General features: G+C 38.8%; 1 protein-coding gene and 3 long non-coding RNA genes across 4 annotated transcripts; 3 read left to right on the forward strand and 1 right to left on the reverse strand.

Moving 5' to 3' along the window:
- The first annotated feature begins 1,786 nt into the window (after nucleotides 1-1,786).
- Nucleotides 1,787-102,587, forward strand: LOC131221319 (protein EXPORTIN 1A-like). Its single transcript, XM_058216536.1, has 32 exons — nucleotides 1,787-2,123; nucleotides 15,776-15,892; nucleotides 27,762-27,854; nucleotides 27,959-28,030; nucleotides 28,292-28,399; nucleotides 28,520-28,602; nucleotides 29,663-29,801; nucleotides 29,958-30,026; nucleotides 30,126-30,203; nucleotides 30,400-30,462; nucleotides 30,590-30,634; nucleotides 30,944-31,051; nucleotides 31,192-31,290; nucleotides 34,312-34,515; nucleotides 35,710-35,769; nucleotides 40,862-40,972; nucleotides 44,836-44,933; nucleotides 45,020-45,128; nucleotides 49,610-49,675; nucleotides 66,121-66,219; nucleotides 66,324-66,404; nucleotides 66,570-66,659; nucleotides 85,234-85,319; nucleotides 85,465-85,545; nucleotides 85,658-85,840; nucleotides 95,688-95,754; nucleotides 95,911-96,021; nucleotides 96,185-96,292; nucleotides 96,367-96,504; nucleotides 101,221-101,358; nucleotides 101,438-101,542; nucleotides 101,959-102,587. The coding sequence occupies exons 1-32, from the start codon at nucleotides 2,025-2,027 to the stop codon at nucleotides 102,079-102,081; spliced, it is 3,231 nt and encodes a 1,076-aa protein (XP_058072519.1). The 5' UTR covers nucleotides 1,787-2,024; the 3' UTR covers nucleotides 102,082-102,587.
- On the reverse strand, nucleotides 99,889-100,364 carry LOC131221320 (uncharacterized). The gene is made up of 2 exons (XR_009159189.1): nucleotides 100,232-100,364; nucleotides 99,889-100,170 (listed from the first exon to the last, which is right to left on the reverse strand). It is a non-coding gene; the product is annotated as an uncharacterized LOC131221320 (long non-coding RNA).
- Nucleotides 102,588-131,200: 28,613 nt separating the features above from the next.
- Nucleotides 131,201-131,680, forward strand: LOC131220479 (uncharacterized). Its single transcript, XR_009158613.1, has 2 exons — nucleotides 131,201-131,499; nucleotides 131,599-131,680. It is a non-coding gene; the product is annotated as an uncharacterized LOC131220479 (long non-coding RNA).
- A 1,300-nt stretch (nucleotides 131,681-132,980) lies between these two features.
- LOC131220480 (uncharacterized) lies at nucleotides 132,981-134,172 on the forward strand. The gene is made up of 2 exons (XR_009158614.1): nucleotides 132,981-133,214; nucleotides 133,622-134,172. It is a non-coding gene; the product is annotated as an uncharacterized LOC131220480 (long non-coding RNA).
- Nucleotides 134,173-144,179: the final 10,007 nt, after the last annotated feature.

The following is a 144,179-nucleotide window of genomic DNA, read 5'->3' on the forward strand; positions in this document are numbered from 1 at the left end:
CCTGGATAGCTGTACATTAGATTGACAGCGTGGTTGAGTCACCACCACCGTTCAAATGGTGCACAACTAGCAAAGGAGTCTCCGTTGAGAAATATGATCCGAGAGTATACATGTACCTGGGTCCATAGATCCGTAATCCAAACCGTTCATTTGATTGACCATCCACTGGATAGAGCATGGCCCTAAAATCTCAGTGAAAATTTTATTACCGTCCCATCAGTGGCCAGAAAATAGGTGGTTAAGAAAAGACATAGAACAATGGTACACTCAACTTAAATGGCAAGATTGGATCTATGAGATATTCCAATTGGGGAGTTTGATCCATGGCCCATGAATCAACGGTCATGATCATTGAACCAATGACTCTATTTGAACGAACTGAAACTCTAGGATACTATTTGTATCCTTGGGTCGAGTGTCATTTTGTTTCTCCTTTATTGCCGCTCTCTGATGCTTGAAAAAAACGCTTCCTTAAAATGACGAAAACACCCCTGGAGGTTTGCTCGAATACGTCCCGAGACTCTCGCCTTTGAATCTGGGCCATTGAAAATTCTTTCAATGATCCTGACCGTTTATATTTTATATGACGCTCCTCACTTTTGATGGCGGAAATAAAACAAATATATTCCAAAAATCGGATTATTTCAACCGTTCAGTAATTTGGCCATTTTGCTCCAAATAATGAACGGTAATCGTAACGTTTGTTTAATCAAAGGGTTGAAATATTCAATCTGAAAATCTATAGAGGAGTATCCCATCCAAGGGGAGTTTTCTCAAATGAACGGTTTAGATTATTGAAATAAACCCAATTCCAACTGATAGAGATCCAACTAATCTTAATAGAATAAGTCGGGATGCATTCAAGCAAAACCTCACGTCAATGAACATTGAACGCTGCTCGCTTCGAAGCAGACGGAAAAAGACTCCAGTATGCTTTTGCCACGATAGGCTAAACCTTGTCAACTTATCCACAGAACATACGCCAAATATCCACTCAAATCCATACTGTCAAAGTGTTACATCATTGAATGAATATAATTGCCATTATGAACGGTTAAGATCATCCGATCGGTGTCAATTTTGGAAAGTGAACCGTAGATAATTGTGCCCGCGACTGAGAAGCCTGTGTCGATGGAAAACATGTCATTAGTGTGGACCAGTTACCACCACCTTAGGAATGGTGTAAACGCACATGATGGTCTGCAATCCTTCTACATACAGTGTTAATTTTGCAATTTAGTCCAAAACCCCGACCTATTTCCTTTTCCGTTGCCCTCTTATTTCTGCCAATCTCTGCTCCGTTCGAGTACTCCCGAGATTTCAACCCTCCAACGTTTTGTGGTTCGGTAGCCCACACGCACGCTCTCCGCACGCGCTTCTCTCCACACGGAATATAACACGTGTTGATCTCATCCAAACCCTGCAAAAGATGGGACCACCGTGCAAGTGACGAGTCGCAAGATCATCACGGTCCACGCTGACACGAAAATAAATGACGGTTTAGAAAAAATTTCAACAGAGACATGTGCCTCCTGAAAAGTTGGTGACTGTATCATCTTCTGATGTATAGCTAATGTGGGGCCCAGTGTTTGAACGGATGAGATGTGCAATATATGAGCTTGGTTGGCATGCGTGCCGCGTGTGAAGTATGCAAGGAGATCATGCGTGTGGGACTCGCAAACCTAATACTTCGCTAGCGGAGAGCGAGAGAGGGTGAGGTAGAAAGAGCAGGAAAGGCAAACGCAACAACAGCAATATATAAGAGAGAGAGAGAGGGAAAAAAAGGGGGGGAAAAGTCCCAAAACCGCTTCAAAGTCTATCTGTTCTTCTCTCTCTCTCTCTCTCTCTCTCTCTCTCTCTCTCCAGAAGACAAGGAAAACTAGGGTTTTTCTCGCTCACTTCCATCTGTAATCCTATCCGTACATTTACTAGGGTTTTGATTCGAGCTTGATTGGAAGCTTACACCCTGAATTCCCGCGCTCTCTCTCTCTCTCTCTCTGTGTGTGTGTCGATCTCTTGATTCGATGGCGGCAGAGAAGCTGAGGGATTTGAGCCAGCCGATCGACGTCCCCCTCCTCGACGCCACGGTCGCTGCCTTCTACGGCACTGGATCTAAGGAGGAGGTCAGCCCTCGATTTCTCTCTCTCTTGTTTATTACTCGTGATTATTTTTCCGGGGAGTTCATGTTCTTGTTTCCTTACAGTCAAGCTCTAGTGACAGAGAGAGTGATTATCGATTTTTTTTTTTCAGTGCTTTCGCAGCTTCTGTTTGGGTTTTTGCACCGCAGTTTTGTTTTGCTTTTGTTTTTTTTTTTTTTTGGTGAATTTATTCGAAGGAGATATTTGAATGTATGCTGATTCCGGGCATATTTATTGTCGATTTTTTAGTTTGGATTTTAAGTTGGGTTATTGTAGTCTTGAAATGGAGGAAAACACATGCATTTCTCGCTAAAGCAAACGAACATATTAATTATTGTAAGTGGTACGACAGTATCCTTCTAAGTTCTCCAATCTGTATTTTAGAATTGTATACTGAAAAGCCGTTTTTATATCTTGAATGTCTTTCTATTACATTCTTGGTGGTTTGATTGTTTGAATATTTTAGTGGTTATCCTAACACATATCATCACGTGTATAATTTTAAGCGTTTGAGGAGAAGAAATACATTTTTGTGAGGAGCTTTTATTTCTTGGTTTACTGCTACTCACCACTGTACGCATGTATGTACATTGTGAATCTAGACCATCCAAGTGGTAGCCATACTATTGATTGCCCTTGGCAAAAAAAATGCTATAAAACATTGAACAAGCAATGAGAGAAAATCATCATCATCTAAAGGGTTGTTTGAATGCCTGAAACTTCTGTAAGATGTAAGTGACTTACTTATAGGTGGTGTTTGGGGGGGGGAAACTTACCTGTAAGTCACTTTCAACCTGTAAGTTGCAGGCAAATCTTACAGGAAAGTTACATGGATGTGAGCTGTGTTTTCAATTAACTGTAATTTGGTTACAAGCCAACAATCTGATTTTTGGAAAGAGGAGTAATGCAAACCTGGATGGGGAAGCAAATGGATCAATAAGAAAAGAAAGAGATTGCGGGAAAAAACCCAACAATCCTCTAGCCAAATGCTAGAGATTACAAATGCAAGAATGTGAGAAAGCTCAACAATCCTCTAGTCTTGAACTAGAGACCACTCCTCCTCCCTTCAACATCCACTGTAGAGAAAATAAGAGAATTTCATAAAGAGAATATTAATCAAGTTGTCTTATTCCATAGGCCATAGGCCCTATTTATAATCAGACCTTACAATCTGTAATAATGGCTATATAATCTAAAAATCTGCGAAAATAAGAACGCACCTAAATAACAAAGCATTCTAATTAAGAAAATGTCTAAAATAGGAAGATACTTAGATAAGAAAATATCTAAAATTATTCCCTGCCTAAAATAAAGATATGAAGGAAAGATGAAATTTCCTAATTTAGAGATTTGAAAGAAAAAGGAAGATAATGATGGGCTAAAAAAGGAAGGTGGTCCTTTTCTTGTACACACGTGCAGAGCATGCACATATAGGATGTGAAACAATTGCATCAATTCCCCCCAACTTGAAAAAAACTCAGCTTCGTCGAGTTGATGGCAATGTACTCCTCATAGAGTTCTGGGTTGATGCGCTTGAAATCATATGCTGAAATCCATGTGCTGTCAGACCTTGGTCAGCCCTTCCATTTGATAAGAAACTTCTGATACCCCCCTTGGCATGTGGAAAGTATCTGATCATCCAACACGTCCTCAATGATTTCTTCGAGCTGGCGTGGTACCTCAGGTATTTGGACAGCCCACTCTTCCGTGCTCTTGTTTGCGTGATGTCCTAGATAATCTGTAATGTCTTCCACATTAAAAATGGGGCTGATTTTCATTTCAGGTGGCAACTCGATTAGGTATCCATTATCACCTAGCTTCTTAAAAATGTGGTAAGGACCTGCCTTTTTGGAGTGGAGCTTTGTATAAGAGTCTGTTGGAAACCACTCAAGCTTAAGTTGAACATTTGCATGTCCCTTGTAATTTTCATTACTAAGTGTGATTTTCGCCTAACTTCGTCATGTATCTCCTTAACTTGCTATGCAAAAGCTTCAACGCCCTGGCTCGATTGAATCGCACTAGGAAGTGAGACTAAATCGATGGGTTGTTGGGGTTGCATTCCGTTTCCAATTTCGAAAGGAGAGTCCTGTAGTGCAGTTTACAGACCTCTTATAAGCGAACTCAGCTTGTGGTAACACGATGTCCCATGAGCTGATATCGTAATCCCAAGGCTATGGTTTACGATTTTAGTTTATTCATTCGTTTGCGAATGATAAGCACTTGAGAATTTCAACTTAGTTCCCATCTTAGACCATAAGGTGTGTCAGAAGTAGCTCATAAACTTGACATTACGATTAGATACAATAATTTTGGGAACACCATGTAGATGAACCGCCTCTTTAAAGAAAACATTGGCGAAGTGCATGGCATCAGATGTCTTTTTAAAAGGGATGAAATGAGTTGTCTTCGAAAACCTGTCAACCACAACGTAAATAGAGTCATAGCCACATTGAGTCTTAGGTAATCTCAAGACGAAATCCATGCTGATGTCTTCCTATGGAGCATCTAGCAAAGGTAATGGCGTATGAAGACAAGTATTCTACTTGCTGTCTTTACCCAGCTAGCACGCTTGTCATTGACAAATAACTATCCCAATGTAATGTAGGGGCATTCTCACACTGGGCTCAAGTGGGGTCACATGTGGGATGCAGGAGCACACTCGGGGTGGGTGACCCTTGTGATTTGGGGTATATGGGGGAGGTCTCGTGTTCGATACTCCTCACCAGGGGTGATTAATGTGCATTTCACACCGGGCTCGAGTGGGGTAGCCCATGGGATGCGGGGACACACTCGGGGCGGGTGGCCCATGTGATTTGGGGCCCATAAAGGGGGTTTGGCCGAGGTCCTAAACCCATGAGATGTGGGGCCTGGGTTATAAGATAAAGGGATTAATTCGCTATATTCTAATAGTTCGAGCTTTTAGAGTAAATGATTAATTGTCCTGCATCAAATTGGTATCAGAGCAGGAGGTCTCGTGTTCGAGACTCCTCATCGGGGGTGATTAATGCAGGGGCATTTTCACATGGGGCTCGAGTGGGGTCACATGTGGGATCAGGGGTACACTCGGGGTGGGTGACCTGTGTGATTCGGGGCCCACGGGGGAGGTCTCATGTTCGAGACTCCTCACCAAAGGTGATTAATGCACATTTCACACCAGGCTCGAGTGGGTTAGCTCGTGAGATGCGGGGACATACTCGGGGTGAGCGGCCCACTTGATTTGGGGCCCACAAAGGGGGTTCGACTGAGGTCCTAGCCCATGAGATGTGGGGCCTGAACTATGAGATAAAGGGATTAATTTGTCATGCTCTAACAGTTTGAGCTTTTAGAGCAAGTGGTTAATTGTCCTGCATCAAATTGGTATCAGAGCGAGATGTCTCGTGTTCGAGACTTCTCACTGGGGGTGATTAATGCAGGGGCATTTTCACACTGGGCTCGAGTGGGGTCGCCTATGGGATGCAAAGGCACACTCGGAGTGGGTGACCCATGTGATTTGGGGCCCACGGGGGAGGTCTCGTGTTCGAGACTTCTCAACGGGGGTGATTAATGCGCATTTCACACCAGGCTCGAGTGGGGTAGCCCATGGGATGCGGGGACACACTCGGGGTTGGCGGCCCATGTGATTTGGGGCCCACAAAGGGGGTTCGGCCGAGGTCCTAAACCCATGAGATGTGGGGCTTGGGTTATGAGATAAAGAGATTAATTCGCCATGCTCTAACAGTTCGAGCTTTTTGAGCAAGTGGTTAATTGTCCTACATTACAATGTCTTTCTTCAGACTTGGCTAATGGAAACGGTCCTCGACTAGGGCTGTCATTTTATCGATACCAAAGTGACCACCTAGGCCACCTTAATGAAACTCTCGTATAACAAGCTCTCGTAAGGGACTCTTAGGAAGACACAACTAGGGCTGCACACGAACCGATTTAGCTCGGTTAGCTCACTCGACTTGACTTGAAAAAGCTTATTCGACTCGGTTTGAAACTGAGTTCGAGCTAACTCGAGTTGATTTTTTGAGCTCGAAAAAAATTTCGAACCGAGTTGGAGCTCGGCCGAGCTCGATTCGACTCGGATTGAACCCCATCTCGAATCGAACTTAAATCGAATTAGTTCAGTGACTTGTTTACTTTGATATTGATGTTGCTTCCCAAGTGTTTGACGAAATGACTCAACGAAGTGTTGACTGGTGGCAGGGAAGGTATGTATAAGAAACAAATACGTTTTTTCTTAATTTTGATGTTGCTGCAAGGTGCCTACAAGGTGTTTGATGAAATACCTGTAAAACTGCTGCTGCTATTTTACATGCAGTGAGATTTTAAAGGTGCAGTCCATGTGTTTGTGGACATGCTGCACAAGCGAACTCGGCTCGAACTGGCCCGAGCTGCTAACTAAACCGACTCGAGCTGGCCAATTAGGCTCGAGGACCGAGCCAAGTTCGAGTTGGGGTCAGCTAGTGGCCGAGTCGAGTCGAGCTGTGCCAAGCTTGACTCGGATCAACTCGTGTACAACTCTAGACACAACATCATATTAAAGAATAAGTACCCATCGTGCAAGCTATACCCTGATTACTCGGTGCCTACACCGGAAATGAATGCTGAAATTACCTTTCCAAAATCATCATCTGTAGCATAGCCCCGTTTAAGTTCTTCAAACCCAACAACGGAAATTGATAAGGTAGACAATAGGTGTGATTTTCTGCTGAGGGCATCCACTACCTTATTTTAAATATCGAAGCGATGTTTTAGGTTGAATGTGTACTCTTGAAGATAAGCACTCCACTTAGCATGCTTAGCGCCCAGCTTCTTCTGAGAATTCAAGTAATGTAATGCCTCGTGATCAGAATAAAGCACAAACTCTCGATAATGAGGTAATGATGCCAATGCTTCAGAGCTTGTACAATAGCATAAAACTCTACATCATATGTAGAATACTTCTTTCGTGTCTCATTGAGTTTCTCAATGAAAAAGGCCATCGGATGTCCTTCCTAGCTAAGGACACCTATGCCTACGTGCATCACAGGCAACTTCGAACACTTTTTTGAAATTAGGAAGTCTAAGAACTAGGGCTTCTGTCATTTTCTGCTTGATTTCTTGAAATGCCTTTGTTGCTGCTTTAGTCCACTCCAATGTTTTAAATAGCAGTAGCGTGTTGCGTAGCGTTCAACCCTCCGTAGCGTGTAGCGTAAGCTACACAATACTTCTATTTTTTAATATATATATATATATATATATATATATGATAAATATTAAATAGTAAGAAAAAAGCAAAATATATAAAACAATACTTCTATTTTTAAATTTCACACTCATACGCACACCATAGTGGGCCCACCATAGAAAACAATGCAAATCCACCCCTTCACGCACTTCAGTGGGCCCCACCATAGAAAATAATGCATATCCACCCCTTCACACACCTCAGTGGGCCCCACGTGGGCCACACCATAGAAAATAATGCACATCTCACCCCTTCATGCACCTCAGTGGGGCCCACGTGGGCCACACCATAGAAAATAATGCACATCCTACCCCTTCACGCACCTCAGTGGGGCCCACGTGGGCCATATCACAAAAAAAAAGTATAAAGAACAAAAAACTGACAGTAACCGACATTTTAAAAGGGAAAAAGTGAGAAGAAGGAAGAGGAGAAGAAGAAAAAAAGAAAAAGAAAAAAAGGAACGAGCGTACCTATTTTTGTCTCAAGATGAGATTGAATCAGTGAAAACTGCAAATGTTGAAGCTTCACAGCGATCAGTTTGTGTCTGGAAGCAGTTTTTCCAACTCAAGATTGAAGAGTGGGGAGAGGAGCAATGTCAGCAGCTTCGGTTTGCGCTTGGCAGCAGATTTTCGACCTTAACATTGAAGGGTGGGGAGAAGTGTAGCGTCGGCAGCATCGGTTTGGGCCTGTAAGAGGATTTTCGATCTCTAGATGGAAGGGTGGGGAGAGGAGATGCGTTGGTTGCGTCGGTTTCGGTGTGGAAGCCCTTTCGAATAGGGTTTTTTTAAAAAAAACTTTAGTTGTGGCTTGTGTTGTGAGTTCACCACTGTTTCATGCAGTGAAAAAACAAAAAAAAACACCAGACAGGTAGCGCACGCTACCTGCGCTACACGCTATGCTATAGGGGATAAATGTTATTTGCTAGGCTACGTAGCGATTTCACTACGCTACGCTACGCAGCGTACGCTACTGCTACGTTACGGGTGCTACTAAAAACACTGGTCCACTCAAATGGACTAGACTTCATACATTTAGTAATTGAGGCCATGATGGAACCAAAGTTCTGAATGAACCTTTGATAAAATGTTGTAAGCCCATGAAAACTGCGAACCTCATGAATGTATATGGGAGTAGACCATACAACAATGACCCTTATCTTTTTTGAATCAACCTTCACGCTTTTTGCTGAAACGACAAACCCCAGAAAGACCACGCTAGAACTCATAAAGGTACACTTCTTCAAATTGATGTAGAGTTTCTCTTGGCGTAGTACTTTCATCACTTGGCGAAGATGGTCTAGATGATCTTCTCATGAATGGCTAGAGATGAGGATATCATCGAAGTATGCGACGACAAACTTGCCAATGAATGGTCGTAGAATTTGCGTCATCACCCACATGAATGTGTTAGGCCCTTCGTTAAGTTGAAGGGTATAACTAGCCATTCATACAATCCATCCTTTGTCTTGAAAGCTGTTTTCCATTCATCTCCAAGACGAATTCTTATTTAGTGGTACCCGCTTCTCAAATCAATCTTCGAAAAGATTGTAGCATCTGCTAATATGTCCAACATGTCATCTAGGCGCGAAATGGGAAAGCGTTACTTTACTATTATATTGTTGATGGCACAACTGTCAACAGACTCAACACACATTTGCCAGCTGCCATCCTTTTTTGGTGTCAGCAATGTCGGCATGGCACATGGGCTGAGGCTATCACGAATGTAGCCCTTTGTTAACAATTATTCCACTTGTCGACGAAGCTCTCCAGTTCATTTGATATGCTAGAAGATTTGGTAATGGCACTCCAGGTATCAAATCAATTGCATGTTGAATGTCACGCATGCGTGGAAGCTCACTTGGTAGTTCATTAGGGACCAAATCCTGAAATTGGGATAGAATGTCTAGAATCTTAGGTGTTGAACAACAACATTATAAATTGGATCGGTCTTGCATCCTACCAGAGCATACATGATTCCCCGTTCACGACTCTCCACGAATCGGGCCATACTCAACACTGTGGAAGCCGACTTTGCCTCTTCAAATTCCTCATCCTTCATAGGGTTAAAGAGTAATAAGCTTTCCCTTATATATAAAGCTGTATGTGTTCTTGCGACCCTTATGAGTTACATCCCTGTCGTATATCCACGGGCGCCCCAGTAATATATGTGTGACCTTCATTGGAATGATGTCACATCAAAGCATTCTTCATAACGACCCAAAGAGAAGTTGACTAAGCACCTCTTAGTCACAGGGATGAACGTGTCATTCACCCACGCAATCTTGTATGGCTTAGGATGCGTTTGAGGTTTCAGTTTCAACTTGTCTATTATGCTTTGTGAGACCATGTTCATGCTGCGGCCTTCGTCAATAATGACCTTGATAGCCTTTCCACTACACGATACTCATATATGGAAGATATTGGTTCGTGACCAATATTCTTGGGCCTCTTCTTTTGGTGTTGTCAAAATCCTTCCGACCACTAATGATAACTTGTTTTCGTTTAGGTCATCGATGCCTTCCTCATTATCTTCTGGATCATTCATGTGTTCATCTTTCACTAGGTTTGTAATGAAGTCTTCTGTTTTGCAAAATAAGAGATTGCAAGAGGCACATTCAGTCGCGTAATGTCCACGACCACCATACTTAAAACAATTGTTTGGTCAACCTCCCTTGCGTTACTGCAACAGACTTTCCCTTTGTATCATCGTTTCAGGGAAGATGATTGGAAATGGATTGGGCAGAGTTCTGGCCAATTTTGTAATCCTGAGGTAAGTTAGTGCAGGGCACGAATGGTTGTGGGCGCGAAGTGGAGCCACTAGTAGTGGGACGGGTGGATGCATTACCTTCGCCTTGAGGGTTACCGCACCATATCACCAACTTCCGTTCTTGCACTTTTCGGGCCATTTGATACACCTCGTCTATGCCGTTGAGCCAGACAGTTACCAGCTCTCTTTGAATTTCGAATAGTAGCCCATTGCAATAATGCACCACTTGTTGTCTTCTAGTTTCTGTTAAGTGGCACTGAACGACTAAGTCATAATAACGCAATGTGCACTCCTCCACGGTTAGATTGTGCTGTCAAAGTGTGATGAGCTCTTGAAAAGAGGTCGTTTCGTAATTGCCTTCATTTCCTCCCAATTGCTTACGAGAGGAAGGCCACACCGTTGTAGATTTTCTTCGATGGCATACCACCAGTCTTGAGTTGCGCCTTTAGGTTTCAAGATAGCAAAATGCAACTTGACAACTTCTTCCATTTCGTACCAACGAAAATATCGCTCCATTGACTTCAGTCAGTCGTTGAACACTTGGGATCCAAATTACCATTATAATTTGGAATATCAATCTTAACATGCTTGGTAGGATCCGAAGTGCAAATATTCCTTCCTCCTTGGGGATAAATTGGATGATCCTGTTGGAGTTTGTTCATCCCTCTGGCTCTCGGTTGCGCATAGCGGTGTTGTTGGGTCCCGTAGCTAAGCTCATATTCTTCTTCTTGGAAATCACCATTTCGACTAGGATGCTTTGAGTTAACATTTCCGAACTCCAATTCTCCATCAAGGTCATTCATAGGTGCTTGGCGGTCTAGGTTGATTCCTTTATTTGCGTTTTCGTTAACAATAATGTGCTTCCAAAGCATTCATTCTGGCTGTGGAATTGGCCTCTAGATCATCCATCCGTTTTGTGATCAAATTGACCACTTGTTGCAAGGTTGTGATAGTTTCATCTTGAGGTTGCATAGCCATCTCAGGATTGTAAATTGCCCCTTTTCTAGTGCGGTGCATAAGACAACAGTCTTTCGCAAAGCATGTGAGATTTTATTTATTTATTTTTTAATTTATTATTTATTTATTTATTTTTTTGGGGTAAGGAAAGAGAGGAAGGGCAAGGAATTGATAGGTTGTAATGGGATTATGATGTTGTAGGGTTGGATGAGTGTTTTTTTTTTGTACGGTTAGGGTTTGGTGATTTTGAGATTGGAAAAAAAAGGAAAGAAAAGAATATGAAAGATGGTGGGTGGATGAAGGGGAAAGATGAAAGGTTAGATTGAGATGAGAAAATTACCTTCTTCTAGTTTTCCCAAAAGCAGGACTTGCTTTGATACCAATTTAATGCAAAACGGAATGGGGAAGCAAATGGATCAATAAGAAAAGAAAGGGATTGTGGAAAAAGACCCAACAATCCTCTAGCCGAATGTTAGAGATCACAAATGCAAGACTGTGAGCAAGCTCAACAATCCTCTAATCTTGAACTAGAGACTACTCCCTGTCCCTTCAACAACCACTGTAGAGAAAATAAGAGAATTTCATAAAAAGAATATTAATCAGCTTGTTTTATTCCATAAGCCATAGGCGTTATTTATAATCAAACCGTACAATCTGTAATAAAGGCTATAAAATCTAAAAATATGTGAAAATAAGAAACTCCTCTCTCTCTCTCTCTCTATATATATATATATATCCCCTTTTACAATCGTCTCTCTTCCTCTCTGCAATTGGTTCTCCCCCCCTGCAGTCGGCTGGGGTGGCAGGTTTTTTTTTTTTTTTTTTTTGATGTATTCTTGCATTTGATTCTGGCCTTGATTCGTGGGCACATGTAGAACATGTTTTGTATATCCACGCCGTCCATCAGATTTGCTAGTTCATTTTAGGGCATGGGCCAAAAAAATGAAAGCAAATCCAAATTTCAGGTGGGCCACACCAATGTTGATTTAATGCGCATCATTAAAAATTTCCTAGGGCCCATCATAATGTTTATTTGCCATCCAACGCATTGATAAGGTCACATAGACCAGGATGAAGGGAAAACACAAATATTAACTTGATCCAAAACTTTTGTGGGTCGCAAAAGCTTTTATTGGTGGGTGTTTAGTCACCACTGTTTCCTGCCGTCTGGCCCACCAGAGATTTGGATGTTCTTCATTTTTGTGCTAATGCCCTAAATGAGCTGGCAAAACTGATGAATGGTGTGCATATATAAAACATACATCAAGGTGGGTCCCACAGTCAAGGCCATTGCTCTTTCTATTTTTATTAATTTTTATTTCTTTTCCATTTATCATACTATCGAAAATATGGGCCCCATTGTGGATGAGCTGTAGGCCATAAGCAATCAAATGTCTGGTCCTTTTGATGGTTGGTGCAGACTGATGGTTGGACCTCTTATAATTAGTGTCTGCTGTCAATTCTACGTACATATATGATATAAATGAATGGTGAAAAGAAGTTGAACATTGGTCCAAATTCTTCATACATATATGATGGATCACCTGATGGCACTAGTATGTTCGTAGCGTGCCCTTCCCGATGAATGGTCCAGATTTCACATATGTAATGCATTGGCACATATACTGCAAATGGCCTCTTCAATCTTCCTTGCCTTATAGTAGATGGCGTGAGCTCACCACTAACATGCATTTTCCCACAACTATGTTTCTGTGTTCTTCTTTATTTATTTAGTTAATGTGTAACTAATTCCCTGTTAATGTTGTTTGATCACTTGTTCACTTAGTTGCTTTCTGCACATTATCTTCAATGTTTTGTACCCAACAGTAGTTGGACCATGTCAGGATGTTTTTGAATTTGTGGGCTTGATTTTATGGTTCACTTGATGATTGGTTTAGCCTAAGAATTGGCTCAAATATTCATCTATATGAGCTTAAGAAAATGACGTACTTTTTGCAATGTTTTCCTATATCTCAATTAGATTTTAGAATGATTCCATACTCCAAGCCCTGCTTGGTGTGAATATACAACCTTTTACTTGTAACTAACAGGTTACCAAACACAAAAACCAACTTACCTGTAAGCAGTGTTTGAATTATGTTCGATATTATCGAAATATCTCCAATATTATCTTTATCTCCAACTCAGCGATATCAATAACACTGGTAGCAATACCAATAACGTTGGTAGTATAAAAAATTTCAGGTATTAGCAATGTATCGCTAAGTATCGCCAATATTTTCAACTATGTAAATTCTAGGTGTCACTTGTATTCTCAATGCATCAATATCGCCAATGTATCACCAATATTTTTGACTATGTAAATTCTAGGTATTGCTTGTATCATAAGTGTATCGATGATATTTCAATAATATCGCCAATGTGTTGATATCATCAAAATTTTGTTTATTAGAAAAAAATTATTTCAAAATTTTTTTTTCATGGGCGCATGGTTGTATGTAGTGTTCAATTTGTTGTTGATAATATTAATAATATCTCCATATTATCGATATCACAACATGTGTGATATCGAGACCACAATCTTTCGTTTCCTTTTCGATTGTTGATGATTTCTTGGTGAAATATCATGTGTTGTTGATATTTTGCAATATTGATGGATGTTTGGATGGATGGTTAAATAGGCCAGATGGGATGGTTGGACTGATTTCTTACAACAACACATGCTTTTAAGGCCCTATTAAATGGAAATTTGTTGTGTATGCATTCTTTTTACAATATATATATATTTCTAAATAAGCAAATGTACATTTTAACATCTCCTGAAGTTTTGCTGAAAATTCTACCCTTTTTCCCATGTTTCTCTGTATTTCCTGTTATTAGCGATATTATCGGTGAAATCGATATTGTTTCTGTATCCCTAGCAAACGAAACTTGTAGCGATACCGATACTTCGAACACTGCCTGTAAGTGACTTACCTATAAGTCATAACTTATAGAACTTACAGGCATCCAAATGCGTCCTAAGCCTTGTCCCAACTAATTGGGGTTGGCTACATGAATCCTATTTTGCCATTCCTCTCTATCAAAGGGCTAGACCTTCAGTTAGGCCATAGGTCATCAAGCAACGGTAGAAAAATCTTATTCAAATTAGGAGGAAACTGAAGCTCCAAAGTAGAAACTTGGGTGATTAGAGCTCTCAAAGGCTTTTGCCCACCAGAATAAACAAAGTGTTTAATTTGGAAGCATTACACCTGATCTCATTGAGAATATAGTGTAGCGACCATGGTGCCACTCCCTTTCGTAGCAATCGAATGTGGTGGGGGTTGTGACATTCAATAATCGTTGGTCTACACTCATACGATGCGAGAAGGTGAAGAGCTTCTCTCATAGCTACAACATTGAGCATGAGGCAATGGGGCCTGGAAAGACAAAAAATGATTCCCCTGAAGCATCCCTTTAGATGCCTCCCATCCCTGCTGGATTGTGAGCAACTTTCTTGCAGCCTTCATTGTTTAGTTTAAACACACCAGGGGGAGGGACTTCCCATGAGGCAGGAGAAGAGGAGGGGATCAAAATTCTTTGCAATTTCTGGAAGAATGCCTGGTTATCCACGGAGGAGCATCCACTAAATCTGAAGTCCAGCATTGCCCATTCGATAACTGATTCTTTTGTCTTAGAGAGAGAGAGAGAGAGAGAGAGAGAGAGAGAGAGAGAGAGAGAGAGAGAGAGAGAGAGATTCCATACCCATGATGCCACCATGAAGTGGAGAGGAATAAATGGGGCCCATTTTCTTCATCGGCCTTGCATATCGAGCATTTTTTTGGGGAGAGTAATGCTATGCCGAACCAATGTCTATGCTCTGGAATTTTACCTCTGATTGCTATCCATAGAAAAGTTAAGGCTGTGAGGTATCTTCAACTTACATAAAGAGCCTGCATAATCAACTGTCTTCTATTCTACCTTTAGTGAATGAAAGAGTGAGTTTGCTGAAAATTTACATGGTGGATCTCTTTTCCATTTTCTTTCATTTGCGAGACTATTACTAAGGGCCCAAGGTGGATTCCTTCCTGGATGTTGATCAAGGCTTGAAACTCTTCTATTCATTTTTCTTTAAAGTTTCTCCTACGAATGATGTTCGGAGACAACTTTCCCCGATAATTTTTGAATGCTCTTTGACTGCAACGTGCCTTTCGCGAACAAGTCCATACAATCTAGGGAGGTGGATGTAAGAGAACGATTCTCTATCGATTCACCTTCCCAGAAACAAACTGATTCATCACCGTTAACCAAAAAATTGAATCCTCCAATCAATGTTTGACCTGATGGTAAATAGATCATACCAACCGGAGGATCCTAGTTATCCTATTCAAGGGAAATTTTCCCTTTCGAGTTTGGACTGCTGATCTTCTATGATGTTTAGTCTCCGCCTAAAGGCAGCATGTCAGACAGCTACAATTGCCTGACTGTTGTTGGTTTCATACCATGCGACCATCCATGTTAAGGATCACCAGATTGACCATCTAAATAAATGATGGTCAGTCACAGTGACCTATGATTGGTTCATTACGGCGTGCTGGAGATAACTCATTAAACTTCTATCGTCATTTGGCGCTGGCCATAGGTTCATCCACTGGGTTGATGATATCTCATTGGAATGAAGAATATACCATCCTCTTTCTTTTATTAATCTGTATGACCATATCAATAGCTAACTGTTCTTGTTATCATTTTATGGTGGCAGAGGACAGCTGCAGATCAGATATTGCGGGAGCTGCAGAATAACCAAGATACATGGCTGCAAGTAGTTCACATTCTGCAGAACTCACAGAACCTGAACACCAAGTTCTTTGCACTGCAAGTAAGTTGTCATGTTCCGTAACTTCCGTTACATCAAGATTGAAGTGCACTTGAAACATCGATATATATCTCACATGTGGTTAAACAGAACTTCTGATATAGATAGTTTGGTTTTAATTGTCTACTAAAATACCTTCTATTTTGAACAGCTTTGATATTTTCTCTATTACCACCATGTTTGTTTCTCAATTTCGATAAAATTTGTCATTTCTCAAGAAAGAAAATATTTTGTTCTAACAGTCTTCCATCATCCCTATTTATTGAACTGCTCTGGGAAAGATTAGTGTCTCAACAAGCCTAGACAGAAACAGTGGATGAGATCATTAGAGACCATACTTCATGTCATAAATATTTGGTGCAAACAACCCGAAGGAGCATCTAATGTTTTGATGTTCCAATCAGTGTTTGAAGCATCGATGTCACACACTTTGGATGCAATAATATCATGTAAAACATTGGGAAATATCGCATGCTTTTTGTATCAGTCTGAGGGAAATATTTGGGGAAACTTTAGGAAAATGGTGGAATTTTTCAGTGATACTTTGGAAGATGTCAAAACACACTCGATTAAACATTTGGAACTCAAAACTTGTCAAGAAAACCAAGCACAACTGTTTTCCATTGTTTAGGGGAAAAAGCAAGTCTGTTTAGACAGAACTATGCCCCAAAATTCCTCTCCAACCATGATTTCTCCTCAATATCTGTGCATTGGTGTGAAGCAATTACAAGTCTCCCTACTATTTTCTAGGATTTATTGATCCTTTCAGGCACAATAATGTGCCAGATTTCTTTTATATACATTATTACATTTTATGAATGCATCAAAGTTTGGCAACTCTGGTTGCAACAGTCCATTGGAGAGCACCGGTGTGGTAGACACCTGGATAACTTCTGCTTGAGGGAGCAGACAAGGCTATTGACTATGGAGTGCAGTCATGCGGGGAGGCTATTTCTTATAGTTTGGCTCCAGTTGACACAGTTGCCAGGTTATGGGGGTAATGATTGCACTTTGATCCAAGTGGTGGATGAGAATTGTAGCACCCTAAGTGTGATATATTGCCAGGCACAGGCATGATCATGTGTTGGGCATTTTGGAGTGTGTTGTGGCCATGCCATGTAGACATATTGGTATGCACATGTGTAAGACAGATTGCTCTACATGGGATGCCATGTGGCAAATCCCTTTAAATTTCTGCTGCACTTACTAATGGAATCAGACTGCTACCTCATGTGGATAGTTGATGTGAATCATACTGCTACTTCTCAGCCCTTCTATATCTCCTCTTTTTACTTTATTAAGAGAGTTAGTCATATGTGACTCCGTCAATACACCCGAGTCCGCCCGCCGGACTTGTTTGGCTGGTGACACGTTCTCTTTCTAATCTCTCTCCTAAATCTCTCCTATTATATTGTCTCAAGCTCTCCTTTAATCTCCATTTCTTTCATCTCTTTCCTAGGTAGCTTTGTGGCGCCCAACATGATGTCTTTCTGACATCCACTCTGCCAATCAATTTCACAAGCTCAGGCAAGGACTCAGGACATGAGCCAAAAAAATGAGGCATATTCAAAACACAAATTGGACACCACAAGAAACAGTGGGGACAAACACCCATTGTTGAAATCTTCCTAGGGCCCACTGTGATGTTTGCATACGATCGAACCAGTTGGTAAGGTCATTCCCAGCAAGAAGATGGATACACAGAATTATCAGCTCCATACAATGTTTTTTGTGGGCCCCAAGAAGGTTTCAATGGAGATGTTGAATCTCACTGTTTCTCGTGGTATAGCCCACCTGACTTCTAGATTCGCCTGATTTTTGAGATCATGTCCTAACATGAGCTGGCACAATGGATGGAGTGTTAGCCCCGTGATGCCTAAATTGGGACATAGGGGTGACTTGGCTCGACACATCCGGGTTGACTAGACCTGAGGTCAAATGAGTAGTTCTGACTCTCCTAGTCTTTAAACCATGTCCCTTTCCCCTTGAAAGGCAGAAATTCGTGGAGTTTGCTCCACTTTTCGTTGTTATGAGGAATTTGGAGCATGGTATTGAATATTTGATGGTGTTCCATCCTTTTGTGGAGTTGAGAGGATAAAACTCACTCTTGTGCATTGGGGCATCATTGCTAAAGATTTGAAGGAGTGCCCATGGTAGACCTTACTAGAAATTGGGGTGTGGTTGGGAAGAAGAGCTCTTCTATGACAAATGCCTCTTGGGGCTGCCCTCTTGTTGGTTGGTGGAGTTGTTAGACATGATAAAGGGGAGATCAAATTAGTTTTCTTTGTTCCAACAAGGGTGTGGCAAATCCCCTCTAATCGAGTGAGATTATTTGAGATTAGGCATTAAGCTTCTTGTTATCGATTCAAAAACCCTCTCATGATCAACATACTGCCATGAGACTATTGCTTGGGACTCTTGGGTCATGCTTCCCACCTTGGAAATGGAGCTGTAAGCCAAGTGGACTTAAGGACTTCTTTTCTCTCTCGTTGTATCCTTCACCATGTTCCTTGTGAGGCCAACTTGATAGCTGATTCTCTTGCTAAGGTGGGGGTTAATAGATCGGATCTTATGCTGGAGATGCTTATCTACTATCTCAATGGATACTTTATGAGGTGAATCTTTGTTTCTACTTCAGTTTTTTTTTTTTTTGCCTTAAAGAAAAGGTTGCAGAAGGTGGCCTTTTGATGGGTCTTCATCTTGTCAACTGTTAAAATAAAGAACAAGAATGCTCTTCTTATGGATGGTGGACATGGTTCCCTTTGAGAGCCTCGCATCATGATTCTGAAACAGTTGTATCGTTACCGTTTATGTCTCCACTACTACATGATATGGGGTGAATTGGCTGACTGGAAATATGGTCCGTATTGGTTGATATGAGCTATTTCACCATAATACAGGGCCAGTACAAACCCAATATGGGCTGACATGGTCAAAAGGTTCTCTTTTCTTGTTCTCAAAAGGATCTTATGTTGGAGATGCTTATCGACTTTTGGGGTTTATAGTTTTCTTATAAATAGGCAACCTCATGTAGGTTTTATTTCATTGAAGTTTATGAATAAAATTGTGTTTTTTTTCTCTATTCCTTGGAGTTGAAGAAGCTAATTGGGTGCGAAACCCTCCCTTCCTCGAAGGGCTAACTACCGTGGCGCGAAGCCACAACCATCCCAAATCGTCCCCACCTCATAAACCCCACATCCATCATCTTCCACAACCTTCTTGTCTTCAGATTTATCTTTTCTTTGCACACAAATTCTCCTTTACAACAGATTTTTAGATTTTGGCCCACCGGGGGGTCAAAATTTCAGCGGAGCACCATGCACACATCGGACTGTGGATCGACGTGAAACTTGGCATAAGGGTAGACCTCCCCTGACCGACCAACCCCTAGCTAGCCATTTCCAGTTTCGTGGGCCCCACATAGGTGCGGACAGGAACCCACGCATGTGCATCTCGGCTGGGCTGCTGTCCACACGTGTGGATTGTCTCAGATTATTCGCTCCCCTATTTCACTCCTCTCGCCTTAAACCCCTAACCCTAACCCTAGATAATCCCAAATTCCAAGTTTTTCTAACTTTTGCAAACCCTAGACTTTCCCCGAATTGAAACATGGTGAATCTTTTGAATTGGGGAACAATCCTTTGCAAGAGTGGATGAATCTTACACTCCTTTGGGCATTGTTTGGTTTATAATTTTATTTGATCTAGCCCTAAACATGTGTAGGCTTGGACCACCGTAGATTTCCCTTGTTGAATGTTTGATCGTATGTGGGACGTGGAATTTTGTGATTGTTTAAAATTGGTATGATTTAAAGCTTGAAATCTTACATGTCATATTTAATTTCATGTCCTGCATCAAATTTGGTATTAGAGCTTAGGGTTTTCATAGGGGAATGCATTGCATGTTTAGGGTTTAGTTTATTTATGTTTATTTTACATCAAGTCTCATCATATAGGGCTGTTTAGGACCCATCATTCACAACATGGATTGCTGAATTTTTTGTTGCCAGAAAATCCCCAATTTTCATGGCTGAATTTTTTGTTAACGAACTATTGGGCAGTTATGTTACCGGAATTTTAGTAGCGTTGTGTAGTTTCCCTCATATAAAGTCTTATAGGATCATTTAGTCCCATTTAGACGCATATAGTGTATTAGAGGGTTTTTGAGTTGAGTGAGTATTTGTATGCCTACACGCACTGGTCATGGTTTTGACTTGCACCCTACACTAAACATGGAGCAATTGCAAGAGTCAATGAACAATATAACTCGGCAGTTTGAGTCTTTGGGTAGGCGCTTGGAACAACGTATTGATCAACGCTTTGAACAACTTAATGTGCGCGTTACCCAACCAGAGACCTCCGCTCGGGCAAAACCTACCATTGGGGAAGATGCCCAATCTCAGGCAGGTGGTTATGAGGATAGAAAAAGGAATGAGGTGGCCAAGGAATTGGTCATGGGCGTGCACCTGTGCACCTACCCCGCGAGGAGCATCATGATCATTATGATCCAGATGTGCGACTCCTCCAGGGAGTTAGAGTAGAGACCCCTATGTTTGATAAACACTTGGACCCTAAAGCTTTTCTAAATTGGTTGGTGGATTTGGACCAATATTTTGAGTGGTACGACATGTCGGATGCTCGTCGAGTCCGATTTGCCAAGATGAAGCTTATGGGCTAAGCAAAGTGGTTTTGGGCTACCGTGGAGCGAAAGAAAGAAAGATCGAGAGAGCCCCTAACAGTCCATTGGAGAGAAATGAAAGAAACTCTTAAGGAAAAGTACCTCCCTTTCTCCTATCACTTGAGATTGGTTGAAGAATGATAGTCTCTTTGACAAGGTTCCATGCGTGTGGCTGAATACGTTGAAAAGTTCGAAGAGTATTTGACCCGGTGTGAAGTTGATGAGGATCCCATACTCACTCTTACTCGATTTAAGATGGGCCTCTGTTCTGACATTAGGAGAGTTGCTCGTTAAGGACATAGATACTCTTGAAAAGATGTATCAAGTAGTGTTGGAGGTCGAGCAATACCTCAAAACACTTGTGGAAAGACAGTTTGAGCCTCGCGATTCTGGTGCTAAGGCCAACCCTTCTAGGGCTAAGCCTAGCAATATCAATACAAGCCTTCCAGTAATGTTCAATCTGGGCCCAATGATGATAAAGGTAAATGAGTTGTCGGGTCTAGCTCACGTAAAAGTAATGCGACTAGGTGTTTTAAATATTAGGGGTTTGGTCACTTTGCCCACTAGTGTGACACGAGAGAGTACACTAAGATGTTCTTTATTGATGCGCAAGTAGAAGTAGTGCACCCAGACAGTGACGGTGAGGAGGAAAAATATGCGCTAGTAGAAACCCCTAGTGATGAGGAAGAGGGAGCGCAAGAGTCTGCGACCCTTGCAATTGTGCGTCGCGCCTTTGCACAAGCAAAGAATACCGACAATTGGCGCCTCAACACAACCCTCTATACTCATGCAAAATGTGGTGATAAGAGCTGCAAGACGATCATGGATAGTGGTAGTTGTACCAACTTGGCATCAACTGGCACTGTGAGTCGTTTGGGCTTGAATCTTGAAGCCCATCCTCAACCTTATAGAGTGTCTTGGGTTGATGAAACTTCCAGTGCAGTCTCGCGCCGTTGTCTTGTTCCTATTTAGTTTGGATCATATGAAGCTACATTTTGGTGTGATGTTGTTCCTAGGAAGCCTATTGATCTTGTCCTTATGTCCCTGTCCCATAGGTCATCAGAGTTTGCAGAGTCCTTTGCACATCACATTCATTCATTGCATTAAGAAATCAGGCGAAAGATCAATACTAGTAATGAACATTACAAAATTTCTGCAGACTAACACAAATAATTCAAGGAATTCAATGTAGGGGACTTTATGATGGTCCGCATCAAGCCAGAGCGGTACCCTCAGGGAGCCGTTTGTAAATTACACGCGTGTAGTGTTGGACCATTCAAAATTATAAAACGAAACAATCTCAATGCGTATGTGGTAGATCTTTCACCTTCTATGAGAATTAGTTTCACATTCAACGTGGAGGATCTAGTTGCATTTTAGGAGACCACTGATATATTGTCTAGCCTTGCACCGAACCATCCTGATTCCCTAGACCTTTCCCTTGATTCATGGTCTCTTCCTGACCCATCTTCCCAGCCTCTACCTCCCATACCTACCTTTCCCACACCTAGAGAGGAGATAGAAGATATTCTAGACCATCAGATAGTATCGATGTCGGACGACGGATTTCATAAGTTCCTGGTTAAGTGCAAGTCATGCTCAACTGCAGACAGTGCGTGGCTCACTGAGGAGGAGCTTCAGAGACTTGATCCTGACATTTTGGAGCGGTTCAGGAGTTTTGTTTCCAGTGGCGAAATCTTTGCAGTCGGGGAGAGTTGATGGGGACATCATGCGCACGCGCACGCCCCCCACCCTAAGCACGTACTCAAGGAGGAGGAAGACCCCACTATCGATCTGGATCGACGACGACATCTATGGAAGACCTCTTAGTTTGGGGGCCGTGCTATGGAGCATTGGAGTGGACCCGATCACCATAGGGATTCCACCATTGGATCTCATGATCGTGGTCCACTACCCTAGATGATCTAGGATTTGAGTTTTGGTTATTATCGTTATTAGAAACATCATGAACGGTTTTGATTGCGTTGATTAGTTGTTATTTTTGTTACTTTGTCTCTAAGTAATAGCATGCGCACATGGCGCGACTTTTGGGGTTTAGGGTTTTCTTATAAATAGGCAACCCCATATAGGTTTTATTTCATTGAAGTTTATGAATACAATTCTGCGTTTTTTCTTCTCTATTCCTTGGAGTTGAAGAAGCTGATTGGGTGCGAAACCTTCTCTTCCTCGACGGGCTAATTATCGTGGCATGAAGCCACAACCATCTCAAATCGTCCCCACCTCATATACCCCACATCCATCATCTTCCACAACCTTCCCATCTTCAGATTTATCTTTTCTTTGCACCCAAATTCTCCTTTATAGTAGATTTTCAGATTCTGACCCACCAGGGGGCAAAACTTCAGCGGAACACCACGCACACACCGGACCGCGGATCGATGTGAAACTTGGCGTGAGGGTGGACCTCCCCTGGCCGACAAACCCCTAGCTGGCCATTTCCACTTTCGTGGGCCCCACACACCTGCGGACAGGAACCCACACACATGCGTTTGGGCTGGGTTGCTCTCCACACGTGTGGACAGTCTCAGGTTATTCTCTCTCCCCTATCTTACTCCTCTCTCACCTTAAATCCCTAACCCTAACCCTAGATATTCCCAAATTCCAAGTTTTTCCAACTTTTGCAAACCCTAGACTTTCCCCTAATTGAAACATGGTGAATCGCTTGAATTGGGGAACTATCCTTTGCAAGATTGGATGAATCTTACACTCCTTTGGGCATTGTTTGGTTTATAATTTTATTTGATCTAGCCCTGAACGTGTGTAGGCTTGGACCCCCGTAGATTCCCCTTGTTGAATGTTTGATTGTATGTGGGACAATGAATTTTGTGATTGTTTAAAATTGGTATGATCTAAAGCTTGAAATCTTGCATGTCATATTTAATTTCATGTCTTGCATCATGGATGCCGAAGGAAGGTTAACCATGACGGCAAGCGGCTACAAGAGAAGAAGACACACTGCCAAGAGCATCCTGCTTTGAACTTGAGTGCGACAATTCTCAAGTTTGAAGAGATCGGCACAAGCACAAAATGGGGGTGGAGGTGTGGCGGTGGTAGAATAAGGCTTTGAGTATTGTCTAGACCTTTGTCCATAGATTTTGACGTTTCAAGGAATTGCAAGTATCCCCAAGTCGGCACGATGAAACCCCAAAAAGAAATAGGGTCTAGGTAAGAATGCATATAGGTTCCACCGTGAGTGGGGGAGCTTACAGAATCCTCTACCATTATATATGTCATTAATAAAAATTTAGTGACCTACTTGGTTGACCATTGAGTCCTGGGTTGGCTTGACCTAGTGACCACCAAGTCTGGGTCCATGTCTTGGTTTACGAACTACGGTATGGATCAAGATGGGCTTTTTGGAATCTAGACTTCAAGCGGGGAACAGAAACAGCTCTTGTTGATTTTGATTTTTGCTATGGTCTAACCTATGAGCTATGAGCACCCAGATCCATAGCTCAACTGGCAGACTGAGTGGAGATACCTCGTTTCAACACTTGAGGTCTTGGTATCGATCCCTAGCGGGGGTGGCTAACATGGACTGTGTGTACTGACAAGGGTGTGTACTAACAAGCTAACCCCCGAAAAAAAAAAAAAACCTATGAGCTATGTCAGTTTCACATGCACAAACACAAACACACAAACATCTACTATATGACCTATGTCAGTTTCACAAACTGCATGCAACATTGATTTTGTGGGTTTATTTCAGTTACTTAAGCAGGTATATTCATGTCATTTTGTCATTCTACAGTTTCAGTTGGTTTAATTTTGGGTTTAAATTTTGTAGAATAATGATCGGGTCTGTTGTTCATTTTAGTATGATTCCTTATTTGTTTAGGAGTTGCCGGTTGCAAATAAAGGTGTTGATAATGCACTTGCAGCTTTTGATTATACAATTATAGAATTAGGAGCTCTCTCTCTGTGGGAGTTGGGGGTTGCAAATAAAGGTATTAATAATGCAGTTGCAGCTTTTGATTATTCAGTAATAGAATTAAGTGCTCTCTCTCTCTCTCTCTCTCTCTCTCTCTCTACACACACACACGCACACCCACTTATGTGAACCCTATGATAAATTTGTCATGCATTAAAAATATAAAATGTTTGAGCAAGTTTCTGAGGAATATCAAACTGTCCTATCAAAACATGAACCCTGGGAGTTGATAAAATTCTGATGCATTATTAGGGAAATTTGCACAGCTTTATGTAATGTTCTAAGTTGCACAGTTTGTAACGTGGCCTTCAACTATTGTAAGGGACAACTTTTGTAAAAATTTTAATTTAATTTTAATATACTCAATCTTATTTTTTGGCTTTTTTTTTGTTTGTATCCAGTGTTGTCAAATCCCATAAGCCATCCTTAGGATCTAGGGTGGTTTTGTGCATATGTGATTGCATAATCGCTTATGGCATGGCACAACCCCCCCCCCCCGATTTTTTCTTTGAAATTCAAAAAATACCAAAAAATAAAAGGAAAATAGAAAAAAATTATAAGAAGTTATGAAAAATGTGTAAAATTACTACAATTATTTGGAAAAATTTCCACCTATTTCATTAATATTTTCATATTTTGTTATATTTATTACATTACATCTATTAGACTATTAGACTATAACAAGTTAATTAATGAAATAATACGTATTCAAATGATACAGATACTCAAAATTGAGAAAAAAAACAACATAGAAATTTTATGGCTTGATGTAGAAATACAAAACTAGTGAACCTACAAACTACATGATCAAAATTTAAAAATTTAAAAAAGGCTATACACATTGATCCTAAATCTATTGTGGCTCATCTCCACCATTATTGGCATCAGCATCGTCATCAGAGTTATCTCCTTCCTCTTCTTCTGATTTTTTGTCATTTGTTCCCACTAGTTGCTCGTCCACATCTAGTGGCTGATAATCATTTTCTTGTTTCTCTTTTATCTCGTCTTTTTATTAGCCTTGACTGCTACTAGGCCTTCCTTTTCTTCTCAACCTTTGACTTGAACTTTCTCTAGGTGTTGATCCAAATGCAACATCTTTTAACTAGACCCATGTTAGGTCCTTGCCTACAAAGACCGGGTTGTTTGTCTTTACAAGCCATTTATTGCTCACCTTAAGTTTATCTAGGAAGTTGGGATCATAAAAATTAGCTCCCCTCCTCTCCCCCCCCTTCCCCTCTTTTTTTTTTTGGTGTGAATCTGTGTAAGATTTGAATTGAAACTGAATTAGTGATTATGTTAGATACTTCATATATTCATTCTATATTCAACATTGGAAAAGTAAATTCCAAAAATTACTGCATCAAACGGTGCACTTGTAACCACTTGCAGAATATGTGAGGCTGGAAATTTTCATGGCCAACTTCTTCAATGCTGGATCCTATTTTGGTCCACTTCGCACATTCCTCTCCAGTCAACTGTTTAAATAACAATTAGACTAAGTTAGACTTTGTAGTTTGTAGAGAAGTTATTCTAAGTTAGAGTAACTTTCTAAGATGTTTATATTTGGCAGTTTTATAGTTCTATGTCTGATGACCATTTTAGTTGAGAAAATCCCTGTGCTCCGTAAGTAAAAGTCTAGAAGCTCGGGTATCCTATTCTGTTAATCCTTACCTGGAATTGTTCTCTCCAAAATGTCAAGAAATCCTATCATATGCGTTGCTTCTGCCTCACTCTGATTGGCGTAAGCGAAAAATACATCAAGATTAAGGATGAAGGCAACCAAATACAAATGAGATGACATTGGTTGCCCCATCCTATATGTATTATATCTAATACATGCTTATAATCACATTCTTTATAAGTTAAGTGTACCATAAATTCTGAGCTAGTCCCCTCCATTGTATCATAAATGAATTCCATTGTTGGCTTCTCATCGTTGTCCACCAATCTAATACATGCTTATAATCACATTCTTAGGTTTTGAAGATTTTAATGCCCTCAATATTCATTTCCAAAATGATTGCGAAAAGATAGTTTGTTGGACTAACTTTCTTTCGGCCTTCTCGAACCAAGGCCCGTTATTCCAATTGGCCGATACTACAAAACTTTTAAGCTCAAATTTTATTATTATTATTATTATTTTTGCATCTAACTTTTATAGTGTTAAAAGGTCATTGCAAATGAAATGATGGTGGGTGGAAACAAATCACAACCAATGTGGTTTCTCATGTTATGAAATGGAAGGTCATGTTTGTACATGAGTACAATTATTCTTCTAGCCCTAGCAACCACTTTAATATGTAACCTACCTATATCTTCTAATATTAAATCTATACAATATGTCGTGCATGGAGTCTAAAATAAACGGTGCCGCTTCTCCATAAGAAGGCGACTGACGGCTACATGGTAGACTATATTGTCCATTATAACATGGCTAACATATTCTTCTTCCATTTCCTCAACTACACTATATAATAATTTAAACAAATATTCATCCATTTGAGAATGGGCCAATGCATTTATGGACTTAAAAAATATAGTCCCAACCTGACAATTCACGAAAAGTTAATCAATGTCCGACAGGAGCTATTGGTCCATCCATTAACCATTACAGTACATCCAAAGATTTTTCACGCCTTTAAAAAAAATAAAATAAAATTCGGTGATAAAGTTTCTAGCAAACGCAACTTTTGTTTTTAGGCCAGTCCCCCCAATTTCATGATATGAAGAGGGCTTTGAAGCTTCAACAATTGCTTTGAAGCATTTCAATTTTAAGGTGTTGAAATTACAACAGACTTGGTATAACCATTTAACAATACATTGGATTGTAGTTTTCCTATCTTTATTTTTATAACGGCTTTCTAGTGTTGTTTGAGCGGGTCTTTACTCTTTTGTTTAACCACGTCCTTAAGATGTGGTCTACATCATCCTATCTAATGGCTCATGCCCATGAGGTCTTTTAGGTGCCAGTAGTCATTTACCCCAAATCCGTTTCTATGGTTTGTTTCATTAACATTTTTGTGTGGATACATGGGTAATTATGCCTCTGTGAAAATTAAGTGCTGTATTAACATTATGTTTTTTTTTTTTTTCCTTTTTTCTTTTAGTCCTCCGCTATTTCTTGACTTGTTCTTGTTGTTTTTTTCTTCAACTGTTCCATAAGAAATTTCTACTCGACTGAGTTCTTGCTTGCCTTTCAAGTGGTTCTGAGTTTTGTTGAGGGTGCCTGGCTTCTATATGCAGGTCCTTGAAGGGGTCATCAAGTATCGGTGGAATGCATTACCAGTTGAACAACGGGATGGAATTAAAAATTATATTTCTGATGTTATTGTACAGGTAAGTAATTTGAGCTTGATCGCTTAAATTTGTCATCTTCTGTTAATATATACCAGGGACGATGTTATAATTTTATCCTTTGCCTATTCTTCTCTCTCCTAAAGCTTTCAAGTAATGAAGTCTCTTTTCGGAGGGAAAGACTTTACGTCAATAAACTCAATATTATATTGGTTCAGGTAATGCCTTAAACTGCTGGTTGTGTTGCCTGCAGTCTCCTTTTTGATTTCTGTTTTTCTATCTGGACATTTTTTACTGATTCCATCTTTGAGGAATTTGGAACTCAAGATACTTAATGACTATGCAATCATGGTCTCTTTTCATGTTGTCAGGGTGGCTTCACTTATCTTACATATAATTGATAATAAAATATCATTATGAAGTTTAAAACTAGTGAGCTCACTCTGCTTGGATTGACTAGCTACCCTCTGAAAATACAGGTTTTGAAGCATGAGTGGCCAACCAGATGGCGGACCTTCATTCCTGATCTTGTTTCAGCCGCAAAGAGTAGTGAAACAATATGTGAAAATTGCATGGCTATATTAAAGGTTCCTTTTATTGAGTGCCTTAATTTTTTTTTTTTTCTCTGAATCTTCATTTCGGATTTACTTTGTATCCTTTCGATTAAAATTTTTATATCGTAGTAACACCGACCTAGTGATACCCAGCTTCTTAGTGAAGAGGTTTTTGATTTTTCAAGAGGGGAGATGACACAACAGAAGATCAAAGAGCTTAAACAATCATTAAACAGGTAAATGTGGTTGGGGTAATTTAGACCTCTGCCATTATTTACTTTGATCTATATTATTTGCTGATGCTAATTATTTAGTTGTTTGTGATGAAGCATGTCAGTTAGTTTCGACTTCTGATTTTGAAAATGCATCCTATGGTTTGGTATCTAGAAGCCGAATGGCTGAAACATAGTTATTTCGCCATATTATCCCTTGGTTGCTGGTTGATAGGTTCTTATATAAAATCATAAATGGATTTTAGTTGTTGATGTTGGAGCCATTATTTAAGAACTGTACATTGGTCTAGTTTTTGTGTCCTGCAAGTCACAACATGTTGCTGAAAGATTCAGCTTCCAGATTTTTTTTTTAATTAATAATTTTAATTCCGAATTTTGATTTATTTCCAGAAAGAAAGAAGATTAGCTTCTAATATTGCAGAAAATGATACATGGGGTTCCTGTTTCACTCATTACTTATGAATTGATGTGGTTTCTGTTGTTTGGACAAGATGGGAATAGTGAAATGTATACATATTTGGAAAGATGAAATGGTGCCTTTTTTCTGCAATAAACCTTCCTTTTGCAAGAAACAAAAGTCGCTGTTAACTAAGATAAAATTGTTAGCAGTGTTTTTCTCTGTCTTCATTTTAGTCATGCAGCCATCCCTAGTTTTATGTGTAAGAGACCTCTCACACCAGGATTGATTTTCAGGATGCATGAAAGTTGTGCTGGTACTGGTTATTCTCGTAGTACAGCATTTGAGTGTAATCCCAAGGTTGAATTTGCATGCGTGTTTAGACTTAATCTTTCTATGTACTGGGGTGGATGCCTAGACGACAATGCTTGAGTTCTTTCACCGGTTTTCAAATCTCTTGCAGTTTCAAATTGTTTCTCCTGTCATCTTTCACTTTTCCAACTGTCTTTTTAAATTTTTTTTTTAAATTTTTTTTATTGAATTAATTAAACGAATTATTCCCTTATCCCACTATCTTTGTATAGGCTCAAGATGCAAACCACCAACTGTAGTTTGTGTTCGTTAGTTAAAGTGCCCATGTTACTAACCTGTTTGGTTTGTCTACAGTGAATTTCAGCTTATTCACGAGTTGTGCTTATATGTACTATCTGCATCACAAAGGACTGAACTTATACGAGCAACACTGGCAACATTGCATGCTTTTCTATCATGGATTCCTCTGGGCTATATATTTGAATCCCCACTGGTTTGTGCTTTAACAACTATGGAGCTAAAGAATTATTGGTGCTAAGTTACATGTGGTTTCTATAATTTTTTTCGTAAATTTTTTTTTCTCTCTTTACTTGACTTTCTTATCAACCATTACTCTTATGCATTTGTTAATGTTTTGTGGATGAGATAGCTGGAAACACTCCTAAAGTTCTTTCCCATTGCATCATATAGGAATCTTACTCTCCAGTGTTTAACAGAGGTAAGGATCCATTTCACAGTTCAATAAAAATGCATATTTTAGCTTTTTGCTTTGTAAGTAGTGATTATTCTATGTTTCCTAATGTCATGCTGTTCACAGGTTGCGTCCCTTCAATTTGGAGATTACTATGACATGCAATATGTCAAAATGTACACTATTTTCATGGTGCAACTACAGGTATTGTTCTGTTATCATTGCATATTTGCATATGCATTAGTTCTATATCCAAACTTGCTATTTGTTTCCTTGAGTGTGCTATTTCTGGCCTAGTCACTTAATCACTGACTTGATCTTTCACTTATTTTATTTTGTTTTTTTGTTTCACTTTGTTTTGCATCTGTATCCATTGCTGGGATCGTCTGATGTTCCATAGAGTATTCTTCCACCTGGAACGAATATTCCTGATGCTTATGCAAATGGTTCCAGTGAAGAGCAGGTACTTTTTCATTGCATGGAATTGCTGCTTGCATGTAAACTCATGATGCCTTTGTCTGCATCTTCATATTGAGATTCTGACGTGCCATTGAGCATGCCTGATATACTTCTTTTGGTTGTTCATTCAGGCATTTATTCAGAATCTGGCCCTCTTTTTCACTTCATTTTTCAAGGCAAGTACGTCCTTGGCTCTATAGTGAATAGCTTATATGAATGCCAAGGTTTAGAAAGGTGAAGTGTTCATGATGTATATGAAGCAATACTGATTGCACGTCCTTATAGTAGCAATATCTTCTATAACTTCTGACAGAGAGTGTCTTGTTCTGTTGATACGTGTGTGTGTGCGTGCATGCGTGCATCATTTTCTGTTCAAAACCATACTGGAACTACTTTTGTCTGTCATTTTCTGTTCACAGGTTTAGCACACAAATAAATCTGATAGAACTTGCATTGGATCTCTGATAGTGTCTTTGGTTATGCAGTGTCATATTCAAATACTTGAATCCACTCCGGAGAACAGAGCGACACTTCTCATGGGTCTTGAATATCTAATTGGTATTTCATATGTTGATGACACTGAAGTTTTCAAGGTATTGATATTGCTTCATACTTGCATTTTTTTTTTCCTTCATTTGATAGGTATGCTTTGCTTTCTCTTTTGAAAAAAAAGAGTTTTTATGATGATAATGAGTGGCACTCAAAATGTTGGTTACATTGAATGGATGGACAGGTCTGCTTAGACTATTGGAATGCACTGGTCCTAGAGCTGTTTGAAGCACACCATAATCTGGACAATCCGGCAGCTGCCGCAAGCATGATGGGACTTCAGGTATTTCAGACATGATATTTCTTACTGCTATTACCAATTGCCTAGAGGCGTGTAATCTGAATATCTAGGGCAAGATTGTTTACATGTTTTATCTTTCAAAGTTTGGATTCCAAGTATCAGTTTGTTTGTCATACTCTCTTGACTCGAATAAAAGTTCGCAGTTACTAAATGGCATGATGAATTTTGAACACTTCAGGAGGTGTTTGGATTGGTGGAATTCAAATGAGTAAAAGCTCAAATGTCCACAGAGTCCCGTGGAAGAGGAAAACTTTGGATTCCAAGTATATTTCTGCTGTTTGGTTTGGATTGCAATTTTCCATGGAAAATGGATTTCATTTCCACATTGGCTGCTTAGTTACAACTTGAAGCTTGGAGAATCTGTTAAAAAAAAAGAAGAAACAACAATGGCCCACGGATGAGGGTAAATATTGGAGGCTGTGATCTTATCACACTCTGTTGGAGTCTTCAAACCTTACAATTGCGTCTACATCCAAATTTGCACCTAATGAACCAAAATTCTATTTTATTGACTATGGGCAGGGAGCTGAAACCATAGGATTTCTGTCCCTAGTGTAAAAAAAAAAACTTCCTATTCAAATGAGTAAAGCTCAAATGTCCATGGAGTCCTGTGGAAGGGGAAAATGTTGGATTCCAAGCATATTTCTGCTGTTTGGTTTGGACTTTGGAGTGCAATTTTCCATGGAAAATGTTTCATTTCCACATTGGCTGCTTAGTTACAACTTAAAGCATGGAAAACCTGTTAAAAAAAAATAAAATTAAGAAACAAGTCAAATGACAATGGCCCACAGATGAGGGTAAATATTGGAGGCTGTGATCTTGTCATACTCTGTTGTGGAGTCTTCAACCCTTATGCTGGACCATACATTCACATCTACAACCAAATTGTCACCTAATGAGCCAGAATTCTATTTTATTGAATATGCGCAGAGAGCTGAGACCATAGGATTTCTGTCCCTATTGTAAAAAACCAAACTTCCTATCAACCACCAAAGCTACCTAGTTGGGTTTCTGTTTTATCTGAATGTTTGTTATGCTGGGATAACTGAGATTCTGAAAGAAAGACTTATGTGAGAAGAGTACCACCCAAATAAAGATTCAGTTATTGAAACCAAAAGGGGGAAATAAGAGGATTTGAAAGTCCATCCACACTCCACTGAAACCTTCAGACACAGCTCCATGCAACCCCTAATTTACTGCTCCATAATAAAGATCCACAGACAGGATTCAGAAAAGATTCAATGATTGAACCCAAAAAGTCCATCCACTCCTCCAATGACAATCCATTCTCACACATCAAATAAAGATTTACAGATTCAATTGACAAACTGAAAACATCGGATCATGTAAAATCCAGATTTTCCTAACCCAATTCTCCAGTCTGGGCCTCTGAGACTATTTTGAGAAACTTAAAAGAAAATAATCCAGATTTGAGATGAAAACCCTTTTATAAATTCACCCAAAAAGGAGTGAATGCAATCTCAGTGGTGTGGGATGAATCCCTACAACTCTACTAGTTTAAAACTAGTGATCTAAATTCCCCTCTAAATTGTTGATTGCAAATTTGCAATCAACTTGATTGTAATCAACCTATGTAATAAACTATTAGATATCAGTTGATTGCAATCAACATGTGCGATAGTCTATTACACTGCACTTCTGTGCTTTTGTTGCTTATCCCAAGCCCCTAGATAAAGGAGGGTTGCGTCAAGTTGGCAGCCGACATCAAATTTATGCCATAACTTCCCATCATGAGTCTGAACAATATGACATCGATGACCAATGGTCTAACTGAAGTTATGGCCCTTGGTGGAGTGGAATAGTAGAACATTATTCATATTGGCCAACCACATTTAATTGGGATAAGGCTTAGATGATGATGATGATCTAAATTCCCCTCCTTTTCTCTTCTAACAAGAAGCAAAACACACAAGCTGACTAATAAGCTAGTCTTATATAGGCCTAAAACAAAAGGAAGTGCTTATATCAAGTGAAATGACAAAAATAATCTCAACTATGGTTGTTTTACAAATGACCATAAGTAGGGGTATATTGGTCACAATACCAAAGTAAATAACAGTAATGATCATCACTCGTCTTGTTATAGTAGGGCCCACACATGTCATCATGTGGGGGCTACCCTGGGCCTCCCTTTCTTGTGCACATGAGAGCATGAGGTCCTGCTGGCATATTATCAATCCACAAAGATCTATAGATTCAATCCAAAAAATCTCATTGATATTATTGGCCCCAGTGTATAATTTTTATGCAACCAAAATCTCCTAGATGGTAGAATCCTAAGCCTTTCAATAGGTGGTGAATGAAGGAATCGTTTCCTGGCAAAATACAACAGTGGTTTCCGTTCAACCGACAAAAGGTCAATTCTTCTATATCCACTAATGCATCCTGCAATGCTATGTGAACACTTGCTTCAAAGAAAGGGGTAAGCGGGTTGGTTGTGGCTGTAGGGAGCTGTCTCTCCACGCTCTTTGTATTCCTCTTCTTTTTTCCCTTTCTATTTGAGGTATCTGTCTTTTAATAAATAGATTACTGTTCATTAAAAAAAATAAATCCTGCTAAGAATAGTTCTTTCCTGCTTTCAAATATGCGTTATACTGCTTTTCTTGCATACTGTGTCTGTACCAAAGGTCAGAAACTTGTGTTCCTTCACTGCATCTTTTTTACATGAGCCTGCCCAATGCTTGTGCCTGTGAGATATATTGTGGCCTTCATCACTGATATGTGCCTGTAGCATCTTTTCTTTACACATTCATACAGTGGATGTGATGATATATTATTTCCCCAAAGTTATCATGGTTAAGCCTTGTTTCCCTTTTCTGTTCTTTCTAATTTTTTTAATTTTTTTTTGAGGGGAATCTTATTGTTTGTTCCTGTTAAACTAATGTGGAATTTCTATGACATAGTATTGCTTTTTATAGAGTACACTATTTTTGGGTTTCACCATTGTGGACTCTTGGTTAACTTGTTACATACCAACTGCAGATGCCATTGCTTTCTGGCATGGTTGATGGCCTTGGTTCACAACTTTTACAAAGGCGACAACTCTACTCTGGTCCAATGTCGAAGTTAAGAATGCTAATGATTTGTCGCATGGCTAAGCCTGAAGAGGTTTTAATTGTAGAAGATGAAAATGGCAATATTGTGCGGGAGACGATGAAAGACAATGATGTCCTTGTTCAATACAAGGTTCGTATTGCATTCTTACTGATGAGAACAATAGCCATTGTACTTCTGCATTGAAAGGAAAATTTATTTATTTATTTCTAAAATTTTAATTTTGATAAATAAAGTTTTGTTTATTAATTATTGGTAACTTTATGATATGTCTGCAACACACATCCTTTTTGGTTGGATGTCCTCTTTGATGCATGAACAAGTGGTGCTTCGTATTATTTTTGCTTTCTTTATTTATTTTTAATGAATAAGTGGTGCTGCTGTCTTCTTTGCAGCCTCCTGAATTGAAAAATTTATTAAGATGAAGAGGGACAAAGGAGATCTGCATAGAGGAATTATACAATGCTTGGGTTGAATGTTCATAGACTACCATCCGTGCTTTCAATTGGGATGAGTGGCTCCTGTGGTTTGGTGGGCCATATAATTGATATGATTGGCCACACTGGATGGCTCGCACTGAAAATCTCGTAATTGGAAAAAATCCCAACCCTCCAGTAGTTGATCTAGTATCTTACTTGTAATGGTTAAGGAAGACAACGGTTCACATTTAACCAAAAAACTAAATATTCAACCGATTGTATTTTCTAATCTGGGGATTTTTGGTGCATGGTTTATGCAGCATGAGTCCAATCATATCAATGGTGTGAATCATTGGAGAATGCCTCTGCTTGTACAAACTGAAAACCATAATATACGGTTTAAACTCTTGGGCTGAGCATTGCATAATACCTCGATTACATATTGGGCACCCAGTTGCAAATCATAAGAGAAATACAAATGACACAGTTATTTGCAAGCGTCTCTGCCTTCAAATTGTTTCATCTTTTCTAGATAGCTCATCAATATCTTCCAGTTTCTTCCCATCATATTAAATATGGTTAGATACAGGACCAAATTATTTTGTGCAACATTTAGTATATAATAAATACATGGAGCAGATGAATTAACTTTTTGGTTGAATTTGATATTCTCGTGATCTGGTTGCCTCCAATTTGCAAGAGATATCAATGTTTGCTGATGTTGTTAAGTGCTTTTCTGGATGTCCTCTCCAACTTCACTGGTCCTGTGGATTATATTATTGTTTTGAAACAGAGGGGAGTGCTGCTATCCACACAAACGATTTCATCTTAACTGGAGGTCTAGGGTTCTGACGCTGACTTTCAATTTAATCCACGTCCCTATGCTAACACATGTTCAATATTACAGATCATGCGGGAAACACTGATCTACTTATCACACCTTGATCACGAGGACACCGAACAACAGGTACGAACTTGATGGAAGGGTTATCCTCCTACCAATATTTTTTCAAATCTTTATATGTTGCACTTTATCATAGCGTTTGGTAACAAGGGGCACTCATGTCTTTGTTTTGAGAAGCTAGATATCATCATATGGATTGAACTGCATTACATTGCAGTTTTCCTGTCATTTGCTTTATTTCTTCCACCATTATGACCAATGTCAAGTTACAATTCAATCTATTTTTGCTCTAACTTTAAGCGACTCTTTTCCATTCAGTATCTTAGTTTCACTTGTGCCTTTCGAGAGTTCCTTCCTCTTCAAGTAGGATCATCTGATCAACAAAGAAGGGTCGAAGGATGGCTCCTTTGCTGGCCTTTTGAAGGTAAAGTGACCCGATTGATGATCAGACTCATCAGAGGTCCTGATTGAGGATCAGATCCATTTCTGATTGTCCCAATTGAAGATCCGTAAGACACCAAGGTTTCAGACTGTCCTAATTAAAGATCTAGACCACCTCTACAGTCTTGACGTAAGATCTGGACCAAGTAAATGGTCCAACTGGACTCTTAAGACCCAGAAATCTAATTGGATAGCCCCAATAGAAGATTCGAGTGGACTATGAAAGCCCACAAGTCCAATTCGTTGGGTATTTTAGGGTTTAAGTACAATTGTATGCCCAAAAATATGGTGAGAAGCAACAATATAACCCTATAAAGTGCTATGTGATTATCCATATATGGAGTTTGAATACTATTTTGACCAGCTTGTTGACCTATATACTGGACTATTAGATAACGCTTTATTGTAATCTACCTATGTAATAGTCTATTATATTGTGCCCGTGGGAGTTTAGTGCTCCTATTGCTAGTTGCAAGGTCGGATAAAAACTTATGCCAAAACTTTCGTCATTAATCCTAACAATATTGCATTTTGAACTCATGCTAGTGTGTTCCCTACAAGTGACGCCCTGCATTGGAACCTAAGTGTAGCGAAAAATGGGCAAGGGTTGGCTAGGGCATCCAGAAGTGACGCAACACCCGGTTGCCGTGAGAAGTGGGCAAGGGTTCTCGTGCCATTTTGGATGCTCACAGGTAAAAAAGCTATTCCTAGAGAATAGGATTCGTCTTGTTGCATGGAATATATGAATATTTACTGGTAAGAGTATGGAGTTAGTAGATACGATGACATAAAGGATCGTTAACATAACTTGAATTTAGGATACCAAATGTAATTTGGCAAAACTAGAGAAATTGATGGATATAAACTTTGGTATATACAAGGTATTCTGTATCGGTAACGGTGGCTATAATGGTCACTACCATTACATATACGGGGGTGTAACAACCATTATGTCCCTTGTAACGGTTGAAAATTTTCTTTTGCTCGAAAAATTCTGAAAAAATATCTAGAAAGTCCAGAATAATGTAAATATTCCAAATAAGTATTCATTATTATTATTATTATTATTATTATTATTATTTTGTTTTGTTTTGTTTTGGATATGTTTATGGTAGTGTAACGGTCCACTCTATGGTGAGAGTGTTGTGTCGAGTTGTCTAGTGAATTTGTGAACATGATTGTCTCTAATATTTACACATCACAATCAAGCATTAGAACCAGAAATCATGAAAAAGGCATAAATACTAATTTTTCAAAATTTTTTTTTGAAAAAAAGGCCCTCAGAGCTTCTAATCGCTCAAATCACTTCAATTTACAGTTTTAATCTTAAAAACTATAGCGAGAGGGGTCGAAATCTATTATAAAATGATCTAGGAGAGTTTTTGGAATGAGAAAAGTGAAAAAAAAGAAGAGAAAATGGATTTAAATAGAAAAAAAAGTGGTTATTTTTTGACTGTTACTTACAGGTGTAACGATCGTTATGCCCCGTAACGGCCTTTATGACTACTGTATCGGTCGATACGGTCCCAAAAAACTAACTTGATGTAGGATGACGGAAACTATCCTAGGATGCAAGATGAGAGCAATTTACACTTTAATTTTGGTAATCAACATGTAAAATTAAACATATCTACATAATAGATTTGGAAATTCAGATTTATAACACGATAGTCCTAGGTTATCACGTGCGCGGTGTACGGAAATATAAAATAATTCAACAATGGCCCACTTGGAAGTAGGGACTTCCAATCTAGCGTGGGTAGTCAACAACCATGTGGTTAAATAATGATGTAAGTGAAATAATGATGTAGGTGGTGGAATTTAAAAGGAGAGAACAATGTTATTTAGAAATAAATTGATGGAAGAAGGAAAGTGGAATGTCAAGGAAGAAGTAAATGTTATGTGGAATGAGATGGCCGAGTGCATTAGAAAAGTGACAAAAGATGTTTTAGGAGTTTATAGATGGAAACACTGATCATATACGGAAACTTGGAGGTGGAATGACGATGTACAAAAAGCTATTCATGAGAAACGTTGATGTTTCAAAGCCTGGCATGGGACTAGAAATGATGAAAATTTCGAACAATATAGAAATGCCAAAAGGACTGCTGAGAAAGTAGTGTGCAAGGTTAAATGTAAGGCTTATGATAATTTTTACAGCAAATTAGGGACAAATTAAATAATGTCTTTAAACTTAAAAAAATGAGAGACAAGAAGGGTATGAACCTAGATCATATTAGATATATTAAGAGTGATAACTAGAGGGTACTAGTAAAAAACAATGAGATCAATGAAAGATGGAGACACCATTTTGAGAATTAGTTAAATGGTAACCACTCTGAGCGCATAGGGATAGGAGGAACCGTAAACTCAAATGGCATTGGATGGCATAGATACTTTCCAAGGATTAGGATACCTGCAATGAAAAAAACTAAAGGCCATTCGATCAGATGGTATACCAATAAAGGTTTGGAAGTGTGTGAGAGAGTGGGTTATTTCGGTAGACAAAGTTGTTCAAAAAGATTGCAAGCTTAAAGAAAATGCTTGGCGAATGGAGGACAAGTACCTATTTATAAGAACAAAGTAGATAAAGCTGCACTGACTATCACGAGATTAAACTTATGAGCCATACTTTGAACCTTTAGGAGAGAGTGATTGAGCGAAGATCGAGGCATGAGACAGATTCATCAAAAGATCAGTTTTGTTCCATGCATGGGAGGTTCACCACTGAAGCTATTTTCCTACTTAGACAAAATATGGGGAGAGGAGGATCTCCACATGGTCCTTATTGAATTAGAGAAAGCATATGATAGGGTCACTAGAAAGTTAATTTGGTGGGTATTGGGAAAGAAAGGAGTCTCAAGTGGATATATTGACATCATTAAGGATATGTATGAGGGAGTGGTAACAAATGTGAGGACTGCTAGTGGAGAGACATGAGTTCCCATTTACCGTATGCTTATAGTAGGGGATAGTATTAAGCACGTACCTTTTCACATTTGTTATGGATGAGTTAACAAGGCATTTATAACAATAGATCGCATGGTATATGTTGTTTGCAGATGATATAGTTTTTGATTGACAAGATGAGGGAGGGCATGAACACAAAGCTAGATTTATGGAGGGATGCTTTAGAATATAAAGGATTTAAAATTAGTTGCACTTAAATAGAGTATATGGAGTGCAAAAAACTATATGGAGTGCAATTTTAGTAATAATAATCATGAAAACAAGGAATTAATTAAGATTGCCGGCCAAGAAGTTTCCTAAAATGACCAATTTTGGTACCTTGGGCCAATAATTCCTTAGAGTGGAAAGATTGATAAAGATGTTGCCCATAGAATTTAGGCTGGGTGGAAGAAATGGAGATGTGCTTCTGGTGTTTTATGTGACTATCAAGTACCACGCACACAAAGGAAATTTTATAGGATAGCTATAAGACCAGCCATGCTTTATGGGGCAAAATGTTGGGCAGTTAAAGAACAACACAACACATTCATAGGATGAGTGTAGTTGAAATGAGGATGTTGAGATGGATGAGGGGCAAGATGAGAAAGGATAGAATTAGAAATGAACACATTCTAGGGAATTGAGGAGTAGTTCCAATGGGTAATATGATGAGGGGAAGTGTACTTAGATGGTTTAGTCATGTGCAATGAAGACCAAGAACCACGCCAGTTAGGAGTGAGTTGGTCATGTGCAACGAAGACCAAGAACCACACTTGTTAGGAGTGAGTTGGTACAAGTTGGAGGTTCTAAAGGGGCAAGTGGAAGGCCAAAAGGACATGGATGGAGTTAGTGAGAAAAGATTTGACCTATGGTCTAACTGAAGGTTTGGCCCTTGATAGAGCGGAATGGCGGAACAAGATTCATCTAGCTGACCCCAAATTAGGATGAGGCTTAGATGATGATGATGATGAAGAAGAATAGTATCTTGACTCTTTAATTTGGTTCCCTTATTTTCGTTTCCTTTTTATTGCAATATTCCTGAGTTAATTTTGGCAATATGAAGTAGGAGCCAATATGAAATAAGCCTCGGCTTCTTTGACTTTAATTATGATTTTGTATACAAGGCTACCTGCATATGGGGTAATATTCCAAATTTCCAATACATTCGACCGTGTTGGAGCCTCCCATGCTTTCTGGCAATGTGAAATAAGTCCCACCTGAATTTTGGATTGGCCTCAATTTTTGCGCTATATGGTGAACATGAGGGGGTGGACTTGATTCACAGAATGGGTTTCACAAACACATCATGGTTGGCCCCACAAGCTCGAATACATGGGAACTATCCATATGGCCAACTGAATTGGATAATCCCCCTCATGTGTGTATGAGATCTACTTCTCCATCATGTGCGTCCCTCATGTTCACTATATAGCCTGAAAGTCAGGCCGATCTAAAACGCAGGTAGGTAGCAGTAGAGGGAGCAACGTAACATCATGCATAAGACCTATAAATTCATGTGGCATGGCCATTCTTGGGAAGGCGTACCTGATGATTGGAGTGGAATGACATGTTTTTGTTGAAATTTGACATTATTTTCATCTTGTTCTTGCCAATTTGCCAAAGAGATCAACTTTTGATTACATTCTTAAATTCTATCTGGATGTCCTTAAAATTTCATCCGTTTAACTTTATTTTTATGATTGTAGAATTAACTGGTTAGGGTCTTAAGACTTCTTTAACCTACTTTTAATCTTGATAATTTCAGATGCTGAAGAAGTTAAGCAAACAGTTGCATGGCGAGGATTGGACATGGAACAATTTGAATACTTTATGTTGGGCGATAGGATCGATATCTGGGTCCATGATGGAGGAGCAGGTATTCTTTGTTATGGCTTTAGCATGAGCGCATGAAAAATACATATATTTTTGTTCTTTGGTGTTTCTTATTGGACTTTATAAAAATCGAAAAGAAAAGTATCTTTATTCATTTACTGGATGATTTTGACCTGTTTTTGTTACTGATGATTGGTTGGTTAGTGACTTGCTAAACATGGTTCTCACTTTTTGTATTGTTAATTTCGGCGAAACTTCTGTACTGTAGTTTTAGCTGTTCTTAAGTTGATTCTTGATTGGCTGATCCTATCTTTGTGGACAGCCATTGTTATTTGTTGAAATTTTTGGTTTCTTTCTTTATATGTTTGTCAAGGGATGGTTAGTTCTCACTTAAATCCATTGAAATTGTTGTTTCTTCCCCTTTCAGTTTGTATGGAAAAATTTCGCATGTGGGCATGCCAAATTAGGAGAATGACATTTTTTTACCTACCTTGATTTCTGCCATACTTTGTCATCAGAATATGTTTGGAAAAGGCAGAATATTAGAACTCGGAAATGGAAGTAAAGATAGCTTTAGCAAGTATGGGAAATTTAAATGCTGCAGGGATAGATGATATACCAATAGAGGTTTGGAAGACTGGGTGAAACCATATTAGTTTGGATAATTGGTCCTTAACAAATTCTGCAGACAGAAAATGCACAGTGAGTGGAGAAAAACATCATGTTTCCTTTTTGCAAGAAAAAGGAGGCACAAAGCTTCACCAACTGATAACTATCAAGGGGTCACACTTTGAAGCTTTGGGAGGTGGTGGAACAACTAAAACATGAAACAATGATACTAGAAAATCAGGTTGCCTCGATGACACTGAGGTAAAAAATCAAAGTTTTTTACCCGCTAAGACAATTGATGGAAAAGTATAGATTGATGTGGAAAAATCTATATCTAGTTTTTATAGATCTGTAAAAAGTATAAATAGTAGGTTGGGAAGTTATGCGGGGGCTAGTGAGGAGGAGGGGGCCATGCGAAGATATATTGACAACATCAAAGAACTGTGTGCATATTACAAGGATGAGAACACTTTGTGGAGAGACTGACGTGTTCCCAATAGTAGATCCTCATGAGGGACTGGTAAACCATGTTTGTTTTTGCACTTCTTATAGATGAATTAATTGCTTGTTTTCACAATTAGGTAATTGCCTAATTGGTGCATGTTGTTGGCAGATGACATATTGGTTGACGAGACTTGAGACTTGAGAGAGGGAAAATGCTAAATCGGTGGTTTGGAAGAAGGCTTTAGAATCTAGATGCTTAAAAATTAGTAGAAGTAAGATTGATTAATTGGAATGCAACTTCATTAGGAGTTATAGAGGGGTAGGTTTGGTTAAAAATGATGACCATGAAATTCCTCAAACTGACCTGATTTGTTACCTTGGTTCTATTATTTAAAAAATGGAGAGATTGATGAGGATGCTCCCACTGGAATTCAAGTTGGTGGTGGGAGAAATGGGGACATACCCATGAATTGCTGCGTGACTGCCACATGACCATGGTTTGAAAAATTGTCCCATACAAGAAGATGTCCCCTGAGCAGTTTCAATAGGTGGATGTCTGCTATGCATAATTTATGCGACTCGGTCCGACTTGTTCCAAATCAGAATGAGTTTTTCCTTATCTGGACGTGTTGGTTCCGAGTCTGGTGAGCCATAATTGATTTTGGTCCAATCGTTGAGTGTCCATGAGTGCTATAGATAAGGCAAAATGAGTAGAGTATGAGTGTTATGGATAAGGGAATGTTGAGAATGAAATGGATGTGTGAGAAAATTGGGAAGGATAGAATTAAGAATAGAGTCATCGAAAGTAGCATAGGAGTAGTCTCAATAGAGATAAGTAGATGGAGAGTAGATTGAGATGGTTCGGTCATGTGTGCAATTGGAGACAACTTCTATAAGGAGAGAACCTCAATTATGGTTGAAGGGCCTGGATACAGATGAGAGGAACGCCTAGAAGGACTTGGATTGAGCTAGTGAGAAGAAGTACAAATGCTTGCTCACGTACTGAGAATAGGGCCTTGATATGTTGGAGACACATGATTTGTAAAGCTGATCCCAAATATTTGGGACAAGGCTGTGGTTGTGTTTGTGGTGGTGATATAATGATGACTTGATAGAACCTCGTCCTAACTATTTGGTGTCAACATCGTGAACACGGCAATAGTGGTGATGATGGTGGTTAATATTGATGATGCTGATGACTCATTAGAGTGGCTTTCATATAAAAGTCATTAGTCTTGTCAAGATGTTTGGGGTAGGCTTTCCCAATCCTTTTATCCAATTTTTTTTTTTCCTGCTGAAGGGTTCCTTTTTATCCAATTATTTTTGAAGATTTGAAACAAGAATTCCAGTAATTACTTTGCAGAAGTTCAATGACCTGCTCCCTTCAGCAGCCCACAAATTGTTGTGAGCATTGCCATTTCCAGTTCCAGTTCCAATCCCAAGTAAATGAGGAAGGTTGATGTGCAGTGGGCAGTCGATTGTAGAACTTTATACTTAAAGGTCAACTCCAATGGCTGGGAGAAATGCTAAGATGATGATGATGCTGACAATGATACAATGCCACAGATTTGAAAGAAACCTGGACAAACTTAGGGAGTATCGGAGCTGATTCTTGGTTCAAACCATGTATTCTGATGTATTTAGGGCTTGGTTGCACGAACTTTCTTCCCAGCCGCCTTTCCTACTTTCAATCATGCATTGGATTTGTGCTTCCGCTTCCTAACTATTTATGCTTCATAATAATTTGAATAGATGCTTCCTACTCATGCACTTGAATCTGTTGCTGCTTCCTTTCTTCCTCTGTGCAACTAAGTCTAAGTGGATCTTTATACATTTGCCCGTTATGAATTAGGGCATGGTTTTATGGCCAGCCATGCCTTTCGGTAAATTTAATCATTTGTCACTCAATCCCAATGTTGTTGAATTGCATATGCGATCATGTGCGATCGGATATGCCTATGTGCATATGTGATCGCACAATCGCATATGCGACCGCATATTTATTTTTTCGAAAAATTAAAAAAAGAGAGGAAAAATTCAAAAAAAAAAAAAAAAAAAAACTAAAAACAATTAAGGGGAACTTTCCTAAGTTAGTAGATAAATAATTTTATATATTTAAAATACATTTGAGAGAAATAAAATTAATTAAACATCAAAGCATCAACATTCAACATATAGTTAACAACTAAGAAGTAACAACAAAATCAAGAAGCTATTTATTTATTATTGTAGAAAATCAACAAGCTATTTGTTTATTATTGTAGAAAATCAACAAGGTATCTTCTTTTTTATATGCAAAAAGTTGTTGTTCTTTTTTTTCTTTTTTTTGCAAAAAATAAAAATAAAAAATTTAATGTGCCATGGCCAATATGTGATCTGCATATATGGATATGCGCATATGCGATCGCATGTGCACAAATGCGGTCACACATGACAACATCGCTCAATACTTTTGAATATTTAAGTAATTATATGAGATAGAAGCTCTAACATCCTCATGTTGTGTCAGCTGTGTTGAAGGTTCGATACTTCTCTATTGACATGGACGCTGGTGATCAATTTGATTTTGAACTACATATTACTTCATTTGAATTTACTAGTTTGCAAGTAGCAGAAGTTGGGTAGTGATCTCAATTAGATGATAGATGCTCATTTGGCATCTTGTTTACGCAAGTCTTGATTTAATGAAATAGCACCATCTTGAAATGTCGCTTCTGGTTTTATTTGGAATTGTATTCAAGTCACTATGACAGTTTTTTCTCTCTTCATGTTCCACTTATACTTCGTATGATTTCTTTTATTATGTGTGCTTATGCCTTTTGTTTTGTCGGTTTGTGCTCTGTAATTTGGCAGGAAAATAGGTTTCTGGTGATGGTAATTCGTGACTTGCTGAACTTGTGTGAGATCACTAAGGGAAAAGACAACAAAGCTGTTATTGCGAGTAACATCATGTAAGATTTACTAAAAGGCACTATGGGTCTTTTGCCTCTACAAATTTGGTTTTCTATGTTATCGATTTTGTTGGGTGAATTGGCAGGTATGTTGTGGGGCAATACCCGAAATTTCTAAGGGCCCATTGGAAGTTTCTGAAAACTGTTGTGAATAAGTTGTTCGAGTTCATGCACGAAACACATCCAGGAGTACAGGTTTTTTTTCCTCATTTCTTGCATAAAAAATCTTCAACTTTTTCTAGTGATATACAACACTAATACATATTAAACAAAGCAAATTGATTTAACTTAACTACTAGCACTGATGTGAATTGTGTGCATTATCTTTTGAAAACGCTTGTGGGGCATGGCCCATATGGGTACACTTACGAATGGGGGTTGCTTATTCAGCATGTTTTCATCACGTGAACTTTGGTTAAATTGGCAAAATTTATGACATCTACCCTTGAGGAAATGTTTCCCAATTATGATCGTGCTATACAATGATGGTTTTCATTTCTCATTTAGATCCTATTAAAAAAGAAACATCTTCTCTCAGAATACCCTAAAAGTGGAAGAAAAATGGAATTGCCTACTTGAATTTTGTATGAAAATAAAATTGCATGTGCTGCATGGTTGAGTTTTGTGGGGGCTCAGCTGATTTATGTCAGGCGATGAATGCTATTTGTGGACCCTTTTCCTTTTCTTTTAACTGTATGTGGACTGACTAGTGACTTGTCAACATGATTTCCTCAAAGCCCCAAGTCACATAGTTATTCTGACTCGGTTGCGTGAAGAAGTAGTTGAATCAAGTGAGTTGCATGTTAGGGCTCAATGGGTACCCACACTGCAAGTACTCGATGGACCCGACTGGAGTTTGACAGATCTAGGTCCCACCTATTGGACCTGTCAATGAATCGGGTCTCACCTTTTGGATTTGGTTGAAATCAGTTATGGTTGGGTTTGGGTCGGGTCCATGTGAAGGGCCCTATTAAAGTCGGATCAGGTCATGTTTAGTCAGGTCCAGTTAGTTTTTATTGTAAAACTATGTACATTATCATATTATATATATATATATATCTTTGATTATTCTAGCAAAAGAAATGAGGTTTTGTTCGTAGGCCACACACTTGTAAGAGGGCCCATTTACAATTCATCCAAGAGTTAAAGAGGCACATGCATGTGCGATCTAATACATCCATCAAGTGGCCCCAACCATGTAAGTGATCTTATTTGTCCCAAAACCAACTTGAGACTTAGACCTAAAGACCCGATGGGTACCCGAACCTTATCGGTTCCATGTCCCTGTCTTCAAGAACTAGACCGAATCCAAAAGGACTAGGGACCTGGAAAAACCTAAATTGGTTACGGATATCATACAACCCGACCTGTTGGCAGCCCTACTACATGTGTTTGAAGAAAAATTTAGTAGTTGTTCGCTGTAACTATTCCCCCTCCGGTTTTAGCTTTGTTCCCCTTTAGGAGTGATGATTCCCCTATTTCACATGGGAGATCTTTAAGGGCCTGTCTGGATTTGTTGAACTATAAATTGATGAAATGTTCCATGAAAATGGCATTTCTTGTTTTTATAAAATTTAGGGAAATTTCGTTTCCATTTGCCTCTAGTTTCCTGAAAAAATACCCGTTTCATTTCCTTGCCTAGAATTGGGAAACCTTATTTCCAATTGAGGGAAATGAAAGGTAATGCCCAATGCCCCATCTTTTTATAAAGCATGCCACATGGTAGCAACATGTGCCATTGTTGATATAAAATTTAGGGAAATTTCGTTTCCATTTGCCTCTAGTTTCCTGAAAAAATACCCGTTTCATTTCCTTGCCTAGACTTGGGAAACCTTATTTCCAAGAAATTGAGGGAAATGAAAGGTAATGCCCAATGCCCCATCTTTTTATGAAGCATGCCACATGGTAGCAACATGTGCCACTGCTGATCTTCTGCATGGCCTGTATGTGCAACTATTTATCTTCAAGCACCTAACATATGCGAATTGTTTATCTTCAAGCACCTGATATATGCCAATGTGGCACTTGTGTGGTATGTACTACCGTCAGGGTGTGCCAAATCGGTTACGTATCGGCCGATACGTAACGGTAACGGTGCGAACCGTTACCCGTTTCGGGGCCGTATCGGCCGATACGATTTTTTGTACCCGTATCGGCCGATACGGGCCCGTTACGGGGTGTAACGGCCGTAACGGGCCGTAACGGGCCCGTAACGGTAACTTTTTTTTTTTCATTTTTAGCTCATTTTTTGCTGTTTTTTTAAAACCTCTTGCTTCCAAACTGTTTTTCACTCCTACTACTAATTTCGACCAACCTTAGCTAGGTATTTGAGATAAAAACACATTATATCACAGATTTTTTTGAATCAAAGCTCGGTGGGCCATTTTTCAGAAATTCGTCAAAAATAGGTATTTATACTTTTTTTAATATGTTTTGCTGTTTTAATCATGTCATATGATGTGTTAATCATAGTAGAACATGTTAATGTACATTTTACAGATTTGGGGTGCCATTTAATAATTTTTTAATATTTTTTTCTATTTACGCATGAATTTTGGCCCCTTTTTTTAAAATTCGAAAAATCAAATTTTAATAGTTGTTTTGCTGTTTTAATCATGCCATTTGATGTGTTAATCATAGTAGAACATGTTAGTGTGCATTTTACAGATTTGGGGTGCCATTTTATATTTTTTAAATATTTTTTTCTATTTACGCACTTATTTTGGCCCTTTTTTTGAAAATTCGAAAAATCATTTTTTAATGATTCTTTTGCTGTTTTAATGACATCATATGATGTGTTAATCATAGTAGAACATGTTAATGTGCATTTTATAGATTTGGGGTGCCATTTTATATATTTTTTATATTTTTTTCTATTTACGCATTTATTTTGGCCCTTTTTTTGAAAATTCGAAAAATCATTTTTTAATGATTCTTTTGCTGTTTTAATGATGCCATATGATGTGTTAATCATAGTAGAACATGTTAATATGCATTTTACAGATTTGGGGTGCCATTTTATATTTTTTTTATATTTTTTTCTATTTACGCATTTATTTCGGCCCTTTTTTTGAAAATTCGAAAAATCATTTTTTAATGATTCTTTTGCTGTTTTAATGATGTCATATGATGTGTTGATCATAGTAGAACATGTTAATGTGCATTTTACATATTTGGGGTGCCATTTTATATATTTTTATATTTTTTCTATTTACGCATTTATTTCGGCCCTTTTTTTGAAAATTCGAAAAATCATTTTTTAATGATTCTTTTGCTGTTTTAATGATGTCATATGATGTGTTAATCATAGTAGAACATGTTAATGTGCATTTTACATATTTGGGGTGCCATTTTATATTTTTTTAATATATTTTTTTCTATTTACACATGAATTTTGGCCCTCAAAAATAATTGCAAACACCTAAATGTAAGATATTTTCATATTACATTCATTCTAATATATCTATCATTGATAGTAGATAGTTAGAAAATTAAATATATGAATTTTGTAGTCAAATTCAGGTTATCTGGTTCATAAATTCATCAGACAGTCCGATACAACTTCTCACCAAAGAGTGGACCGTTACACCACCATAAACATGTTCCAATTTATAAATGAATGCATATTTGGAATGCTTAGAATATTCCGGATTTAATCCATATTTTTTCATATTTTTTTGGCAAAAAAAAAATTTTGCGCCGTTACGGGCCGTTACGCCCCCGTATCACCGTTACGCCCCCGTATCCGTATCGGTTTTGGAGGTCACCGTTACGCCAACCGATACCGATACGGGACACCTTGACTACCGTTCATCTTAAAGTTCCACCCGTGCTATTGTGCTACATGTATAACATATGCCATCTCACATCTTTAAGTGACCCATGTTTCAATGTGCCATACCCTAATGTGCCATGTGCAACATGTGCCACCCTCATCTTCAAATGCCCTACATGTGCCACGTTTTATCAAGGCACGTGTCACATGACTGCCATCCATCTTTAAGCATTTCATATGCACCACACGTGACAATGTGCGACATATGCAACATGTGCCAACCACCACTTTCATGTGCCCCACATGTTCGAACATCTATTCAAGTTTCCCATGTGGCACAATCCAATTTTGAGCACCACACACATGCCAATGTGCCACATGTGCAACATGTACACCACGTGTTGTCATGTGTGCCAACATGCCTCATGTGTCACATGTGCAACATTTGCCACCTTCATCTTCAAGTACACCACGTGCAAATGTACTACATGTGCCGTCATTCATCTTAAGCTCTCCACATGCGTCACACATGTCAGAATGCCATGTACAACATGTGCCACTATCTATCTTCAAGCATCCCATGTGCTAATGTGTCATGCGTGACAACATACTCATGTCACAATCCATCTTGAGCACATACGTGCCACCTTCCGTCTTCTAGTGAAAAATTTATTCTTTCCCAAATAACAAATTTGTAAATGATGATTTTTTATTTTTAAAATTTTGTTGAAAAGAATAGAGGGAAACGACTTTTCATTTCTCATTGTTTTCTAGAAATGACGTTTCCTGAAAAACACCATTTTCCTCAAAATTATTTCCACAAATCCAAACAGGCGCAATTGCTGGAACTTATAGCATGCACACTTTGTTTTATGGTATTCATGCTATGTTTCGCTTTCAGGATATGGCGTGTGATACATTCTTAAAGATTGTTCAGAAGTGCAAGCGCAAATTTGTACTCATACAGGTAATATTTGTTCCATGTTTGTTTTTGTATTTTCTAAAAGCTGAATGCTAAAATTGAAAGATATGTTAAACGAATAGTTTATTCTTCTATCCTTGATTGCTAGCTTGTGGCTAGAATTGCACTCGGGGAAATTTTCTTGATGCTTTTGAATGTTCTTGTTGCATGTCTGTATAAGGTTGGATTCCATCAAGTCATTAGAAATTAAATGAGCTTTTAATTTCAACTTGCATGATGTCCATCGACATTTCAGTTGATCAGATGATTTTATCATGTTTTGTTTCAATTGATAGCGATTACTACATTCTCTCATTAAGACCCCCACTATAAGTGCAAACTAAATGATATATGCAATTTCTGTTAAGATAACAGAAAATGAGCATTTAAATTCTTTGCTTAATGCAACTTGTGTATCCTTGTGACTTAGACCTTGTTTTAGGAAGCCTCTGCCTTTAGTACTGTACCTTTGGAACCCCGAAACTTTTTAAATTTTTGTAATAGAGCTCCATCAACGTTACCATTAACTATGCTGATTTCTTCTAGTTGTTTTAATTTCATGTGAACCATTACTATATAAGATAATACCTGTATGTTATTTGATAAAGGTGCATATTTAAATCTTTTAAATGTTAGGTGTTTGACTGCTTCATTTGTCCAAATGCTTCAGGATCTTTTGTGAACTGCAACTTCTGTGCTCTTGAACCCTCCCCTTCCTACCCTCACATCATGCAACTAAGTCATTGACTTAGACAATATATGACGATTCTAACCTTAAAAAGTGTAAGCATGAAAAGTAAATGTGGAAGCATGCTTTATAAGTAAGAACTTTCAGAGTTTGTACTTCATGATTTGTAGGAGTCCTCAGTGACTTGTACCTGTGTGCTCATTGATGCAGGACAATTAACCACTTGCTTTAAAAGCTCAAACTGTTAGAGCATGACGAATTAATCCCTTTATCTCATAGCCTAGGCCCCACATCTCATGGGTTAGGACCACGGTTGAACCCCCCTTGTGGGCCCCAAATCACATGGGTACCGCCTCACATGAGCCACCCGCCTCACACGAGCCGCCCACCCCGAGTGTGCCCCCACATCCCACAGGCAACCCCACTCGAGCCCGGTGTGAAAATGCCCTTGCATTAATCACCCCTGGTGAGGAGTTTCGAACACAAGACTTCCCGCTCTGATACCAATTTGATGCAAGACAATTAACCACTTGCTCTAAAAGCTCGCTCTGTTAGAGCATGACGAATTAATCCCCTTATCTCATAGCTTAGGCCCTACATCTCATTGGTTAGGATCTCGGTCGAACCCCCCTCGTGGGCTCCAAATCACATATGTACCGCCTCACACGAGCCACCCGAATCACATGGGTGGGGCCCACCTCACACGAGCCGCCCACTTCGAGTGTGCCCCCGCATCCCACAGGCAACCCCACTCGTGCCTGGTGTGAAAATGCCCCTGCATTACTCATTATGTGATGAATTGATTACTGCTCTCTGTCTCTACATGGATAATACTATGCATACCAAAGAGTCATGGGATTGGGAACAAGAAACAAAACTATTGGACAAGGGTGACTTGCGGTATAGCTGTCTTTGTCGTTTCTTGCTCTTTTCTTCTTAATAAAATTCATTTAAAAAAATTGCAAATAAATTAATAAAAGCCAAAAAACAAGAAGAGAATAAAGAAAATAGAAAACCCTAAAGGACTAAACAACTTGAGGGGACCTAAAAAAATGGAATATACAATTTGAGATGGGCAAAGCCCCCAAAGGAGTTCTAATGAGCAAGAACATTCTTATCTAAGGGCGAGATGCTAGAAGCCCACTCATCGACATCTCACAACATTTGAGGTAAGACTCGATTCAGAGAAGAATGGGAGTCTTGAAAGGTGTGCGAGTTATGCTTCTTTCAGATAGCCTAGGTATTGTTGGGGCGTTTTCACACTGGGCTCGAGTGGGGTGGCCTGTGGGATGCAAGGGCACACTTGGGGTGGGTGGCCCGCATAACCCATGGATTTGGGGCCCATGGAGGCGGGTGGCTTGTGTGAGGCAGAGCCCATGGATTTAGGGGCCATGAGAGGGCGGAACTCATGGATTTGGGGCCCACGGGGAGGTTTCGACAAAGGACCTAACCCATGGATTTGGGGCCTGGGCTATGAGATAAAGGGATTCATTTGTCACGCTTTATCAGTTCGAACTTTTAGAGCAAGTGGTTAGTTGTCCCACAGGCTACCCCACTCGAGTTCGGTGTGAAAATGCTCCTGCATTAATCACCTCTGGTGAGGAGTCTCGAACACGAGACCTCTCGCTCTGATACCACTTTGATGCAGGACAATTAACCACTTGCTCTAAAAGCTCGAATTGATATAACATGACGAATTAATCCCTTTATCTCATAGCCCAGGCCCCACATCACATGGGTTAGGACCTCGGCCGAACCCCCCTTGTGGGCCTCACATCACATGAGTACCCTCTCACACGAGCCACCCGCATCACATGGCCCGCCCACCAAGGTGTCCCGTATCGGTATCGGTTGGCGTAACGGTGCCCTCCGAAACCGATACGGATACGGGGGCGTAACGGCGATACGGAGGCGTAACGGCCCGTAACGGCGCAATTTTTTTTTTTTTTTTGCCAAAAAATATGAAAAAATATTGATTAAATCCGGAATATTCTAAGCATTCCAAATATGCATTCATTTATAAATTGGAACATGTTTATGGTGGTGTAACGGTCCACTCTTTGGTGAGAAGTTGTATCGGACTGTCTGATTAATTTTTTAACCAGGTAACTTGAATTTGACTACAAAATTCATATATTTAATTTTTTTTAAATATGTAATTTATATACTTAACAACTTGATATTATTTCTCCCAATAGTTCTTTAAAAAAAAATGAAATTAAATTCAGGTAGATGACGTTACCAATTTGGGGCTGATTTGGAGGACCAATCTATTCTCCAAATCAGCCTCAAATTCATGTCATTTATTGTCATTATCCTACTTATAAATTGGTGGACATTTATTGAATAGTGAATCATAAAAAATAAAAAATAAAAATCAGAAGGCCCTATTTTAAAAAATAAAAACTCACAAATTAATAATTAAAACTATTTAAGTAATTTGATTTTGGCATTGTGAGTTAACAATTGCAGTCCATAATTTAATTGTCAAATTTTAAGTTAATATATGTCTCGTGTACAATTTTTTAAGGCTTGAATTAGGAGGGACTTAGATGTAAAGTGCAACACACGTGTCAAAGTTTTTTGGGCCCCACCCGTGATGAATATGTTATATCCATAACGTCCATTCATTTTGCCAAATAATTTTAGGGCATGATCCCAAAAATGAGGCACATCCAAAGCTCAGGTGGATTGTACCATAAAAAACAACAATAATTAAATGTTCACCATTAAAAATTTATTGAGGGCTAGAAAAGTTTTAGATCAAGCTAACATGTGTGTTTTCCCTTCATCCACGTCAATGTGACCCAATTAATAGGTTAGATTGAAAATAAACATTACAGTGGACTTTAAGAAAATTTTAATAGTGAGCATTCTATAACCATTTTTTCCTATGGTGTGGTCCACCTAAGATTTGGATATTACTAATTTTTTGAATCCTGACTTAAAATGATGTGGCAAAATGGATGGACGATATGGATAGAAAATATACAGCACAGTGGGCCCACTCAGGTCTGATCACATTGGATGGAAAATAAACGTTACTGTGCGCGTACGAATTATTTAACGTGGAAATCATTATCTTTGTTGCTATTTTTGGTGTGGTCCAGATGATCTCTGGATATAAGTCATTTTTTGGGTGGTGCTTTAAAATGATCTCTGAAAATAGACGAACGGTGTAGATGTAATAAATACATCACTGTGGAGCCCATATAACTTTGATCTCCTTTGAACCATTCGTACAACTCGGAGCTCGAGGAGTGTCAGCGCTCGTCTTCCCGTGACACGTACCTACAGCAGTATTAAAAAAAAATGGGGAGAGAGAGAAACGAAAAGAAAAAAAGAGGGAGAGAGAGAGAGAGAGAGAGAGAGAGAGAGAGAGAGAGAGAGAGAGAAGAAGAAGAAGAAGAAGAAGAAGAAGAAGAAGAGGAAGAGAGTGAGAGAGAGCAGCTGCTCGAGAAGAAGAAGAAGAAGAAGAAGAAAGAGAAGAAGAAGAAGAAAAGAAACGAAAAAAAGGTGAGTTTTTTTTTTTTGTTTTTTGTTTTTTTGTTTTTTTTTAGGGCCCGTCATAGCCGTTACGGGTCCGTAACGGCCGTTATGGCCCGTAACGGCCGTTACGGTCACAGATTTCCGTAACCGCCGTTTCAACCCCGTATCGCATAACGGGTCCCACCGTTACCGTAACGGCCGATACGTAACCGATTTGGGATACCCTGCCGCCCACCCCAAGTGTGTCCCCGCATCCCACAGGCTACTCCACTCGAGCCAGGTGTGAAAATGCCCCTGCATTACCGTGCCAAGCAAATAGGAGGCTGAAGACCAAAGAAGGCATAACCCAAGAAGTATTCAGACCAGTCAGAGTGGCCAACCAGATTTCAGCAACAAAAGGGCAATGAATGAAGATGTGATTGATTGATTATGCGTTCTTCATACAAAGCAGGCAAATGTTACTTGTTAGGCAGAAGCATGCCTCGTCTTTGCATATTGCTGATTGCCCTTAATTAAAAAAAGAATATTAGGTGAAGGGTAAGAAAACATATGACAATTTGAATCAGACAACCACAACGTGACACACTAAGGGCTAAGGAAACTTCAAACCTTCAAATATTAGTTTACGGAAGAATGTTTTGTTTTTAAGAGGCATGTAGGTGATAGAAAGCTCGATTAGAGATGAAGTTTGATGGAAAGGGGTTCGGAGTGGTGGTGCTTTGGATGGATGGGATCATGCCCCAAGATCGATTATCTTCACTATTGCATTCTTCCAAGATTGTTGGGAGGTGGTTAAATGTGGCGTTTAAAAAAAATTTATGAGAGGGCAAGATTGAATAGGAATATGCCTTGGGAAAAAGAAGGAAAAAAAGAAGAAGATTGAATAGAGGTATAACTCCATTTTCAAACTCTCATCATGATGATTGAAGGGGCCTTGAATTCAAGGACTTGAGGTTGATTAGTTTTGTTGGAGGTAGAAATTTCATCTAATGATTTGGAAGGTGGTTCAAAAGCCCAAAATGTCGATAGGTGTTGCACTGAGAATCTGGCCCTCAGAAAATGAAGGTACAACTTTGGGAGCTACAAAATGTGCTGGATGGACATGACTGATTGCTAGAAAATATTGGAAATCTGATAGAAATGGCTTTTGGTTTCAACCAGTGTTCGAAATATCGATACTATCGGCCGATATATCGGCCGATATTATCGTTATCGCACCCCTGCGAGACGAAACCCTCCCGATAACCCCTGGAAGATACCAAAAAACCCAAAATCCAAATATCGGCCGATATATCGTCGATATCGCACGATATATCGCCACAACCGACCATTAAAAGCTGCGTATATGTGAAGAATCATTAAAAAAAAAAATCAGAAAAAAAAAAGAGAAATCGGAGAGTACCTGTAGGCCGCAGCGAAGATCGGTGATCGGAGGTGGGAATTTTTCGGAGATTCTGGCGAAAAATTAGACCGGATTGAGGAAACCTCGCTGCAAACGTCGCTTCGGAACGCATGCTTTCGTGCGTGAAGGAGAGGGAATGCGAAGGAGAGGGGTGCGGATGGGCGAAAATGGAGCGCGCGGATAGGTTAAAATGAAATGGTAACGCGTATTGAGTTATTCGGTACACTCTCATCGTACTGAGCAAACTCTGTTGGGCCCACTGTGAATTCATGTGGTTTATCCACACCGTCCATACGTTTTTCCAGATCATTTTATTGGTTGAGCCCAAAACTGAAGTATATCAAAAGCTCAAGTAGACCATACCAAAGGAAATAGTGGAAGTATTGATTTCCACCGTTGAAACATTTCTAAGGCCCCGGTGATGTTTATTTGTCATCCAAACTATTCATAAGATCACGCAGGCATGGATGAATGGAAAACACAAATATCATCTTGATCTAAAACTTCTGTGGGCCCCGAGAAGTTTTCAACGGTAGACTTCAATTTACACTATTTCAGGTGGTGTGGTCCACTTAAAATTTGGATATGATTAAATTTTGGTTTAAAGCCATAAAATTATATGATAAAGCTGATGTACAGAGTTGATACAGTGCATGAATGACAGTGGGACCCACATAACTTGGTGACGCAATGTGCCCCGTCAATGACGGGCGTGGGATTGCGTACTGAGCGTAGCACGCTCTTATCTTACTGAGTAAACTCTGTTGGGCCCATCGTGATTGTATTTGGTTTATCCACACTGTCCATCCGTTTTTACTGATCATTTTAGGTGTTGAGCCCAAAATTAAACCATATCCACAACTCAAGTGGCCCACATTACAGGAAACAATGTTGAATGAGCATTGACCATTAAAAACGTTTTGAGAGCCATAAAAGCCTTGGATCAACCTGATATTTATTTCTTGCCTTCATCTGGGTCTTTAGGACCCAATCAACAGATGATGTCAAATAAACAGTACAGTGGGCCTTAAGAGGATTTTAATGGTGGATATCCAATCATTATTGTTTTCCTGTGGTGTGGTCCACCTATGATTTACATCCCTATAATTTGTTGTGTCAATCCTAAAATGATCCGTAAAAATGGATGAACAGAATGGATGAAACAAATACATTATGGTAGGGCCAACAGAGCACCAACCAACATTTAATGCTTTGTGCATTTTAATGCAACCATGCTTATTATTTGGATCTGCCTCATTTTTGGATCTGCCTCATTTTTGGATCTGCCTCATTTTTGTGCTCATGCCTAAAGATAATCTGAGAAAAGGGATTGACGGCTTGGATGTACAGATACATCACGGTGGGCCCGCCCACAGAACTGCCCGTTCGGAACTAGGGACGGGCGGGGCTAGTACGCAATCCGCATCCGGACGCGGAAGATAGGTTGCGTGGCCAGACTGGCTACTGAAGTGACGCACCAAGTTCTGTGGGGCACACCATGATTAATGTGTTATATCTACACCGTCTATACATTTGCCTATATCATTTTAAGGCATGAGACAAAGAATGAGTCAGATCCAAATCTGGAGTGGACCCCACCACAGAAAACAGTGGGGAGAGGGACGCCCACTGTTGAAACCTTCCTAAGGTCCACTATGATGTTTATCTGAGATCCAACCTGTTTATAAGTTAAGACAGACATGAAAGAAGGGAAAAAACAAATTTCAGCTTGATTGAAAACTTTTGTGGCCCTTAGAAATTTTTAATGGTGGGCGTCCCTTCTCCACTGTTTTTTGTGGTGGGGTCCACTCGAGCTTTGGATCCGACTCATTCCTTTTCTCATGGCCTAAAATGATATCTCCAAATGGATGGACGGTGTGGATACAACACACATCATGGTGGGCACTATAGAACTTGGTGACGTCACTTCGGGGTCCACCATGTCATTTTTTTTCCATATGATATGCTGCAAATGTAAAATCCACTGTTCATCCGGTGATCCGTACATACAAAAGCTGCCTGATTAAAAAACTATGGTATGCCACACCAATGGGAGGAATGTAAAACTACTTCCAAATTGAGATGGAGATGATGATTACGAGCCACCACACAACTTTATGTGGGTCTAGACCACAACTAGTCCCCATTATTAATATGTATATTTCTCAAAATTTACTTCTTTAGTTCTTCTTTTGCTTTTCAATGAATTCGTTGTGTTTTCATACATGACTATGATATATTTATAAATATTATGCATCCAATTTAAATATAATTGCATTAGTTTAGTTAAACATCGCATAGCATAGGACCCTATACAAAGGAAACTTATTATGTGCATATTTTTTTGAGATGTTATAATTTAAAAGTGTGTATTAAGGGCTTTTTTAACAATCCCCAGAGTTTTATTAAAAATTTCAACCATTTCCTCAATGTTTCCCCATGTTTCTCAAAAAGTGCGATAAATTATGCAATACAAACGATATATCCCGTGCGATAACCGATACGTATCTGTATCCCAAGGGTGCGATACATAGTGCGATACCGATATTTCGAACACTGGTTTCAACAGCAAGAGGTATGAAGTATGATGTGTGAATAGTGACTACTAAATTATGGAGCCTTCCAAATGGCCAATGGGGAGAGTAGGGACATCTCATGGAGTGCAGGTAGTATGTTAAGTGAAGCTGTTTGCTACAAGGATTGGGTATTTGGGTTGGAGATAGTGTGGTTTTGGACCATATTTGGTAATGGAAGGAGGCCCTTGCATTTAGCTATCCTACTATTTACTGCTTAATCCTTCTTCAAGGAGTGTAGACCAAGGATTGCTATGAGATCCTTGGGTGGTGTTGCTGTGGATTATTGTGCTTTCTCAGACTCCAAAGGACGATGACATCTGGGATTTCAAAGACTTGAGGGTTCTTTTGAATGTGTCATTATGGACTCAAATAAACTTGAATTGTTACTAATCTGAGGGATCCTGTTGTATGTTAATGATGCCTTGGCTGGGAAATTTTGTCTAGGAGAACGAACTTGATAGGGAACTCTTCTAGAAAAGAGGGCTTTGAAGGTTTCTCATAATTTTATTCGGAAGATTTTGAGGACGTGACTGTCCCATTTAACCTTTTTGAATTTGAACTGCTGTAAATATTCTTTCTAACTGTCCTTTTACGGTCACCTACAGATGAGTTACAATTGTCCTGTTAGGCTGTCACCTTGCTCCATCCAGAATTGAGGTCCAGGATTTGGCAGGTTGGATTGACATGTATCTGCCATTGATGGTTGTTGTTCTGTAGTGACACATCCTATGGGATGGATTTCAGCTTTTCCCTAAGGGCCTTTTTAGGTTTGTTAAAAGCATGGGAAAGTAAATAGTGTTTCTCAAGAAATCTTATTTCTAGGAAATTGTGGGAAAGTAAACATAGTTTTTGTTGTTTGTTTTTCACATGATTTTTCTAGAAAATTTCGACCTATTTTCGAATTTGTTGTTTGGCAAAACAAAAATTTTCTTAAAAAAAGTTTCCTAATAGTCGTTTCCCTGTTTGCTTTTTTCACAAGATTTTCCTAGAAATTTTGGACCTATTTTCAAATTTGTTGTTTGGCAAAACAAAAATTTTCTTATTTATTTATTTATTTATTTATTTTTCTAATAGTTATTTCCTTGTTTGTTTTTTCACAAGACTTTCCTAGAAAATTTGGACCTATTTTCAAATTTGCTGTTTGGCAAAAAATATATATATATTTTTCCTAAAAACAGTTTTGTAATTGTTATTGGCATGTGTCAGATTATCACATTTAGCACATGTGGGACACTAGAAAATGAACAACTGCACGTGGCATACACAACATATGTGGGGCACTTGAAGTTGAATTGTGGCATGTGCGTCACATGTGAGGTGCTTGAAGCTTTATGGTGCCACATGTGGCACAAGAGACACATTAGCACACTTGACATGTGGGCACTTAAAGCTAGAGGGTAGCATTTGTGTCCATTGGCACATTCGTACATATGGCATATATGGAGTAATTGAAGATGGGCAAAGGCACGTCTCACATTGGCACATGTGGGCTGTTTTGCACATGTGGGGTGCAATGGATGTGAATTTCTAGTAATCCCTGGTTAAAGGGCCCCCTTATAACCCCCAATGTGACGCAATGAAAAGTCACCATACGTTCGTATTAGATGTTGGGATGGTAATGCGAAAGAGAGTTTCCCCTACGTGAAATGACCATGCCGTCCTTTCCACAGTGGAGCCCACATTTGACGCATGCACATAAGGGTATAATGCCATTGTCCAAATCATGCGTCCTGTAATGTCTATGTTCATCTTTGTTCTGGTATAGGGATTGCCACATGCAGGGGTTACAGGGACCAAATGGCACGTTGGCGCACATGTTAAGGCTATGGCATTGTCGTAATCATGGGGACCAAATCGTGTTGGGGTGTACATTACAATATGTGGCACATGTGAGGTTATCGAAGGTGCATGGTGACACATTTGGGTTATATGAACCAAATACGGGGGTTACAGGGGCAAAATGTGGCAAATTTAGGGTTTGCAAGGACCAGACGACACAATTGGTGCACATGACGCCGTCATAGCATTGTCTAAATCACAGGAACCAGATCACATTGGGGTTTACATTGGCAAATGTAGTACAGGTGAGGCTATTAAAGGTGGATGTTGGCACATTTGGATTTAACTATTGCAAAACTCATTTTCCTTCTATCTTGGGAAAATGGATTTCTTAGGCACAGAGGTGGGAAAATAAATTCATTAATTTTCCAAAAAAGAAAAGTAGGAGATTGTGTTTCCCATAAATTCCTACAAAGAAAGGCTTCACAAACAAAAAAAGTTAGTTTCATGGGAATTGGTGTTTCCTTTCTTTTCTTTTTCATGATTCCAAACCAAGGTGTCCCGTGTTTGTTACGATACGGCCGTATCGGCCGATACGTAAAGGTAATGGCCGACACCGTTACGCGATATGGGGTTGAAATGGGCACCCCCCGATTCTGTGATCGTAACGGCCGTTATGGGGCCATTACGCCCGTTATAGGCCATAACGGCCGTTACGTCCCCATAACGGCTGTTACAGGCTAAAGAAAATTGGAAAAAAAGAAAAAAATAGGGAAAAAAAAAACCATACCTTTTTTTTTTTTTCCCCCTTTCTTTGCTTCTTCTTCTCCTCCTCCTTCTTCTTCCTCTACTTCTTCTTCTCGGATTGCTGCGGCTACGGCTGCGGGCCTTCTTCTTCTTCTTCTTCTTCTTCTTCTCTCTCTCTCTCTCTCTCTCTCTCTCTCTCTCTCCCCCTCTTCTTTCCCTCTTTTTCTTTACAGAATCTACAATTCAAATGATAATATCTTGATTAGTGTTATTTTTTGGTGCATATTTATGATATATAGCTGCTGTAGATACGTGTCATGCGAAGACGAGCGCTGACACTCCTCGAGCTCCGAGTCGTACGAACGGTTCAAAGGAGATCAAAGTTACATGGGCTCCACAGTGATGTATTTATTATATCTACACCGTTCATCTATTTTTAGAGATCATTTTAGAGCTTTACCCCAAAAATGAATCATATCCTAAGATCGTCTGGACCACACCAAAAATAGCTGTGAAGATAATGATTTTCACAATTAAACAATTCATAGGCCCCACCATAACGTTTATTTTCCATCCAATCTGTTCATAAGGTCAAAAAGACTTGAATGAAGAGGAAAAACAAATTTCATATTGATCCAAAACTTCTATGATCCCAAAGAGGGTTTCAACGGTAGACGTTCAATCCCCCACTGCTTTTTACAGTGTGGTCCACTTGATAATTAGATCTGTATTATTTTTCGTGTCAAGCCTTAAGACGAGCTCGTCAAATGAAGGGACAGTTTAGATATAACACATACCTCATGATTAGACCCACAGGACTTGCTGACGTCAAATGAATGGACTGCGTACGAGTTACGTAGCACTTCGCACAAGTTAATAAAATGTACACATGCCACAGGGGCCCCACCATGATGTATGTATTTTATCCATGCCATCCATCCATTTTGTCACATCATTTTAGGTCGTGATCCAAAAAATTAGTAAGATCCAAATCTCAAGTGGACCACAGCATGGGAAACAATGGTTATAGAATGTTCACTATTAAAAATTTCTTTGGGTCCATTGTAATGTTTATTTTCCATCTAACCAGTTAATAGGGTCACACTGACGTGGATGAAGGGAAAACACACATGTCAGCTTGATCTGAAACTTTTGTGGCCCCAATAAATTTTTAATGGTGGTCATTTAATTATTGTTGTTTCTTATGGTGCGGTCCACCTGAGCTTTAGATCTGCCTCATTTTTGGGCTCATGGCAAAATGGATGGACGGTGTGGATATAACACATTCATCACGAGTGGGGTCCAAAAAACTTTGACACTCGTATGCTACACTTCACAATCCAAGTCCTACCTAATTCGGGCCCTTAAAAAATTGTACACGAGACATGTATTAACTTAAAATTTACCAATTAAATTATGGACTGTAATTGCTAACTCAAAATGCCAAAATCAAATTGTTTGAATAGTTTTAATTGTTAATTTGTGGACGCTTATTTTTTAAAATAGGGCCTTTTGATTTTTTTTCATAATTCACTATCCAATGAATGTCCACCAATTCACAAGTGGGATAATGCCAATAAATTGCATGAATTTGAGGCTGACTTGGGGCATGGATTGGTCCTCCAAGTCAGACCCAAATTGGCAACGCCATCTACCTAAATTTAATTTCATTTTTTAAAAGAACTATTGGGAGAAATGATATCAAATTGTTAAGTATATAAATTAGATATTTAGAAAATTAAATATATGAATTTTGTAGTCAAATTCAGGTTATCTGGTTCATAAATTCATCAGACAATCCGATACAACTTCTCACCAAAGAGTGGACCGTTACACCACCATAAACATGTTCCAATCTATAAATGAATGCATATTTGGAATGCTTAGAATATTCCGAATTTAATCCATATTGTTTCATATTTATTTGGGTTTTTTTTTTTTTTTTTTTGCACTGTTACGGGCCGTTACGCCCTTGTATCACCGTTACACCCCCGTATCCGTATTGGTATCGGAGGGCACCGTTACGCCAACCGATATCGATACGGGATACCTTGTTCCAAATAGGCCCTAAAATTGTTCAGCTATTAGCAACTCTACTCAAAGGCAAGGTGTTCCGTAACGGTAACGGTGGCCATAACGGCCAACATCGTTACCTTTACGATACGTGGCATAATAGCTGTTATGGCCCCGTAACGGCCATTATGGTCTCCCTTTTTTATTTTTTTATTTATTGAAAAAAACCCTTAAAAAACCTGTATCTGCCCCGTAATATTGATTAAAAGGTATGAAAAACCTGTATATGTCTCGTAATAGACCATTACGGGGCTATTATGACCTTTATAGGGGATGTAATGTGCCGTTAATGGCAATTATGAGTCATTTTTTCCATAACGGTTGTTACGACCGTTACAACCCCATGACGTATAACGGTTGCCACCGTCACCTTTACATAACAGCCTTTATGGCACACCATGTTTAAAGGAGATCCATAAATCCTTGGAGAAGGGCCACTGGATAATGATCTGTGCTAATCACACCTTATTTGTTTCATGTGCAATGGTGGTTCTTTTTTTTTGAAGGGTAAATGAAAATTTACTAATAAGCTGCCTAGCAATAGCTAGAACCAACAAAGAATACAAAAAAAGAAACGAGAAATAAAAGCATTGGTCTGACCTAGGAGGGAAAAGACTTAACACCATATGCCCTTGCCGACCATTCCAACACATCCCTTTTGATTTTCCAAACAACTTCCTCCCATGGCCCTGATTTGTTATGAAAACGTTGGGCATTGCTCTCGCCCCAAATTTTCCAAAGAAGAGCTAGGAGAGAATGGCACTAGATTGAATGGATTCCTTTAGCGAGCCGTGCCAGGACCATAATACTGATACTATTGAGTTTGGGTTTACCTAGCTTACTCCAGAAGCTTTTAAAATGTACATCCACACTCGATGAATGCAAGGACAGTGCATGAATAAATGGTCTATAGTTTCTGCATCAGTCATATACAGAGAGAGTATATATTGGGAAGGACCATAGCACACCTTTAGGGCCTGTTTGTTTTTCAAAGAAATGGGAAATACCTGGGAAATAGTAATTATTACAATTTCACTGCGTTTGAAAATTCATGGGAATTTGTGCCTGTGAAATTGGTTCAAAAGATGTAATTTTAATTTTTGAACTGCAAGGTAATGCGAATGGTATATCCATTCCGTCAGTTTGTTTTATTACAATATTTTGGAGCATGAGACAAAAAATGAAGCGGATCCAACACTCAAGTGGCCCACGCCAAAAGAAACAGAGGCCCTACAAAGTTTTTAACGGTAAGGATTCGATTCCCTTTTTTGTATGACGTGATCCAATTGAGTATTGGATATGCCTCAATTTTTTACTCATGCTATGAATTCAACTGGAATAATGGATGAACGGTGTAGATAAGCGAAATGCATCACAGTGGGACCCACAGATATTTTGTAATATTCTTGGTTTTCGTGTCAAAAAGTAAGTAGTCAAATCAGGTAAGTTGTAAATGTACGGGGAAGTAATTATTACTTTTTTACACTGCATTTACCATTTCACCGAAAAATCAGACACGCCTTTACAGATTGGAAGAGTGGTTGATCATAGCTGTTAATGTATTGTGGACTCTTTGAAAGTAGGGGTGGCAATGTGTGGGTCAAGATCAGCCCGAGTCCCACCTCTTTACTTTCTATAATTGAGGCCTGAGCCCGACGAGTTTACTAGGCCAGACCACTGGGCAAACTCCTAAGTGCAAGCTCGGGTGACCTGAGTCTAACCCACTCACAAGAAAAGAAACGAAGAAAGCTATTGGGAAGGTTCAAACTTGATATCACCTGCATTTATTCATGCAACTGCACTGTTGAAGTAGGCAAACACTTGTTTGTACAATAGTTAATGTTTTGTGCATAATTATAATATATTTGGGGGGGGGGGTCGAAAAACGATCACTTTTTTTTTTCTATTTAAATCCACCTTTCTCCTCTTTTTCACTTTTCTCATTCCAAAAACTCTCCTATATCATTTTACTACAGATTTGGACCTCTTACTACAGCTTTTAAGATTAAAACAGTGGATTGAAGTTATTTGAGCAAATAGAATCTTTGAGGGCCTTTTTTCAAAAAATTGAAAAAGCATTATTTATGCCTTTGTTTTTTTAATTTCTAGTTCTAATGCTTGATTGTGATGTGTAAACATTAGAGACATAATCATATTAAGCAATTTACTAGACAAACCGATACAACACTCTCACCAAAGTGTGGACCGTTACACTACCATAAAACATGTTCAAAACAAAAAATCAATATATATATATATATATATATATATGAAATATTTACATTATTCTTGAAATTTGTAGATATTTTTTCAGTATTTTTCGGGCAAAAGAAAATTTTCAACCGTTACGGGAGTTGTAACGGTCGTTATGCCCCCGTATCGGCCGTTATGGCCGATGCCCGTATCGTTAATGGTGGTGACCATTATGGCCACTGTTACCGATACAGAATACCTTGAGCATGACCCATTTCCTTAAATGGGCCATGTTGGCCTAGCCCAACCAGAAAGCAGGTAAACTCCCCTCGAGCCCAGCCTTTAAGTGAGTTGGTTGGGATGATCTGACCCATTCCAAGCCTTATTTGAACGTTCTGTTCTAGGATAACTGGCTTGTTATCAAGTATACATTTTCCTGAGCCATTTTTGTTGGGCTGATCCGACCCATTCCGAGCCCTATTTGGATGTTCTGTACTGGGATAACCAGCTGGTCATCAAATATACCTTTTCCTTTTCCATTAGAAGCTTCAAAGTCTGCTTATTTGCATTAACTCTTGCAGTCAACTTCTGGTTTTCCTTATTGGTAGCTGTGCAATGAGAAAGTGCCATGTAAAGACAAATTGCTCATAACCTTTACTATGAAACGGTTTGGCTTCTTCGATGGTATGCAGTTCATGACTGGATTGTGCATCTTTTTTGGAGACTCCACAATTTCAATGGGTTGATGTTGGCATGCTGATCACCTGGTTTCATTGTTATCATTTTGTTTTCTGAGCACCAGGTATTAGAACTTTATTCACTGCCTTTGAGTTAAGCTGCTCAAATTTAGTCTGGACACGAGAAGAGACCAGAGATGCCTTAAATTACTCCTGCTTACTCTTTATGGTTGGAAGCGTGATGTCTAATTGATAATATCATGTAACATGAAGGAACCTTCCCTATTATATTCATTTGGTCATGGTAACTGCTACAATTCTGTCTTACCAGAATGATTAGACAAGCACGGCATGGCTGAGTCAATTATGAGGCTTTTAAAACGGGGTTCTAAACATCATCCATAACTGAGTTGACTCAGTCGACTTGTCTCAGTTTTAGCTGCAAACTAATGTTTCATGACACCACTGTGTTTCACCAAATCAAAGCAGAATGACTCCATGTGACTCATTTTGGATTTGGTTTACTACAAGCAAGTCAACACTCAAAAACTGCCATTTAAAACCATTTTTTAAATTTAATATCAAAGCATCTGTGTTGCATGTCATTGAACCTACCATAGTTGAGTTAGCTGATCTGAAAAACCAGCTGCAAATAAGGTCCTTTAAAAAAAAAATTAATCTATTGCAACGTTTGTCTATATTCTTTTAAATACATTATTATTGGGAAACCACAATTGGATCTGTGCTTCTGCCCACACATTTGGATATTTTTATTCTATTTCCTGCACCCAAAATTTTAGATTTGGTTCACTTGTCTTATTTTACAGGTAGGCGAAAGTGAACCATTCGTATCTGAACTTTTATCTGGCCTCCCAACAACGATTATAGATCTTGAGCCTCACCAGATTCATTCATTTTATGAGTCGGTATGTTGCCATTACATTAGTCTTGTGCACATTGGTGTTATGTGTTTGGAGTAAGGCAGATATCTAATCTAGTCTTGAGTACTTATTGCTTTGCATGTTTTCAGGTGGGTCATATGATTCAAGCAGAATCGGATCCACAGAAGAGGGATGAGTATCTCCAGAGGTTGATGGAACTTCCGAATCAGGTCACCGAATTTTGTTTGGATTAGATTTCAAGTGTCGGGATTTGCTTGATGTTAGAACTTCAAAGTTCGTCATTTCTTTCATTTGTTCCCTTCCCCTAGTTTTCATTAGTGTCAAGCACAATCCTCAAGAAGTTGCTACTGATAAGTTTGTTGTCTAATCTGCAGAAATGGGCCGAAATTATTGGACAGGCACGCCAGGATTTGAACATTCTGAAGGATCCAGATGTAATCAGAACTGTACTTAACATATTGCAGGTACTCCTGTCTAAGCACAATTAGATGGTAGATTTTGTTAGCTTCCTCATGCTGGGGAACAAAAAATTTAAAGCTTAGAGATCTCACCGCATGTATCGGATGCCGATATATATATATATATATATATATTATATATATATATATATATATATATATATATATATATATATATATGTGTGTGTGAGAGAGAGAGAGAGAGAGAGAGAGAGAGAGAGAGAGAGAGAGAGAGAGAGAGAGAGAGAGAGAGAGAGAGAGAGAGAGAGATTAGCAGGCTTCGCTGCTTTTATATAAGATGCCCAACCCAAAACACTACCCTTAACTTTGCTAATAATCTCTTCCACTAAAGGGCTTATGCAGAATGGAATTTTCTATCGTATAGTGATGTTAAAATCGGTCTCAATGGGATTAAGAAACCCCAAGTTAACATAGGGATAGGATATCAATAAAGGGAAATCACTTGCATCCAAAGGGGATTGAGGAGAATTTTGGTTTTGAGGGGAATTAGATTTTACGGAAGAAAAAGGGTATTTAGGGTTATGAGAGAAGGGAAAAACTATGAACAAGGAGTTGTGATGCGATGAGAGAGGAAGCAAAGGGGACCAAATCCACGTGCTAGAGGGGCCACACACGTGTGGTTGTACAACAGTCTGTACGGTTGTATGGAGGATCAGATTCGTACACAATCGGGTGGGGTTTGGGAGTAGAAAGGGCTTGGCTTAATGGATTTGGGTTTTGGATGCTAGGGGTTGAGATTGGAGAGGGGAAAAATGAGAAGGGAGATGAGTTAAAGAAGATACCTTTGAGAAAGAAGTGAGCGAATAGTCTTGGATTCACTCCAAGGTAGTTTCCTCTTGAGGTCACGCCAAGGGGATGGCTTCACACCATTAAAAGAATTCCATTCACAAGTGTATAAGAGAAAATTGTCAAAATTTTCATTCAAAATGCCATCTCCATTAGGGTTGGACATCCACTCTGCTTTATATTTCCAGATTTGGAGTTTTACAAAAAACAGGTTAAGTAAAATATGGTTTGCTATATACCCCCAAGTCATTTATTTCAAAATACCCCCTACTAAAAGAGAGATGAAAATATAGTCCAATGAATCAACTAACCGAAGTACACAAGCATAAAATAATCTAAACCATCCTAAGAGCCCGATGGGTCCTAACGATGTCCATGATCAAGACAGGCCACACGATTAAGTTGCATCCAATGGTCCAATCATGTAGTCCTCGCGATCCAATTGTCAAAACTCGACCAAGCTTTTCCTCCCTGCAACCCACAAGCATCTTCCCAATGTGAGGTCTTCGATGATGCTCGTACATGTTATGCGAGGTCTTCAACTCCACCTCTAGACTCGAGCGGGTACTCACCTAGCCATAGGGAGACTAGGGCCCGCCTTCTCCTGATATGTGCATAAAGGCGTGCTTAATGTGACGTCCCCATCAAGAGCTCTTGTTCCGAAAGCTATGGCTATTCCGATCCTCCTCTGATATCTTGCCATAATAAGAAGTCTTCACATCTCTTTCCTAGTTTTCCTCACCTCACCCTTGTGCTAGGCTCACAAGAGGTCTGGAATAGACTTTGGCATCACTCAAGTGGTATGGAAAAGGTCAAGAAAGTGCTCCCACACCTTTCAAACAAAAGGGCTATGAATGAAAATGTGATCAATCGTCTCCATGTTCCCCGTACACTTCAAATAAATATTAGGAAGGACACGGGATCTCTTTGCAGATTGTCAATAGGTAGCACTCTCTTTCTTCCCACTAACCATCCAAAGGTCACGACTCTAGGATGGACTCCACAAAACCAATGATTGGAAGGACTAGAGATATGAGGTGGCTCACAAATCAATATGTAGAACGAACAAATAGAGAAGCTACCTGAACTAATGAGCAAGTGTTGAATCCTCCTCTCAAGTCGAGGGAACACTATTCTTTAGGTGATCTAGAAGCTGAGCAAATCCACAATATCCTCATCCGTTAGATTTTTGGGATCACTAATCGAAAGCTTGCGGGGTCAGAATTGCGAAAAAAGTAGGAAATTCAATTATTATTTTTTTTTTGGGATTTTTCTTAGGGAGGGGATTTCGACCACTCTCCTCTCCAAAATTTGAGATTCAAATCCCTAATTTTGGGGAAAAATCGAGAAGGGGGGAACGTGCATAAATATAGTTGAACATAAAAAAAAATAAAGAGTAGAAAACTCAGATTTTTTGAGGAATTTTTTAGGGATTAGATTGGGGAGTGGATTTTAACCACTCCTTTCCAGATTTTAAGAATCAAATCCCTACTTTTGGATGAAAAATTTAGAAGAGGGAAAACATGCTTAAATATAGTGAAAATAGAAAAAATTAGAAACTTAGATTTTTTAAAGGAATTTTTTGGGGATCTATTTGGGGAGTGGATTTTGTTCAAAAATAAAAAAATAAATTCAAATTCTTTTTTGTTATATTTTTGTTTTCTTTTTGTTTCTTCTTTTTTATGGTTCAAATGATTGCATTTATTGGTGTAAATCAGTTGGATGGATGGATCATCATGCATGTATGCATGCTTGCTTGCTTGCATGGATGGTTAGATTGATGGATGGTTGGATGGAGGGATGGATGTGTGTATATGCGCATGCATGTATGTATATATCTATGTATGCATGGATGGATTATTGGATGCATGTTTGTATGCATGGATGGATGGATATATTAGTGTATGCATGCATGGATAGATGAATGGATGTCTTAATGTATGGATGGATAGACATGTATGTATGTGTGCATGCATGCATGGATGGATGTATGGTCCTTTTGTTTTGATTTAGAAACAACTTTAAGTGGTTATTGTGTTCCTAATTATATTATTGGTATGAAATGAACTCATTTTGGTTACTGTTGCACTGATTGTTTATGGCAACACAACCTTCTAAGCCCCCGTCAAATGGAAGTCATTATGTGTGCATCTTCTTTCACAATTTTTTGATACCTAAATATGCAAATGTGTATTTTAGCATCTCTCGAAGTTTCACTGAAAAAATTCCCCCATGTTTCTCCAACGTTTCCCTCAAGGCCTATTTGATTTATTGTAAATACAGGGACTTCTATGTTAGTAATAATTATTTACCTTGATGTTTCATCCTAGTATGATGTACGACATCTCAAGAAAACTTGGTTTCTATGTGGCAAAAATCCGTGGGCCCCACCATGATGTATGTGTTTTATCCATGTCGTCCATTTGTTTTGCCAGATCATTTTAAGGCATGAGCCCAAAAGTGGGGTAGATCCAATGCCCAAGTGGACCACACCACATGAAATAGTGGGAATAATGATGCTTATCGTTGAACCCACTCTTTTCTGTGGTGTGTTTCACTAAAGCTTTGGAGTTGTCTTGTTTTTGGGCTCATACCCTAGAATGATCTTAAAAAAAAAGAATGGACGACGTGTATACATCATGGTTGGGCCCATTGAGTTTTTGCTTGGAAAATACTCATTTTTCAAGGTGAAATTTCACCTTTATGCAAATTGCCAACACTTACCTTCATTACGCTTCTACCATTGTTTAACAATAATTACCGGCAACCAAATAGGTCCTCAGTTAACAATAAATTTATGGGAATGCACGATATTATTGGCAATGTCGATACTTGTTTCCATATCCTTGGCTAGTGAAACTTGTGATGATACTCAGACTACAAACATTGATCGCCGTGGATGGAATAACAACAACCCATAGTGATGTACCGATCTGTAGAGCTGAACACGAGTCTAGTTTGAGTTGAGCTAGGCCAAGCTCGGCTCAGCTCGACTTGGTCTTTGAGCTCACCCCTCTAGCTTGCCTCGGCTCGCTAGTTTGAGCCGAGATGAGCTGGGAGTTCGAGCCGAGCCGAGTCGGGTCGAGCAAGCTATTCGAGTCGAATCGAGTTGAGTTATATGATTTTTTTAATACTATTTTAAAAATTATTATAAAATCATTAAAATGATAAAATCAAGATCAATGTTGTCATGTTCAATCGCACATTCGCATATGCGCACGGTGCAACAGAAATCGCATATGCTACAGTGGCATATGCGATTTCTGCACATGTGATCGCATATGCGATTTGAAAACCTTTCTCTATAAAAGGGCATTCAAAACACTTCTATTTGCACTCAAACACTCTCTATTCTCCTAAACTTTCAAAGTCTTAAATCTCTCATTCTCTCTTACACAAGGCCCAAACTCCCATTTTTCTTTCAAGTTTGAAGTTTCAATCAAGGATTCAAGATTCAAGAAAGTAAAGCAAGCAAGATTCAAGAATACATCGAAATTGAATTCAAGTCAACTTAAGTCTCACATTATATTTTCTAATTCTACTTTTATTCTATCTCTTTCTAGTTTCTTCCAAGTTCTAAATGTTATAATCATATTCATACTCTTAACACTCTCTCTTTTTATCTATCTTTCTTTATATTCAAAAGTCAAGAGACTCAAAACATTTTTTTTTTATTTAAATTATTTATTTTATTATTATTATTAGTTTGTTACGTATAAGTTACAAGTTATAAGAGTACAAGTCTACAACATTCTCAAGACTCAAGTCAAGACAAGAAGTCAAGAGAAGAATATATTTCCTAATTTTGGATTGTGTAATTTTGTTTTTGTAATTGTGTTGCGTAACTCTCTCTCTCTCTCTCTCTCTCCTTTTCTTTTCCCTTTCCCTTTCTACTACTAAGTGTGTAACTCTCTCTCTCTCTCTCTCTCTCTCTCTCTTTCTCCTTTTATTTTCCCTCTCCGTTTCTACTACTAAGTGTGTAACTCTCTCTCTCTCTCTCTCTCTTTCTTCTTTTCTTTTCCCTCTCCCCTTTTACTACTAGTGTAAGTGTAACTCTCTCTCTCTCTCTCTCTCTCTCTCTCTCTCCTTTTCTTTTCCCTTTCCCTTTCTACTACTAATAGTGTAAGTGTATCTCTCTCTCTCTCTCTCTCTCTCTCTCTCTCTCTCTCTCTCTTTCCCTATCCCATCTCTTTAGTCTCTTGACTCTTTAGTCTTTAGTGTTTACTTTAGTTTTTACTAGTTTACAACTTACTAGTTACAAACAAGAAGAATCAATACACACAACAACACCACGTCTTCTTCCCAATCTTCATCTTTGAAACCCAAGTCGAATGACCTGGGTTGGAAGTATGGACACTATCGTAGTACTCTGGATAAGACTTACATAGTATGTGAGTTATGTGGGTTCCGGTGGCATTGTATGGAACAGGCAACGCCTTGCACATTTATCGGGGTCAAATGCAAAAACATGCGACAAAATTACTCTAGAAATTCAAAGGGAGATTATGGAATATATGGATAAATAATTAAGAAAGAGACGCGATAGTAAGCTACGTCACGAGGAATATATGGAACAACATACGTATTAAAATATAAACGTAGTTGATGTAGCGGAAGCTAGTCTCACTCCCCCTACTTCGACAGGCCAGTCTAGACCACAACTAACAACCTCGAAAAGAGCCCGAGGGCATAGGACCATGGATAGATGGTGTAGACCACACCCGAAGGACGTGGTCGACCAAAGGGGTCGGGGCAAAGAGCCGACTTGAACAACTTTAGAAAACCAGTATAAAAAAAAAGATAGAAAAACCACTATTCAATATGTTGCTAAGTGGTTTTACTAAACCGCAATTGCTTTTAACGTAGTTAAATCGAGAAGCTTCAAAATTATGGTTGGGGCTCTAGGTCAATTTAGACCTGGGCTTAAACATCCTTCATATCATGAAATGAGGGAGATATGCCTAAAAATCGAAGTTGATTATACATGATCCTTTATATCTGAATATAAGAAATCGTAGAAAACATAAGGGTATTCACTCATGGCCGATGGATAGACCGATAGATCCGATCGGTCTTTCATTAACTTTCTGGTAAATTGTCCAGCTGTGACAATGTTCTTGAAGTCCGTGGATGCATCGGGTCATTCACATACTGGAGAAATATTTGTTTAGCTTACTTGATAATATAGTTTAGGAAATATATGAAGAATACGTTATACACGTAATTACAGACACCACAACCTCATATGTATTAGCCGATTGTCTTCTTATGGAGAAGTGGTGTCGTTTATTTTGGACCTCGTGCGGTTCATTGTGTTGATATGTTGTTAGATGACATATGTAGGTTATTTATAAATGTGATTGTAAGGGCTAGAAGAACTATGGTCTTTATGTGCAAACACGCCCTTCTTCTTAGTTTAATGAGAAAACACATTGGTGGTAACTTGCTATGTCTAGCAGTCACCCGTTTCGCTGTAACTTTTTTATCATTACAAAGATTACATGAAAAAAAAAAATCAGAACTTAGAAGCTTTGTATTGTTGGCCGATTTTACAAGTAGGCCTTGGTCAAAGAAGGATGGAAGGAAACATGTTCAACAAACAATCCTTTCGCAAAGTTTTTTGACACAAGTGGTAAAGGCGCTAAAAGCATTCATGTTGCGATTGGTGGACGGGGATGGGAAGCCTACAATGGGTTACATATATGATGCGACAGAGAGGGCGATAACTAAGATCATGAACTATTTTAAATATAGAGAGCGTGATTACAAGCCAATTATAGATATTATAGATAGAAGTTGAGGCAACCAAATGTCATATCCATTGTGTTCAACTCCTTACATCCATTACCTAGCTTGTTTATTCGCTTTTGCTGATCCAACGGAAGAACTTACTATGCATATGGTTGAATTTATTGATGTGTTGGAAAAAATGATTCCAGAAAGAGAAGAAAAGAACAGGATCTCATCTTTACTGGACTTCTATACAAAGACTGATGACATATTTTCAAGGGATATCGTCATCAAGCATCGGATAATGAAATAACCCACTAACTATTATGAATGTCTCAGTTAAATTACAACTAGTTTTGTTTTTTTTTTTTTAAATGTAATGTACAAAGTGACTCTTAACCTACTTGAATTATTTTTCTTAGCTGACTGGTGGGCTACCTATGAAGTGAACCCGAACAGGAAGGATCCAGATCTAAAGAAGCTAGCTATGAGGATTCTTGGACTCACGTGTTCTGTCAGCGGTTGCGAGCGAACTGGTGCACGTTCGAGGCTGTAAGTTTAGTAATTGTAATTTCAATTTTTTAGTGTAAGCTAAATTAATTAACTAAATAGCTAATGCCAAATGCGTTTTCTTTTATGCATATTCACATGAAGAAAAGGAATCGCCTTGAGGAAAAGAAGCTCAACGACGATGTGGTCTTCGTCTATTATAATAAAAAATTGCATGAACAATTCCAGACTAGGAAAGAGAAGCCTGGTTTCTTTGACCCTATCTGCTTAGGTGAGCTGGATGCATATAATGAGTGGCTCGTAGAGACGGAGGACTCGATATTTGCTGGAGAGGATCTGACATGGGTGCAAGTTGAAGATGCCGCATACGGATCGACACCTGGAGAAGGTACCACTCGAAGGCGAAGGATAGGGCGAGCCGAGGGGCGAGTAGTAGCCGTCAACTCATTGAAGATATTGAGGGGATAGAAGGAGATGATAATGATAAAGCTAAAGATCCATCATTAGATGTTGATGAAGTATCAGTACATATAGATGATGAAGAAACAGAAGAAGTGTATGTGAAAGAAGGAGAGACTCGGATGATGACAATGGTGGTGGTGATCAAATGGCAAAACGGCAAATAGATCAATGTGGTGATGATGAGATCAATGTATATATTAATACTTCATCAACATCCAATGGTGGATCTTCAGTTTTATCATTATCATCTCCTCAATCTCTTCAACGAGTTGATTGCTATTGCTCGCCCTCGACTCTCCCCTATCCTTTACCTTCAAGTGGTACATTCTCCAGGTGTCGATCCATATGCGGTATCTTCAACTTGCGCCTATGTCAGGTCCTCTCCAACAAATGCCGGGTTCTGTCTTTACGAGCCACTCGTTATCTACACACAACTCATTTAAGCAGATATGGTCAAAGAAACTAGGCTTTTCTTTCCTAGTCTGGAATCGTTCTTACAATTTTTAATTGTATTGGACGAAGACCAAGTCGTTGAGCTTCTTTTGCTTAAGGTGATTCCTTTTCTTGGTGTGAATCTGCATGAAAGAAAGCGCATTTCGTATTAGATATTTAGTTAATTAATTTAGCTTACACTAATAAATTGAAGTTTACTATTACTAAACTTACTGCTTTGAATGTGCTCCAGTTGCGTTTGCAATAGCTGACAGAACACGTGAGTTCTAGAATCCTCATTGCCGGCTTCTTTAGAGCTGGATCCTTCCTGCTCGAGTCCACTCCATATGCAGCCCACCAGTTAGCTGAGAAAAACAGTTTAAATAGGTTAAAGAGTCACTTTGTAGATTACATTGTTAAAAAAAAAAAAAAAAAAAAAAAAAACCTATTTGTAATTTAGTTGAGACATTCATAGTAGTTACTGGGCTATTTCATTCTCCGATGCTTGATGATGATATCCCTTGAGAATATGCCCTCACTCTTTGTATAGAAGTCCAGTAAATATGAGATCCTGTCCTATTCTTCTCTATTTGGAATCATTTTTTCCAACGCATCAATAAATCCAACCATATTCATGGTAAGTGCTTCTGTTGGATTAGCAGAAGCGAATAAACAGGCTGAGTTAAGGATGTAAGCAGTCGAATACAATGGAAATGACATTTGGCCGCCCCATCTTCTATCTACGATATCTATAATTTGCTTGTAATCATGCTCTCTATAGTTAAAATGGTTCATGATCTTATTTCTCGTCCTTTCCATCGCATCATATATGTAACCCATTACAGGCTTCTCATCCCCATCCACCAATCGCAACACGGATGCTTTTAGCACCTTTACCACTTGGTGTCCAAAAACTTTGCGAAAAGATTGTTTGTTGAACATGTTTCCCTTTAGCTTTCTTTGACCAAAGCCTACTTGTAAAATCGGCCGACACTACAAAGCTTTCAAGTTTTGAATTTTTTGCATGTAATCTTTGTAATGTTAAAAAGGCTATATCGAAATGGGTGACTGCTGGACGTAGCAAGTTGCCCCCAATGTGTTTTCTCATTCGACTGAGAAGAAGGGCGTGTTTGTACATAAAGACTATGATTCTTCTAGTCCTTGCAATCACGTTTGTAAATAACCTACATATATTTTCCAACATCATATCAATACAATGGGCCACACAGGGGGTCCAAAATAAATGACGTCTCTTCTCCATAAGAAGACAACCGACCAATACATATGAAGTTGCGTTGTCTGTAATTACCTGTATAACGTATTCCTCGTATATTTCCTAAACTACATTATCTAGTAAGCTAAACAAGTATTCTCCAGTATGTGAATGACCCAATGAATCCACGGACTTTAAGAAAATTGTCTTAGCTGGACAATTTACTAGAAAGTTAATGAGAGACCGACTGGATCCATTGGTCCATCCATCAGCCATGAGTGAACACCTATACATTTTCCACGATTCCTTATATTCGGCTATAAAGGATCGTATATAATTAACTTTGGTTTTCAGGCATGTCTCCCTCATTTCATAATATGAAGGACGTTTAGTCCCAGGTCCAAATTGACCTAGAGCCTTAACCATAGTTTTGAAGCTTCTTGATTTAACTGCGTTGAAAGCAATGGCGGTTTGGTAAAATCTCTTAGCAATATATTGAATAATGGTTTTTTTTTTTTTTTTTTTTTAAATCTTTTTGTTTATACTGGTTTTCTAAAGTTGTTTGAGCCGGCCCTTTGCCCCGACTCCTTTGGTCAACCACATCCCCGGGGTGTGGTATACACCATCTATCCATGGTCCTATGCGCTCGGGCCCTTTTTGAGACTGTTGGTTTTGGTCTAGACTGGCTTGTCGAAGTAGGGGGGGTGGAACTAGCTTCATCTACATTAACTACATTTATATCTTAATACGCGTCTTGTTTCATATATCCTCGTGACGAAGGGCACTATCGCATCTTATTCTTGATTGTTTATTCATATACTCCATGATCTCCCTTCAGATTTTTGGAATTATTTTGTCGCATGCTTTTGCATTTGACTCCGGTAAATGTGCAAGGTGTTACTTGTGCCGCGCAATGCCACAGGAACCCATATACTTACATAACTCATATACCGTGTGAGTTTTATCCGAAGCACTACGATAGTGATCATACTTCTAACCCGGGTCATTCGACTTGGGTTTCAAAGAGGAAGATTGGGAAGAAGATATGATATTGGTGTGTGTATTGATTATAAGTTCTAAACTAGTAGAAACTAATGTAAAGACTAAAGAGTCGCGAGACTAATGAGAGAGAGAGAGAGAGAGAGAGAGAGAGAGAGAGAGAGAGAGTTAGACTTGCAAACTTACATTAGTAGTAGTAGAAACTAGAAAGGGATAGGGAAAAGAAAAGGAGAGAGAGAGAGAGAGAGAGAGAGAGAAAGGGGGTGACACAACCCAATTACAAAAACACAAATTACACTATAAAATTCAAAAATAAAGTCTTTACTTCTTGTCTTCACTTTTGACTTGAGTCTAGATAATGTTGTAGACTTGTTCTCTTCTAAGTTGTAAGTTGCAATTAACAAAAAAAAAATGTTAGAACTTGGAATAAACTAGTAACAAACTAACTTGTAAGTTGTAAGTTGAGTCTCTTGACTCTTGAATGTTAAGAAAGATAGATAGAAAGAGAGAGTGTATGGTGTGTGAATATGATTATGATATTTAGAACTCGGAAGAAACTAGAAAGAGATAAAAGTAGAATTAGAAAATGTAATGTGAGACTTAACTTGGTGTGTGTTCAATTTCGATGTATTCTTGAATCTTGCTTGCTTTACTTTCTTGATTTTTCAATCTTGAATCCTTGTCCCTTGATTAAAACTTCAAACTTGAAAGACATATGGAGCTCGGGCCTTAGAATTATGTGTGTGTGTGTGTGTGTGAGAGAGAGAGAGAGAGAGAGAGAGAGAGAGAGAGTTTGAGTGCATGTAGGAGTATTTTGAATACCTTTTTATAGACTAAAAATGCATATATTTTTTTTAAAAAATAAAATTCCCAACCGTCAGAAAATGGTCAGATTTCTGATCGTTGGCTAATATGTGATTGTATATGCTGTACGTGATCGCATACGTCGCATATGCGATCACATATTCTTGCACATGTGGCATATGCGATCGCATGTGTAGAAAGCGCATATGCCACTGTCGCATATGCGATTTCCACTTCAATGTGTGCATATGTGATCAAATATGTGAATGTGCGATCGCGCATGACAACATTGTAGCCGTGGGAGCTTTAATTCCTTCACCTACTTCCGTTACTGCATCAATAACCACCTGGCAATACCGAGAATTGGCCGCATTGGGGGGTATGTTGGCATGTATAAATAACTTTGTAGCGGCCCTATCTAGCTTTCAATGAAAGTTCTACTCTACATTTGTTTTAGCTTCTTTTGTTTTGTTGATTCCCTTCTAAACAGGATCAGATCAACAAAAGGTCTCCTAGGCTCATTTACTTCTTCCACATCCACATCTACAGGGGCATCATATGAAGATATCTCCTATCGGCTGTCAAACATACACCGTAATATGCCCAACTTACCCCCACTTGCAGATTTAGTCGCACTCTCAGTTGCACTCCTCCCCCTATATCATGTATAGAGCCACTCGGGCTAAAGATTTGTCGGCGTTCTTCCTCATCACGAGAAAGACACAAGCTCTCTCTCCTAATAGCTGGGCCGATTTGGTCTGACACTCGAAACTGCCTCCAAAAATCTCATGTTTTGCTTGGCGAGTTTTGCATGACACAATCCGAATTGAATGTAGAGTGCAGTCCAGGGCAAGGTGTCCTGTATCCGTTATGATACGGTTGTATCGGCCGAAACATAACGGTAACCCCCCCCCACCCCCCCAAATTTGTGACCGTAACGGTTGTTACGGGCCTTGAAAAATAAGGAAAAAAAAAAAAGCTTACCTTTTTTTGTTTATTTTCTTCTTCTTCCTCTTCCTCTTCTCGGGCAGCTGCAACTGTGGTGGCCTGCTTCTTCTTCCTCTCTCTCTCTCTCTCACTTCTTTCCCTCTTTTTTCTTTTCTCTCTTCTTTCCCTCTTTTTTCTTTTCGGTTTCCCTCTCTCCTTTCTTTTTTTTTTTTTATTTGCAGGTGTACCACACACCAGCTAGCTGCTGGAGGTACGTGTCATGCTAAGACGAGCGCTGACACTCCTCGAGCTCTTGTACGAATAGTTCAAAGGAGATCAAAGTTATGTGGGCTCCACAGTGATGTATTTATTATATCTACACCGTTCATCTATTTTCAGAGATCATTTTAGAGCACTACCAAAAAAATGAATTATATCCAAAGATCGTCTGGACCACACAAAAAATAGCAGCGGAGATAATGATTATCACCGTTAAACAATTCATAGGGCCCACCGTAACGTTTATTTTCCATCCAATTTGTTCAAGCCTTAAGACGAGCTCATCAAATGAATGAACGGTTTAGATATAACACATACCTCGTGATCAGTCCCGAGTGGGCCCCACCATGATGTATATATTTTATCCATGTTGTCCCTCCATTTTGCCACGTCATTTAGGTCAGGATCCAAAAAATTAGTAATATCCAAATCTCAGGTGGACCACACCATAGGAAATAGTGGTTATAGAATGCTCACCATTAAAAATTTCTTAGGGTCCACTGTAATGTTTATTTCCAATCTAACATATTAATTGGGTCACACTGGTGTGGATGAAGGGAAAACACACATGTCAGCTTGATCTAAAACTTTTGTAGCTCCCAATAAAATTTTAATGGTGAATGTTTAATTATTTTTGTTTCTTATGGTGCAGTCTACTTGAACTTTAGATGTGCCTCATTTTTGGGCTCATGCCCTAAAATTATTTGGCAAAATGGATGGAGGGTGTGGATATAACACATTCATCACGGGTGGGGCCCAAAAAACTTTGACACGTGTGCTACACTTCACAATCCGAGTCCCGCCTAATTCGGGCCCTTAAAAAATTGTACATGAGACATATTAACTTAAAATTTACCAATTAAATTATGGACTGCAATTGCTAGCTCACAATGCCAAAATCAAATTGTTTGAATAGTTTTAATTGTTAATTTGTGGACGCTTATTTTTTAAAATAGGGCCTTTTGATTTTTTTTTCATGATTCACTATCCAATAAATGTCCACCAATTCATAAGTGGAATAATGACAATAAATTGCATGAATTTGAGGCTAATTTGGGGCATAGATTGGTCCTCCAAGTCAGCCCCAAATTGGCAACGCCATCTACCTAAATCTAATTTCATTTTTTTAAGGAACTATTGGGAGAAATGATATCAAATTGTTAAGTATATAAATTAGATATTTAGAAAATTAAATATATGAATTTTGTAGTCAAATTCAGGTTACCTGGTTCAAAAATTAATCAGACAGACCGATACAACTTCTCACCAAAGAGTGGACCGTTACACCACCATAAACATGTTCCAATTTATAAATGAATGCATATTTGGAATGCTTACAATATTCCAGATTTAATCTTTATTTTTTTGGCAAAAAAAAAAATTGCATCGTTACGGGCCGTTACGCCCTCGTATCGCCGTTACACCTCCGTATCCGTATCGGTATCGGAGGGCACCGTTACGCCAACCGATACCGATAAAGGGATACCTTGGTCCAGGGGCATTGTGTTAGCTCTAATGTATGTTTGGTATAGGTTAGCAGATGGTCAGCGTCCGGTTGAGGAATCCTTGCTGCACCTATTCCTCAAGGGCTACCTAGCAAATATGGTATGGAATAATTTTGGATCAATTTTTGGGATTGTCTTATTAGATAATTCCTCAGTGGAAGACAGATTATCATGTTGGTGTCAAGCCTCTTCTCGCGCTGGTGGTATATGTGTCCTGCGTGGCTTGGTCACTATTCTCATCCTGTGGGAGATTTGGAAATCCAGGAACAAGATCAAGTTTGAAGAAGCGGAAATCCCTCCCTCCATAATGATTAGGCGTGTGGCTTGGTGGCTTAAATCTCTCAACCGTGGGCTTCCCAACCCTAGGACATACTCTCTTTCATTGAATCTCACTCTCCAAGCCATTGGGATCGATGTTCCTCCCCCTCCCAAGATGGCAGCAACTATTATCAAATCGCTTCCTCCATCTGTCGGCTGTTGCAAGCTGAACGTAGACGGTTTGTATAAAGGTAATCTGGGGATGGCAGGTGGTGGAGGGATGGGCAGTTTCTTATTCGCTTTCACTATGGGATATGGAATGGGCTCCAACAATATTGCTAAGCTTTGGGTAGTCTGGGATGGTTTAATCTTATGCTTGGATAAGGGGCTTAAAAGAGTTATAGTTGAATTTGACTCCAAGTTGGTCTTGGACCTAATTAATGGGCTGAATATTGGGGACCTCTGCTGGGGATACTAGCTAACCCGGATTCATAGGCTTCAAAGTAGCAGAAATTTCTGCTTCCGCCATATCCTGAGTGAAGGTAATGCCACGGCTGACAGCCTGGCGAAGCTTGGGAGTGATCGTCAATCGAATTCCATGTTTGTACATTCTGCAGATCTTCCCCCTCATATAAGGGGATTAGCCCTGCTAGACTAAGCAGGGCTGGGGTCGATTAGGCAATACCTTGTGAGCTAGTAGAGGCCGACTGATGGTTGTGTTGCAGGCTTTAATCCGGGGTCCTGTAGTTTGTTTCTTTTTCTTTTCTCTGTCATCCCTTATGATAGGCCGCCTCTGGGTCCTTTTTTTCGAAGAGGAGGCCCGACATTAGTCTTGATGTAAATTCCTTCCCATATATGGAAATATCATTTTCACTATAACAAAAAAAGCTCTCTCCTAACCATAGTTATTTCCCGATCTGAATCTTCGTCAGAATTAATAATATCTTCATCACGAATGCCCAATTTATTCAGGACTAAACACCTCCTGCCAGGCTGCTTTTAGGATCTCATTTTTCTTCTTCTGCACAACAGTTCATTTCCCTTTTGACTCATCCAAATTGGGCACTCGTTACATCGTACAACTTGATCTTTTCAATGTGCCAAATGTTGTTTGAGTCACGTAATTCTGCCAATTATTAGTCTATCGCAATAGTTGCGCTTCATTTGGTGCCTACTACCACCTGCCATCTGACAATGTTGTCATCCAATATCCTCACTTCCAGTTCCTTGTTGGTCAGATGCAAACATTTTCTTAGCTAAATATGACCTATGTGAGAGTCTACTCTATTCTCTAAGTTTAAATACAATTTTTGTATGAGAATGAATTAATTAAATTTCGAAACTTATAGATGCAAATGCATTAATGAAATAAAGTTCTAACTTCTAAATCTAATCAAAAAGAAAAATTAAGTGCTAAACTGCGAAGCTTCAAAACCTGCCCAATATATATATATATATATATATATATATATAAACATAAAGTCACTAATCCAAAGATAAAAAATAAAAATATTTGAACAAATAGTGACAATATGACACTTAAGCACATCATGTGATCTTATAATAATACCACATCTTATTCATCCATTAAAACAGGAAAATATTGAAAAAAAAAGAATTTTCCTAATTTTTAAAAATAGGTTGAAAATTGTTTTTTTTTTTTTTTAAAAAAAAAACAAAACAAAAAAAGGTAAAAAAGAAGAAAATAAAATAAGTTGCATAATCTGTAGAAAGCACATTTATATGTTTTACTATGATTAATACATCATATTCAACCATTAAAATAGAAAACAAAAAAAATTTGATTTTTCCTAATTTTTAAAAATCGGTCGAAAATAGTCCAAAAATTAAAAAAATACAGAAAATAGAAAATCAGTTGCATAATCTGTTAAAAGCACATTTATATGTTTTACTATGATTAACACATCATATTCAACCATTAAAATAGAGAAAGATTGAAAATTTTGATTTTTCCTAATTTTTTAAAATCAGCTGAAAATAGTCCTAAAATAAAACAAATACAGAAAGAAAAAGAAAGAAAATCAGTTGCATTATCTGTAAAAAGCACATTTATATGTTCTACTATGATTAACACATCATTTTCAACCATTAGCACATCATTTTCAACCATTAAAACATAAAAAGATTGAAAGAAATTGATTTTTCATAATTTTTAAAAAGCGGTGAAAAATAATATGAAAAAAATACAAAAAAAGAAAGTCAGTTGCATTATTTGTAAAAGCAGATTTATATGTTATACTATGATTAACCCATCATATTCAACCATTAAACCAAAAAAGATTGAACAAAATGATTTTTCATAATTTTAAAAAATCAACAGAAAATAGTTGAAAAAAAGAGAAGAAAATCAATTGCATAATCTATTAAAAATACATTTACATGTTTTAATATGATTAACATATCACATTCAACCATTAAAACATAAAAAGAATGAAAAAAATGATTTTTCATAGATTTTAAAAATAGGTAAAAAAAAGTTCAAAAATTAAAAAATCCAAAAAAATCGAAAATCAGTTGTATAATCTATAAAATGCATATTGATATGGTCTAATTTGAATTACACATCATATTCAACCATAACAATAGAGATTAAAAAAAAAAAAAAGAGAGAAGAAAATCAATTGCATAATCTGTTAAAAATACATTTACATGTTTTAATATGATTAACATATCATATTCAACCATTAAAACAAAAAGAATGAAAAAACAATTTTTCATAATTTTTAAAAATAGGTAAAAAATAGTTCAAAAATAAAAAAATCCAAAAAAATCAAAAATCAGTTCTATAATCTGTAAAATGCATATTGATATGTTCTAATTTGAATTACACATCATATTGAATCATAATAATAGAGATTTTTTTTTTTTTTTTTTTTTTTTTTTAAAAAAAAAAAAAGGTATAAATACCTATTTTCAGAATTTTTCCGAAAAATGGCTCCTGGAGCTTCAATTCACCCAAATCCTTGCAATAAGTTGTTTTCATTCTCAAATTCAAGCTTAGAGTAGATGTAATTTTCAGTAAAATAGTTTAGGAATGAATTTGCTAAAAAACATGCCAGAAAGCAAAAAAATTATAGCCGATTCAAGCCCAAAAAATAGGGGATTACTGATTTGACCCTGTATCGTGTATCGGTACCGATAATTACTGTTACGTATCGGCGGATACGTAACTGATTTGGTACACCTTGTTCCCTATACAAATGGGCAACCTTAAATAAGTCAAAGGAAACACCTCTTTTTTACAACAAAAAATAGATCCATCTTCATTGTCCTCATGGACTCCCAACATTTTACTATTAGCATCATTAATGTTTCCAAAGGTTTATCCACTAAGGCCATATCTGCATCACAAAACAAGAGAGTATTGTCTGCATTTTGTTTCATTGAAGATGGCTAATTTGAATCCCACATTTGTATCTTTGAATCCGCTAATTAAACCAGTCTCCCCTTTATGAAGCATCTTACTAAACGCCTCCCCAGTCACTATGAAGAGGTAAGGGGATCGAAGAGGTAAGGGGATAGTGGATCACCCTGCCTGATAACTTTGGACGTCTTAAAAAACCTTTTGGTGACCCATTGACCAGTATGGAGAAAGTTGTTGATTGCATGTGGGATCGCATCTAACCGCTCCATTTCCAATGGCAACCCAATCTCCTGATCATGTAATCCAAGTCTTCCAATCTACGACTCTACATGTTATAAGCCTTTTCAATGCCGAGCTTGCAGACTAATCTGCTTTTCCTTTCCCTATTCCTAGAGTTGATCCATTTGTGAGCAATGTATGCACTATCCCGAATCTGTTGGGCTACTTTGCTCACAATGAAGGCCCCCTGGTTCTCAGAAATTGTTCTTTGAAAGAACTCTCCAAAATCTTGAGGCAAAAACTTTGGCTAAAAGAACTGGAGTATCCAAGGTAGGTAGGAGGTTAGATATCTCCATACTTTGGGACGAGAAATCTTGATGTAGTAGTCTTGATCTCTAGACATACACGAATTTTGAATGGTCCACCTAGTATGATTGGATAAATGTTTTATTGTGATTATAATAAGTCTTTGCTGCTTGCTGTGTAGGCTTTAGAGGATCCTTCGTACCTGCCCTTACTCTAATCGAAATTCCTAGTCACACAAGTAGCATAGGCAGTATCCATATCCACTTTCAATGTGTAAAAACCATACTTCTGCTGTAACTGCATCATATGGTGTGGCATCGTGTATCACTTTTCTGGATGTTTGTCTTGTTGTATTTTTCTTCAAATACCATCTTTTAACTATCCATTTTTTTTAATAAAAAAAGAAAAAAAAAAGAACTATTTATGATTGCCAAGACATCCAATTTCTAGGTTTTGAACTGTGCATTTACTAATTCATTGTGGAAATTTCTATTGAAAATTTCATCGCAAATAACCCGATTTCTTGTTAGGGATTATGGCGTTAGTGTTCTATCATTTTCAAAATTCCATTGAATATGGTAAATATGGAAGCCTTCTACTATATTCTTGTACACTAGTTTTTCATGTTTAGCATATTTTGTGTCTAGCAGTGTCCCATAAGTTTGAATTTATTGTTTCTTGCCTGTTATATCTTCTGCCTGTTCAATTTTGAATGGGGTAACATAAATTGTGGCAACTTGGCAGACAAACACCAGCGTAGCCAGTTCTCTTGGAACATATTTCTTACCACAAATAACATTGATCTTTTTGGACATGCTTAACGTGTACAGGTATAAGCTTTTCCCTTTTCTTTTTCTTTCCCCCTTTTTCCGATTGCTTCTGTAGGCTTACAAAATACTATGTTTTGATTAATTGTTGGGTGCTTGTCAAGTAATAAGGGTTTTCTTTTCCATTACCATCTGTTTCCTGACACAGAATGTATAGTGAGCTTATATCAAATACTATAGCAGGAGGGGGGCCCTTTGCCTCCAAAACATCTGTTGTAAAGCTTCTGCGGTAAGATATAATGATATGGTAATTGAGTCTTGGTCTCACCATATATAATGACGTTTACCATGATTAAAGGATAAATTTTTTCTGGTAGTACTAAAGATGTTTTTCAAAACAGATCTGTTAAGAGGGAGACTCTCAAGCTAATCGAAACATTTGTTGACAAGGCTGAAGATCAACCACAAATTGGAAAGCAGTTTGTGCCACCTATGATGGATCCTGTTCTAGGTGACTATGCTAGGAATCTGCCAGATGCCAGGGAGTCTGAAGTTTTGTCACTCTTTGCCACAATTATAAACAAGTAAGCTTGGACTGTTTTATGGTTATCCTCATTCTATATGTAGATAGGAAGAGAATGTCTTAGTATATGTTTATTTAGCAGGCCATTCTATTAGGGCCTGTTTGGATTGGGGGTAAACTTGGTGAAGGCATGGGAAAGTGAAATTGTGACGTAAGTGGATGGTAAGCTGACATCAGCTCTAGGGAAAGGAAATCCTTCAAACTTGTTTGTTTAAGGAAAGTCCTGAAAATGCTTTTCCTATGCATTTGTTTGGATTGAGCCAAACTAAGGCAAGGTTAGGGAAATCTCTTTTCCCTCCATTTTTTTTTTTTTTTTTTTCTTTTTTTTAAATTTAAATAAAAAAATAAAATTTAAATGTTAAATCAGAGGCAAGCCTCTTTTCTTCCTGCCAAATTGAAGGGTATGGATTTGTGCGCTTCTTGAGGAGGGGTAAGGAAGGGAAACAACATTTACTTTCCTTTCTCTTCTTGCTAATTAGTGCAAAACGTCCAATCAGGTAAACTCAATTTTTACTTCCTTCACCTTAGTTTCCCACCAATCCAGCGGGTCCTAAGAGTTGCTCAAGTCTTGATTCATTTGTCTTTGAGTGATAGAAATAGTTTGGGAACTCTAGTTTAATGGCTAATGGAAGTCGAATATTCTTTTGAGCTGTTAGGTCTCTCATACCCAAATTCTATCTCTATGAAGATGATCATGGCTCCTGTGCAATTTTATCCTATATACTTCGGCTCAAGGTATTCAATAATAGTAATGAACAGGCTTATGACTGTTATGACACAGTCATAACAGCCGTTAAAACCCCGTAACAAATGTTGCCAAATGCAACCGCATATTTGCATATGCGAATTCCCATATGCATATCGCATATGTGATTGCATATACCAAATGTCCAAGGATATGCGATCGCATATGCAATGTAGGCGATCGCATATCTGCTAACTGTTGGCATATTATTTTATTTATTTATTATTTATTTTTGCAAAAAGTCGAACTTCAGTAAATAGTGTAACTTGTAACTGTAAGTTGTGTAAGTATATTGTTGAATGTAACTTAGTGTTAATGTAAAAGTAATGACTTATTGTAGTGTAACTCAGCGTAACTAAGTTGTAACTTGAAATCAAGGTGTTCCATAATGGTAACGGTGGCCGTAATGGCCACCACTGTTACCTTTATGATACGGGGCATAACGGCTGCTATGGCCCCGTAACGGCCATTACGGTCTCTCTCTCTCTCTCTTTAATTTATTGAAAAAACCCTCGAAAAACTTGTATCTGCCCCGTAATGTTGATTAAAAAGTATGAAAAACCTATATATGTCCCGTAATAGACCATTACGGGACTGTTATGGCCTTTATAGGGGATGTAACATGCCGTTAACAGCAATTACAGGTCATTTTTTTCCATAACGGCTGTTATGGCCATTATGACCCCATAATGTGTAATGGTTACCACCGTTACCTTTACGTAAAGGCCTTTATGCCCCCGTAATAGCCTTTATGGCACATCATGCTTGAAACTTGTAAGTAGTGTTAGTGTTATGGTGTATAAATAATAAACATTAAGTTGTAACTTCAAAAATGTATTTGTACAATAAATAGCTTATTGATTGTTTTGTTACTTGACTATATTGTTGAATGTTGAATTTGATGTACTTCATTCATTTTTCTAACAAGTCACAAAACTAATTTTATATATGTAAAATTACTATATTAGTTATCTATTAACTTAGGAAAGTTTCTCCTAAGTTCTTATATTTTTCTACATTTTTTTTTTCAAAATTTCCCCTTTTTTTTTAAAAAAAAAAAATTAAAAAAATGCCACCACATATATGCAGATGCAATTGTGTGATCGCATATACACACATGCATATGCGATCGCACAAAACCACATGTGGTTTGACAACGTTGCCTGTAACATTCAAAATTTTTCTTTCTTTCTTTCTTTTTGATGAACTTGCTATTTATAATAGAAAATCACACCCCCCCCCCCCCCACACACACACACACACACACACACACAAAAGGCGTTCTGGCCCTAAATCGCATAACGGGCACTACCTTATATAATCATGCTTTAATACCTTGCTTGGGCCCTTCATAGAATGAAGTACCCAAATCGGATACTTAGGTCTTAATTTATCCTTTTCTCTGAGAATTGAACTCAAAATCTGCTATGATTTTGGATTCCATACTGACTAGTTATTTAGAATTTTTACCAAATACTACCAAGTCTGTTACAAGAACACTCTTGTTGTTTCTAGGGAAGCACCTTTTTCTTTCTTTCTTTTTGGAATATTGATAATATTATCAAGGAACACCAGATAGTGAAGAAAAGAGAAGCACTTCAATATGATGATTTTATGAGTTCTCCCCAATCCTTGCTTAATGTGGGATTTGAAGGGTCTACTATAATTGATCCTTGCAGTATGGCGTAAATCCAATTTGTGCTTTTCTATCCTGTCCTTGTGGAAGCCAACCCAGTGGGCCCATACCAACTGGGTCCGATAGTCTAGTCTGGTACCTGGCCCATGAAGGCCCAGGCCTGAGGACCCTATGGGTTCTCTTGACCTATTGACACCCTTGATGTCTTTGTGCTAAAGGGTTTGTTGTGTGATACTCGGTGCATTGGTGTCCCTTAAGTTTGTATCTTCCTTTCTTCCTTTGATGAACTTGCTATTTATAATAGAAAATCCCAATATCAATATCTTAGATCTCATAGTCTTCTACCAATTCATAATGCATCAAGAGAGCTTATGACCTACAACTAGATGTTTGCTAACTTTTCATGCAACCCCAACTTTCCTGCTAAAATGCTACTTTTGTAGGACAGCCATGCAATGCAACTGGTAGGCCCCACTATGAGGATCACTCGGATAAAAAATTATTCTGGTTCACTGATAGGTTGGTCACATTGCTAGAATCAATGGATAATTGATGGTATGACCTTGTGTTCATTGGGATATTGATTACATGGACGCAACAAAAAGGCTGGTGGAAATTTTTGACAGATTTGTTCTGATAAAAAAATAATCTATAGTCCATGGGATCCGAATTCTGGGAAGAACATGGGATTTGCATTTGTCAGATTCAGGTATGAGAACATGACTAGGAATGCCATTCAAGTTACGAACGAAGGAAAGCGGATGGCAGGAAGTTCTTTCTCTACACCAAAAAGGGAACATGGAGACATGGAGAACAGTCTGGAGACCTTCCTTGGATAGATTGAGGTCAGGTTCAGGATGGGTTCCAAGGGAAGCACCAGCTCGGGCTGATAAATCCTATCTAGAAGTCTCATGCCTCTCTGCCCCTGTGAGTTCGATGGCAAGCTTGGTTGCTTGCTTCGTAGGCATTAGTGTCCATGACCTTGTAAGTAGTAGAAGGTTCGCACAACCACGCGATTTGATGATGTGATTCTGGTTAGATCAGTTTACTTCGGGGCATCGAGATGGCTGGGCATTGCAAACAGAGGGCATCAACAGCTAGATTAATCCCTGACAATACATTGTATCATTCCCATTGCCGGAGGTTGTGGACCAATTCCTTCAAGACAACAGGTCTCCTGCAAGCTAGTGATGGCTCAAGCGGCAAGATGTAGCCCTCCAGCAGTTGCCACTAGCCCAGGAGTGGTCGAGGATTTTTGGCATCATTACCCATGTTGGGTAGATTTCATGTTGATAGAGATTGCAGGGAGAAGAAATGTTCGTTGTTTGTTAGGGTGAAGTTTCTCCTGGAAGTTGGTGCTTTGATCAGAATTCCTCTAGACTTGGAGGTGGCGGGATCGTCGTTTGTCACTCTTACAGAGCTCAAACACCTGTCAATTACCAACCTGATTAAGAGGGAGGAATTTGAGATGAAAGGTGTTCAAGATCTGTTAACCGGAATCCAGCACCCGAACAGGCTAGGAACCAACCACATGATTGCTATGGTGGTCTCAGCAGTGGTGCCACGAAACTTGGAAGTAGGAATACACGTCAACTAGGAGATTGGCCATGTGGCCCATCTGTTGGGTTGAACTCAAGGAAAGCAATAAACAAGTGTCTCCCATCGAGCCATCAGATGCCACTTCAGCCAGTAGGGAATTCAAGCCGTTCAAAAGTTGGGGAGCGCATTGTGCCATGTGTCCCTTGCTTATCAACGCAATCGAATCAGGTCAAAGAAATGTTGTTTCATCCAGCTATACCTTAGGCTGAAAGGTTCTCGATAGTGGCTGTGGTGGAACAAGCATAGGTTGATAGGTGTCCTAATCACACTGAGGTGGCAACTGATGATGATACGATGCATGTTCTGGTTCCCAGGTCTGGACACATACCCTTTCAGACATTGTGTCCAAAGAATCTATGGCAGCCTCTATCATTTAGGCTTTCCTTCCTGTTATTTGATAATCATTTTGTAGAAACTGTGGGCTGTAATGGTAGTTTGGTGGGTTGGAGTATGGTCTTCCTAGAGGTTTCGTCTTTCTGTGGTTATCGGGATAGCTCTTGGGCAGTTAGCTGGTCTCTGTAAGTGTTGTCTATACACTTCACTCGTTGGGCCTTGGGGCTTAGTGTGGATTCTTTTGGCCAAGTTGTGTCGTGTATCCCACCAACCGCTCTTGCTGAGGCGGTTTAGGGCTTTTGGCCAAATCATCAGAGAAGCCAACAGCGAGTTCTATTTATTCGGAGGATGCAATCCAGAACGTGCTAGGAATTGAAGGGGAGGACATAGAAGTTGGAGATCCCTTATCCATGATCAAGACGAAGAAGCTCCAAACAGGGATCCTTAGACCTTCAGCCAGTGGAAGAGGTCAGATTGACAAAGTAGAGCAAGCAGGAAATGGCAGTGGAGTTGGACTGAAAGAGATCAAGGGTGGCATTACATGCTCCAGCTTAGGAAGCAGGGACGTATGTCTTCCTTTGTTAGGAAAAGAATGTTGAATGTGGCAAAGATGCTTGGTGTGGGCTTCAATGGGGAGGGGCAATATTTCATGACTTCTGTTAGTTGTATTGAGGCCAAGCAAGCATAGTGCATGGAGGGTGGTCTATGAGCACAATCAAGAAACTGAGAAGCATGTGGGAGCTAGAAGCCTTCAGTCCTCAATCAACTGCAATTGCAGGAGAGGCCAGGGAGAAGAGGGTAGGGTCTAAGCTAGCCATCATACTCCCAATGTTGTCATTTCTTAGGGTATTAGAGGTGTGGGGAGTGATGACAGGAAGCGCAGGGTGAAAGAGATGGTGAGATTGCAAAAGGATATTATTGTGATCCAAGTAGCAAAGGAAAAAAAAAGTTCAGGTTCCCCAGATTAGGATCCTTTGGAGCAATCCACATTATGGCTGGGTGATCAAGCTGCTGTTGGAAGGTCAGGAGGGATTCTATTGATTTGGAATTCCCAATCGTAATCTGAGGAGGAAGTGGTGGAAGGTTTATGGTCATTGTCGGTGATGCTTAATTTGTAGTAGTCAGGGGCTTGCTGGGTTATCACAACAGTTTTTTCTGGCCAAACAACCCGAGGCAACGTCCAGAGTTGTGGTTGGAGTTGGATGAGATCATGAGCAATGGAACATTCCATGGTGCATCGGGGGTGACTGCAACATCCAATTTTCACACGACAATAAATGGGGATCCTGGATCACGACTAACATGAGGGGATTTCTGGAATTCATTGACCGGTGGGAGTTGATAGATCTGCCTTTGCAAGGGGCAGAGACGCAGAGTTCACAGGGTCCAATGACAGTAGCATGAGTAGATTGGACAGGATTTTGGTGAATAGCTTTTGTGAGGAGATGTTCCTAGAATTGAATCTCAAAGCTCTCCCGAGGCCAATCTTTGATCGTTGACCAATTTGCCTTTCTTCGGTGTTGTAGAGTTTGGGTCCTCAACCCTTTAGGTATGAAAATATGTGGCTGTCTTATGCAGATTTCATGGAGCAGATTAATAGTTAGTGGTATTCTATGGTTATTGATACTGTGGTGGGAGTCAGGAGAATGTTCAGTGCGAATCTGAGCAGTTTGAGAGCCAAGCCACTGGTCTGGAACAAGGAAGTTTTTGGTGATATCAACGAAGCAAAAGCAAGTATACTTCAAGAGCTAGCTGATTTGAACAGAGCTGACAAAGTCAGAGGGTTGTCTTTGGACAAAAAATTTGGAATCATCAAGTTAAAGGCAGAGCTGAATGCAGTGATTCACAAAGAGGAGATTCATTGGAGACAAAAGTCAAGAGTGAAGTGGATCAAGGAGGGAGAAAGGAATTTCAAGATTTCCTCAAGATTACCAGCAGAAGGAGAAGATCAAATCAAATAGAGGCTATAAGAATTGGGGAGGTTGTGGCCTCAAAGAAAGATGTGATATGCCAAAGTATTGTCGATTTCTACAGAGATTATATTATGTGGAATTCCAGTTAAGACCAGGCCTTAATGGGATTTAAGTCGAAAGAATGTCAGAGGAAGAAGCTAGTCTGCTGGAAGGAGCCTTTTCAAATAAAGAGGCACCTATCAACAGTATGAGCAATGATACAGCCCCCACAATGGATGGGTAGTCACTGGTGTTTTGCCATCATTACTGCAGTATTCTGCGGATTTGTACTGAGGCCGCTATCAACAGTATGAGTGGTGATACAGCCCCCACAACAGATGGGTTCTCAGTGGTGTTTTTCCATCATTACTGCGGTATTCTGCAAGATGATATTCTAAAAGCGTTTGATGAATGGCACCAAGAGTCAAGGATTTGATGAATGGCACCAAGAGTTATATATTAACTCCATGTTTATCACTCTTAATTCCCAAGAAGCAGGATGTGGAAAATATAAGGGACTTCAAGCCAATCAGTTTAGTGGGCAGCTGTGGAGAGTTGTCGTGCTGGCCAAATGGTGGCGGCGTATCAGTTGCAGGGAATTGTTGTTTCTGAGGGCCGTGCTGTTATCCAAATAGGGTGTCCAAGTGAATGGGTGGGACATCAGAACATGCAGTCAAAACAGAGAATCGGCTGCCTGGAGAGAGATCTTAAGGGGATGGAGGCTATTTCCTTAATAAACGGATACACAATAGGTGATTATTCAAGAATAAGGCTCTGGAGAGAATGCTGGCATTCTGCTTTCCTTTCCAACAACTCTTTGAGTCTCTGTATTGGGTAGGAGGTGACAAAGACGTAGAGCATTCTGGAGGATATAAAAAAGGGGGTATGGTATCGGAACTGAAGTTCAGAAGACACCTCCAGGATGAAGAAATTCTGTCTGGTTCAGATGATGAGCATTCTCGAGTCATGGTACATTGCAAGGTCTGGGATGGATTGCAGAATTTGGATCTTGGAACCATCCAGTTGGTTCTTGGTCCAATCTTACTACAAAGCTTGGAGATCAGGGGCTGGAGAATTGATTGGATTGGCTTTTCAAATGTTTGGGACAGTGAGACACCTTTAAAAATCAACCCATTCTGTTGGAGGGCCTGCCACAGCAAGATTCTCTCATTAGATCATCTGAAGAACATAGGTATGAATTTTCCAAATAGATGTGAGATGTACAAGAGGGAGGAGACATTAGATCACTTATTTGTTCTAGTGTGATGTTGTCAAGTATTTGGAACACCATCTGTTTGAAGTTCAGGGTCCAGTGGGTACTGCCAGCCTCAGTTGGCGATCATTGTTCGTGGGAGGTTTGGGCTCGGGACCCTAGCTGTAAGCTATTGTGGAGATTAATCCTCAAGGCTGCCTTGTGGACATTTTGGTTAGATGAGCTCATCCTTATCATTGGCAGTAGAGTGGGGTAATGTGTAAATCAGTCACTCTGGTTTGCAACCTGGGCTGACTTCAGCTAGATGGAGGAGGCTTTATCAAGTGGCTTGCATGCAAAAGAGGTGGAGGGTTGGCGATGTCCCCCGGGGGGAAATTTCGTATGTAATTTCGATGGTGCTTAATTTAGAATCCCGGGCCAACTTTGATTGGCAGTGTGTCTAGGGACAACTAAGGGCCAGTGCTTCTGCAGCTATTGGGTCCGGCTGGATTAGAAGATCCCAATTTTGCGAAGAAGCTTACATGGTCCTGCAATGCATAAAAATTGCAATTCCAAGCAGTTCAGCCCTATAGTCTTCAAGTGAGACTCACAGAATGCCATTAAACGGGTAAATAGTGGCAGCCGCCTTGGAGATTGATGGCCAGTTTTTTCCTTAATCAGTGATTAAGGGAATCTATCAAGGTGGAATTTGTCCATGTTCTTTGATCTTTGAATGACGAGGCTGATTCATTGGCCAAGGAGGGAATCAGTCACAGGGATCTGATGATCGTGGATGACTAGGCAAGTGGTTAATGCCTGTGCCATTCACTCCCGAATCGGGATCAGCTTCATTTTGTCATAGCAATCTAGGGTTTGTTGAAGTTTTAGCTGTGTGTTGCGTGCCTGTAGTTGTGTATGTAATTGTCTTTTTTTTACAGAGTGTATTTTTATGTTCCGGAGGGTGTTGTTTGTGAGCCATACGGACTTTTGTTTGTTCAGTTTAATAAAAGAGCCATTCATAGGGGAAAAAACAGAAAAGGGAAATAAACTGGTGGTCTGACTCAACATACAGGTGTGGCCTGACTGGATCAGCCTGCTTTTTGAGGCTGTTGATCCTCATTGTGGGGCCTACCTTTTGCAAGGTATGACTCGTACGCAACTAGCATGTTTGTGGAAAGATGGGCTGCATGGCCGGTTAGCATACAAATGTCTGTTGGTGATCAGTTCTCTTCCTCAAAACAATCCTCGATAGGCCTCAAGTGGACATCTGGGTGAAGCAAATAACTCTTTAGTTAATCCTTCAACTCTTCATTTGCTTCCCCCCCAGCAGAATTTTTGGAGTTTAGGGAAATGATGCACAGCCCCCTATTGATTAATTTACACCCTTTTTGGAATTGGAATAGTTTACATGAATCCTGTAGGTTTAAAATGAAATGGACTTGTCCTTGTAGGCGTAGATGGTTTTGTCGTGTGCAATGGGGACCAAGAACTGCTTAGGAGTGAGTTGGTACAAGTTGAAGGTTCTAAAAGGGCATGGAGAATGCCCAAAAGGACATAGGTGGAGATAGTGAGAAAAGACTTGATTTATAACCGAAGTTATGGCTCTTGATAGAGTAGAGTTATAGCTCCTGATAGAGAGGAACATGTTTCATGTAGCAAACTCCAATTAATTGGGATTAAGGCTCAGATGATGATGATGAGGTAGCACTTGATACTTCTAATGCTTTTGAAGTTTGATATTTGTCTGTACTAAATTTGGAGATGTACGAAGTGCTGATTATTATTATTATTTTTTTTAAAATGTTGTTTTCGGAATTCACTTGTGAGAGATTCAGTTTTGTAATATTTTCATGATAAATAAGTGTGGGGTCCTGATACATCAGGACACACCAACTTCCTGATGTACTAGTTTCTACAAGTTGGGTTAGTGATTGGTTGCTCTAAACTGTTTGGATCCATTGTTGATGCGGAATACCCTAAAATTATTCCACTCTGGAGTTATCTCATTCTACCTGTAGCAGATAAGTGGATGGTTGAGAGAAAAATACAGCATAAGTTATGCCTGTGATCTTCCAATCTTGAAGAATTTTGGGACACCCCCTATTGGCAGAGGGGTGTCGTATCAATGGTGTGGATCAGCAAACTGTGGGCCCCACTTAAAAGCTTCCAGCCTCTTGGCACTAATTCACGTCCTGGTGCATTAGGACTATGTACTTCGTCATTTGTTATAAATGCATGCCTGAAGGTCTGTGAGGCAGCCCAACGTATGCTTTTGGCAGACATGCAGCTAATCCGACTCCATGTCATTCATTTAAAGCTTTTTGGCGGCAAATTGGTTCCCTGTCATGGTTGTTTGATTGTCTTCTTATTTTTTGGACTTGGTGCATATAGGTATAAGGGTGTGATGACAGAGGATGTGCCTCGGATATTTGAAGCTGTTTTTGAATGCACTCTTCAGGTGATGATTTAAATCTTAAAATCTTATTTAATTTATTAATTTGTATTTTTATGGATAATGCAGATATTTAGATCTTAAATTGGGCATTTGCCTTTGTATGTATCTGCTGGTTTTCCAACAAATGGGCAGTGCAAAATAATCGTTTATTTTATGCAGATGATTACAAAGAATTTTGAAGATTACCCAGAGCATCGCCTGAAATTTTTTTCTTTGTTACGTGCTATTGCCACACATTGCTTCCATGCTTTGATTCACTTGTCTAGTCAGGTTAGTATAGAACATAACCTCAGTGCTGCATTTATGCATATCTGCTCATCGGGATGCACATGCCCTTGTTTGAATATTTGTTTGTAGATTCGATGCTTTTATGACGAGGTCCTTTTAATTTTTAGTACGGTGCTTTTATGTTGCTATTTTTGGTCTGGACCAGCAATTGAAGCTTGTCATGGATTCTATCATCTGGGCATTTCGGCACACTGAAAGGAATATTGCTGAAACCGGTCTCAACCTTTTGTTGGAGATGCTGAAGAACTTTCAGGTGCAAATCACTTCTGTCCTTTGGATCTTAGTTTCTATTTAGTTTTCTTATTTGTTGATGTTGTCTGTTGCCAGGTTTCAGAGTTCTGTAATCAATTCCACAGGACCTACTTTCTAACAATTGTGCAAGAGATTTTTGCTGTCTTAACAGACACATTCCATAAACCTGGTTTCAAGCTGCATGTGTTAGTGCTGCAGCACTTGTTTTGCCTGGTAATAAATCATTTCATCTTTTCTGTTTAGAGTAAATCTATGCTACAAGGAAACTCTATTTTTGAGATTGTTGTTGTGCCCATTGTTATCAGAATCGCACGATCTGCAATATGAATCATATGATTCATATCATATCATATGGGTATAATATTTGAATTGTACACCCAAATCACAAATCCCAAATAATCGTACGAATTGTACGATACTCGTATCGAATCATATGAATCGTACGATAATCGTAGATTACATAAACGGGCCAACAATTACTTAAAAAATAGTAAATATTTTTTATTCAATTTTTTCTTCTTTCTTTGTACCCTTTTGCTCATAAAACATGAAAAAGGCCTCCCATAGTGGCATTCAAATCCATTGTGAATATATCCTCTTCTTTTTTTTTTTTTTTTTTTTTTGAGAGAGAGAGAGAGAGAGAGAGAGAGAGAGAGACTTAGGGGTTTTGATATTCAAAAACCCAAAGCAAAGAAATCAAGATACTATTCACAATGGATTTGAATGCCATTTTTTCTAACATGATTTTTCACTTCAGAAATGTACAAAAGAACAAAATTATTACATGACTCTTGTATGGTTTTTTATATAAATATTTCGAAAGGCAACAAAAGAAAACAAAGGAAAATGACAAGAATCCTTTAATATCATGATATCTATACCATATACATTTTCTCAATTGATAATTTTATGATATGTATTACTTTTTTGTTACATGTTGATGGGAAATGGATGATTAATCAGTTTTTAATATTTTCTGATTTCTTATATTTTTTTCATTTGTTTTTGGTATGTATTGTTTTAAAAGCAGAAAAAATCTTATGATTTAGAATACTATTTGCAATTCAATATGATTCTACCCCTTTTACGATTTGTGATATGATAATGATTTTTACAACATTGGTTGTGCCCAACAATGCCGTGTTAGACACATGTCGGACTCATCATTAGGTTCTTTTCTTTTTGTATTTAGTGGCATTTGTAAACTTTTATATAGTTAAATGGATGTTTTAGCTGTTCAGATAAAATAGCCTTTTCCTAGCTATTTGGGTTCAGCTATATGATTCCAATTCTCTAGTCAATCCTTTTCAAATCCCTATCATTGGTAAGTGAAGGACCCTTCATATCTCTTCTCACCACCTGGATACAAGGCCTTTTTTGGTCTACCTCTCATCCTCTTTTCAGTCCCTTCAACCCTCATCAATGTTCCCCTTCTATGGAAGCTGTCTCCTGTCTTCGTCGCACATGACAGAACCATCTCAACCTACTCTCCATCATTTTCTCTTTTTCAGACATCTCCTTGGCTGCTTCATATGATCTCATTACTAATTTTACCTTCCTAGTCTTCCTACACATATCTCAACATCCTCATCTATGCAATGGCTAATGGATGCTCATTCTGCCTTCTGTCTGCCACCTAATGTTGTCCGTCTAATAGTTGTTGTATGAAAAGCTTTCAGAAATTATAGCCATGTTGTGATCACATGACACTTGGAAGGCATATCTACAGTTCATTGACTCAGTTCTAACATCCTTATCAATCTCCCTGTCCTTTCGAATAATAGAGCCAAGGTAAAGAAACAAATCACTTTGGTGAATTTCTTGACTTTTCAACTTTTAACTAAAAATTCTCTATAATTGTTCCTACCAAAGTTGCATTTTAAATAATCCATCTACATTCTGCTAAGTTTTGAACTTTTAGACTATAGAGCCTTCCCCCAAACATCCTATGTAGCATCTGGTACCCTCTAGTGTTGACCAATTCCCCGTCATATGTGGAAACATAGACCAAGGGACCTCGTCGTGGATCAAGGTATCCCAAATCGGTTAACAGCCTATATGTAATGGTAACAGTCATAACAGTTACGTGTTATGGGGCCGAAACGACTGCAACGGCCGTTATAGAAAGAACAGGCCGTAACGGCCCTGTAACAGTCCCATTAGCACTCCTGTAACAGTGTTTTTTTTTTTTTTTAAAGATTATTATTATTATATATATATTTTTTTTGTGGGGGGGGATGTTCTCTTTCCTCTCACAAATCAGCCTTGGTTTCTGACTGCTATGAGTTGATTAGTGGCCAGTTGTCTGGAACATTGTTTGCAGAAGGAACTTACTCGATTGGGAAATTGCCGAATATGCTGATCTTTTGGACTGCCTATCAGCCATCCAGCCATCTCCTGATGTCGACAGCTTGAGATGGAAACCTGATAAGAAAGGAGCATTCTCTGTTAGCTCCCTATTCAGCTTTCTGACGGCCGTCAGCCCCACTGATCAGCCTAACCACGTTCCTGTTTTGTGGAGGTACGCTGCTCCTCCCAGGATCGTGGCTGTTGGCTGGCTAGCAGGTAGAAAGAAGATTCTCACAATTGACAATCTCAGGCAAAGAGGGATGATCATTCTGAACATTTGTCTTTGCTGCATGCGGGAAGCAGAATCGGTTGACCACCTTCTTGTCAACTGCCCGTTTATCCAATCTGTTTGGGCTGGTTTCTTTCGCTGTTTCCACGTTTATTGGTGTTTTCCGGAGAAGATCGACGCTCTGCTCTCAGCGTGGCACAGGGTGCATATAGGCAAATCCAAAACCAAGCTTTGGAGGATGGCGCTCCTAGTGGCCTGGTGGTTCGTGTGGGAAGAGTGAAACAATCGCTGTTTTAGGGACAGGGCTAATTCTGCTGATTTCGTTTTGTCTAAGGCTAAAAGAGCTGTTTTAGAATGGGCTGCTAATGTTGCTTCTCATAAAGATAGCGATTTTCTTTTTCTAGGTTACTAGCCTCCGATCTGCTATCTCAGCGGATTGTCTTTGTTTCTCTTTTCTGGTTTTCTTTAATAATATCGTCTTCTTTCAAAAAAAACCAACACCAGATCATCTGCAAGAACATACATTGAGGAACCTCATCTTGGAAGCTAGGTTAATTTATTCTTTCTTTTTTTAGGACATTTAGGTTAATTTACTCATAGCATGCCCAAAAAGGTAAAGGCTTAGTGCTGACCCTTGATGAGGGCCATCGGTAATAGGTACTCTTCAGTTTCATCACAGGTCTCTTTGCTTTCAACCATGTGAAACAGTGAAAGTACCCTCATCAATATCTTTAAGGCTGTTAATATATCCTCTTGCAATCCCTTTCCTTATAACCCACCATGTTACCTACCTAGGTACTCTATTCTATGCTTTCTTTAGGTTTATGAACACCATGTGTGGATTTGTCCTCGTAAGTAGAAAATAGCTACAGTTGTTGATCTCCAAGTTGTGAAGTGAAACTGATGTGTACTGTACTGATATTGTTCATTCCACCATCCTCACCTAGAGACCTCTCCTAGAGATTTATGGTGTCTCATAAATTAGGTCCCCTCATGTTGCATCATTTTCTGCATGTCAGTTGTTCTTTTTTTTTTTTTTTTTTTTTTTTTTGCAAATATTCCATGGTGCATATTGACTTCTCATTTGGCCATTTCTTTTCCTACAAAAAATTATTAGAAAGACTGGTCAACCAAAGTAATCTGATTTTGCACAAATATCTTCCGCACTTGTATGGATGTCATCCGTCCTCACAACCTTTATGTCTCCAATCCGAGTTTTGTGATAATGAACTTCTTCCCAATCCTTCAGGATATGTGGCCTCTCCTAATTCAATGTCAATGTTCACATCTTCATTTAACATCTCGAAGTGGCATCTCCATCTCTCCTCAGTACTATATCTTTCACCATGTCCTGATCTACACCCTTGACTTATCCAATTTGATTTATGCGATCTTGTTTGTCTCACTTTTGCTAGTTGTGGATCTATCTTCCATAACCTCCACTATTTTAACCTTCAAGTCCTACAACTCTCTCTGCACCATTCATAATGTCTTTCGTAGTGTGCAACAATTTGTAGCCATCACTAATCTCTTCTTTTGCTCCTTCTAACCTTGCCACTCACAAGCATGCTATTTCAAACATTCTCATTTTCATGGTGTCCACTGATGCCATTCTTTTACCTGACAAAGTTCCCACATTTGAAGTGGTGAGATGGATTTTCATTGTCTGGACTTGCTTCTTTGCTCAGAATTGTCCAGCCTGGGCTCTGGTGCGAGAACCCTTATTTTCCACCACAACTGGGTTTGAAATTGTGGCATGTCGCTTCTTCAAAACACCTGATACCTGCTCACATTTTGCCATAATTAGGTTTTCAAAGTGCTATATACGAATCAGGATTCATTACTATTTGGACAACTGGTTCTCTGCTTGCTATGAACCCTCCAATTCGGTGCAGTCTGACATGAACCCTCAATACCCAGGTCACCACTGTTAAGTGGAATTGGTACTAAGAAGAAATTCTGTATTGTATGCACATATAATTAGATGATATTACATTTCCAGAATAATTTATATTCCTATACAGATGAGGCCCAACCAATTTGTTCATTTGCTGTGCCACTTGGTGGATGTTAACACCCAAAATCTCCCCTTCAGATGATCCAGGTGTCCGATTATTCTTCCATTAACTTCGTACTGTTTGTCAACTAATTGTCTGGCATGGGAGATATATGGCCATGGCCATCACATGATGGGTCCCACCAGACCCATAGTTTTAGGTGGAAGGTGGCTCAGCCACCTGCAACTTGGCACAGATGAGACAGCCATTTTGTTTGATCCATCATTTTATAATGCTTCTTCAGTTGCATGCTCATTCTTGAGGGGCAGATATTTGAATGTGTTGCATTTTCAGGTGGACTCGGGCTCATTGACTGAGCCTTTGTGGGATGCTGCTACGGTTCCTTACCCCTATCCAAATAATATGATGTTTGTTCGAGAGTACATTATAAAACTGTTGGGTACATCATTTCCAAACATGATAACAGCAGAGGTTAGGATCAGCTTTCAGATCCCCTTGTCCTTTTGCTCTCTTCTCTGAAACTCTTGTCTGAATTTCGGTACCCTTGCAGGTCACACAATTCGTGAATGGGCTGTTCGAGTCGAGAAATGACCTCTCCACGTTCAAGAACCATATCCGTGACTTCCTGGTGCAATCAAAAGAATTTTCAGCTCAGGTTATCTTTCTGTTGCCTACATTGGTGCTAGAATTGTGTAGAAAGTTATGTACTTACTTTTCTGAAAGGGTAACACCAAGGCAGTCTACTTGCCGTAGTAGATGTTCCAATCATTCCTGTCTGAAGTGTACAAGCTGGGCTGTACATATCATGTGCCTCGCTGTTTACGCACTGTATCCCAAACATCAGGCTTATCCTGTCCTCAGGTGTGCCACACATCTTTTGAAAAATGTAGGCTAAAAACATGACCAGACCTTCAACTTGCATGTGTAGCCCACCTGATGAGCAGACCTTACTGATTTTTTGCCAGTATACATGATGGAGCCCACCAGATGAATAGCTAGGAAATTCTGGTATGCTAGTCCTCATCCCATTGACTTCGATCTGGTTTTAATGCAAAAACCCACCACCTGCAGGACAACAAGGATCTTTATGCAGAAGAAGCAGCAGCTCAGAGGGAAAGGGAACGCCAACGGATGCTTACTATCCCGGGTCTTATTGCCCCGAGTGAGCTACAAGACGAGATGGTGGATTCGTAACCGGAACAACCTCCCAATGCTAATTTCATCAGATTTTCACTCCCGTGAAATCTCAGAGCGCTCTGCCATGGCCGTCAGATTTTCTCTCGAGGTAACGAGATCAGCGCCCATTTTTCTCTTTATTTTTCCATTATATGCCTCTCATTAGGTTGGAGGGATAGCGAAGGTGTGACACCCTGCAAGAGCTGTTCTGTAGACTGCTGGTGATACTCGAAGGACTGTTTGTTGTCGGTTGAAGTAAGAGGGATGGCTCTTGATCAAGGTAGGAAATTTGCTAATATAGAGTTGTGTAGTGGGCCATTGCCCGGCCAACCAGAATCTGGTAGGTTTTCTGTTTTTGGGTTCGTCCCAGCGGGGATGCAATGCGACTGTAGCCATTTAGAAAGATGGTGATGATGATGTGTTTGGTGTATTTTAACCTGGGTGGGGTTTGCAGAAATGAGTTCCGTTTAAAATATATTGTAGTTTTCTCGGGTATTGTAATGTCATTCATCTTCTCTTTTTAATCTTGTATTGGCGGAGTACCTATGAAAAAGCCCAAGCACCACCATTGTAGAACAGTGCCGCTTGGGCTTTGATTGACTTGGTGGGCCACGTGAGAAGAGGGTGCCATACTCGGAATTTGTAGGTTCTTTTATTTTTCCTTGAGCACGCATATACATGCAGGATTCTATACACTACAATGTAAGATGGTGATATGTCGAAAATTATCTTGATGGGATGCGTTTGTGATCCTTCATACATGGTGTACAGATAGATGGTTCAAGACTCAAGAGAGTGCCATAATGGTACCTTTTGATGAAATCCGATCATTGTGGATCCCATCAGTTAAATGGTTTGCATCACAGAATGGTGCAGAGGTTGTTGCAGCAGCCGGCCCACCACTTCGAGCCCTCCAAGGGCCTGTCCTTTCATGGATAGGCGGAGATCCAAAGTTCCTTCTGGAGGTTGTAGCAAGCCAGTTATTATTCAATAGGAAGAGCCCTGTGGGAAATATGCATAGGTAGGAAGCAAGGAAACAGAGAAAAAATAAAATAAAGATTAAAAAAAAAAAAATTTAAAAAAAAATCGGAGAATTACAACAAGGCTAAGAGGTTGTTTGGGTTTGGATGCAGAGACGTGCATTGCACTTGCCATCTTGCGACAGCATTTAACCGATTGGTTAAAATGTGTTTATCCAGCAAAATCCAATAGATCCATCCTGAAGGCCCAGCCTTGCTAATTAAAAAATTAGGCACGGCCATGCTCATTTCGAGGCTTACTCAAAGGGTGGGATTGTACGTGCTCAAAACCATTCCACGGAGCACTTCTATCTCTTGACCTTTAACTATTTGCAAGAATACCACCAACTAATATATAAATATTTCATCCTCCTCTCATCTCAAGCAATTCATCACACGCTTCTCTAGAGAGAGGCATCTGTCCAATTCAAGCTATGAATTTTATCTCAATCATCAAGCTTTTAACTTATACATCCATTGAAGGTATCGTAACAATTCAAGTTGATTAAAGTAGAGTTGGGATTTGAGATCCATAATCTTCTTTTGAGTAATAACACTCATTTTTTCTTCTCAAATCTCCCAGATGTATCTCCCACATGTACAACGGTTCCTATATTGCAATTTACTTTGCTTTCTTTATTGCACTAGTTCCTTCATATAAACCCCATGGTTCTTTTTGGGTGATTATTTGGCGTATGCTCTTTTGCCTTAATGAGCTTTTGGATCCTCGCACATTAGAATTCCGATCTCTTTTATATAAGTAACCTACTCAATTATGGTTGATATGAGCAAGTTCTCTCTACGATCATTGCTGAACTTGAGCTTTACTATTACTTCCTTTCCTGTTTCACCAATTACTATTTCATCAAATCACCATCAAAGTAAATGATCGCAATGTAAATTGCATGACCAGTAAATTATTGGAACCAAAAGTAAATGATTGGAATGTAAATTGTGGAAAATAAATATGGATAAGTAAATGGACTAGAACAAAAATCCCCAAAATTCAAAAAACAAAAAATGTTGCAAGTAGGGCATCACTTGGTAAAAGTGAAATCCCTGGTGAAATGGTTAAACTTGTGAATGCCTGAATGCCCCTGCCATGCATTGACTCCCATGACCCTGCTTTCCTTCTGTTTGAGGGTGTGGTGTTGACTCAAGAATTTTGTGTATTTGACGTAGAGTTGCCACTAGCCAATTAGCTTAGAATTGCAGGATCAATTAGATTTCATAGAATCATGATGGGCCAGGGATTTTGAAGACTCACATGAAAGATTTACCCTTTTTATTGGCATGTGAGCAGAATTCCGTGTAAGGGGCTTTGGTAAGGTAGAAGGAAGGTACGAGGCACCCTTCTTTGCAGGCATAAAAATCAGTCTATACTTTGTAGGGTTTTATTTTATCTTTTGAAAATTTTAAGTTCTAGAATGATTTTATTGCTAATCATTGTGGACAAGGTCCAAAAACGACTAGGAAAACTAAATACACGATTCTAACCACCTCCCAGGCAATCACAATGGATCGACCAGGGAGACGATTCGAGGAGGTGAGGATTAGAAACGAAAGAGAAATACTTAACAAAACCCAACTTAGTTATGGGTTGAGACAGTTTTGCTTACATAAACCATAATTGGGGAATGGACTATTAAAAATAGACCCAAAGATTATTAACCCAATGTTTCTGATGTGTCAGGGTCTGAAAGTTCTGCAAGAGATATCATACGCCTAAAAGTTGTTTAAAGAAAAGCATGACCAATATGAAAAGAAAAATGTCATAAATAATTATAAAAGAGTAAAAAGTAGTAAATGATGTTGAGCTAGAATGACTGTCAAATGGAGATGTGAGAAGGGGAAGAAATGACTTGAATTTTTTTTATGGAGAGATGGTCATATATCTTCAATCCGGATCTTAGTCTACATGATTTAGACTGTTAAGATGGCTTGTGTTGGTTGTGTTCACTTATCATATGTTGGATTAGCTTGGATGTGATTTAAAGTTTAGATGAGTGGCTTAAATAGATGGGATAAACTACTTAGCTAGATTATGTTGGAATGGATGGGTTGGATAGTAGGTTAGATTGGGATGGGTAAGATGGTAAGGTTAGATCGGGTTATATGGATGGGATGGGTTGAAAAGCTAGGTTAGATTAAGTTGGATGGGTTGGATAGTTTGGATGGGTAGGTTAGGTTAGGTTGCATGGGTTGGATGGATTGGATGTGATGGTTAATTCTAGGAGACTTGTAAAAAATTGGGTGAAGAGAATGGGTGTCCTTTGAGAAAATGAATGTTGTCTAGAGAATGAGAGGGTTAGGAGGATTATAGTTAAGGCCAATGGCATTCTTTTAATAAGTAGATAATGAGCAAAATTTCATGCGGCAAGCTTTGATTGGCTATTAGAATTCCTAGGGACTTGACAATTCCTCATTAGTTGCTAGAGTGGTAGATTGTGTAATTTGGAGGAAGTCTGAGGGCATTTAGTGTGGGCAAAAATCTAATTTACGCCTATAGTTGTTCCGTCTTTGGATGCATCTTCTCCCACTTAACAGTTTACCTAATATTTCATGAGACTACGGGTTGATTTTTAGGTGGGTGGAAATCTAATTTTCGCCGATGCTATTTGCATTGTGCCATCTCATTAAAATGCTCCTCTCTTATTATGGGTTGATTTTTAGTACCGTTGGGCTCATTAGAGAAATAGTTCAATAACTTTTCAATGGGATTGGAATCACCTTATTTAGATGATATAATCCTTAAGAAGTTGGGAAAAAGTTTCTGGTGGTGGGACCCTCATTACTTACAGAGTCAGTTATACACAACTTTGTTAAATTGGCTAGATCTCTCTTGACACTAATTGAATATGAGTGATCGTAGGCTCATTGAAAAGATAATTTGATGAGCTTTCTAATAAACTATAAATCACCTTGATGCTGGTATGAGAAGACTAGTAACAAGCAAAGCGAGTCCTGGGCTAGCATGGATTGGGTTGGGGGGGAGTTTTTGAAATTCAGGTTTCATGTTCTATTAAGATGAATGGGATTTAAACCTTAAATATGCCTATGAAGCATAAGATGCGACTAAATCTCTGATTTTAATAGTAAGCCCGTAAGGACCTTCTAAGGTCAGTAATTAAACCTAAGGGTTGATAACCCTAAGTGCAGGGCTACAATGCAGTAATAACTCAGTGAGACCAAGGTCGAATCCACACGGAATGGGGAACATTGCTAGAACTAGTCTAAAGCTAACCAGTGAAGTATAAAAGGGTTTTAAATCAAATGACAAAAGATTAAAGATTAAAAAAAAAATCACTTATATCAATCACAATATCTAACTCACTAATTTAATTTTTATAAATGATTTGGAATCGAAGTCATATACTATCCAATCAGAAAATACTATTAAAACAAATACAAAAACCAATATCACATGAATTTAGTTGAATGATTCTCTCATGAAGAACTCAGACATCAATCGCAGAGAATTAAGAGCATCTATTGTAACCATGGTTTACAATAGATTAATCAATTATACAGATTGATTCATTCTCTAATCAAGTTAAGCAATTGTTCATTCAAAATATCCGTTGTAACCGTAGTATACAGTGAATCAAGGAAATAAATAACTTAAAACTTTCATAAAGAAAATTCAAACCAATTCAATTTAATATCATCATTCAAACCATTGTTATTAAATTAAATAATGTAATTAACTACATGCTTCATCCATTAGCTTTAGCTAAGAGATTATCCTAACATGATTAGCATCTTAGAATAAAAATTAAAGATAAACATAAAAGATAAATTAGAACTGAAGGATTGTAGAAGAATGATGACCCTGTAGAAGCTCCACCACCCCTTGGTTTTTCTCTCAAGCCCTAATTCGTATTTAGAATAGCTTTAAACACCAATTTAAATAGGAAAAATCTGTACCGACTTCAAATTTCTGCACTTTTGTTATACTTTGGTCGTACTGATTGCCATCAGTCACACAAAACATTACTTCGATCGTACCGAAATGGTCTTTAGATTGCAGCTAAATTTTTTCGAAAAATATATGAAGTCTTTGTCTCTTTTAGGTAGGATCGAACTCTCCTTCGGTGGCACCGAACCTAACTTCAGTCACACCTGACTGTTGAGCCAAATTAAGTATGAAAATCATTATTTCTTGCTGGACTATTTTGCGCACTTTTGGTCGGACCGAATTAACTTCAGGTGGGACTGAACACTATGTTATTTTTATTATTAGACTGTGTAATTTTCTAGACATTTCTCTCTCATTTGACACTTGATTTTCTCGGTTCTTTAGCACATAAAATCTTCAATATTATCTTCTAAATATCCAATTCTTCATCACCTTCAAGCTTGATCTTTAAAAAAATAAAGCTTTAAATCATCAATTTAAGCATGTACTCATCCTTGGATCTAAAATTGCATCACTTATAGAAAACATATCTAATTAGATTAACTAATCACTTAAATGCAATCAAATCTAATGCAGCTAAGGAGATAAATATGAAATATTTAGTCGTTATCACAACCCTAACCAGCATTTTGCTAGTCCTGAGCAAAACATGCGAAAAATATTTCGAAAATAAATGAATGGATTCATATAAACTCAAGTAATTCTAAAAATAATCAAAATTATAGAAATTTAAGGTACATTAATGGAAAACACAACTTTTACCTAAACTCTAACACTTGGTAAATATCCTAGTTAAGTTCAAAGTATTAGTCCTATAATTAAACAAATTCTAAACATTGAATTTCATAGGTGAGAAGTGAAATATAGACTTAAAATAACAAAAAATTTATTTATCTACATTCATGTTAACATTAATTATCAAAAGAGTATTTAGAATAACCAAAGCTTAAATCAAAACTTGCCTTACAGTTCAACACTCTAGGTTTTGATTTTTTCCATCAATGACTTTTACACTATTTTTAATATTTTTCGTCATTCTTTCCATTCAAACATTCTTTTTTCTTGTTTCTTGGACACTTCAATAGGTAGTCCTTTTTTACAACAACTATTTTTTAGTTGGGTATTATTATTATTATTATTATTTCTTTTCATTGAACATGATGGACAAATTCCTCAGGTTTGGTTCCTAACATTCTCAGTAATCATCAAATTAACAATACAATATCCCACCAAAACTTTTAAAAGGTAACTTAAATGTTATATGTGAATTCATGACTTAATCGATGATTAGAACTTCTAATCAAAGATTAATAAGTTTGAACTTAACTTTGAAATCTATTAAATAATTTAGAATTCAGGCTTTAAAAATCATCAACATTAAGTATCTTATCATTCTAATCTTTAGACTAATTTCAAAATCACTTAAATTTATGATTTTTTTTTTTTTTAAATTAGCTCAAAATTTAAAATTTTAGCACAAATAAAGAACTTTCAAAGGAAACCCTACCCTTAACCTAAATTCTACATTGTCATTAATATATCAACATATGCAATAAGAGTATATGAAAAGTACTTGAAAATTGACAAATGTATATATCAGTTAGTCTTTTAACAACTAAACTAAACTAATAAAGTAAACTATTCTTAAGAAAGCAATAAACTCGTAAACTAGGGAAGTAATGGGAAAAACTACTCATTCTTGATGGATGTTTTCCTCCTCTAGCCAATATCTCGATAAATTTCTTAACAGGTTTCTTAACAAGATCATCCAAAATTCCATTTTGCAGTAGGCTTGAATATCATGGAGCATGAATGTTTAGTGAAATTTATAAACCTCAGTAAAATTTCTTCGATCAAAATTTTAAGGTATCCAAATTATATAGAACTCACTTGTGACAGAATTATTTTCAAAGATAGTACACCGCAGTGAATATGAGACTACAATTAACTGAGATGTATAAAATTTATCTTTTATTAATCCTTACTCTTGCTCGGGTGGAAGACTGTCAAGAGTTTCAACACCTGGTCAAGGGTTCGAGTATCCATAGGTGGTGAAATTCCACTAGGGTGAGTGTGTGCGTGCGTACAAAAAAAAAATGTAGTCTTCATAAATTTTAAAGTTTCAGTCTTCAATTCAAATTTCAGATCCTCCACCTTTAATTGTAAACATTCAAGATTGGTGGAATGAGGAACTTCAAAACAAAACTCCCTGGGTCATTATCAGCTACTAGGGTAGAGTCTTGCAAAGAATTCACTGTCTTTAATGATGTCATTGTCTGAATTTTCAAAGTACGTGAAGCAAATTTCTAGAGAGTTAGAGCCTTTAGAAAAAAAGTGGGGTTGTACATGAGCCAAGCTAGCTTGAAAAGCTCACTCAGCTTGGCTCGATCTAACCCAACTTGACTCGACTCAAACAACGATTCGAGGTGAGCCAAGCTTCACATGACCCAACTCATTTTGAAGACAAGCCAAGTTCGAACATAGTAGAGCTTGACTTGACTCGACTCAACTCGAACCCGACTTGGCTCGACTTGAATATATATTATATTATATTATATTTAAAAATTAAAACTTAAACAATACCTTACTTGTCCATTCCTTTTTTACCCTTTCTCTTCCTTACCTAACTCGCTGTGCTCGAGCTCCACTCTCTCTCTCTCTCTCTACCACTTGCCTGTGCTTGACTCAGCGTCTGCCCGACTTGTCTCAACCATACAACCTGCACTCAATCGAGTACTCCTCTTTCTCTCAGCACCAAAAACAATGTACCCTCTATAACTCTAGCAAATATATATATATATATATATATATATATATATATATATATATATATATATATATATATATAGACACACACACACACATATACTAATTGAATATTTGATTTGGGGATTGGGTCAGTTGGGTTAGGTTGCTTGGTTGAATCAGGTGCGGGTTGGGTGCTGGGTTGGGTCAGGTTGCTAGGTTGAGTCAGGTGCAAGTTCGGTGTTGGGTTGGGTCGAGTTAGAAGCAGACTCGACTCGACTCGAGGTAAGCTCGCCTCGACTCAATCCACTAGCTCGCATCGAGCTCGACTCGAAAGGTTTGGCAAACAAGCCAAGCTCCAATGGTAAGCTCGAGGCTAAGCTCGAACTCGAGGAGAGCATGGACAAGCCAATCCAAGCTTGACCCACCTCGACTCGACTCGATGTACAGCCTTAGAAAAAAGAGACTCATTCTCTACACTAGAATCAACAATGTTAAGTTGGTGGATCGTATCAACATCACCTTGTTTGGAAATATCATGTATATCCTGATCATTAACTGGAGGCTTAGATGAGATTAACCTTTGGGGAAGTTGGCCATAGGCTCATAAACATACTCCGGCTCATCATCATGTTGAACATTATTGATCTCATCATCACCCTTAGATTCAATATGCTAAACAACTGTGTTAGAAAAATTGAGATCACTTACCTCACTTTGTGATTTTGGGTTAGGTTGCAGTTGGGCTAAAAAAGTCCATTCCTCCTTAAGGAGGCATGACTCAAGTTTCTCAACTGATGTTATTATCTTTTATATGACCTATGAGATGTTTTGATTAATTTGTAATTGCCCTTGTATAAATGCTCATAATGAAACCTCAAGGATCTTTGTCGGTGGGGCCTCATAAGTAGAGGACCCTTGTTGATAGTTGTTATTATCCATGTTTGATCCATCTCTCCAACTGAAATTCTGATGATTCATCTAATTAAGATTGTATGTATCATATGTGGGTGCACTCAATGGTTGTTGATAAAACATAATCACTCATATAATAATCACACATCATCCTAACCGGTTGAACATCATATACCTTGCTTTCATCATAAATTGGTCGACTCTCAATCGTAGTTTCAATTAATTTACAAGACATAAGGCATTTCTTAACATAATGATCTGACAACCCTTTAACTAATATCCCGTCTCTTAGAAGTTGATTAAATTAATCTCGTGTCCACTCGGGCATGAACATGATAAAACCTTAATTTCAGAATCTATACCTAAATCCTAAAATAAAATTTCTACAATAATTAAGAAAGCAAGTAAAGGCGAGGGGAACAGTGTTACCGGAAGGGAGGAACTAAAACTAGATAATCTTAGAAATAAAATCAAGTAATTGCTATTAGAATGTTAAAAAATTTGAAATATAACAAAACCTATAAAAAATTTTAAAATTAGAAAACCTAAAAAGAAAAAGCTAGGTTAGAAAAATCTGTAGAAAAACAAAAATTCCAACCTAAAACAAAAATTAGACCTAGAAAACTTGAACTTAATTATGTTCAACGTCACTAAGAACTTGATCAAACCCAAGGGTTGATAACCTCGAGTGCAGGGTTGGATGTAGTAATGACTCGTTGAGACTGATGTCAAATTCACAAGGAATCTAGAACTAGTTAAAAGCTAATGATTTACCTGAATTTTTAATCCAATGAAGTATAGAATGGTTTTCAATCAAATAATAAAAGACTAATGATTCAGGAATTCACTTATAGCAATCACAATATCTAACTCACTGATTCAACTCTTATAACTCAATTGGAATCGAAGTCATATCCTATCCAATCGATTTTTTTTTTATATCAAATAAATTATTAACATCAATAACACATGAATTCAATTGAATGATTCTCTTACGAAGAACTGATACATCAATTGTAGGAAATTAAGAGCATTTATTATAACCAATGTTTACAATAGATCAATCAATTATAGAGATTGATTCATTCTCTAATCAAGCCAACCAATTGCTCATTCAAAACATCTGCTGTAATTGTAGTTCACAACAAATCAAGGAAATAAACAACTCAAAACTTTTATAAAGAAAATTCAAACTAATTTAATTTAATATCATTATTCAAACCATTGTTATTGAATCAAATAAACTAAATATTAAAGAAGAACGGTTGCTCCATGAAATTTTGTAACCCCTTGCTCTTTCGCCCAACTCTTAATTTGTACCTAAAATAGCCTAAAACACCCCTTTAAATAGGAAAAACTTGTATCGAATTCAATTTTTTTTTAACTTTTGTTACACTTCAGTCACACCGAACATCACTTCGGTCACCCCAAAGTTGTCTTTTGGTTGTATCCAAATTTTCTTAAAACATATCTAAAGTCTCTGTCTCCTTCAGGTCGGACCGAACTGTCCTTCGGTAGCATCGAACCTAAACTTTGGTCACACTTGACCGTCGAGTCGAATTATGTTTAAAAATCACTGTTTCTTACCAAATTGTTTTGGGCACTTTCGATCGGACCAAACCAACCTCAAGTGGGACCAAACAGTCTGTTATTTATGTTATTGGATAGTGTAATTTTTCAGAAATTTCTCTCCTTTGACACTTGGATTTCTTGAATTTTTGATACTTGAAATCTGCAATATTATCTTCTAAATATCAAATTCTTCATCACCTCGAGCATGATCTCTTTTTGAGTTTTAAGTCATTCATTTAAGCATGTATTCATCCTTAGATGCAAAATCACCTCATATGTAGAAAACATATCTAATTAGATCAATTAATTACTTAAATGCAACCGAAACCAATGCAATTGAGGAGATAAATATGTAATCTTTAAGTTTTATTAGTCACCTATCTAAGGTGTTATGGTCTCCTAATTGTCTAGGGAGGGAACTATTGATGGTGTCACGCTCCAAACTTGAAAACCGGGCTCACAAAATTTTTGATTGCCAAATCTGGCGCCGACAACCTCCGTAGTACCCCGCTTTCGACTCCCAGTGTCTATACGCAAGGTTTCCGATCCTGGGATCCTACGAGGAGGATTTTCAACATGAATTTGGTTCGTAATAAGCATAACCAAGCATAACCCATAAACAACAATCGACAACTCTATCACATTTCCACTATGATAAAAAATTTATAAGTACAATGTGGAAAGGGAAATACAAAGATATACAAAAGCTTCAAGATGATCTATTATGCGCTCATGCCTCAGCGCAGTTGTGGTCCAACGTCACCTGCACAAAACGGTCATGCATAAGCTTACGGAAAGCTTAGAGAGTGATAAAAGTGTGTGCGCAATGTAGTGATACAATTATGCAATATTAGAGTAATGCGGAATATGCTGATGAATTCATGAATACTATTGGCCGTACCAAGGCTATGCAATGCAAGGCATGAATGATGTCGGTCATACCAAGTGTATGCGGTGCGAGATGCAACTCAAGTATACCAATAATCATCTAAGTCCACATATCAATACAGCTCAACTCTGGAATATCATCGTGGTCTAGTACACTCCAAACCATTGCCGTCCCATCGCACATAACAAGGTGAGTGAAAGAGACCTCATTATTCGCCTGCTAATATCGAGCTCGGCTCATCGATAGCAAACCCATTCCCCGAGCTGGTCAAACTCAGTCTAGCTTTGCCCCTTCCTCTCGGGTGGGTAAGGCTGCACCCCCTTCCAACCGACCACGACACAGGAAAGTGTGGCCTTCTGGTAATTGGCACTTTGCACTCGGTGCTCATGCATCCACTCGGCCTAGACATTGGAGCAACCTCCTAGTACTATAAGGGTTTAGAGAATTTCACCCACGGACGTTTATAGTGCCCCATATAGAACAGACTTTTCGGTGTCTAATCCTACTAACCACGATATGCCTGTGGAGGCTACGACCCTGATGTCGCTAGGGCATATAGTAGTCATGTCACACAATGTAAGATACATGAATCACACTATCCAGTCATGTAGTAATCCTGTGCGTATCACGTACTCAAGTGGGCAACTCCCCTTATCAGGGAGTACCATAATAATCTGTGAAATGACATGCATTATGATCAATCACTCCTCACATCAAGCATATATATGATACGTATGGGCATGAATCATGGAGCTATACTACGCATATTATATGATGATGATGTACTCTCCCTTATATCAAGGTTGGGCCTAAGCGGCCTACCCACAAACCTAAGGATCTGGAAAGGGTTCCTTTACCCTACTATTGCATGGCCCGCTAAATGCCCTAGGGGGCCCAAATGAGTCCTAGATGGACTTCAAAATAAAAGAAATAATCCTACTAACAACCAATGGGGGCCCAACATCTTGGGATAGCCCAATGAGAATAGATGAATCATGTAAATGGGGCCCAATGACTAGGGTCAACCCACTTAGAGAATGATGAGAATGAGCCTAACAAGGCCTAAGGGAAGGTCACAATGAGGGCATTTAACCATCATTGCCCATCAACGTAGACATTTAACCAATATTGCTCCCAAGGAGTGGCTCACATAAGGGATTCAAACACAACGTAATGGGCCATACATACATCACATTGGGCCTCACTCATAGGCCTCATATATAAGATAAAGGCCACGACCTATGGGCCTCGAATACGTCACAATGGGCCTCACCCATGGGCCTCGAATACATCACAATGGCCTCGCCCATGGGCCTCGAATACATCACATCGAGTCGTATCACATGGGCCTTAAATTCACAACAGGTGAGCCTTGCACCTGGGCCATATACACATCAGATTGGGTGTAACGCCCTGAAAATCGGGGGTTGAGTAGAAACCCAACTCCCGAGTTCCAACACATCACTTATGCAACATATTTAATGATGGTTGTATGTTGTCTGTATTAGTGCATAAAACATGAATGAGTTAAGCTAAAATAGCAAAACATAATCTAGAGACAATTGTATTACGCAAGCGGAAGACTGAAATGAATATGTATAACTTTATAAACCAGTATAGGTCCCCAAAGTATATATGGGTTGCTAGGTCAATAATTACAAGTACTATTTCAAAATACAAATTTCCAAAAAAATGTGATAGTCCACAAGTATGACCCTGAAGCCCCGTCGATTAGAGCGGTCTATATAAACCCGCCTGAATATTGCATATATGAGAAAGCATCCTCATCGTCAGCGAAGTCCGTCTCTGCCTTATCAGTCAGGTCTCCATCTGCAACTAAGACAAAGTCTAGCTGGTGTTTAAAACATCATCCCGTAACATGGGAGTGAGTGATCAACTCAGTAGAACAATAAAGTAAAGGTTAACATGTTATCAATTCAGTCAAGCAGTAATGATAAAACAACACAATCAAACATCCCTAAGTACTTTGATTAATGCAAGAATGGTATGTATAAATGATGCATGCCCTCGCCTGCACTCCCTCTGCGATCTTCATCTAACGGTCGCGCATGTCAGTCACTTCCTTGTGCTCTCTACTCAACGCCAAACGGCACATGCAGTGCGGTGCATGAACATGATTACCAAGTTCTTATTAGTCCTATTCATATAGCAGAATTGGGAAGCTAAGGTACCACCCATATATCAGTTTCCAAACGATGATCTATTCTAGGGTCGTAGTCCTAGTAAATCACATACGATGTTACAGTTCTAGGTCGCTACCAAGGGCTCATCACCTTATCAGTGTAGGATGACAGCTCGAATATAGTATCCCATACTACCGTATTCTGGGTTTGGGGCGTGACACTGGACACTACGGGGAGGCTCGTTACCCTAGCGTAGGCCGATAGCTCAACCACGGTATCCCATACCACCATGCCCGGCTCATAAGTCTTAGCGGATCGAGGTACCAAGGTTAAAAGAGTTTTGACTGGTGAGTTTGGTACCTTAGATTCAAGCAGTAGCGTCCATACATGGTGAATATACATCTGGTCAATCGGGTTACTTGACGAGCTCGACCAGTACGAGCGTACATCAAATTGACTGACATGAAGTGCACGAGCACTCCGTGTGGCCTAACCACTGTCGACAACGAAGTACGGCTCAGACTCATCGAACACGTCCTGTGGGGCGAAAACAACCTCAACCACCAAATCAGGGCCTGTTACCGATTGCCTGGACTATATCGTAGTCCCAAACATATCCAATTCCAACAAGTATTCGTATGAAATAGTCAAAGCAGAAATAAACACATAATTGCAATCTTACAACCATTTGAGCATATTATGAAGTACAACATACACAGGATTTCACACATGCGCATTTCATAAGTAAAACAGACAATATAATATAAGTTGCATGGAGGAAATCATACACATAGTCAAGGTAGTTGAGAATCTTATCTCAACACTCATATAAAGTACCTGATGCCAAGTACTTGCTCATTTAGACATTTTTACGAACACTTAGACTACACCTTTTTAATATACACAACGTATGTTGGCCATAGCATATACTGGGGCAAATCCTTTCGCCAAGGAGTTGTTACATATACAACTAGTACAAACCAAGACAATTAATTATGTCAAATACACTTTCAAATTCCATACGTATACGATCCCTTCTACAAATACATGGAATACACTAAACTCCATATAATTCATATAGATCTGAAACGCAAAACAAACATCACATTTGGCATGTGAAATAGCACCCACATCAGTAATAAACATTAACCGACATTGAAAGCTTTGAAAACCATAACCTATATGTTTATAGTCAGCACCTTTCGCTGATAGACTCGTAACGAACTCAGTTTAAAAGCTAAGTCTTCGTCTACGACACCATAATAACCTACAACAGGGAATAGGTTAGCTAATTCATCTATTACACCAGTCAAAAACTCTAAAACAAGTTAGGGTTAGGTTTTCTTACCCAAGTACGGAGTCGAAATCACAGGAATAGCGATGTAGAAGCGGTAGTTAAGCCCGAGGAGCAATGAGATCGAATCCCATGAGGAATCTCCAACTCACTCTCTCACTTTCTCTCTCTTTCCTTTCCTTTTCCTCTACTCTCTTTCTTAGGGTTTTAGAATTCGTATGGAATATGAGAGAGAGAGAGAGTTTAAGGCCCTTATATAGGCCCAGAACTGATAGGAATGGCCCCAAGGCCATGGTATACTTAAGTTATATCCAAATACAGATGTTCTGGTCTAACGGAGCACTCCTGGAGCATCCCTTTCTACATGTAGTTGGACTTAAGCTCCCTGACATTAGATCTAGCTTAGCCTGAGTTTTCGTTCCGATCGAGTTTACAGATCAGCCGTGGCGGACCAGTTTCAGTTTAACAGTCACCAGCACTCGATCAGGGCCACATGTACACTGACATGTGTGGGACATTTCTCCTTATCTGAGGGTGTATTTGGATCTAAATTTGATGGTCTGAATCCCTATATTTGGCCCGTAAGCGACACCACTCAGTTTACTTAAATTCGAATTTTATTTCTAAATATATCATGTTTCTCACACACTTCGCTCCGGGCTCAAGTTGTGCGTTTCTAGACACTATTAGGACTTGATTTCCGAGGAGAATGTCAAGTCTAGTAATGTGGTCATAGCCGTATGGTTTCGGGATAATCGGACTTTTGACGTGCGGTCCAGATCCGATACAGAGTTTTAAGCGGCTCCCGAGAGCAACCGGGATTAAAGGTGGATTCTAGATTTCAAGGTAATGTAGCATCAATGATTCTGTACATCTTAGGTCTTGCAGGTCATTTAAAGTGATTAGTGCTAATTTCACAAGTACTCTAGTTTAGCGCTAGTCAATTCTCACCTAATTTGTAAAGGATTTGGTCCTATGTGATTTCTGCCTGAGGTGGTACTCAGGTCTTTGTACGGATTTTTCCAAGACGTTACATCAGGCCTCTTATAATTCACTTTTGGGCTCACCAAATGGGCCGCATAAACACCATATTAAAGTGGGCCCTGCACGTCCCAAGTGGGCCCCATACACATTATCTGGGCCTCATGTGGTAGCTAAAACAAATGGATGGCATGGCTGTGAAGTATATCAGGGTGGGTCCCACCGTGACGTTTATTTTTCATCTAATCTGTCCATACAGTCACAAGGACTTGGATTAATTGGAAAAACAAATTTCATACTAATCCAAAACTTTTGCACATCCCAAAAGGGGTTTTAATAGTAGACGTTCAACCCCTCACTGGTTGCAGTGTGGTCCATCTGAGAGACAGTGTGGATATAGAATAAATACATCAATGGTGGGTCCCACCGTCCAGCCATCTGGACGGTGGGGATAAGACCCATACATCATGGTAGAGTCCACCCGATGGACGGTGTGGAATACAATACATACATCAGTGGGCCACACGGAGCTTGCTGATGACACTGCAGTTGAGGCTACTGGTGTGGGGTCCATGTCAGATAGATGGACGGTCCAGAGGGATGGACAGTCCAGATGAATGGACGGGCAGGATAAAGCACATACAATGCTGGTAGGGCCCACCGTTCAGTTGGGCTGGACGGCTTGGATTCCAGCACATCCATCAAGGTGAGGCCCCACGTCCAGTGCAATGCACATGTGTAGGCACATTAGGTGGGTCCCACGTCTGGGCAATGGACGGAGTGGATACTCACATCATCAAGGTAGGCCCCACGTGTGGGGTGGGTCCCACCGTCCAAGCAATGGACGATGTGATGAGACCTATGTCCTGTGGTGCTGATGCCCTCCACACTAGCTATGTTGCTGGTGTGATATATACCAGCTAATCTGCTTCAGTAGGTGGGTCCCACGTGGGGCCCATCATAATATTATATATATATATATATATATATATATATATATATATATATATATATATATATATATATATATATATATATCATGGTAGGCCCCACTAAGCCCATGACATGACTGTCCGTCTTGAACTATCTTGTTAGGGTTAGTACCCAATCCGCACCTAAAGCCTTGGATCAGCTGATATTTGTGTTTTTCTTTCATCCAGACCCGTCCAAGTGGACGGGCAGCCAGGTGGGGCCCAACACATGGATGATCAAGATCAGGTGAGCCACATTCATAGGGAAAGAGAGAGAGAGAAAGAGAGAAAGAGATAGATCAGTGATGATGGAGGGCCCCACTACTATGGGCCCCTCTTAGATACAAAGCATACATGTGGGCCCCACCATATGTGGGCCCTTAAATCACAAAAATAAAATAAAATAAAAATGACAAAAATGGAGATCCAAGATCACCCACCGTTGATCTTCTCGGTCCAATGGAACGCCAAACTCCCTGGCTTCGACCTTGATGGAAGATGATGAAGTATGGAGGGTTGAGATGGGAGATGAGAGGGTTAGAAAGTGGGCCACACACAAAACTCTCTTGGAGGTTAGAAAAGCTTCGACATTGGATTTTTTTCTTTAGGTTACTTAGAAGAGAAGGGAGAAATAAGAGAGAGAGAGAGAGAGAGAGAGAGAGAGAGAGAGAGAGAGAGAGAAGATGGGTTGGAGTGATGGATGGGAGAGAGAGAAAGGAGATAGGATGGAAATGTTGACTTTTGGGATTGTTGTGTAAGAGAGGTATGGGTTGTGATGGGGTGAGTGATGTGTTGGGTGATGGGTTGATTGAGGTGTCATACTTGACATGTACTTGACATAGGTGGGATTAATGGGATATTTTGTAGAGATTCCTCTCTTAAACTTTGTAAATGCGCGGCGTTTCCTCGAGATATGCGCGGGCCCACAGCTCCTAGCCTGGGTATTGCCTTGGTGCGTGAGACGCGACGTTGGAACCACGGTGATGACGCGGTCACTAAAGTACAAGTCTCAGGTTGAGTTGACTCAAGTTGACAGCGCGCGACTCAGGGTCGTGTGCAAACGCCAATTATAGGTCGCGGGTCGCCAGAATTTAATAGGGAGGATCGCGGGAATCTACGGAATGGTACAGACTAAGATATAGGCCTTACAGGTGGAGTCCCTTAAGACATGTAAATGGCTAAGGTCTTTAACATTAGAGATGTTTCCTGAATTTGATTCAAAATACTCTCTATCATCCCATGTTACTGTCATAGACTTGCCTTTGGATCTTACTTTGCTAGGGCAATCAGTGACAATGTCTATAACCCTCACAGTTGTAACATTGGACATGCTTAGGTTGTTTAACAGGTTTACGTATACGATTCTCAATCGTCTTATACCACTTGTCATGACTCTTCCCTCTGTTCAATTTGAGATTTTTTTTAATTTTCTTTCAAAATCTTTATCCTTGGCCTTATCATCACTATCACTATCAGATTCAACAATCTTATGCCTATTAGATGTTTTGAGGACGATTAGTTTCTTTGTGGTAAATGGGGTCTTAATGTGTAATTCATAAGTTTGTAGGGAACCTAAGAGTTCTTCTACACTAATTTCATTTATTTTCCTATGCTCTTTTATCTAAGTTATCTTGGGAGTACTGAACCTATCTAGAAGGAATTTAAGTATTTTATTACACATACGACCATTCAGGATCCTCTCTCCTAAACCCCACATAGAGTTGTAAATATCATTGACCTTATAATAAAAGTTTATGAAAGTTTCAGACTCTTCCATTATAATGCTTTTGAATTAGTTCATTAAGAGCTGAAGCTTTGATCTCTTTATTGTGCTAGTTTCATTATGGGTGACTTTTAATATATCCAATGCTTCCTTATCTGTTTCATATGTGCAAAAGCTTTTAAATTCATCGAAAAAAAGGGCATAGTAAATATCATTGAGAGCTTTGGTATTATAGGTATACCACGATCTCTCATCGCGACTCCATTTGGATTTATGTTTGGAAGCGATAATGGTTCTACCATCAACCATGACTTCTTCTTTGGGCACGATCAATCATTGTTCAACAATTGCCCAAATTATAGGGTCAATGGAGAAAGACCCTCATTCTAGCCTTCAAATAAGCGTAGTTAGACCCATCAAAATAAGGCAGTTGTGTGAAAGCACACCGTTCTTAGGTAAACATCATTCTTAAGCTCATTTGATTACCTCAAGGAGGTTAAGCCCTTCAATAGCTACCTATTCTAATAGCAATTGAAATTGTGTGGTATAGTTTACCATGACACGCAGAAGCTTGGTGGAGTTAAGGAATGAATGGCTAAGTCTTAGAGAGGAGGGTGATTAGGACCAGGTAAAAATTTTCCAATTAAAAGTTCATTGCTTAATTAATTTACCAATTTAAACTAAGTAAGGCAATTAAATCTAATGCTACAAAGCCAATAGAGGGTCTAATCCCATAAATTATAATAGATATGCCAATTAAGTAACTAGTTTATAAATGATAGTGTACACGTGTGTGAGATGTGCTAACTATTCAAATCCAATTATTAATCTAATAATGTATATATATAATTTACTAATCAATCACATAAGTATAATTAGAAAGGTGCTCAACTGACAATCCCAAACACAAGCATGTATAGTGGTTTGGTTTTCCTTCTCCATTCCTAGCAGACACACTCTCCTTTAGTGTATTAGTATTCACTATCAGATGTTTTAAATCTAGTTCACCTCTAACCTTTAGCCCTACACAAAGACCTAGCATACACTCTCATCGGAGGCTCTAGTAAGAGACTTTAGTTGATTTTCTATCAGCTAACCAACAACCTTAGTCATAGTCCAATGACCTATGTTTACTCTCGCTAGAGGCACCCATGGAGACTAACACGTATACACCCGTGTTTGGTGAATTCAGCCTTACACAAGAGTGTAGGTCCTACACAAGAACCTATCGAGTTTGGGTCATAAATTCTTACCATCAATCCTATACAAGGAAAGAAATGGACTCATACATGACATTTGTTGAATTGAGCCCCCTTAACAGGCCTTCTTGGGTTGATTGATTGATGCTCTCCCTTACTTCAATCAGTTCCTTTTTTACTCTCCCAATCATTGATACTAATGCCTTGCCATTGCTTTAGTTTTAAGATCAAACACCTTACATGCCATGCTCCATTGAGGTGACTAATGTGATAGGAGTTAGGTAGGATCTCATACAACTAACAGAAAGTTGAACTCTTAAGGAATTCTCTTTTATGGATACTTTAGAGATTGATAGACACAAGGATTTGCCAATAGAATCAATGTCTAAACTCTAGAGAATGGTTGAGATCACGATCTTCTTGTATAGGAACTTTAAATGCTCATTAGAGTGAATAATTACTAAAAAGAGAACACTGAATTCATGTGGATAGAACATATGAGGTTTGGTAAAACTTGGTGTGACGCCCCAAACCCAGAAATCGGGCTTACAAAATTTTCGATTGCCGAATCCGGTGCTGACAGCCTCCATAGTACCCCATTCTCGACTCCCAGAGCTCATATGCCAGATTCTGATCCTGAGATCCTACAAGGAGGATTTTTCAATGTACATTTGTCTCATAAGAAGCATAACCACGAGTTTACCCAAATCACAAAGGCGATATCATCATCACATATCCACTAATATAAACATTTAAGTACAATGCTAAAAGGAAAATATGTATGTCAAAATCAAAGCTCCAAGAGTCTGCTGCACGCTTCAAGCTCAACGCTGCTGTGACCTAACGCCACCTGCACACATTTATCTTGCATAAACTTATAGAAAGCTTAGAGAGTGGTGAAAGTGTGTGCGCAAGATTGCACGCAAATATCAGAGTAAGCGGAAATATAGCAAGTCCATAGAAATATCATCAACCTTATCCAGGTTATGCGATGTAAAAATATAATAGACCAATATCATATGCTGAGGAAGCAATGTAGATCAGCTATGCAATGCGGAGACATAGAAAGCCAAATATCAGATACTGAGTCCACGAATACCATCAACCTTAATTAGGTTATGCAATACAAAAGCACAATAAACTAAACGTTATGTGTTGAGGATGCAATGTAATATGCTATGCGAATGAAATGACCAAGCTAGAGTGTGAAGTCGAGATGATAATATGTAGTATCACAGGCTATTGGGTCTACCACAAGGGATTTCTATCCAAACCAGTCCCATACCTAAATTTAGATAGTCAGACTCAATGTGTAAACTCCTAATCTCAGGTTAGTCGCGTGCCCCAACCGAAATCCTGGCCATTGTGAAGGTACATGTAACAAATAGTTACACACCACCAGCTCGAGTGGATAGTGAATGAATGAATGAATGAGTATGCAACTCTAACTCAATAAATCTACATATTAGTACTGTACATCTCTAGGATCATCACCGGGGTCTATTACACTCTACGCCAGCTTGCTGCCCCTATCTGAGCACACAACTGGGTAAGTGGAAGAGACCTCACTATCCGCCTACCAATATCGGGCCCGGCTCATCGATAGCGGACCTATTCCTCAAGCTGGTCAAACTAAACCTAGATATTGTCCCCTCACTCAGGTGGGTAAGTCACACCCCCTCCCAACCAATTACGATAGTGGGAGATGCGACCTACTGGTATATGGCCCTCATATGCTCATATATATCCACTTGGTCTAGATGTTAGGGCGTCTCCTGGTCACGGAGGTTTAAGGATTTTCACCTAGGGACATCTATGGCATCCGTACGCTAGAACTAAACATTTTTGGTTTCCCATCTGGCCATCCACGACATGCCTGTGGAGGTTACGATCCTGATGTTGTTAGGGCGTACAGTAATCATAACACGCAATGCAAGATGCATGAGTCATACAATCCAGTCATACATCAATCCTACGCATACCGTGTGCTCATGTGAGACAATCTCTGCCTATCAAGGAGGCTTATAACAACTGCCTAATGGCATATGAAATGGTCAACCACATCTCATATTAAACATGCAGATGATGCATATCGGCATGTATCATGATGCTATATTGTCACTTACTCATAATCGACATTGATAATCGGCCTCGGCAATCGGCCTAAGGGAAGGTCACAATGTGGACATTTAATCATCATTTCCCATCAATGTGGACATTTAACCAACATTACTCCCAAGAAGTGGGCCCATGGCCTTACACAAGAGCCTAACATATATCACAATGGGCCTCACTCGAGGGCCACATATACATTACATGGGGCCTCACCATATGGGCCTCATATACATTACATTGGGCCTAATATCTGGGCCCCAAATACATTACAATGGGCCACATCGCATGGGCCTCGAATACATCAGAAAGGGCCACATCATATGGGCCCATAACGAGCCATGTGACATGGGCCTAATATACATCACAATGGGCTGCATGACATGGGCCTAATACACATCACAATGGACCACATGACATGGGCCTAATACACATCATAATGGGCTACATGACATGGGCCTAATACACATCATAATGGAACACACGACATGGGCCTAATACACATGATAATGGGCCGCATGACATGGGCCTAATACACATCACAATGGGCCGCATGACATGAGCCTAATATACAACACATCGGGCCTCATCATATGGGCTGGAAATAATCACAATGGGCCTCATCTTATGTGCTGGAAATACATCACAATGGGCCTTACCAAATGAGTCGGAAATACATCACAATGGGCCTTTATATGGGCCGAAAATACATCACAATGAGCCTTACCTAATGGGCCGAAAATACACCACAGTGGGCCACGTCCCACGGCCTAATACACACCACAATGGGCCTCCTGACATGGGTTGTAATTGCATTAAGGTGGCCCTTAACGAATGGGCCACAAATACATCAAGATGGGCCTTGTGGATGGGCCGCACCAATGGGCCTCAAGTGAGAGCTTGGATTACACCAAAAATTATTTCAATAGTTGCAGGTGTAACATGTGTATCACTGTACACTATCATTCTATGACGCAGATGGCTCACTAATGATGATCAGCACTGTTTAAACATTGTCCATGTAAATCGGCACTGTCCAAACATTGTCCAGCACCATCCAGCACAATCTGGACGGTGTGGATCCAGTCCATACATCACAGTGGGTTTCCACAGATGGATGGATGGTATGAACATCAAGGTGGGCCACTGCACGGACGGTGCAGATATGACATGCATCATGGTGGGGCTGTACATGGTAGCGTCTAGATGGATGGTGCAGATAAAACACATACATATAAGGTGGGTTCCACGGAACTTGCTGACGTCTCACATTAGCTGAATAGCTGGTGTGAGATACACCAGCCAATTCACTTCTCTCAGCAGGTGGGTCCCACGTGGGGCCCACCAGATATATATATATATATATATTGTATATTATATATGAATATATATTATTTATTTATTTATTTTATTATTATTTTTTTATTAAGAGGACAGCAACGTTCAGGCCCTGGACGGCCTGGATATTGCATTATGGTGGGGTCCATGATCACGTCTAGATGGACGAACAACATGGAATACAAAACATACATCTGAGGTGGGTCCACACGTGTGGACCCACAAGCTTTGGAGAAAGCTGATGTTTATGTTTTACCTATGTCCAGCAGCGATTGCTGCTGGACAGTGCGCATATAACATATGTAAATGGTGGTGTCCACATCAATGGACGGTTGGGATGCAACATACCGCATGATGGGGCCCACCACACCAGATGACGTCAATATAGCAGCCAACGCTACTGGTTGTCCAGCAAATGGACGACCCTCAATCAAAACAGATACAAAGGCGGGTCCACACGCTGCGTCAAGCTGATATTTATGTTTCCCTTCATCTTACTTTTAGCGACGAAAATTTTCGCGGCAATAAATTGTGATTGTCACTTTTAGCGACAACAATTTTCGTCGCTAAAGGGTATAAACAATTTTTTCAAAATTTCGAATGGATTACTTTAAGTTACGAAAATTTTCGCAGCTAAAAACACTGGATGAGACTTTTAGCGACGAATATTTTCGTCGCCAAAGAATGCTTTTAGCTACGAAAAGTGTCGTAGCTAAAAATCAGGGATACTACTTTTCGCGACGAAACTTTTCGTCGCCAAAGACTGCATACAACACCGGTTTAGATTACTTTTAACTACGAACATTTTCGTAGCTAAAACTCCTAGATGAGACTTGTAACGACGATTATTTTCGTCGCTAAAGGCTGCAAACTTATTTTCATGTAATGGGAATGGATTACTTTTAGCTACAAACACTTTCGTAGCTAAAACTCCTGGATGAGACTTGTAGTGACGAATATTTTTGTCACCAAAGGTAACAAACGAATTTTACAGGAATGCTTTTAGCTACGAAAAGTGTCGTAGCTAAAAATCAAGCATACTACTTTTGGCGAAGACTGCATACTTTTAGCTACGAACATTTTCGTAGCTAAAACTCCTGGATGAGACTTGTAGCGACGATTATTTTCGTCGCTAAAGGCTGCAAACTTATTTTGTGTTCGTAGCTAAAACTCCTGGATGAGACTTGTAGCGACGACTATTTTCGTCGCTAAAGGCTGCAACCTTATTTTCAATATATTGAAATGGATTACTTTTAGCTACGAACATTTTCGTAGCTAAAAAACTTAGATCATACGTTTAGGTACAAAAATTTTCGTCGCTAAAAATCTTTAAAAAAAAAATAAAATTCCAGCACAAAATTCCTAATATATACCTGTTAGAATATATTTCATCATATTCGTCTTGATATACAACTGTTATATAATATATTTCATCATATTCACATTCACATCCATATAAACCCAAATTAGTAACTATAAAAAATTTCTAAACAAATTTCTCAATAACTTATCGTCATGCTTGAGCAATTAATACAGGAATGTACAAGTAAAATCATAAAACCAAAAATACTCAACAACTTATAACTTCTATTCAGAAAATAAAGTTTACTAACTTGGAACACAAAACAAATTGAATCAAGCAACAAGCATAAACAGAAGTAAATATGACTAACCATCCAAGTCCAACTAATCCAAGTCATCCAGCATGCACCTATACTGCCGCTGAGTATGTGTATCAAAGCCAAGACAGGTCACTAAAAGAAAACTGGACTTTACCGGCGGTCAAAACCGCCGGCAAATTATTTGCCTGCGGTTATATAATTGCCGGTAAAGCCTCAGTCGGTAAAGGCTTTACCGACGGCCAGGACCTTTACTAACAGTTGTGTTGGACGCCGCTGAATCGTCAGCTTTTGCTACATGACCAGAAAAGTGGTCAAAAGCTACGGATAGCTTGCACTTCTCTGTCCATTTCCCTTCTCCTCGCCTATAAATGAAGTTAAATGGAAAATGAAAATGGAGGTAAATGAATTGGGAATAAATGACTTACTAGTTGTGTTTGGATGGGAGTACATGAAATGTGTTGGTGCTGATTTCCAGCAAATCGTGGCCAATACAGGGGGCTCTTCGATGCCTAAGTCAGTATCGAGGTTTTATAGAGTATGGTAGGATCTTCAAAAAAGAAATATTAGTCAAATATTTAGGGTTTCTCAGTGAACGTACCTTGGATAGTGGGAGGTACCTATATATTTATAAGAGAATCAGAATACAATTTCAAGAAGACTCTTGCCTAATATCTTGGCTATAATCTGGGATGTTCGTGAGATGAGTGGTTCTCAAGATTATTATTCTCTAAAGATCTTAAGTGGGATCTTTTAGGACGTTAAAGGATATCCCGAATCGTGGTGGATGTTCCATCAACACTGTTTCTTGGGGCACACACCAGTGGATGTTCCATCAACACTGTTTCTTGGGGTGGGCACACAACGGTTTTGGATCAAGCTAATGGTTGCATTGTCCCAAAACTATGTTTGTGTGACCATAATTCAATGTGGCCCATTGATGAGCAGACTTGGCCTGGGCAAGTTCATAATGTGGTATCCCTGATTAATGTCCTGGATCTTCCCCATAAATGTATCTTTTAAATATTTTTTTTAAAGGTGATTGAGCAAGACATGGTGAAAACGTTCCTCCGTCCATTCGAGATGTGTGTGAAGTAAGGAGACGTTAGCAACATCATGTGCTCTTACAATCGTGTCAATGGCATCCCCACACGTGTGTGATCCAAAACTCCTATCTCAAACAATATGAGGAGATTGGAATCTTCGTGGGTAATGCTGTTTTATTTATTTATTTTAAACTTACAAAAAAAAAATACAAGAAGTTATGTTGGTATTTTCTTATTTCAATCATATAAATGAAAATGGTTTTGAAGTATCCACATATAGCTATGAAAATCAATAATTATTAATTTTTTCTACTTAGTTAATTTAACATGTAAATTTTTACTAACTATTTTGTTAATCATTGCCTAATATATTAGGCATTTCTTCGCATGATCCAATTATTGTGATTTTTTAAAGAGCATTGCCCATTATTGTATGGAATGAATGGAAAGTCCACATCAAAGGTTGAATCATCCAAAATGCTCAAATCAACTAATTGAGAAATTGGGTATGATCCATCCATGATGGGGAGTAAGTCCAATGGTCTAGATCAACAAACTATTAGGCCTATATATACAAAATTTTAGCACAATAAGAAATTCCATGTTATCCACTAATTGAGAAATTGGACTCTTAGGAGCTCGTTTGTGTGCCAATTAAAAATGAGCTTAACTCATTTTACTTAATTATCATTTTTAAGTGGTCACGAACCATTGAATTTAATTTCAATAGACAACTCGTGGCATCAAAAGCCATTGATTTTAATTACAATATACATAGATTTTTATATTTTTAAACATATTATGTGTGTGTGTATATATATATTATATAAAATATATATGGAAAAGGTTATTCACGGTGGAGGTCATGGGAACTCCCCATGAGGTCAAGCTGTGTGGGCCCCACCATGATGTGTGTAAAACATCAACACCGTGAATTTGATGGGTCCCCTTTAAATTATGGTATATCCCAAAAATCTTCCGTATACGGAACTCCAGTGGGCCATACCATCTAAAATCATGTCAAGACATGCCTAAAACATATAAAAGAACTTGGTGGGCCCCACCTGAAAATTGGATGCGTCTGAAACTTGGTATGACCCCTCATCCAAGTGGCACACACATAATTTATGGGCTGGATTTGTGAACCACATCTCGGTGGGCCCAAAAGATAATGGATGGGCATTATGATAGTTTCAATGGTGGGAATCACTCTCCCCGCTGTTTTCGGAGCTGGGGTCCACTAAAGATTTTCATCTCCCTCATTCTTTAGCCGATGACTTAACATGATATCTCAAATTGGATGGACGGTGTGGATATAACACGTATATCATAGTGGGGCCCACAGAGCACCGACCAACATCACTGGCCAAACGGTGTAAAACGCACACTATGCATAAACCTAAACCCCAAATTCATTTTCCCGGTCTCGCTCTCATATCTTCCCCCCCCCTCTCGCTCTCATTTTCGGATTACCGAAACCCTAAAACCCGATTTTAGCTCTCATTTTCTCCCTCTCTTGCTCTCATTTTCGATTCAAGAAACCCCAAAACTCGATCTCCATTTCGGGCGAGATTCCGTTTCCATTGGGTGTTCGTTTCAGTGGTTTTAGTTTCTCAGATTTCGCATCGGAAGGTATGCGATTCGCATCCTCTCCTCTCTCTCTCTCTCTCTCTCTCTCTGTCTGTCTGTCTCTCTCGCACCCTCTCCCTCTCTCTCCGTTTCTCTCTTCCTCTCTCTCTTTCTCCCTCCATCATGTCGAGGTAGACCACACCAAAGGTAGACCACACCACAGGAGACAGTAGCGATTGAACGCTGACCATTAAAAACTTCCTAAGGCCCACTGTAATGTTCGTTTGCCATCCAGCCTGTTGATTAGTCACATAGACCTAGATGAAGGGAAAACCCAAATATCAACTTGATCCAAAACTCCTGTAGCCTAGAGAAGTTTTTAATGGTGGGCATTCAATCAGCACTGCTTCACGCGTGCTTCCTATGGCGTGGTCTGCATTCAAACACATACATACTTATAATGTATTTTTTGTCAGGAAGATAATATGTCATGTATCTCTACAGATAGAGCTTTGCTAAGCCCACACAAGTGTGGAATAAAGCTAATGCACAGCAAGTTAGGTGTTTCCCAGTGTAATGTTTGTGAAAGATCTACCCCTTCATCTGTTTTTTCAGCTCAGGTTCACCTGCCAAACTTATTGTACAGCTCAAATTGTGGGCCCTACTACTAATCTGCTGTCTAAAGGACATATCTTGATGATTAAAATGAATAATAGTCACTATCCAAATTTAAAGATAAATGGTTAGATGGTAAACATGTCGAGTATTAAGTAGTGGTGTCCATGACGAACATGCCATTGTCCAAAGATAGGTCAATCCTATCATAAAATGGGACACACATATGTTGAATCTGGAAATTTATTTTTTCAGTAATTACATGTTCATCGTTAGCCCATCCTCTTAGTGGTCTGGACTTTGCAGATGCATATGGTCGTTTCAAGTGTGCTTTAATAATCCTTTCTATCTCACCTCCTATTTGGATTTTGTTTTCAAATTATAGGATGAGGGTTTTAGTGTGCTGCCATTCTTTTGACATGGTGCCATATTGTCACAGGAAGTTCATTCTCATGGGCGCCAAGTTGTCACAGGAAATTCATCCTCATGGGCCTAAGTCATGGACTTGACTAAATTTACGGTAAGTGCTTTCTATTGTAAGTCTCATCTGCAAGTCTATTATGCTGGTACTAGTCCAATTGAAGTGGATCAGTTCTGAATGTCCTTGTGCCGATCTGGCTACCTGTCTCCAACATTTTAGCAATCACCATGGACGTGGATTACTTTCAGCTGGGGCTGCGATGGATTTCAGCACTTGTAAGGTGCAGAGGTATTCTCTTTCAGAAGAGCACTTTGTTTTTTCAGTAGCAGTTTCAATGGGAAAGTTGTAGCAGGGGAATTATGCAGTGTTATTGATTGGGTGGAAAAAAAAGTGGTTTCAGAGATATTGGCATATTACATATGAATTTGGTCTGGAGATATTGGCCATTGCATGCAAGCTTTGAATCAGTTTTGTTGGAATTTTGTTCTATTGTTATTGATTTGTAGCTATTAATTTCACATAATTATTCTATCATAATGTTCTGTTTTCTTCCACACTTCTTTTGTTCCCAAGCTGATAAATCAGGTAGTTTGCATGTCCCGCTTTCTGTCCCGAAGCTGGGTAGTCGTGTAGGATTGGTTGATGCTTGTTTAAGTCCTATAACCATGCAAGATTGCAACAATTTTTATTCTACTTTTCTTTTGGGAATGACAAAGAAGTGAAGATTTTGGTAACTAACATATGAAATATAAGTGGAATGTAAAAGATTTCGAAAGTAGTAAACTCACAAGTGAGTTATGAGAGGGTTGCCGACTCTGTTGCTGGTGAAACAGTTGAGATGGAAATGGCAACTGTAGACTGGTTTCCTTGTCTTTGTAAATAAGACAAGATTAATTCATCCATTCTCTCTTTAAAGCTGCTTGCAAGCAATGTTGATACAGTTCTCCTGCAAATAGAATAGAAAAAAAAATCATGATTTTAAATACCCTTCAATACAACCCAATATGAGCTGAGCCAAATCACAAGTAATGTATCAGTGTTCTACCATTTACAGTAGCCAAGTAATAACTAATGTTTGTGTAATTTGTAATTTCATTGATCTTCTACAACTAGTTGCAGATGAAGAAAGATTTACTGGAATAAATTTATCAGGCCCACGGAGAAAGGTAAATTTTGGGGCTGTACTTATAAGTTCTTACTCTAACAATTTTGGGCTTACAGTTCTTTCTTTTTTTATTTGTTTGCAGATGAAAGGCTTAATCTGAACTGCCCAACCTGTGGACCCGACTTCAGATATGGTACATCACAATCAGATTAGTTTGACATCATGATTTCTTATTAATGGGTATTTGTTTGTTAAATTGGAACCATTGATTTTCTTAATTTATCTTTTTTTTTTTTTTTTTCATTTAAACTCTCTAATAGATGTCCAAATCTCATGTAGACACTCTTGGCTTGGAAAGCAAGGTTGCGTGCTAGGGGCCATCGAACAATCCCCACTTCAATTGATGAGCTTTTCCGTGTTGAATATGGACCACTAGATGGTGATGTTTGGTTGGACAAATTAATTTTATTTTAACAGTTTTACAAGGTGAAGTGATGTGGAATATGGTTGGACACATTAATCTCTTGCTTGTATTTTTTATTTTGGTTTAACTTAAATTCTGATGCAGTCCATGTGAGCCCCACTTATCTTTTGATTTCAGAGTTCATTATTGCAATACAGGTACTGCCTCAAAACTCCTTTGCATTATATGTCACTGTTCATGAAAAATTGATTCATGGTCCTTCTAAATCTGTTGTAACTCCTTTGGAATAATTAGCTAATTGCTTTGGTGCAAGTAGGACATGGAATTACTCAAGCATGATTTTGGGGTATGTCAATTGTTTTTTTTTTTTTGGATGTGGTCACTGAAAATCTTAATTTTTTCGACCCATTTCACAACATTAGCTGGAGCAACTACGCAGAGTGGATGTCATGCAAGAGTGGATCATCTTCTTCAAATTTTGGCTTCCTTTTCATGTAGTCATTTCCACCATAGCAACTGCACTTTATTTGTTTAGGTAGCCATGTCTGAGCAAGCGGCTTTCGCTATGGTTGAGGTTGCGGCCCTCTTCATAAGTTATCCCTACCATGACTTAGACAAGGGATGTGGTGTTGGCTATGTTACCAAATGATAGGAACTAAATCAACACACCAGTAAGCCCTGAGGCTGATAGAATGCATCAAGCAAGGTCCTTAAAACCTAGAGATCCTAAAATATTTTCATGTACAATGTTACAAGTGAACTTACACACACATTGCTTTATCATTCTTTCCGGCCAATGCGTACAAAAGCTGGGCCAAGTTGTAGATATCACCTGGCTTAAATCTGATCGAGCCATTCATTAGGTGGGCCACAATATATTTTTCCATTTATTTCAATGGTATGAAAGAGAGCATTAGGCAGTTTAGATCCAAAGTTGTATCTGAGCATATCTAACGGTTTCCATCGTATCCTCCGCCATGACTGGAACTAGATTAGTCTACTATTGTTGCATGTTGGGCTGTTGTAGTGTATCTATGGGAATTAATGTTGAGTTTTTTCGTTAAAATAAATAAATAAATAAATAAAAGTTTGAAATTCGTTTTCCTCCCAAATGATTTTGAAAAATCAAAGGAAAAGTAGATTTAATTTCTTTAGTTTCATATTAGATAGAGTGGGAGAATTTTTTTGATTTATAAGCTATTGAGTATTGAGTATTTATATGCATGGCATGGTAAAAAAAGGCATTGTTATTATTATATGGCAATCCACATTACTGCTATCCAAGGAGTAAGCCTGTCTTTGGATGATGAAAACCGAAATTGATATTGTTTTGTGAATTATAGTTGAATGTATATGTCCACATGGGTACTTGGGTACCTTGGAGATTATCATCTTTGAACAGCTCTATACATTCCAACTTGTGTGGTTTTGTCTCGGAAATGGTTATAAGGTTTGTTTTATTATTTTGCAGTTGAAGCCAAATATGGATACATAAAAGGATCCAATGGCTGGAATTATGGATTTGATGAAGGTAAGTCCTGTATCCATTCTTTTCTTGGGAAATGTCCTATGCCTCGGCCTGAACTAGCAGTTTTTTTTTTTGAGCCAACATTCTGTGCATATGAGTCCTAGCTTTTGTTGTGCCCCATTGTTGATTGGGTAAATGCTGTGGAAACCACCTCAGGGAGAAGATCCTCGCCATCTATAATTGCTTTCCTACAAATGGATGATTAAAAACCGAAAAGCAGTTATGCTAGCATGCAATGAACTATCTGGATCACTGAAAAGCAGGCCTCAAGTGTCCGGCGTGCTGACACAACTGAAAATTGCCCTTTTTTTCTATAGGCTGAGCATCATACATTACCTCCTTTTGTCAACCACCATGGATATCAAGGGGTTGCACATTCTGGATTAAGCTGAGAAAATGACCTGTTGCAGAACATGTATGAGGACGGAGATGATGACATGAAGTGGACGATTGCAAAAGCATGGACAGATGCAAGATCTAGGAAAACAGCTAACCCATTGCAGGGATACCGGTGAAATTCCCTCAGCCTGATGATCAAATGGTAGAAATAGGAGGTTTACCAGTAATGCATCTAGGAGTTTGATTATACTGAATGAGTGGTACACTTGTGAAAGTTACTCTAAGGGTGTCCTCAGATGTTGCTGCTGAAATTTAGCTACCAGATGAATTGCTTTCATTTAAGAAAAAACACCCATTTGAGCGACTAACTCAGATGTTGCTGCTAAAATTTAGCTACCAGATGAATTACTTTCATTTGAGAAAAAACTCCCATTTGAGCGACTAACTCATGAGTGGGCTTCATTTAATAAAATAAAATAAAATAAAAAGCTATTCACAAGGTAGTGCATCTGCTGTAGTCCAAAATCCATGTTGGTTAATTCTCTTCAACTATCAATTATTTATTTATTTATTGTACACATTTGGCCTTGCTGATGATAGTACCAGCCTGATTTGTAGGTAATGACAGTGGTCCTCACCTGATGAGTGGCATGGAGCCACAACTCAGTTTTTCTTTTTTCTTTTTGCAGTGGCTATAAGTACATGCCTTATCAACTTTTGGCTTGCCACGTCACGATGGAGGTGAGTTTCTTGGTTGTTAACTGGTAGCTCTTTGTTGGAAAGTATTCTTCTTCATCATGGTTATCAAACAATTCCTGTAACAACAAAAGTGGCTGATGTGCTAGTCCATGTTGACAGTGAGTTGTAGTTTGACCACCAAGTGTGTCAGGTTTTTGGGTATCACTCTGTGATTAGAGTTCATAGAGAACCCACAGGCATGTTATGGAGTCACAAATCATATGCCTATTTCCAGTGACTAGTAGAAATGATATCACGTGATTTTCAGTTCAATTGGTAGGTGCATTACAGTGCAGAAACACTCAGTGTGCCAGTGGAGATGATAGAAGGGAGGTGTGAAGCTAGAAAGAAGCATGATCTTCCATCTCTAGATGGCCTTGCAATCTTTGAGCATATCTTCTTCAGTGAATACATGTATGATCCTTTCAAATGTTGGGTGGTGTAGATAAAAGAGAAAGATGGCGATGATGTTATGATGCAAGGACAAGGAAACAAGTGTACATGGCTATGGAACTTGACTAGAAAGTAGGTGGTAAGGAAGTCGTCGAAATAGGAAGAAGACGATTTTTTGTATATTTGTTTATTATGTTAAACTTATATGTATTTATGCGTGAATGAATGTGATGTGGATAAGATTGTTTGTGTTTGGATGAATGTACTTATACGTTTGGATGAATTTTCTAGTTTGGGTTTAGATGGATGTGAATGTGAATATGATGAAATATATTATATAACAGGTGTATATCAGGATGAATATGATGAAATATATTGTTAGCAGGTGTATATCAGGAAATTTGTGCGGAATTTTGAGCTAGAATATTTTTTTAAAAAGAGACTTTTAGCGATGAAAATTTTCGTAGCCGAAAGTTTTGCAATTTAGTTTTAGCTACGAAAATTTTCGCCGCTAAAAGTCTTCGACATTGGTCTTTTAGTGATGAAAACTTTCGTCGATAAAAGTGGAACGATTTTTTAGGAGCGAAAATTTTCGCCGCTAAAAGTCTTGTATAGTTTTTTAGCAACAAATATTTTCGTCGCTAAAAGTGGAACGATTTTTTTGGTACAAAAAATTTTTGCTGCTAAAAGTCTGGTATAGATTTTTTAGCGCTGAAAATTTTCATCGATAAAAGTGGAACGATTTTTAGGAGCAAAAATTTTCGCTGCTAAAAGTCTTGTACAGTTTTTTCGCGACGAAAATTTTCGTCGCTAAAAATGGAATGATTTTTTTAGTAGCGAAAATTTTCGCTGCTAAAAGTCTTGAACAGTTTTTGTGGCGACGAAACCTTTCATCGCTAAAAGTAACAAATTTTTAGCAGCGAAAATTTTCGCTGCTAAAAGTCTTGTACAGTTTTTTTAGCGACGAAAATTTTCGTTGTGAAAAGCTTGCATTTAGCGACGATTCGAATTCTTCGCTGATAAAACGCTTCGACATCGGTCTTTTAGCGACGAATTTAGCGACGAAAACTTTCGTTGCTCACACCAGATGACGTCAATATAGCAGCCAACGCTACTGGTTGTCCAGCAAATGGACGACCCTCAATCAAAACAGATACAAAGGCGGGTCCACACGCTGCGTCAAGCTGATATTTATGTTTCCCTTCATCTGGGCCATCCGGACGGACCAACAATAAGGTGGGCCTCATGATCGGACGGTCAGGATCATCTTATATTAGGTGGGCCACAAGACATCACAAAAAGAGAAGGAGAGAGAGAAACGTGAAGGGGAGGGACCACACCATTATTGGGCCCTCCCTTATATAATGCATACATCAAATGAGTTCCACCATATGTGGGCCCTCAAATCATCAAAATCGAGATGATGAACACCCACCTTTAATCACGGACTTCTCTTTCCACCGATGCGTTCTACAGCTCCAAGGGATGCATTTCAACAGTTGAGATGATCTTTGAAGGGTGGGATTGGATGGTAGGAAGGTGGGCCACACTAGCTCTCTCTCATGGAGCTTGGACGTTTCTTGGGAGCTTGCTTGAAAATGAAGAAATGAGAGAGAAAGAGAGAGAGAAAGAGAGAGAGAGAGAGGATGGGATATAAAGAGAGAGAGGGGGATGGGTGTGAGTGATGGAGTGATGGGCGTGAGTGATGGGTGTACTTGATAGGTAAGGGTTGTAAGATAGAGAGTTGACTTTGGGGATGGTGTTGTACTTGACATTTGATGTGTGATGTGTACTTGATTGATGAGATATATTCTCTTGGGATTTACAACACGCGACATTTTTCTCGAATTGAACGTGGGCCCACATCTCCTGGCCCGGGTATCGCCTCAGCACGCGAGACGCGGCGTCGGAACCGCGGCAATGGCGCAGTCGCAAGGGTACAAGTATCGGGTCGAGCCGACTCTGGAATACGAGATACGACTCAGGGTCGCACACAACTACTATCTACACATCGCGGGTCACCAGAATTCGACCGGGAGGACTGCGGAAGCCTACGGAACGGTACGGTTTAGGATACGAGCCTGACACTTGGGATGCACTAAGGTCTATAAAATTTCAAAATCAATCATTTATCCAAATATCTGAATGCAATATATATATATATATATATATATATATATAACGAAAAGGCTCTAACGGATATCTAATGGCTAGAGCTGTACACGAATCGAGTTAGCTCAATTAACTTGGTCAATTTGTTGAAAAAGCTCGATTCAACTCGGTTCAAAACTAAGTTTAAGCCGAGTCGAGCTGACTTTTAGAGCTTGAAAAAATTTCGACCCGAGTTCGAACTGGTCCAAGCTTAAATCGACTCAATTCAAACCTTAACTTGAATCAAACTCGGATCGAACTAGTTCAGTGACTCAGTTATTTTGAATTGACATTGCTCTCTAACTTTTTGATGTAATGACTCAATGAAGTGTTGTTTCGGGTGCATACATTCTCTGAGGGATTAGCTGGTGGCAAGGAATGTATGAATATGAAACAAATCACTACAAAAAAAAACATTACATGATAAAACTACTCTCGTATCTTGAGTTTGATGTTGCCTACTAAGTGTTTGATGAAATACCTATAAACTGCTAGTGTTGTTTTACATACTGTGAGAAGTTGAAGGTTCACTCCATGTGTTTGAGAAAATGTCGTACAGGCTCGAACTGGGCCGAGCTGCTGACTGAACCGAGCTAAGTTCGAGCTGGGGTCATCTAGTGGCCGAGCCAAATCGAGTTATGCCAAGCTTGACTCAGTTTAACTCGTGTACAACTCTACTAACATCTAGGTTCGATCGATCAAGCTTGGCCCCCGATCAATCAAGTTAGGCCGAAAATGGTCCAGTGAACTCGGTGGATTGTTTTAGCCATATTTTATCGATCAAGACCGATCACTCAACCTTATTCCTCAAGTGATTGAACTCCAATAAATTTGTCTAGAAAGCTTGATGGACAGTTTTGATCAAGTTTGGTCGATCGACTTGATCGATCGAGCTTCACTCGAGCACATCAATGAGTCTGTTGGTTTGGACAGTTTTTTCTTTCTAGTAGTTCGGGACCTTTATAATATGTTTTATTATGTTCCAATTAGGCTCCTAAGGCTAAGGGATGATCAAATAGGATTTTCTTATTAAAGTAATGATCATTTAGAGGTTCAAGGGTTGTTTTGGGACAAGGTTAGGATCACTAAAGCACCTCTTATACTTGTTCTTCACTTCCTTGATGTTCCAATCTTCATGTGTCTTTGGTATTCGGTCTTCAGCTTCCAAGGACTCAACTAACTCTCTAATATATAGATGCATGTGATTGATAAAAAATGTGCTCAAATTAGTGCACTAATAAAGTCAACTCTTAATTAAAGTGTCTGAATGTCCAATATCACGATCCTAAATGCATGAAATATTTACACTTTCATGTAGGGTAAGGGTGAAGGCATAAACGATACTAAGTTGGTTGATGGTGGAGACCATCCATCCATAACCAAGTTTGTCCCCTGATATAGGATAATCATACATATCATAAAATGATGTTCATAGATGTGTTATAAGTATCTATGATGGTCATGACACATCGAGGTATTAAGAACTATAGATCAGAAACTCTCCTTGGTCAATGACAACTATGTTCAATCTCAAGTTCCCGAGGTCCATAAAAGCATCACTTCTCGCATAACCCATATTATAATAAGTTTAAGATAATACTAGATATCAACTAAAGCATATCACATTGTTCCAAAGGACCCATGGTTATTGAGATCAATTGATGAGTTTGACCGTATCACATCTATAAGGCGAGTGGATTAAGGCATACATTGGTTTTGTAGGTCACAACTCCAATAAAAGTTTTTTTTTTTAATGACTTAACCACTTACTCAATCATGGGCACATGTATGCATGTATAGGGTGGCAATGGGTTTAGTTTGCTTACTGATCAACTTTTAAGCTAAGTTGGAGCCTAACTATATGGATGTTATGCCCAACTACATGGATTCTATGTCGGTTTAAAGTTGAAACCTAAACCATGTAGATTACCAAGGAGCTAGGCTAAATGATCTGACTTGACCTGACGGATGGCCTAAAATAAAATAATTAAAGATATGTTATATAAGGACCCGTGGGGGCCCACTTGTAGGAAACCATTAGTGGGGGGGGGGGGTCCCACGTAGTTTCCTTTGGTATTATTTTGTGTGTGTAGAGAGAGATAGAGAGAGCGAGAGGGCTCCTTTTAAATGATCCAAATTGTTGATATATGGGTGATCATAATAGTAGGATCAAAGTGATGACTACACCCTTTAGCTACAGTAGTAGCTAGGAGGATTGTTGGATGTAGGATGTCCATCTTTAGCTTTATGCAAAGGTTCCTAAGACCATGTGGATACCATTAGATCTTGTGGGAATATCCATCTAGGCTTATCAAGTGGTATAAGAGCGCCTCATATGGATCTCTAATTTGTGTGGATGACAATTGAGGTAAGAAGGGAGGGAGGCCACTGGCTGTCGCCACCTCCCATGTTCTCCTCTACCACCGAACACCAATAATAGCAACGATGAATGCCACAACCACTCTCAGCTTCCCCATTTCTTTCTCGTTATCAATCTGTGTAGACACCCCACCAAGCACAAGTTTGAATGAAGCAAGTTTAAAGCACAAATGGTCTTTGAACCCCTGCATTCATCCTCCTAAAGCTACACCCAAAACCAATCTCAAAACAAGTCTAAATCAAAGCCTAGAATAGAGCTTTATCCATCTTGAACCTGATAGACTCAAAACCTCGATTGAGCAAACTTGAGTACTTGAAGTAAGCTAGAAATGTGCCACCCACTTGCTAGCAAGATTTAGCCTACTGGGGATGTTAGGTGAGGGGAATGTTGCATTTGGGAGAGTTCATCCAAGGGAGAAAGTTGAATTTTGCATATCAAAATTCATTCATATTTCCTCCATATTACCTAAATTACCACTTAATGGGTCGATGGGAGGATGCTATATGGCACCAGGCTCCTCTTAGCCCATTAAAACGTCCAATTGGAGATATTTAACCCTTACCTACCCACAAAGTAGAACATTTCCATTGGCCAAAACTATAAAAAGCATATCGCCCCTTCATTCTTCACACACACACACACTAAAGAGGAAGAGAGGAAGGAGCACTCATCCACATCTTATCATACAACAGACACATCTCTTATATCCCTCACAAGCCCTCTCCACTCTCTTCCCTAGCTTAGCCCTAGCTCAAAACCATATTCCTCATCTTCTTTTGTATTAGCCACAACACTTTAAAATCCAAACACTAGCCAAAGCCCAAACCGATTCTCTACCCCTATAGTTGCATCCACTCTCCACATCCGCCTCACAACCATTATCTACTTCCATTCTCTACGCATTCTCTACGTTTATTCTGAACATTCACTCTTAGATGCACACCCTTCAATCACAATTGTCCACATCGTCTTATCAAGTCATCCAAACTCTAGCCTTCAATCCTAGCCATATACACCATCCAAACCCTAGCCTTCATTCATAGCCGTACATACCATCCCATCAAGCCATCTAAAGCCTAGCCTTCAATGGTAGCCGTCCGCACCATCCCATCAAACCATCTAAACCCTAACTTTCAATACTAGTCATATGCACCATCCCATCTAGCCATATAAACCCTATCTTTCAATCTTAGTCGTATTCTATTAAGTTATCCAAGCACTAACCATTCACGTCATTGATCTAAGCCATTCGAGCCACACAAACCCAATTGAACCATCTAACCTGACAAGAGGCCATCTCATTTCAAGTTTTTTGTGTAAAAGTTGTGATTAAAAGCTCCAACAATCTCTTTCCTTTAATACTGTCAGGGTTCTTCCGCCCTTTATTCTTTTTCCATTTTATACTAAAAACATCTCTTGTAATAAGTCAATTTCATGTAGGAAATTATACACACTTGTGTGCACACAACCATATACCACGTGGAACGTAGGGGATACTTAAACACACTATAAATGAGAGAAGAGTATCCCCGTTCATTCACATGATAGGCATGCTTGAATTTCGAAGTGGAAATTCCTTTTAAGGAGGTAGAATGTAGTGACCCAATTTTTTTTTTAAGTCATTCGTGTACATGCATACATATACACTCTCATTCATCCAAGGATACATGCGTACATCCATCCATTTATGTATGCATTCATGCATACACACATCCATCCATCCATCTATCCATCAATACATACATACATACACACACTCATACATGATCAACTATGCATCAATAAATTTGTGCAATGATGACCACTGATTTGTATATTGAAACTGTCTAATCTTAGCCATTGTTTGTGTATTAATTTTGTCTAAGGTGTGACCATTGATGTGTTTTAGATCCACCTAGTTTTAACCATTAAAATGTGTAACAAAATTAGTCCACCTATGACCGTAGATTTAAGTGCTAAATTAGCCATATTGTAACCATTAGCTTATGGTTTATATTTTCTCGATTGTGACATCAAATCCATGCATCAAATCTATCAAATTAGGACCATCAATCCATGCCATAAACTTATTTAATTACGACAATCAATTTTGCGTTAAACTAGTCCAGCCCTGGACTATCGGTTATGTACCAAATCAACCCATTTTTAAATTATTGAATTACCAAAAAATCTACCAAATTATGACTGTTAGATTTTAACTTAAATCAGCCCATGTGTGACCCTTGAATATAAGAAAAGTTTTAGCCAATTTGGACAGTTAAAGTGCATGTTAAGTTTGTTCACCCTCGACCATTGATATGTACATATAATAGGCATAATTTGGATAATTGATTCACACATCGAGTCTGATCAATATGGACTGTCAATCAACACATTAAATCCAGCCATTCGTGATCGATAAATTGATTTTCTAACCCTCCCATTTATGACTGTTGAAATACACTCTAACAGGACCATGGATGACAATTGAATTATATCCTTGAAATCATTCAATCTGGACCATTGATCTAATGAATGCAACATTCGAATTTATCCAGCAACTCTTGTGTACAAACCCTCCAAAATCGGCCATTTATCATTCAAGCTTGATCCTTGATTCACACACATCAAACCCCAACTGTCTAATCTTCAACCTATGGTTTCAACCGTCCATCTGATCGATTGTTTGGGATGACCCATCTACAAATCCATACTAATAATTGATTTTATTTTAAAATCTAACCACCCATCTTGTCAAGAAACCATCTAACCATCCATCTCTACCCTTGGTTCACCAAAATTGTCCATTTAAAACAATTCGCTTAGAACAACCCATTTGATGATATAAAATTTACATCCATAAGATCGTTTAGACAAAGGCGTACATTTATTCACCTACTAGCATCCCGCACACATGTGCAGTGGCTTCAAAAAACAACATCTTGCGTATATTTTTTTTTTCTGGAAAGAGTAGTAGTGTGAGATAAAGGCAGTAACATGCTTAACGTTTATTTTTTTTAGAAAGGCCAATGAAGCAACATGATCGTAGTAAGTTGTTTTTTTAACATTTTTTTTTTTTTTTCTCTATTTTAGAAAATGGAGAGTCTCATGTCTTCATTTAGAAGAAAAAGTAGTTTGCTTTTCTCACATGTGTGGTGCATACATGTGAGAGGAGAGGCGATGGTAGTGTAGGCTATAAAAAGGACGTAGATTGTTGTGAGAATGATTTGAGTACTTTTTGAAGAGCATGTTAATATGAGAAGAGAGAAGGGGCTGGTGGTGTAAGTGAATGGTTGGGGTTGTAAGGGAGTATATAACGTGTGAAGGTTTGGGGGTTGTTTTAACGTGAATGGGCTTTGGGGCTTGGGACGTGAGTGAGGTCTATGGGCTTGTGACTTTAGAGAGAGAGAGAGAGAGAGAGAGATAAAAGAGGAAGAGGGCTGGGTCCATTTCACGAAGTTTCAAGTGTGGATGAATGGTCTCTCACTTAGTTTTAAAAGTTCTCTTTGGTATTTTTATAGTTTTTCGAAACTATGCTCTTACGTGAAAAAACTATTTCTACTTCATGTATTTCTTTAATTTTTTTTATAGTTTGATCTTTTTAATTAATTTTCTTTCAAATTAATGTTTAAATTAAGCTTTTTCATTAATTTTGAAAATTTGGAATCGTCAGACAAGTATGATAGGAAATTAATGTTTTCATGTGCTTAAATTGGAACTTCGGTGTTAGTTTGTATTAAACCATATAATTTTGGAGATTTTTCTTAATTTTTTAGAATTTTAGATTTTAATAATTATTTTTATAATTATAATTATACTAAGAATTAATTTGTAGAAAAATTTCAAGTTTTTCACTGTAGATTACACGAAATCCTATACTTTGTTGTTCTACATATAAAATTCTACACTATGGCTTTGAATTCTATTTTTTTGAAAACTTATATATATATATTAATTTTATTTATTTAAAATAATTATTTTATAATTCAAGGAGCATGTGTTTTATATACCAATGTATTATATGGAAAGCATATGTGACATTGTTTTTAATAAGTATGATTAAATATTTTTAAAAAGTTTGAATGTTCATTAAATATTTTTTAAAGTTTTTATATAAGCTTGAGATGTGAATTTTATGAGAAAGTCGTGTATCATATATTCTAGAACACTGGTTAAATAGTTGGACAATTAATGTCCCATGGGTTGAAATTTTAAAAAAGCATAAATAAGTGATGCTCTATGACTCTTAGGTTGAAACATTAAATCCCATTTGGTACCATTTGGAATCTCAATTGATAGAGGCCAATGGATGAGCACTTTGGTAATTGTAACAGACTAGCTACGCAAGACGGGTGGAGAAGTAGTTGACCAACTAACATATGAATAGGTTCCCTCATTGATCGGGGTTAGTTGGGTGAACATCATGGTGAGTATGATAGATTAGTTATCCAAGCCAGGCGAGTTGTTAAGAGAGTGTTGGCCAACTATAATAAACTGGCCTTGGTATATCTAATGGTTAATTGTACTGAGAATGTTGGTTCATATTTGAATATTTTATTGCATTCATATTTCTACTATATTGGAAAGCATGTTTTACTTTATCTTTTAAATTTAAGTTTTGATCCAAAATATTATTGTTTCTAAATATCGTATTTTATTTCATACAAAATTACTTTGAAATATTTAATTATTAGTCTTTGCTTTTTAAAGCATTACATTGGAGTTTACTATATTTGATAAAAATGTTTTAATTGAGCCAAATATGTTTTCAAACTTAGACAAGATTTACTCATTCGGTTGTTGAACTCATCATCCCTTATTGCGGTTATTAAAATTTTAGATTAAGGTTTAGTTAGAGAGTGAGTGGAGCAGATTCTTAGCCATTCTCTATTCCTGTTTAGGGTTTAGGTTTTTTTTTTTTTTTTTTTTTTTAAATTTTTTTTTTTTAATGTCTCATAATTAAGTGCAAAAGAATTATAGTGTAAGAG

The sequence above is a fragment of the Magnolia sinica genome, chromosome 12 (assembly GCF_029962835.1).
Source record: "Magnolia sinica isolate HGM2019 chromosome 12, MsV1, whole genome shotgun sequence".
Lineage (NCBI taxonomy): Eukaryota > Viridiplantae > Streptophyta > Magnoliopsida > Magnoliales > Magnoliaceae > Magnolia > Magnolia sinica.

Coding starts and splice junctions, on each gene's coding strand:
- LOC131221319 (XM_058216536.1), top strand. CDS start 2,025: ATGGCGGCAGAGAAGCTGAGGGATTTGAGCCAGCCGATCGACGTCCCC. Junction 31,052..31,191: donor ATGACACTGAAGTTTTCAAG/GTATTGATATTG, acceptor ATGGATGGACAG/GTCTGCTTAGACTATTGGAA. Junction 34,516..35,709: donor ATGTCCTTGTTCAATACAAG/GTTCGTATTGCA, acceptor TCAATATTACAG/ATCATGCGGGAAACACTGAT.